At 40.4% G+C, this 133,794-nt stretch overlaps 1 protein-coding gene and 1 pseudogene across 2 annotated transcripts; one reads left to right on the forward strand and one right to left on the reverse strand.

Moving 5' to 3' along the window:
- Positions 1–1,642: 1,642 nt before the first annotated feature.
- On the forward strand, positions 1,643–97,030 carry LOC308513732 (elongation factor 1-alpha 1-like; annotated as a pseudogene). The gene is made up of 2 exons: positions 1,643–1,751; positions 95,557–97,030. The product of its transcript is annotated as an elongation factor 1-alpha 1-like (transcript).
- A 2,319-nt stretch (positions 97,031–99,349) lies between these two features.
- Positions 99,350–100,492, reverse strand: LOC308514106 (small ubiquitin-related modifier 1-like). Its single transcript, XM_081084148.1, has one exon. It carries the CDS (start codon positions 100,426–100,428, stop codon positions 100,123–100,125), a length of 306 nt encoding a protein of 101 aa, XP_080940274.1. The 5' UTR covers positions 100,429–100,492; the 3' UTR covers positions 99,350–100,122.
- Between the last annotated feature and the right edge of the window lie 33,302 nt (positions 100,493–133,794).

Below are 133,794 nucleotides of genomic sequence, written 5' to 3' on the forward strand. Positions count from 1 at the left end.
GTAAAAGGGTAATATGCCTCCCGGCACTGGGATCAGCGTGACAGGGGGCAGCAACCAAACCCCCTGATCGCCCTGCAGCTCTGTGTGTGACAGGGGGCGGGGCCACAACCTCCCTATCCACCCTGCTCTGTTTGTGACAGGGGAAGGTGCCCCAACCCCCTGATCAGCCCTGCTCTGTGCCTGATAGGTGGGAGCTCCCCAACCCCCTGATCACTCTGCGGCTCTCTGTGTGACAGGGTGTGGCACCCCAACTCCTCCCCCCCACCCCCGGGCCCTGCTCTGTGTGTGACAGGGTAGAGCCATAACCTCCCCATCGGCCCTGCCCTGAGTGTGAGAGTGGCGGCGTCCCACCCCCCTGATTGGCCCTGCTCTATGGGTGATAGAGGGCAGCGCCCCAACCCCCTGATGGGCCCTGCTCTGTGCGTGACAGGAGGCAGCGCCCCAACCCCCCTGATGGGCCCTGCTCTGTGAGTGACAGGGGGTGGCGCCGCAACCTCCCCATGGACCCTGCCTTGAGTGTGACAGGGGACAGTGCCCCAACCCCCCAATCGGCTCTACCCTGAGCGTGACTGAGGGTGGCATCACAACCTCCCAATCGCCCTGCTCTGTACATGACAGGGGGCAGCACCCCAATTTCCCAATCAGCCCTGCTCTGAGCCCAACCAGGGGCTGCACCTTGGGATTAGGCCTGCCCTCTGCCACCTGGGAGCAGGCCTAAGCCAGCAGGTCATTATCTCCCGAGGGGTCCCAGACTGTGAGAGGGCACAGGCTGGGCTGAGGGACCCCCCTCCCCCCCGAGTGCACAAATTTTTGTGCACCGGGCCTCTAGTTAAAATATAAAAAACAGAATCCTCTGGAATACTCAAAATCAAACGCCTTTATCAGAAAAAGAAATCACACAGATGTTTCGTAACAAGCAGAACCCAAATGAGTCATTCATGATTTCTGCTGATCATATTAGAATCGCCCCAACTACAGAACAACGCGCACACACTCAAAATATCACTGGCTTTTTTCCACAGAAGCGATATTTAAACATGAAACATGCTTGGAAAGAGAATAAAAGCCTTTAGCTGCAGGTGATTTTTTTTTTTTTCTTATCACAACCCATTTCCTCTGAGTGAGTAGTCCTGCTGGCATTCCCTGGGAATTAACCTTTGCTGCTGCTTGTTACCTGATGCGTCGCGTGAATAATAAGTATGCGTGAGAGAGCTTCCTGTAGTCACAGAACCCAAAGGAAACGTGAGCACACAGCACCCTCTGATTCAGCAAAGAGAGGTGCTGGGTCATCATTCCACTACCGAGGGACACACTAGCTGATTCAGAAAACTCATGCTCCCGACGGGAAAAAGAAGCAAGTCAGCACCAAGTAAGCAAGGCCTCCCCGAGATTAATCATCCTCCCTTTACATCTAAATTTGCACATATTTGAGTCACAACCCTATGATATGGTAATAGTATGGTTTCTTTAGATCTTTAGGAGAAAGACACATTGTAAATATGAATGCTAATAAAGCAAAGCATGGGAACATTAGAGCAGTTGAAAGGATCTCTGGTTCACAAGCTATGCCTTTCCTATCATCAGGGCAGCCTCCACAATGAGGGCAATAGTCTCTCTTCATGTTCCTCTAGTCTTTAGCGGAATGGTTACAGAAGAAGATAGAGATGAAGACAAACACAAAGAAGAAGAGGAATTGGAAGAGGAGGGAGACGGAGGAAGAAAAGAATGTTTGTTGACATTAACGCAGCATGGTAATTGCAAAAATGTTGTTGACATTCATACCTACCTACCGTGGGGGCCAAAACCAGAAGATACACAGGTGTTGAAAGAACATCAACATCTATTGCAAAACTTAATAAGAGTTTATAAGAGCTATGCCCAAAGATGATAATTTCACATGCATAGCTTACAGGAGATGCCTATGCATAATTTCACATGCATAGCTTACAGGAGATGCCTATGCATATCGTTCTATTACGCATAATCATTTAGATCAAATAGTTGTTCTTGTAAATTAATTCTTCCTATTTGTATTCCAAGTTTTCTTTTACATGTGCATGTTGAAGTGATGACTATCAATGTGTGATTTCATTAGCAGAAGAACTTTGCTAACATTAAAATAATGCTTATTTTATATCAGTAATATTAATGCTCCAAGTAAAAAATGAATTAATTCCAATAAGGTTCAGTTATTTAACTTGTTTCATGAAATACAGGATTGTTTTTAGAGGTTAATTTTGTAAATGTTGAAAGACTTGACTTCATTGTTCATAGTATTGTAAAGCCACTTAAAATTCAACATGGAAGATAATTTTTTTTTATTTATTTATTTTTTGCCTGTGGTGAATATACAGAGACAAATGTGGTAGAACATGGTGTCATTATTAAGCACAGCATTCCTACTAAATGAAACTTTGGTGCAGATATGTTCTAGGAACTAGTTCTTGTGCTCCTATAGTCCATAATTGCATCTAAAAGATTGTGATAAGCCCTCCGGTTTGGCTCAGTAGATAGAGCATGAGCCTGAGGAATGAAGGGTCTTGGGTTCAATTTTGGTCAAGGGCACATACCCCGGTTGCAGGCTCCCGGCCCTGCGGGGGGGGGGGGGGGGGGGCAAGGGGGGGACATGTGGGAGGCAACCAATTGATGTGCCTCTCTCACATCGGTGTTTCTCTCTGTCTCTCCCTCTCCCTTCTACTCTCTCTAAAAATCAATGGAAAAATGTCCTCGGGTGAGGACTAAATAAATAAATAAATAAATAAAGATAATATACTGATCATAATAGAAATATTTTAAATTTATACAAAAGTAACAGAACTACCAAATAATTGAATGTAAAAAATTATTTCGACATAGCAGTAAATTATTTCTCTTTGCTGCCTAACATTAATTGGAGTTTAAAAATATCTATTTTGTAAATACAACTAAAGTCCTACAATGGTAATGTGCTTTCTGTAAATAAATCCTCCAAACTTTTGTTGTATTTTGTTTAGAATCAGCTGGACAATTTTAATCAGAGCAGTCAATACACTGAGCACCAAAAAAATTTCCAATTTTGAGGCTTTCCATAAACTGAAATGATTGGAAATAAAGATTACAAATATAAAGGCACTAAAATTAATCCCTACAATTTCAGTACCACGTTCAGTAACTTCAGATTAAGTGATATGAATTCACCCTTTATACAAGACTTGATTGTGAAATTCTATAATTGTGTTTTAGAATATCTTAATTTTGGGGGAGCACGTTTTGATAGAGTTCCTTTTGTTATTGGAAAAAATAATAGTTTATACAGAAGTGAAAAGAAATTGGGAAGGCCTATGATTTTATAGCATTAAAATTTGTACAATAATCAAAAGACTTATATGTGAAGATGAGTATATTAGAGAATTTTGTCTTACAAAAATATTTTTTAAAGGTGATTTAAATAAAAGGGGAAAGATAAACTAAAAAAAAATATTGAGCTCAAATAATTAAAGTATATTAAGCCTCGCCCTAGCCAGTTTGGCTCAGCGGATAGAGCATCAACGAGTGGACCAAAGAATCCTGGGTTTGATTCCAGTCAAGGGCAGGCACTTTGATTGCAGGCTTCTCCTCCTCCCGGGGCTCGTGCAGGAGGCAACCAATCGACGTGTTTCTCTCACATCAATGTTTCTCTCTGACTTTCTCTCTCTCTTCCACTCTCCCTAAAATGGAAAAATATCCTCGGGTGAGGATTAACAAAAAATTTAAAAATAAAGGACATTATCCGTCTAAAGAAAGAGAAGAGAAATGAGGATGTCCTCAATTAACAAAACTTGCTCTAAACTTATCACATATCCCTGTGGAGTTAGAGGCTGTCATTTAAAATATTGTGTTTTAAAAAGAAAAGTAAAGAAATTATCATAATTTCAATTTTTAATTCACAAAATACAACACTGAAGATTGCAGACAAGTTTATGAAAAATTTCAGATAATAAAGCCACATTGGAAAAAGTACATTCTTTAGAAAAATAATGGCGATACATAACAACAAAGGACACCTTTCAAATTTGTGAACATATGTCAAGAATAGTTATTTTGCTTATGTTGCTTTTATTGTTCAGCAAATCCATATAGTAAGGACTATTTTTTGTACTACATATAAATTTTATTTTTAGAGAGAATTTTATTTTTGAAAATGGCTTTCAATTTGTTAAACCAATTTTTTAATATTTATTTCAAAATTATGTAGTTTTACTCCTCAAATTATATATTTAAAAGAATGAATTTTGCAGTATATAAATTATGCTTCAATAACCTAATTTTTTAATTACATAATTTTATTTATTCTTATCATGTCCCTCCCCTTTTCATTCTCAAAAGTATTTTGGCTTGGATAATAAAATATATATTCACCTGTTCATAATAAAGTTCTTAAGAGTTACCTAAACTGTCTTCACCTACTCATGTTCCATTCACTCTTTTTAAAAAAATCTATTTTTATTTATTTCAGAGAGGAAGGGAGAAGGAGAGAGAGATAGAAACATCAATGATGAGAGAGAATCGATTGGCTGCCTCCTGTACGCCCGCTAATGGGGATCAAACCCACAACCCAGGCATGTCCCCTGACCAGGAATCAAACTGACTTCCCAGTTCATAGATAAATGCTCAACCACTGAGCCATATCAGTCGGGCTCTATTCACTCTCTAATTCACTTCAGTTGGATTTTAATCTCCATCACTCCACTGAAGCCATTTTTTTAAGACACCACTAACATGCATTTTGCCAAGTTAATGTTCTATTGTCATTTTGCCCACCTTTCCCACTCTCTTTTGTTTAATCCTCTTCCTGGATTCTAAATATTAGATGACCCAAAACTTTGTCCTTTGCTATTGCTATTCTTTCCCTAGGTCACCACATCCTGTACCATACCTTAAAGCATCATTTATATTGACTAGAGGCCTGGTGCATGAAATTTGTGCATAGAGGGGGTTATCCCATCAGCCCAGCCTGCACCCTCTCCAATCCAGGATCTCTTGGGGAATGTCCGACTGCCAGTTTAGGCCCTATCCAGTCGGACATCCCTCTCACAATCCTGGACCACTGGCTCCTAATCGCCCACCTGCGTACCTGCCTGGTCACCCCTAACTGCCTCCCCCTGCTAACCTGATCGCCCCTCACTGCCTCTGCGTGCTGGCCTGATTGCCCTTAACTGCCCGCCCTGCCAGCCTAACCACCCCAACTGCCCCCCCAATGCCGGCCTGGTCACCCCAACTGCACTCCCACTGCTGGCCTGGTCACCCCTCACTGCCCCCCCTGCCAGCTTAGTCGCCCTTCACTGCCCCCCACCATCCTAATCGCCCCCAACTGCCCCCCTGCCAGCCTGGTCACCCCTAACTGCACTCTCCCTGCCGGCCTGTTCGCCCCTAACTGCCCCCCCCCACCAGTCTGGTCGCCTCTTACTGCCCCCCCCCTGCTGGCCTGGTCACCCCTAACTGCCCCCCCCCTGCCTACCTGGTCACCCCTCACAGCCTGCTTGTTCAGTTATTTGGCTGCCCCTCACAGCCCCCCACCGGCCTGGTCACCCCACTCAGCCTGCTTGTTCAGTCATTTGGTTGTCCCTCACTAACCCCCCTGCTGGTTGCCCCACGCAGCCTGCTTGTTCAGTCATTTGGTCATCCTTCACTAACTCCCTTGCCAGCCTGGTCATAGGCAGCCATCCTGTGAGGGCATGAGGGTTAATTTCCATATTACCTCTTCATTAAAGAGGATAACTAGCAAACATATATCTGGTCTAGAGTTTTCTCTGAGCTCCAGAATCACATATCTGATTGCTTACTGTACGTCTTTAATAAAACCTCTCCTGTACCTTCTTAGTGCAGTAATAATAAAACACATGCATAAAATTATTGACTATAAAACCCTGAATAATCTGAGCCCCCTCCTACCTTTCTGGCCTCATCCCATATCTTTACTTTTCTCCCTCTCACTCTGATTGTTCCATGCACTGGCCCTTTTTCTTTTCCTTTTCTATCATGGGGCCTTTCATCCTTCTTTTTGAATGACTGGTTCTTTCTCATGCCCCAAGTCTCAGGTCAGTGTCTCCTTCTCAGAAAAGCATTCTACAACCATCCTATCCAAAGTAGACTAGCCACTTCCCACCTGATCACAGTCTATCTTGTAGTGAGTTGAGTCTTGACCCCACCCCCCACCCCCAAGTGTTCAAGTCCTAACTTCTGCAACCTGTGAAGTTTACCTATTTGGGGAAAAAGTTCTTTACAGATGTAATTAACTAAAGGATCTCAAGATGAGATCATCCTGGATTTATGGTGGGCCTTAAATTGAAGGGCAGGTGTACTTTTGTGAAGAGAAGATACAGAGACTCAGAGAGAAAAAGGTAAAAAGAAGATGGAGGCAGAAGTAAGAGTTATGTTCCTAGAAGGCAAGGAATGCCAAGGGTTTCCAGCAGCCATCAGAAGCTAGAACAGAAACATGAGATGAATTTTCCCTCAGAGCTTCCAGAAGGAACCAATCCTGTCACCATCTTGATTTTAGATTTCTGGCCTCTAAAACTTTGAGAGAATAAATGTTTGTTATTTTTAAGCCTCATAGTTGGTTGTAAGTTGTTAAAGCAGTGGTAGAAAACTAATACATCTCTCTAACATAACCCTGCCTTACTCCTTCCATAGCACTTCTCAGTATTGGGTGTTATCCATTTAATTATTAGTATACTAGTTTATTTTCTGTGTCCCTCTTCCCACTTGCAGACTCCATGAGGAAACTCATATGTCATATTTATCACTGGATATCTATGCCTAACTCAGAACTGTATGTACATGTAATGGAAACTCAACAAATATTTGTTACATGATTGAATGTTGTTTCAACACTTACCTTCCCTTAAAACAACTTCAAGGTCTTTCTCTTTGATTTGACTTTAACTCTTTGTTAGATGGTCACTGTGTCTATCTTCAACGCTTTACCCCCTACCACAACCAATTAATATAAGGTCCTCAGTTCATGTGCATTGAATATATTTGGGACATCTAATGTGTGCCTGACATTGTCATAGGCAACTCTTTAAAAGCAGTTATCTCATTTACCTCTCAAAATAATACTTCAATTTCTATTGTATTACCTCCATTTATTTTTTCCATTTTATTTATTTTTTTTATTGATTTTAGAGGGTTGATTCTTGTAAGTGCCCTGATCAAACCCACAACCTTGGCATATCAGAACTATGCTCTAACCATCTGAGCTAACTGACCAGGGCTTGTCTCCATTTCATAAATGAAAGTGAAGCTAAGAACACGTAAGTAAATTGGTGAGATGACCAAGTTAACAAGAGAATGTGTCAGGATTTAAACCCAAGGCTCTGATTTCAAATACCAAGCCTGTTCAACTGACCAAGTGACAAAAATCATTAGTAATAAAAATTTTTGTGCAAAATAAAAATTAAACACTAACAATTAAGATTTAATATTTAATAGATTTCAAAATTACCCTTCTTAACTCAACTCCAAATGCCCAACATTCCAAAAGAGATAGAGGAAGAACCCTGTCTTGAAACAAAGAGCTTTTCCAATATCATTGGAGTACACTTGTAGGCAATCACCATTGCCATCTACACTTCAGAAGAGTGGGTTTGTCAGGCAGAAGAGGAACATAAATCTGTGGGAGGCTGGCATGATTATTAACTCAGTGATTTTTAAAGCTCAGTGTGAAGAAGATCATGAGGGTGAGAGTGAGACATGTAGTTAAAATGCAGATCCCTGGGCCCCACTAGCAGATATTGTGATTCAGTAGCTCAGCTTGGTGCCTAGGAACCTGTTTCTTTAGCAATCAGTGGCAAGTGCACCCCCAGAGAGGAAATGCGCCACCGCAAGAGAAGGCCAGAGGCGCCAAAGTCAACCTTTGCGGACTTCCCGGCTGTGCTCAGGGCTGGCCCTGGTGGAGAGGCGTAATTACTGTGGGTAAAGGGATTTAGGATCTTTGGGTGGAAAAATCCTCTGAGCATGCCAAATATCAATATTGTGTTTCATCTGAGAGTCTCTGTTCACTTTCTCCTGCCACACCTTTCAAACTGTGATGATAGAACAATAACACGCCTATGTTTTTTGGTTCCTCCAGAGCTATTTTTCATATATCTCCTAAAAATCATAATCAAATTTAAATTTATTAGCATGATGTGACTGGAAAAAGCAAGGAGAGATATTTACTCTTTGGCTTTTCTCCATGATTGTCCTTTTTCGTTTAATCTCAAAAATACACTATCTTATGACTCTCAAAGAAAAGAAAAACATACATGCCAGAAAACAGCAAGTGTGGAGAAAAACAGAAAATATCAAGGATGAAGAGAAATCAGAACCCTTATGAACTGTTGGTAAAAGTGCAAAATGATGCAGCCACTGTGGAGAACATATGGTTATTCCTCAAACATTTAAAAATAGAATTACCATATGAGCTAGCAACTTCACTTCTGGGTATGCACCCAAAAAAATGGAAAGTAGGAACTCAAACAGATTTTTGTACACCCATATTCAGGGCACCTTTATTCACAATGGCTGGAAGGTGAAAGCAACCTAAGTATCCACCTATGGATGAATGGATAGACAAAATGTGAGATAGATAGATAGATAGATAGATAGATAGATAGATAGATAGATACACATAATCGGTGAATTATTGTTCAGCCTTAAAAAGAAAGGAAATTGTGATGTGTGATGTACATGGATGAACCTTGAGGACATTATGCTGGGTAAAATAAGCCAGCCACAAAATGACAAATATGATTTATAAGACATCCCAAGAAAAAGAATTTTCTGAGACTTACATGGGAGAATGAGTGATTTTTATTTGCATGAAATGAAATCCCTGAGCTTCCAAAGTCCCATTTTCCTTAGTCCAGCCATAGAAGAAGTGTAGCTGGGGCTTCAGCAGAGCTAAAATCAGAGCCAGTGTCTGAGCTTCCCTTCCCCGTGAAGGCATAGTCAGGCTAGTTTAGTTTGTGTTCCCAGTTGCGGTCCATCAGTCCATTGCATGTGGGGTCTGCATGGCTATGGACCATTATGAGCGAATGGAAGAGAGCCGGGAGCATCTAGGAGCCAAGAGCCCCAGGAGCCAAGGGCCAAAGTGTGAACTCCTTTATTCAGGGGATTAAGTATTCCCGTATTTTCACAGGCTTGCATCGACTCCACCCCTTCTGACTAGTGATTTCTGTTTCCATGTTTGACTGACAGCAAGTACCTTCCCTAGGTCAAGCTAACTCACTGCACAGGCATCCATCTTTCCCTTAGTGCAGTCCCTTCCCCAGTGATCTGCAGGGAATGCGTTGGTGGTGCCCCGGGAAGTGTGAAATGACATGCTTATAATGTCTGGCCTCCCTTTTGTTCCTTTTCTATTAAAAATAACTAGCTAATTACAATGGTATGGCTAGGAGCTGGGAGGAGGGCAGAATGGGAGCTAGTGTTTAATGAGTACAGAGTTTCAGCTTTGCAAGATCAAGAGTTCTGATAATGAATGGCGGTTATGGTTGCATGACATTGTGAATGCACTTAATACTACTGAACAGTACATTTAAAAATGGTTGCAGCGGTAAATTTTATGTTTATTTTACCACAAACTTTAAAAAATTAAATTTAAAAAAGAATGATGACCAAATAACAATCCACATTGATCAAACCAGAAAAATAGTATTCTGTCTTAGATGGCAAATTTCTACTAAATAGCTTAAAGGGCCTCACATTTTTTTTTTTTATATATTTTATTGATTTTTTACAGAGAGAAAGGGAGAGAGATAGAGAGTTAGAAACATCGATGAGAGAGAAACATCGATCAGCTGCCTCCTGCACATCTCCCACTGGGGATGTGCCCGCAACCCAGGTACATGCCCTTGACCGGAATCGAACCTGGGACCCTTCAGTCCGCAGGCTGACGCTCTATCCACTGAGCCAAACCGGTTTCGGCAGGGCCTCACATTTTGATCTTACACTCAACATTAAATTCCATAAGAGCTATGGGTGGAATTTGGAAATATTTTCATTGCCCTGACATCTCCATTTTATACTTAAGCAAGGTCAAGCAAAAAAGTAGATTAAGCTTATCTCCTGAGCAATCCCTATACTTACCAAAAAGAAGTGGTGAAGGAAGGCTGAGGGGAACAAAACAAAGTCGCCCTGATTGTGCCTCTGGCTGGCTGCTTGGCCTTATAGACCACTCGTTCCCTCTGAGCCTTCGTCTTGTGTAAAATGGCAGGGTTAGTTCAGAGACGCTTCCCTGCTGTCTCACAAACTAAGATAAGTCAGTGTGGTTGCCTCGTTGCTTAAAGAAGAGTTCAACAAAACACAGCAAAACAGAAATGCAGCCAATTCTTATCTCTTTAGAGAGAGGGAAGTATTTCTGCAAATCATCCAAAAGCTATGTGTATTTGCCTTACAGTTTAATGAGGGTGTGATAAACTATAATCAGCAGATCCAACACAAAAAGATCTAAGAACTTGCTCCATCCTTCCATCCTTTAAAACATCAAGCTGAACTCAGCACTGCCATCTTGGTTTTGCTCATACCTAATCAGGAGGGAAGAGGTGTGTAGTCAAGTTGGGGCACAGAAATAAGTGAACTTTTTTTTTTTTTTTTTTTTCAGAAATTCTCTCTGGTTAGCTGAATTGAGCATAAAGAGCTTCGAGCCTTTTTCTAATTTTCTACTGGATTACAGATTGAGCTAACAGAAAATCAACCAATAAATGAACAAGTACAGTGTTTATGGAGCAGCTACAAAGGGACCAGCACTGAACTGAGCACCATAAGGAATTCCAAAGAGTATCAGACAGGGTCCCCCAGCTTCACGGAACCTCTAATCTATTTGCTGAGAGAAAACACTAACACACCTGACATACACAAAGAAAAAATGTTAGCGAATATGCCTCGATGCAAGTATTTCTGGTCAGAGAAAAGGAAATGTACTCCATAAAAAGAATCAGCCTTTGCAATCCAAGTGGTGAACTGAGATAAAAAATGTGAATAAAACCTCCAAATTGGGCACACTGTCCAACCGGCTCTCACCTCCATGATCCCACTGCTTGAAAGCTAGATCAAGCTACGCTTTGCTAGGAGGACAGTATAATGATAGTCAAGATTAAATTTCAGAGGCAGCTCAGAGAACATTTTAAAAATCTAATTTCCAAGTTCCTAAGGGGAGTCAACTTTTTTAAAAGTCCTTTAACATGTTTTTGAAATTTTTTGTAACCTCTAAACAAATATTTTTAAATCGGACTGGGGAAAGATCAGAGATCCTTAATGGCAGTTTTGCATCGTGTATGAAAATTAGTTAGGAAAATGGACAAATCCTATGGGTTTTGTCTTCTTAGAGATTTTTTTCATAAACAAAAGGCAAGTTCCTTATAATGGAAAACTAGTTCCAAGATACACAACTTAAGAGAAATATGGGAAAGGAATTATTTTTCTCCAAAATAGTTTCCTTTCTTCTCCTTGTTCTAAATGGTTATTGAAGTGGTTTTTTTCCCTGATAGAACAATAGACTCTTATTTCCACAAAATAAATGGTATAAGCAATCAAAAAATACTTCCCTAATGGAAGACAGATAAAAGAGAGAGAGGAAAAAAAAAAAAACCCACTCCCTACAAAAACAAAGATTATCTCCAGCACTGTAGTTCATATTCAAATGGAAGAAAATAAAATGAGCTCTTAACATAATGATTTCACTGTTTACAGAGTACCATCCCCATTTTCACATTTCAAAGCATGTGCCAAACAACTCCGAGGTATGAGAGAATGGTGAGGAAGATCAGAGAAGTACTTCTTGGCATCCCAGCCTAACTGTGCCACAGGCACAGACGATTATGAAATTTAAAAGTTGTTCCTCAAGTGGGAAGGTGTGTCTGTTTGTCCCTTGAATACCAAGACTTCTATTTGAGTTTTATTTTCAACTAGATGATTGGAACATCTAATTGCAAATCTAGCTGTGGGTAAATTATGAAGTAATAGGTAATAGTCCTTTTAAGGAGTACCTGGTGTATACAGCAGGAGCTATACGGTTCAATCCTCACAAAAGTCATCCTGGGGAAGACACTACACCTTACAGAGGCAGAAACTGAGTCCATGACATAATTCACCCATGGTCACACATCTTCTTAATGGATCCATGATTTGATTTCAGTTATTTCTGGCTTGCAAGCCTTTATTCAATTTCCCTGTCCCGCCCACTCCCAACCTCTCCAATGACGAGGTTCAGAATAAGCCACCCCAGCATCTTCTGCTCTGGCCTCCTGATTATTTTGAGCTGAAGGCACTGGAGAAACAATAGAGGAGGACGGGCTTTCTGACCTACCCTTTTCTACCTAAACGTAGGTGATAAGATTTCCCGTGAGAAAGGTGCCCTTATTTTTCCAGGAAAAGAAGAATGTTCTTATCACTAGAGACTGGGAGGAGAAGCCAAAATGGCCTTGTACAAACAAACTTACTAAAATAAACTTGATCTTCCATTAATTTCCCCCTTATGTTTCTTAGTCCCACAATTTACCCCCCTAGCTCAAGCCCCTTTGTCTTGTCACATCCACACAGTTTATCATTCTTTGTTTAAAAAGTTACATAAGCTTTGGGGCCTCACAACTTCTTTGGGTCTTCGTTTTCCTTTTGAAGACTCCCGTGTGCATGTAAAAATATTAATTAAAGTGTGTATGTTTTTATCCTGTTAATCAGTCTTATATTAGCCTAATTCTCAGGCCCAGCCACAGAACCTCTAAGAGAATAGAAGAAAGTATTTCTTCTCCAGCACCATCTACCCTGAGTTCTCATACTTCTTTGGGTCTTCCTGTCATGGAGGAAATAAAAACAATACACATAACCTGTTAATGATTTAATGTGTTATCTGTCCAAGAATCATACTGGAGAGAATAATATTTAAACTTGGGTCTCCAGTGGCAACATTTCAAAGCATCTGGAAAGGAAGACTTTTTAAGGCTGAGGAGAAATTTGGTCACACCTTTCAAACCACCCCACATGGGGCCACTGTGTTGCACAACTACAGGGTCAGGTACGTGGGAACCTAAGAGAATGGTGGCCTGAGGAGTTGCGTAGGGCACTGCCAATAGCTCTGTGGCTGTGGGAGACCAGACCCCATGTAATCATCAATTGTTAGCAACTAAAGAGGCCTTTATTGATCATTTCAGTGCAGTCTCTGCTTATTTTCGTAAGAGAAGATTGAACCCTAAGAGGTTAAGTAACTGCTCTATTGATATCAGAGCTGGAATGGTAATTAACAACTCAGGTGGGGGAGAGGGCAGAATTCAGAGAGGGAATGAGGAAGCCAAGTATAAGAGAGACAAGTTTGCTGGACTTCCAAATGGATCTCACAGTTGATGCTTGAAAAAATTAACACACCCACACGCTGCCCCCATTTGGCAACTAATTTGACAACTCAAAAGGTTAAGGACTGACCCCATAAATCAAATTAAGTTTATCTCAAAGACATGGAACAGAATCACGATCCAGGTACAAATGCTCCTTCTCAGGAAAAGGTCATGAATATTTCAATCCTAAACTTGCGAGTTCTGAAATCAATCCTCCAAGAATCTTGGGTCCAATTAGTCCTCTAGATTAAGGAGTATTGCTCTTTTGAGGAGGAAAGTGAACAGTTTCAGAAATTCTGCTCAGTCTCCTAATTACAGTTTTAGTTAGCAAGCTAGAGCTTTGCTGTAGTGACTTTCAAATTGTAATTACTTTCCCCGGAAGTGCTTCAAAAATTCTAGAAAACGTTTGATTTGCTAATTATCAGATTGCCCACCTCAAGACAGAGAAAAGATAAAAGGGGAGAGAACATGGTTGAAAAGGAGTTGGGGGATGGTTGTCCTACATGTTTATGGTCTACTACTTGGGCTTCTCCATCTGAAACATGACCTGGCTCCAAGATTTCCTTGAAAACAGTGGTTCACATTTTTCTAATCAAGGCCATTAAATATCAAGCTACACAGAGAGATCTGTAGCTTTCAAAATCTATAGAAAGCTCCCTAAGAGAAGTTTCAGCACTGGGGATATTCCTGTTTTGCAGACTCTTCAGGATAGAAATCACAGCCATGATTGCTATGAATACCCAATCTAAAACTGCTGTGCAAAACATGGACAACTGAGACACAGACATTTCATCAAAACAATATTATTTCAAAAAGAATGAAGCAGCCCTAGCCAATTTTGCTCAGTGGATAGAGCATCGGCCTGTGGACTGAAGTGTCCCAGGTTCGATCCCAGCCAAGGGCACCTGCCTAGGTTGCAGGCTCAATCCCCAGTAGGGGGTGTGCAGGAGGCAGCCATTCAATGATTCTCTCTCATCATTGATGTTTCTATCTCTCTGCTTCCTCTCTGAAATCAATAAAGAGATATATTTTTAAAAATTTTAAAAATCTACACTAATAAAAGAGAAAAATGGTAATTGGTGTACGGCGATACCTTTTTCATTGGCTAATCAGGGCTATATGCAGTTAACTGCCAACAAGATGGCGGCTAATTTGCATATGTAGGCACAATGCAGGGAGGTGAAAGGGAAAGCAGGAAGAAGCCCCCTGCCACTGACAGTGATCTGAAACCCAGGGGGGAGCTAAGAGCTGGGGGGCAGGGCAAAGGCGGCCCTGGGGCCGCCTTTGCCCTGCCCCCCAGCCATGATCAAAGAATCAGGAGCCTTTGCCGCCCTGGCCAGTGATAGCAGGAAGTAGGGGTGGAGCCAGCGATGGGAGCTGAGCACGGTCGAAGCTGGCAGTCCCAGGAGCTAGGGGTCCCTTGCCTGGGCCCAAAGCAAAGCCCACAATAGCGGCGCCCCCCGCTGCCACTGAAGGTCCCCACTGCCTGAGCCGGACGCCTAGGCCAGAGGCGTTAGGCCTGGGCAGGGGCAGAGCCTGCAACCGCGGGGAGCTGGGGGTCCCCTGCCCAGGCCTGACACCTCTGCCTGAGGCCTCAGGCCTGGTCAAGGGGCCGATCCGGTGATTGGTGATCGGAGGGTGATGAGGGTCAACTCCTCCGGCCGAGACATCAGGCCTGGGTGGGGGGCGGAGCCGGGGATTGGGGGGATATGATGGTCCCCTTGCCCAGGCCTGAAGCCTGGGTCAGAGGCGTCAGGCTTGGGCGGGGGGTGGAGCAAGTGATCAGAGGGAGATGGGGGTCCCCTGCCCAGGCATGATTCCTGGGCCAGAGGCCTCAGGCCTGGGCGGGGGCCAGAGCCAGTGATCAGGGGGAGATGGGGGTCCCCTGTCCAAGCCTGACACCTCTGGCGGAGGCGTCAGGCCTGGGCAAGGGGCCGATCAGGCGATTGGAGGGTGATGAGGGTCAACGCCTGAGGGCTCCCAGTATGTGAGAGGGGGCAGGCTGGGCTGAGGGACACTCTCCCCCCCACACACACCCAGTGCACGAATTTCGTGCACCGGGCCCCTAGTATACTAATAAAATAATAATGATGAAGCATATGCTGGTATGTGCAAAGCTTAAGAGCTGAAGCTGAGGAAACTAGATTTACTAGAAATTCCGATTTTGTTTTAAAAGCATTATCATTTTCCTGAAAAGCCATTGGCTAAGACTCTTCCCTCTACGCAGAGTGGTAGAGGTACACATTACTAATGGGAATCTAGACCTTTTAAATCCTCTTTGCTAGGCTTCTTCTATGGGGTGTCATCACCCACTTTCTTATGGAAAAGACAAGGCAAGAATGAAAAAGATTTTAGAAAAGCATAAAGGTGTTTTATCTCTTAATTTTAAAAAATGGCAAATAGAAGCCTGCATGTTCTATTCATTGTTTTTTAATAATGGGCCACAATTCCTTGGGGCTCGGAGAAAGACTTCAAGAGTGTGCTTAAATTTAGGAAGTTTTTAGAAAGCTTCCATTTTTGTCCTGGGCATCAGGTCTCCCTGGAGTAACAGTAAGAAGAGTGGGAAGAAGGGGTGTCAGTGAAAAGCGTGTGTGTCCTCAAGCAGGAGAGGAACTACAAGCCAAGAGAAATGTCCCACCCTCCACCCAGCTCCATACCCAGTTGCCACAAAACTATGTGTTAAAAAAGGCAGATGCTTGGTTACCAATACAGTCCGACTTTAGCTTAGTCATTAGGGCAGTGGTTCTCAACCTTCCTAATGCCGCGACCCTTTAATACAGTTCCTCATGTTGTGGTGACCCCCAATTTCATTGTTACAAATTGAACATAATTAAAGCATAGTGATTAATCATAAAAACAATATGTAATCATACGTATATATGTTTTCCGATGGTCTTAGGCGACCCCTGTGAAAGGGTCATTCGACCCCCAAAGGGGTCGCGACCCACTGGTTGAGAACTGCTGCATTAGAGTCTATGCTTACAGTGTGGACATAGAATTGACAGAGTCTATGAGGCCAGAAATGTTTGCTTGGACTAGAAAAAATGTGGCATAAACCTCATGAAGTTTCACCCCAACACACTTTCTCAGCACGAAAGTTGACAGAGGTCCAGGGCACTGATGCCCATTCCACCCTGGACAGGCCCACAAAGTGAGACTCCATCTTAGAACATAGAAAGTGCCAAACACCGTGACACTGCGCATCTCCAGAAACAAGAAAATCCTCCAGGGCCTCTGCAGCTCATTGCTGAAATGGAACCTGTCCACCTTTCAATTTTTTATAGAAAAGATTTCTCTGGTTAATTTTTTTCCAATTCAACAGTCATTTACTGAGGCACCATTACTTGCAAAGCCCGGAAGGACATAGAGTCCCTGCTATAGAAGGGAAACTAAACTTGTAAATAAAGATACATGAAACATGTGAAAAGTAAAGCTAGAATCCTAGAGGTGAGGTGGGGACAGAAATAACTGAGTACATTTGTTTAAGCTGATTTTCTAGGTAAAATTCCTTTCCTAAAAGAATTGTTGTTTAGCTATTTGATACCGGTTACTAATGGAATTCCTAACTAGGATACTAATTTCCTACAAATGCCCTTAGTTAAACTTCCAGGTTATAAATTAGTACATCACTCGGTCATTCAACAATTACTTGAGCACCTACTGTGTGTATCTTTTGATTTCTAGATCATGAGTGTATCGTTTAATGAGCCTCAAGCTACTCAGAAAATTTCAATCCTGGAGCAGGAGTATCTGGATCTTTTGCTTGTTATTCTTTGCTCAGCCTCTAGAAAGAATTCAACAAGAGTCCGGGTGAGACATCTAAAATAAAAATAAAAACCACCTTACGGATCCAGGGACATTTTTACATCAGCATATCAAATTATATCCAAATAACCAATATGAAAATTGCTATCCAGATTTCATAGCATAATAAAACAATAACAAGGAAAAAAAAGTTCTTTCAAAATATGATCTAGGTAAGATAACCAACAATGTTGATCTTCCCCTGAGCTATTGTGATGATTAATACGATAATGTTCACAAAGGACTTTGAAGGAGTAATGTAATGTACTTTGAAGCATTATCGTTTTTTTTATTAATGAGTTTTGATTCTGACAGCTGCCAATTGTACTGCAGCCACAGTAAACCCTTGGTCATCCCCACAAAGAAAGAGAAATAGGATACAAGAGAGTAGATAGTGCATGGTGGCAGATAATACTTGCTCCAGGAGAAAGCCAAATCCTGCTAGAGACAGAAGCTACAGGTAAAGCAACTATAAAACAATCAGGAGGTACAGGTAATGTTAGGATAGGATCAAAGCTGGTATAGAAAGAAACACACTCAAAATGCACATTAAAAAACATTTTAAAGAGATGACCCAGAATTGCCCACACCAACCCATAGATAATTGTATTGCATTCATTCACTCACTCATACTCTTATTTAAAATATTAAGTATCAATATGTCCCATGCTAAGTGCTGAGGATATAAAAATAAATAAAACAGCCTCTGTTTTCAAGGGGCTTACTATTAACTGGGGGGCAGAGAGCTGATCATGTAAAAATATTAAATATTGAAAAACTGTAAAGTAGTTATATGAAAGAAATAGGTACAGGGTACAAGAGAAAAAAGGGCTGTTTTCAGGGAAGGGAAGTACTTGCAGCGGTTCTCAACCTGTGGGTCGCGACCCCTGAAAATACATCCTGCATATCAGATATTTACATTACGATTCATAACAGTAGCAAAATTACAGTTATGAAGTAGCAACGAAAATAATTTTATGGTTGGGGGTCACCACAGCATGAGGAGCTGTATTAAAGGGTTGTGGCATTAGGAAGGCTGAGAACCACTGATAGAGGAACTCAAGAAACATGGTGTCTTGAAAGAAAGACAGGGCAGGGAAAAAGCATTTTGGGCAGAGGGAAGGTACCATTGGCCACTCCAGAAGCAGTGACCCTGGATGTGAGTGAAGGTTTGGGAAGCCCATAGTGAAAGATACAGCTTGGTCAGAAGATAAGGACCAGCTCTAGGAATTAAGATTTATCCTAAAGGCACTGAGAACTAAAGTTTGTAAGCAGGTAATATGATCATATTTGTGGTTTGGGGAGATTTCCCTAATATCAGCATCAAATTTGGATTGGCGATAAGGCTGGGCTGGAGGGCAAGTTAGGAGATTATTGGAATTGTCCTTGCGAACAAGTTCAAGGGGTAGAGAGAAAGGAACAAAGAGGTAACATCAGACTTGGGTATTAATAAGAGTAGAAACAGGGGGAAGAAAGTATAGTCATGCTCTGATTAACCACAGGGATACCTTCTGAGAAATGTGACGTTGGGAATTTTGTTGCTGTGCTAACCTCATAGAGTGCACGTACACAGACCTCCTACACACCTAGGCTATACAGTATAGTCTATTGCTACTAGGCTACAAACCTGTACAGCAAGTCACTATAGAAAACAACACAAGATTAAATTAACAAAGAGAAGATGTAATCAAGAGATGAGGTAAGCGTTAGAAGTGTGAGCTGATGCAGGTGTCACACAGCATACTGTTATACAGCAAACATTTCTTTTCATAATTAGAAAGAGTACACTCTAAAATAACACTAAATGTGTAGTATAGTAAGTACATAAATAAGTAAAATAATCACTTATCATTGTCAAATATTATGTACTATACATAACTGAATGTGCTATATACTCTTATACAACTGGCGGTGCAGTAGGTTTGTTTACACCAGCATCACCACAAACACATGAGTAATGCATTGTGCTACAATGTTATGGTGGCTGAGAGTCACTAGGAGATAGATATTATAGCTTCATTATAATCTTTTTTAAATATATTTTTATTGATTTCAGAGAGGAAGGGAAAGAGAGATAAAAACATCAATAATGAGAGAGAATCACTGATCGGCTGACTCCTATATGCCCCCCTCCCCCACTGGAGATTGAGCCTGAAACAAGGGCTTATGCCCTGACCAGAATCGAACCATGACCCCTTAGTTCATAAGCCAATGCTCAACCACTGAACCACACCAGCCAGGCTTCATTATAATCTTAATGGAACCAGTATCATATACTCGGTCTGTCAGTGACTGAAACATTATGCACTGCATCATGAAAGTCATTCCCATATTCATGGCTTGGGTGGCAGAGTCAGTAACCAAGAGAGGAAACAGGAGAAGGGAAAAGCCAGGGGGCAGATAGTTCCTCTGTTTCCCCTGTAGTTCAGATCTTGGTGACTGGCCTCACCACGCATCCTGTTCCCAAGATACCTGTGCACCTCACATCACTCTTGTGCAGGAAGAGAAGAAACACCAGACAGGAACAGCGGCTCCAGAAGTAACTCTCTCCCCTAATTCTGTCTCAGGTTGACTGCTCTCTAATGCTGCCCTGGGATATGCATTCAAAGGGTTAAAGTTATTTTAAAGGCAAACTTCAACTGTGTTTCTGTCATCCCCTGTCAGATTCCTTAATGGCCCCTAAATGAAATTAAAGGTTCAAATTAAGTTCAGAAAACTTTCAAGCAGTTTTTAATGATGAAATTTCAGCATTAAGGGTTTCTTTCTTTATTATTTTGTTTCATGTGTTAAATATTAACTTGAATTTTATAAGAATTAGAAGATTTAACAAGTGATATTTATACTTGCCTATTAAAAACATGTTTACAGTAACAAATATGTCAAACATCCTCAAATTGACAAATATATATTTCAAAGCATAGACTTTGAAACATGGGGAAATATCCCAATATAATTAGTGTGCCATAATTATATGGGTATTCTAATTTTAAACAAATCAAATGTTTTTTAATCTTAACCAAAAATTTGGGATATCATTCTACAAGAATTCATCATATCATTTTTGTTTTTAAAATTAGCATTTAATGCAAAACTCAAAATGTGATTTGGTGAAATTTGATTTAGTATTCTCTAAAGTTAAAAAAGATGTGAGCAAACCATAGTAAACTTAACACTGCCAAGTTCTATTGTTTTTAAATTATTTTAAATGTTTAGGAAAAATTTTTAAGTTGTGTAAGAAGCAGAAGGCCAGTTGCAAAATGCTAAAAGAATTTAGCCAGGAAATTTCCATAAAATAAACCATGTAGCACAGATACTCTGTGAATAGCCTAAATCCTCCAAAAAATGTTAGCTTCTCACCTACCACTCCCTACCCATCCAAGCACGCAAATACGTATGTATATTACTAGTTAGGTAAGACAAGAGAATGGCTAAAGTTCAAATCTTGTTGCCATGGTAACCAAGAGATAGGATAAGACCACCATGGACAGCTAGAATGGATAGAGCTTTACCTTAATTTTGCCTCATGTACAATGTTGCGATAGGAGTAAAAAGACACAAGACTTTCAAGCCTGTGAAAATAAAATTTTCCCCCTTGCAAAAATAAATACAGGGGGGAAAAAAACACAGAAAGAGATCCAGAAGAGACAGTTAAAGATATCCTCTCTCAGATACTATTAAGAGAGTTGGGTAGCAATTAATGCTTTCTCTCTAATAAGCTCTGTGCACCTAATTAAAAATGCTTAAAAACCAAAAACACACTGTGCATTCTCTAAGCAAGACAAGCCTGACAAATTTCTGTTTTAGGAGGAAAAAGATCAAAGCAATTGAAGAATAGTTTCTATTTAAGCCCAGGTAAGGAAATGAAAATAGTGTAGTAAGGAAGGTCAGTCCATACCAAAGATGGTGTGTGTCTTGGTTTCGTGAACAGTCTCGCGTCATTAGGCCTATACATATAAAGCAATTTTTCTCCTACTGTGGTGGCTGCTGTATTAGTTTCCTAGGGCTGCTATCACAAAGTAGCACGAAGTGGGTGGTTAATAACAACAGAAACTTGTTCTCTCGAAGTTCTGGAGGCTAGAGGTACAAAATCAAGGTGTCAGCAGGGCTAGCTTCCTCTGGATGGAAACCTTCCTTGCTTCTGCCTGGCTCGTGATCGTAGTTATCAATCCTTGGCTTCCCTTTGCTTCCAGCTGAATCGTTCCAACCTCTTGCCTCTGTTCCACGTGGCATCCTCCCTAATGCATCTCTGGGTCAGTTTTCCTTTTTCTTATAAGGATCCCAATCACACTGGATCAGGGCTCACCTTAAGTCAGTAGGACTTCATTTTAACTTGATTACATCTGCAAAGACCCTGTTTGCAGGTAAGGTCACATTCACTGGTGCTGGGAGTTAAGACTTCAACGTAGCTTTTGTGGGGAACACAATTCCACCCACAATAGCTTCTATGACTGTGATTCGTGGAGTCCTCCTCTCATGCTGAGTAGCAGCTTCCTTACAGTATCCCAGTCTGACTCCATAGTTTTTCAGGCACTCGGAGTATTCATTGCAGTTTCATTGATTGAGGTTTGTAAGATTCAGGCCACTTCATGTAATACAAAGCTCACTTGCCCACCCTCAGAGTCTATTCTCTGACTCCCATAATCTAAAGGTGACAAGTATACCCAGCTTTCTCTCACACCCGCTCTTTTTCCCAGAGCTTAGCTCTCTGGTGTTGGGTTGAAATGTAGGGAGAGGAAAGTGTCCATTTCCCCCTCACATATGACTGCACATGATGAGACCACATGGTCAAGCCCCTCATCGGCTCAAGGTAGACATGAGGTGGCCATTCCCCTAGGCAGTGACTGAGATTCAGTTACATGGGTGGCCCTGGGATGCCAGGAAACTTACATTCCGCCCCTGGCCTATCTCCTTGCTCGCTGCTCTCATGGTCCCATTCTCATTAATCCTCCACCGCACCCAGCTCTGGGGCAGCAAGCAAAGGAAACATTTCTTCCACTTGCATCTTGCAAATAAGAACCTCGAAGTGGATAACCTTTGTCCCCTGTGGCAAACAAAACAAGGTGTCTATGTCCATGATGCCCACTTCCCACTTCTTCCACAACAGAATCCAAATTTCACAGGATGCAGCAATGCGGTCAGCTATAAACCTTTCTTCCCAGCCTCTCCCGCAGCCTGGGCGGCCTTTTTACCCAGTTTTGGCCAGGGAGAAATGAGCAGACATGGGGATTCTGAGGTAGCTTTGGATTTCCTGATCAAAGGAAGCACTTTTGGCTGCGGTGCCCTTTCCCCCTTCCCGACCTCAGAGCAGTCACGGTGTCTGCAGGGCAGCGGCCATGAGGCCGTAAAGTGCAGGCCTGACGGGATCACAGGGGCCAGCCCCATCACCATCCATCCACTGAATTGCAGCGGGTCGCAGCTTCCCTCCTGAAGCCTTATCAGAAGAGAAAACGAAAAGCCCATTTGTTTAATGCCCTGTTACCTGAAGTTAAACATGCCTGGTTTGTTTGATTCTACCGAGTCTGGGCTGGCAGATAGACGCCCTTTCCCCACTGGGGTGGCTCTGCCACATCAGGAGGAGCTGTGGCTGAGAACACACACAACAAGAAAACAAAGAATCCGTCTCCCTTCTTGCAAGTGGAGAAGTTGCCACACAATGCAAACAAATCAAGAACCCTCCTGGGTCCCCGAATTTAATGTTTATCATCCATCTCCCTTCTCAGCCTGACTCTCTACATCTACCTTCAATGACCTGCTGCCACGTTTTCCTGAGGAGTTTTATGACTGTTTGGGTTGGTTGTAGCTGTTTCATGATAATAATAATGATCCAGGTCCCTTCCATCCTTATTATAGTGCAGGGTCCTGAGGAGCGCTTCCCTGGCCTGTCTGAACAGGAAATGAAATTGTATAGACAGTATGATGGCTCATATAAAAGCTCAAATTGAATAAGTGAATAAACAAAAAACCATGGAGGAGAAATCTACCAGAGTATGAAAGGACAGTTCTCTTTGAGCAGTGGAAATTTTTCTTTTTGATTTTTCTTGAGATGTCTCTGTTATTCATGTTTGTTCGTGATGGACTGAACTAAAAGAAAGCTAAGAAAATAATAATAGTGAATCATTAAAAGAGTGGGAATTTTCCTCCCATCTCCACCATAAAAGTATACAAAATGTGTACAGTGGTGCTACAAGTCTGGGAGAGACTGTTACACCATAATAGTAAGAATTTACTGCCGGAAGAAATGGGGCTCCCGGTGATTATGCGAGGCCCAAAAGCTCCTAGAAAATTCCTTCCTCCACCCAGCAAAGCCGAGGTTTGGCAACTGCTCGAATGACGTTTCACCCACCTAATTCCCAGCCACTTTAGGTTCTTCTGGAGTGAAACCTTCTTCCCATCATCATCTTAGAAGAAATCTTCGAAAGTTCATTTCAAAACATTCTGATTTGAAAATCAAGGAACCTGGAGTCCTCTGCTTCCCCGTAATTTAACAAGCTGGCCGTGGTATTGCCATGCCCTGAATTTTCACCACTATCTTCTGTTTAAGAGTGGAGTCTTTGAAAAGCGGTTTTCTAATTTAATTTGTTAAAAACACTGTAGTGTTTCCATAAATAATTTATTTCAACTTATATTTTGAAATGTGTATTTGTGATTATGAAGAAAACACATGAAACAGGGCAAGAAAAATGTGAAAGGTCAGTCTGTTTTCCACCTCGGAGCCCGCAACCCACCTCCCTGAAGTAAACTGTATCAATAGTTGGTTGTGAAATCTTTCACACAGGTGAGTGCATGTAGATATATATCCTTTTTATCTCTCACACACAAAAAGATGGCTTTATACACAGCTGTTCCCTACCTTGCTTGCTCTGTTTACTAAATGAAATACCTTGGAAACCTTTCCTTCCAATCAATTCATGCATATATGTTCATTCTTTTAATCAGCTACATATTAAAGTAATGCACACTGTGATTTATCTAAGTACTTTTACAGTCTTGGGCATTTAGAGAGTTTCTAATTTGTGTGAGTACATACAGTGCTGTAATTAAAACCATTTTACATGGATATATTTGGGGAAAGTCCCAAAACATGTAGCTGGGGGATCAAAGGATATGCATATTTTTTTATTAAAACTGCCAATTTTCTCTCCAAAATGTCTGCAAGTATATGTTCTAGTAAACAATGCATGTCAGTGCTGGTCTCCCACAGCCTTGCCAAGCCTTGAGTTATCGACTTTTATCATATTTGCCAATCTGAGAAGTAAGAAATTAGATTTCAGTTTTTAAATTACATTCTTTAGTTTTAAACTACTATCAAAATCAATACACAGTGCAACATGCTAAGCGCCACATTTCAACACCTTAGATATTTCCAACATGTTGATTTATTCTGCATAAACTCAAAGGAGGTTTCCCTGACATTTTTGAGCATGCATTTGAACTTGCACATGTATCACCAATTTTACTGTTCATTATTACAACTCACACGTTCACAGGCCCATTTATGGGCAAGCATGGTTCCACAGCTGTCGTGTCCTGGATCAACCATACTTGACAAAAGTCATGGGGCATCACCCATCTGCCTCTGTGCTCATCTCAGCATCATATTTAGTGGTGCATCATGTCACGTAAACATCTTATTATAGAAAGATTTAACTCCTATGCTAAGTTTGAATGGTTTTATTTTATTTTATCTTGGATTTATGATGGGCTTATACACTAGTCCTATCACCTGCTTTATGAATTGGAGTTGCACATGGGATTTCTTTTTTTAATAGCATTCTTAGAGTTTGTGATGATAAAAATATGAAAACAGCCCTATCCATCAATATAGACTAATTAAATTAATTTCATTTATCCACTAATTTATTATTATATGATACTAGAGGCCCGGTGCACAAAATTCGTGCACGGGGTGGGGTCCCTTCAGCCCATCCTGCACCCTCTCCAATCCGGGACCCCTCAGGGGATGTCCAACTGCAAGTTTAGGCCTGATCCCAGGGATCAGGCCTAAACCAGCAGTCGGGCATCCCTCTCACAATCTTGGACCACTGACTCTTGATTGCTCACCTGCCTGCCTGCCTGGTCGCCCCTAACTGTCCCCCTCCTACCCCCCGCCAGCTTGATTGCTCCCAACTGTCCCCCCTGCCTGCCTGGTTGCCCCACGCAGCCTGCTTGTTCAGTTGTTTGGTCATCCTTCACTAACCCCCCTGCCAGCCTCATTGTAGGCAGCCATCTTGTGAGGGTGTGAGGATTATTTTGCATATTACCGCTTTATTATATAAGATTGATTCAAATATGAGATAATAAATACATCTTTAATACCTATTATTGGAGAAACCACGATGGTGGCATAGGTAAACACCGGAAATTGCTGCCTCCCACAACAAATTCAAAAATACAACTAAAAGACAAAATGGACATCATCCAAAACTACAGGAAGGCTGGCTGAGTGGAAATTCTACAACTAGAAGGAAAGAGAAAAGCACACTGAGACTCAGAGGAGATGCGGAAGTGGAGTGCAGAGGTACAGAGGCGCATGTGGCAAGGGCGGGCAACTAAGGACACGGTTGTCTTTTTCAATCGGGAGGGAGTCACAAGTCCCTGACTACTCTGAACTCCAGTTCTGGGAAGTCTCTGGGGACCCAGACTCATACGGGGAGAAAATGGACTGTCTGGCAGCGGGCAGAACTCGGAACTTGAGGGCAGTTTTCTCTCAGAGGTGCTTGCATCGATTACCGGGACACTGAGACACGGGGCCCCTTAGGGCAGGGCTGAGGATCAGCCATAGCTGCTTGCTCTGCCCTGTTGATTCCCTGAGACCCCGCCCCACCCAAGCTGAAGCAGAGGCTTTTGCATATGAATGCCCTGACCTTTTGCAATCTAAAATTACCTATCAAACTGCAGCTGGGCCAGACAGACCCAGAACTTCCAAGATAAGGCCCAAGGCCCCACAGCAGCTTGCATTGCTTCACAGCTGGGCCTCATCTGGGCACCTCCAAACCCCAAACAAGGAAGGGGAATCTGCAGATCTCTTTGTAGCTCCTGTTGGGTAGCCTCAGGCAAAGGCTAAATTAGCACCTCCTTATATCCAAGATCCAGTGTACCCAGTGGTCAGAGTGGGAACATCCAGATTACAACTCCTGAGATCCATAAGGGACACACTCAGGGGGCAAACTCAGTGAGTACCAAAGCCCCACTGAAGCAAGTCCTGCCCCATAAGGGTGTCTCCAGCACAGAAGTTCTCCCACCATAGACACAGCTGATTCTCACAGCCAATTGGCCTGAAGGTCAATTCCTCCCAGTGATACCGACAACAATCAAGGCTTAACTACAACAAGACTGTGCACAAAGCTCACAAAGGGGTGCACCAAGAGTGTCCACCTCAGGTAATTGGGGAGGCTGAGCCACTGGGCCCTATAGGACACCTAGCACACAAAGCCACTCTACCAACACAAGGAAACATAAAAAATGTGGAGACAAAGAAACAGGACACAAATGACAGAAATGGAGGAAAGCAAACGGCTGGATATAGAGTTCAAAACCACACTTTTAAGGTTTTCCAAGAACTTTCTAGAAACCGCCGATAAATGTAGTGAGACCCTCAAGAAATCTAGTGAGACACTCGAGGTTATGATAAAGGACCAACTAGGAATTAAGCATACACTGACTGAAATAAAGGATATTATGCAGAGTTCCAACAGCAGACTAGAGGATCGCAAGAATCAAGTCAAAGATTTGAAATACGAAGAAACAAAAAACACCCAATCGGAAAAGCAAAATGAAAAAACAATCCAAAAATACAAAGATAGTGTAAGGAGCCTCTGGGACAGCTTCAAGCATACCAACATCCGAATTATAGGGATGCCAGAAGAAGAGAGAGAGCAAGATATTGAAAACCTATTTGAAGAAATAATGACAGGAAACTTCCCCTACCTGGTGAAAGAAATAGACTTACAAGTCCAGGAAGCACAGAGAACCCCAAACAAAAGGAATCCAAAGAGGACCACACCAAGACACATCATAATTAAAATACCACGAGCAAAAGACAAAGAGAGAATCTTAAAAGCAGCAAGAGAAAGACAGTCAGTTACCTACAAGGGAGTACCCATACAACTGTCAGCTGATTTCTCAACAGAAATTATGCAGGCCAGAAGGGAGTGGAAAGAAATATTTGAAGTGATGAATACCAAGAACCTACAACCAAGATTACTTTATCCAGCAAAGCTATCATTCAGAATTGAAGGTCAGATAAAGAGCTTCACAGATAAAGAAAAGCTAAAGGAGTTCATCACCACCAAACCAGTATTATATGAAATGCTGAAAGGTATCCTTTAAAAGGAGGAAGAAGAAGAAAAAGGTAAAGATACAAATTACGAACAACAAATACACATCTATCAACAAGTGAATCTAAAAATCAAGTAAATAAATAATCTGATGAACAGAATGAACTGGTGAATATAATAGAATCAGGGGCATAGAAAGGGAGTGGACTGACTATTCTTGGGGGGGAAAGGGGTGTGGGGGATGTGGGAAGAGACTGGACAAAAATCGTGCAACTATGGATGAGGACAGTGGGGGGAAGTGAGGGCGGAGGGTGGGGTGGGAACTGGGTGGAGGGGGCCTGGGGTGGGGGGAAGAGGAACAACTGTGATAATCTGAACAATAAAGATTTAATTTAAAAATATATATATCTAATATTTAGTGAAAGAAGAAAGTAGATAACAGCTTTATTATATTCTCCCATTTGTATGTGTGTGTTTTAAGTTATATACCTCTGGAAGCTTATGTAAGGTTGTCAAAACAATTGTTTGCTCAGATGAAGAAGATGGGGGCTGGGAAATAGAAGGGAGACTTCTCACTATTTATACTTTTCTGTGGTTATTTTTCCTGTTGAGCTATAATTTTTAAAATCTGTATATTCATGGGAAATAGGCTTTGGAGAAGAAAGAAGCTGAACACAAAGCCCAAACATTTGTAAGGGACGGGGTCATATTCTGGTGTTCATCTTAACATTGTTTATTACCTTAGACAGAACTAGAAACTAGACACACCTATGACATCCAGAAGTAAAAAGAATTGGCAGTACAAGAAGAAACAGAAATTTATTTAAATTAATTTAAATTTAAAAGCTAGAACTCTAAAAATATAGCAGTTGAATTTTTTATTGTGGTATAAAAAGCATATAACATAAACTTACCCTCTGAACAGTTTTTAAGCGTACAATACACAATTGTTACCTATATGCATACGGTTGCACAAAAGATCTCTTAGACCTTTTCCATCTTGTGTGACTGAAATCTATACCCACTTAACAGCTCTCCACTTCCCTTTCCCTCTGACAACTAGCACTCTGTTTCTGTGAGTGTGAGTATTTTAGGTAACTCATACAAGTGGACTCATGCAGTATTTCTTTTTAAGACGGCTTATTTCACTTAGCATGTCCTCAAGAACCATCCATGTTGTAGCATGTGCCAGGATTTCTGTTTTTATCAAGGCTCAATAAGATTTCATTTCATATATATATACTACATTTTTATTTATTTACTAGGGGCCCAGTGCATGAATTCATGCACCTTTAAAGGAACTGTGGGCCACGAGGCTTCAGTGGGCATAGGGGCAGGTCTCAGCCCATTCTCCATGCGCCCACCTGGTCCCTCCTACCACGGCCCCTGGTCCCATCTCTGCTGGCAGCCCCGCTCCTGCCACCGCCACTCCCATGCACTGATAGCACCATCCCTGTTCACATCTGCTGAAGGTGCAGAGCAATTGGGTCTGGTGCCAGCAGCAGGTGCGAGTGGGGCCAGCACTGTCAGTGGGTGCGAGTGGCAGCTACTGCCCTGATCACCCCTCAGGAGCAGAGGGAGGTAGAGAAACCGTCAGGGGCAATCGGGGCCAGCAGCTGCTGCTTGCAGCCACCGCTTGCACCCACTGACAGCGCCTAGCGATCATGACCAGCACCAGGTGACAGCAGCAGGTGCGAGCGGCAGCTCTGGCGCCGGCTGTGGGTGCAAGAAGGGCCATCACCGGCAGCGGGTGGGAGATGCAGTTGCCATCCCCAATCGCCCCTCAGGAGCAGGGGGAGGTAGAGAAGCCCTGAGGTAAAAGCGGGCCAGCGCCGGCAGCAGGTGCGAGTGCCAGGCGGGACTACAACACAGGAGCAAAGAATTTTCAATAACCACCAGAGGCTTGCCCTGATGACAGCGACTGGCACCCCACCTTGGTCTGGAGCCCCCTGCTCACCTGCTCCACCATCTCACCATGGCTGATGCCTGCCATGTCCCGCACTCTGCTGCCTGCTATTGACATTTTAGTTGCTTCCATGTCTTAGCTATTGTGAATAAAGCTGCAATGAATATGAGTGTGCAAATATCTCTTCAAGATTCTGTTTTTAATTCTTTTAGATATATACCTGGAGTGAGAATGCTAGATCATATCGTAATTCTATTTTTAATTTTTTTAAATAACTTCCATACTTAGCATTTTATAATCCTTCCAACAGTGTTCAAGGGTTCCAATTTCTCCACATTCTCACCAACACTGCTATTTTCTGGGGGGTTTGTTGTTTTGTTTGTTTTGTTTTGTGATAGTGACTATCCTAACCTGTGTGTGGTGCTATGTCATTGTGGTTCTGACTTGGATTTCCCTGATGATTAGTGATAGTGAATATCTTTTCTTTTGCTTAGTGGCCATTTGTATATTTTCTTTGAAGAAATGTCTATTTGAGTCCTTGGCCCATTTTTAAATTGGGCTATTTTTGTTTTTATTGACTTACATTAATTCATTATATATTCTGGATATTCACCTCTTATCTGATCTATGATATGCAAATATTTATCCCATTTTGTAGGTTCCTTTTCATTGTATTGGTGATTTCCTTTGCTGAGCAGAAGTTCAATTTGAGGTAGTCCCATTTGTTAGTTTTTCTTTTCTGCCTGTGCATTTGGTGTCATGTTCAAAAAATCATTGCTCATTCCAATGTCATACAGCTTCCCCCCTATGTTTTCTTCTAGGAATTTTACAGTTTCAAGTGTTATGTCTTTAATTCATTTTGAGTTACTTTTTATATATGACTAGAGGCCCAGTGCACAAAAATTTGTGCATTCAGGGGGTCCCTCAGCCTGGCCTACGCCCTCTTGCAGTGTGGGATCCCTCAGAGGATGTCCACCTGCTGGCTTAGGCCTGCTCCCAGGGGAATCGGGCCCAAGCTGGCAGTCAGACATCCCTCTGGCAGCCCGGCCACAGCCCGCTGAAAGCAGGTATCTGGGGTTTATTTACCTTCTATAATTGAAACTTTGTTGCTTTGAGTGGAGCTCAGAGCCAGCCGCAGCAGCTGGGAAGCTTGGCTTCCTCCATCATTGGGGCAACCAAGCCTCCTGCTTTCTCCAGCTCCGTGGCTGCCAGCCGCCATCTTGGTTGGGTTAATTTGTGTCTAGTCGCTCTGACTGGCTGGTGGGCGTGGCTTAAGGCATAGAAAAGGTATGGTCAATTTGCATGTTTGTCTTTTATTAGTGTAGATGTAAGGGTCCATCTTCATTCTTTTGCATGTGGATATCCAGTTTTCCCAATACCATTTGTTAAAGTGACTGTGTTTTCACCATTGTGTAGTCTTGGTGCACTTGTAGAACTACAAATCATTTGACCATCCACACTAGGCCTTATTTCTGGATACTCTATTCTGTTCCATGGATCTGTATGTCTACCTTTATGTGAAAACTATATTAGTGGACTGTAGCTTTGTAACAGGTTTTGAAATCAGAAAGCGTGCAGCTTTTTTTTTTCTTCTCTCTCAAGGTTATTTTGACTACTCAGTCCTTTGAGATTTTAAATTTTAGATATTTTTTCTATTTCAGCAAAAAATGCCATTGAGATTTTGACAGGGGTTGCATTGACTCTGTAGACTACTTTGAGTACTATGAATATTTCAACATTATTAATTCTTCTAATCCATAAAATATGAAGTTTTTCCATTTATTTGTGTCTTCTTTAATTTCTTCCAGTAATGTTTTCTAGTTGTCAGTCTAAAAGCCTTTGCTTCTTTGGTTTAGTTTATTCCTAAGTATTCTATTATTTTTGATGCTATCACAAATGAGATTGTTATCTTTATTTCTTTTTTGGATTGTTTATTGTGTAAAAACAAAAACAACAACTGATGTTTGAGTGTTAACTTTAGACCCTGAAATTTTGCTGAATTATTTTATTAGTTCTAACAGTTTCTTTGTGGAATCTTTTGGATTTTCCACATAAAATACAATGTCATCTGTGAACAGAGATAATTTTACTTCTTCCTTTCTAATCTGGATGTCTTTTATTCCTTTTTCTTGCCTAACTGGTCTGGCTAGTACTGCCAGTCCTATGTTCAATAGAAGTGGCAAGAACAGGTATCCATTAGCATCACGTGTGGCCTTTATTATGTTGAGGTAATTTTCTTAGGAACCTTGAAAAAAAACTTACCATTATAGTTAGAAACAATAATGCGTTTTCTTGCCTTCTTAAAGAGACAATTGAACATAGTTTATCCTCTTTTTGATAATTCACGGTCATCAGTATAAACTTTATGTACTACTGATATATAATAGCATGATGCTATCTATCATGGGCTGAAGTATATGTTCCCTTCCATTAAAAATCATTTGACTGCTCCAGACAGATAATAGAAGAAAAGAAACTACAAAGCAATATTGATGCAAAAGTAGTATTTGTCAGAGATCCAGAAAGGTCTTAATGTTAAATTAATAAGATATAACCATTTGTGCTTTGCAACACCATAGCAGGTTTCCCCTGCAACATTGCTATTCTAGAAACCAAAGAGTGTCACAAAACACAAGTTTATAGTGTATGGTTTTAGGCCTAATTCATGTAAGATTAAGAGAGCTGCAGACCATAATACATCATCTTTCTTTGTAGAAGCACTAACAGCTCCTAACATAGTGTGGAGCAGAGGCAAAGCTGTCCAAGAAAATCTACCGGTTTTGATCCTTTCCCCTTTGGAGTTGAGAGTGATTTTGTGCACTTGTTTAGAAAGCATTAAACAGAAATTACCCATTAGTACTTCCGTCTAAAACTGCAAAATCAATTTTGGTATACAAAGAAAAGGAACTCTTTTTGGCTTCTGAAATGAATTCTTTTTCCCCCTCTTCATTTAATATTTGTTTTGCTAATTCTTCTATGTCTCTGTTGATGGTATTTACTGTTCAGTTGCTAATGTAGTTTTTGGTCTTCAGAGCTTTTAACCTTTCATCTTTGGTAATTCAAGTGGGTTTAAGAAACCTCTTTCACTTTCCACATGTCAAAAATTGATCTTCAACCAAATTCTCTTTCAAATGGCCCCGACACTTTGTTACCTGTTTGGTGACCTTTTTATTTTTAATTTTTATTTTTTCCTTCTCTTGCCCCCCTCCTCCCATTCCATTTGGAGGAATTAAAATGTATGATTGCAGGGTACTCAGCTGGCTGCCTGGCTACTGTGACCTGTTTTCTCTCCCTCAGGTGCAGATCACAAGGCTACAGATGCCTCCTTAAAACGTTGGTGCTACCCTTTCCAATTCAGGAAAATTCTACCGGCTCCAGCTTCCACCTTTCACTTTAAATTTTTTTTTTAATTTATTGGGGTGACATTGGTTAATACAATTATACAGGTTTTAGGTATACAGTTCTACAATACATCATCTGTATATTGTATTGTGTGTTTACCATCTCAAGTCTAGTCTCCTTCCATCATCGTTATCCCCCCTTTGCCTTCTACCTCTCCCCACCCCACTTTCCCTCTGGCTATCACCATACTGTTATCTGTGTCCATGAGTCTTTCTTTGCTTAATCCCTTCATCCTTCTCACCTTTTTGTGACCTTTTTATAAGTGCTGGTTAATGTTATTTTTTCATTTTTCTTCTGGTTAATGTTGTCTCCTTTCTTTTGTTATCTTTCTTTTTTTTTCTTTTTTTTTTCTTCTTCCTTCTCTTTTTTGAGGAAGTATCAGGGGTCAGAGGGACAAGGGGTGTTGGACTTGGATGGATACTGAATCTGTTAAAGTCAGATAAAAAAAGTATATTTCAAGAAGTCATATTCTTTGTTTGTTTGTTTGTTCCTTTGGTTGCAATTAAAGAATTCAATTGCTCACATCTAATTTTAAAAGCTTCAGTTGTCTGGGGATTTCAAATGGTTATTCACATTTGAATCACCAAGGTAATTTTTGCTACAATTTGTGGTAGAAATTTTAACTGTGAAGTTATTTCTCATCATGGCAAACGGCTTAACTGGGAGGCTCGATTATCCCCTCAGCCTTCAAAAAATCCCAGTGTACCAAGATTTAATCCAATTTAAATTCCTCTGTATGATAAATTCTTCAGTGATGTAATACCATCCTATTTCCAATGATATAGGAGGTGTGGAAACACTTGTTTTTACCATGTCTTTCCTTTTTTAAAAAATTTTTTTTCCAGAATTTTGCAGCACATTCGCTCAAATATAGTATCTTTGGTTGTTCTGGGTTTGGGGTTGTTGTTGTTGTTTTAATTATATCAATCTTTTTATAAAAGGATTTTGAGGTAGAGCCTAGCACATTCCATTCAAGCACTGCAGTGATTAATTCCTATTGCTGCTCAGTCACTTGTTACTTTATTTTTAGGGGCAAATTTATAGCAAGTCCTGGATCACATGTACAATGGTATTTGAAGTATCTGCAGCTGCTTACATAGCAGAAGTTCCAAGCTACATTCCTGTTGTGAATCATAGGTTTGTGAGGATCTTACCACAGTAGCAAGAAAAAGAATTGCCTTATGGAAGTGTGCGTACACTCTCACATATACACAAATCTCCGAAGGATTTCTATGTGCAAAATTAAGAGCATCCTTTAAGTGTCTTATCAGGAAGAGGTCACCTTCCAAGAATGTTATTTACATCTAGTCAAGTTGTTCTGCAATCAAAACTCTTTGGTACTCCTTAATACATATATGCTGCCTATATGTTATATAGAAATACATGTACCTATGTCTATTTGTCACATAGAAGTACATGCATGTCATATAGATATCCAACTCAATTCCTCCCAATTTTGAAATTCCATGTATAGTATTCTCTATCATTGTTCATCATGGAACTGCCATTGATTGGGCAATTTGTATTAAAGAAATCCCAGTGAAGTGCTGCTGGCTGTCCTATGATGATAGAGAATTTATCAAGCTCTTTCTAGTCCAATCACCATAACATTCTTTACATCCATATGGACATAAGTCACACAGAAATCTTTACAGTCACAGTGTTCATAATGAAAGTTAAGCATTCAAACTCTGGAGTTAGATTGCCGGGGTTTGAATCTCGGTTCTACTATTTCCTAACTGTGTAGTCTCGGGCAAGTGCCTTCATTTCTCTAAGACTCAATTTTGTCTTCTGCCTACCTCGTAGGAGTGTTGTATGAATAAAATAAGATAATGCACATAAAAATGCATAAGACAGTTCAGGCTCTTGATAAGCCTTTAGTACACATAAGCTATTTTTGCTCTCCTGAAGAAGCAAGAAAGAGGACTAGTGCTTAGGTAGTGTTCCTAACTGAGAGGAGTGGGGAGGAAAGCCATCACAGAAACAGGTGCTTTGTGGAAATGAGCATATGTCTCTTCAAGTAGTATCCAACAGAACACTTAAAATTCCTTAGTGATGGTATGATCTTTAGGGATAAAGGCCTCTTGAGCAAAGATGGTCTCCATCTCAAGGAGAAAAGGAAGATTGTCTCACATGAAGGCTGGCTAAACTTAGGGAAGAAAGTCCTTACCTAGACTTCCTTGGGACTGATTCACAAGTTAGATAGCTGGTATATAAAATGCCTTTCTCGTTTTTCTTTTTAAATATATTTTTATTTATTTCAGAGAGGAAAGGAGAGGGAGAGGGAGAGAGAGATAGAAACATCAGTGATGAGAGAGAATCACTGCCCAGCTGCCTCCTGCATGGGCCCTCTACTGGGGATCAAGCCCAAAACCTGGGCATGTGCCTTGACTGGGAATCGAACCATGACCTCCTGGTTCATAGGTCGACGCTCAACTACTGAGCAACACCAGCCAGGTGCCTTCTTTTAATCCTACGAAATAGTTTGCATTGCCAACCAATCTTAAGAAGTTTTGGGATTTTTATGCTTCCCTGGTGAGCCAAGAAGGTTATGGCAGTTTCTGGGCCATGTCAGTGTTTTTTGCAGTGGATTGATCCATGAATGATTAGGTCGGATTTATGACCCATTCAACAAAATAATAGATTTGCATGAAAATTTGTCTCTTTCAAGGCAACAATCACCCAGTTCTGGACCTTGGTACTAACTACAAACTCCTCACTAATGTCATTGTGTTGACACTTATTTTTCCCCACAGGCGTACTTACCCTTCTTTATAGGTCCCTCCCAAGGCCCTGGGGAGTAGCCAGCAATGTGTTTGCATGTTTCAGTAAAATCTGCAAGTAAAATATTTTAACTGCGATTGGGAAAGACTGTTGTCACATGCCCACCGAAACTTCTGCTTTGACAAGGTCCTCTCTTGTAGTGTCGGAATGGCGGTAGTGCATCCGGGGCATCTGTCCAAGGCAGTGTTTCTCCGTGGCAAGCCTGGTGGGAGTGATTTTGCTCTCCAGAGGACATTTGGAAATGTCTGGAGACCTTTTGGTTGTTATCACTGGCTGCATATTATTGGCATCGAGGGAAATAGGGGCAGGCATGTTGCTGAACATCCTACAATGCACAGGACAGGCCCCGACCTCAAAGAATTACCTAGTCCAAAAAGTCAGCAGTGCCGTGGCAGAGAAACTCTGGGCTAAGGGGAGATTGAATAGAGGATATACTATTTAGTTTGATTTGGTGCTTATATTTATTTGGTTTGCAGTCACTTTCCTTCTTGTGTGAAAATAATGCTCCTAAAATTCACTGCACGTATTCACCCTGTGTTGAGACACAAAGGGGCAAAACAATGAGAAAGGTTGTTTTGCTCTACAAAAGTGGGAATGTGTCTGAAAATGTTCAAGTTTGTGGGTAGTAGAAAAGGAGCAAAGTTTAGAATAAACCAAAGCTAGCCTGTGAAATTCCTCTGGTCAGCAGACACCTAAAATTATAAATGGAGGATTTGATTCTTATCCGCATTGAGTGCAAAATAGACTGCTCTTTCCAGAGGATGCTCAAAAAAGAAGCAAGTGTAACTATGCACTTGCCATACATTTTTCTTTGTTCTTGGAAATTGAACAAAAAGACTTAGAATTCCTGTGTTTGTAGGGGATAGCTCTGTAACAGTAATGTTGGGGATTTTATGCATCCTATCAATAAAACAACAAAAAACACATTTTGATTAACTGTGCTTGAGGAAAGACTGATATATTTTTCCAGGCTCTCCACAGATAATAATATTACAAAAATATTGTTATATGTAGAGATAATAAAAATACAAAGCAAAAAATATAGAAACAAAAGTATTACAGAAGTGTGTCAGATAGTTGGATAATAAAAATGATGTCATATTTCTAAATTTTGTGTTGTTTGTGATATTTGTCAAATTTAAAACATTTTTCTCATTCACAATACTCACCTTTGTAACTGATTTTCCTTTTCCTAAAAAAGAAGCCAAAGTTGCATGAGCTTTTAGACCCCACAAAACCGCTTTGGGCTCTATAGTTTACATTTCAAAAACTTCATGTTTGTGAGCATTTCGCACGCGCGTGTGTGTGTGTGTGTGTGTGTGTGTGTGAAATGTGTATCTAACCTTTTCTTTTCCACCAAGCTCACCGAGACCAAGTCGTCATCGACTCTCAGACTCTTATAAGTAGCCTCTGCTGGCCTTCCTGAGCCCAGACCCCACAACCTCATATCTAGTCCATCTTGCAATCTCAGTCATTGACCTTTCAGAAAGTGCTACTGTGAACACACCACACACCCCTGAACATAGAGAAAGATCTGGAGACTGGGGATGCTTCCTTGGCAGCCTGCACAGCCCTCTATTTTGACTTCACTGCAGGGCCTTGCAATCGTCCTCCCTTCTAGTCTGAATCCTAGAATGACAGAACATTGATTTTTATCTCAAGTGCCTAGTACAGTGCCTCTCCCAAAGCCCTGGCAACAATCAGGTGTATCTAATTCATGCATTCTGCAGACATGGAAAATCATCAATGCATACATTCTTTTAAACCAGAGGTGGGGAACGTCCTGCCCATGTGCCACATAAGGCCCACGAAATCATTTGGTCTGGCCCTGCCAAGGCATTAGGGGTGAGTTAATTAAATGTTTGACCAAATATAGCAGGCTAATTTTTAAAAAATATATTTTTATTGATTTCAGAGAGGAATGGAGAGAAAGGGAGAGATAGAAACATCAATGACGAGAGATAATCATTGATCAGCTGCCTCCTGCATGCCCCACACTGGGGATCAAGCCCACAACCCAGGTATGTGCCATGACCAGGAATTGAAACGTGACTTCCTGGTTCATAGGTTGACACTCAACCACTGGGCTACAACAGACAGGCACAGGCTGATTTTTAAGTTGATAATTTAGTATGGCCCTCAAATCTATAATAATAAAAGCATAATATGCTAATTAGACTGGACAGCCAAATGACCTGCTGGACGTCATTCCAGACATCCTTCTGAATGAAGCCACAGCAGCAGGGACCGGGGCAGAGGTAGTTAGGGGTAATCAAGCAGGCAGGTGAGCAGTTAGGGGTGATCAGGCAGGCAGGCAAGCAGTTAGGGGCAATTAGGCAGGCAGGCGAGTGGTTAGGGGTGATCAGGCAGGCAGGCAGAGTGGTTAGGGGCAATGAGGCAGGCAGGAAGAGTGGTTAGGGACAATCAGGCAGGCAGGTGAGCAATTAGGGGCAATCAGGCAGGCAGGCAGGCGAGCGGTTAGAAGCCAGAGGTTCTGGATTGCGAGAGGGATGTCTGACTGCCAGTTTAGGGCCTAAACCGGCAGTTGGTAATCCCCCAAGGGGTCCTGGATTGCAAGAGGGTGCAGGCTGGGCTGAGGGACACCCCCCCTACCATGCACAAATTTTGTGCACTGGGCCTCTAGTGATGTTATAAATATCCAAATGGCCCTTGGTAGAAAAAAGGTTCCCCACCCCTGTAAAACAATCCATGTTGCTATCCACAGTGTCCTGCAACTTCATGGCTACTCTTTGAAGAGTCTGCTGCATTTTGCAACTTAGCCTTTTATAGGTACAGCTGGCTCAAGTATCTGATCAAAGAGAAAGAAAACACAGGGCCTCCTGCTAGCTGGCTGGCTGGCAGGGGCAATTGGTCACCAATAGGACATCCCTAAAGCAGTTCTGTCCTCCCTGCTAGTAATGACCCCTCACTGAGCAAACAACTGTCTGTCCCTTGGTTCTTACCCACACTCAACCCTTGTCAGGATGTGCAGGGACTTGCTTGGAAGAGACCAGCTCCCATGTGGGCAGATGGGCAATGTGGGCAAATGCCTGAACATTCAAGGTCGAGTCAGACAGAAGAGGAGGAAATGACTAAGAAGGAATAAGGAAAGGGGCTTTTCAAATAACAGTGGGAAAGGGACTGTGCCTATGCAAATATTACAGGTAAAGTAAAACTGTTAACACGTCATTCTTTTCCAGAAGTGCTTAAAAGGCTGAATTCCCCATAGAGGTAATAACTTTGCCTGTGTGTGTGCACTTGTGCACGCCACACGCACAGTTTCTCTTGCTGGAAAAGAAAAACTTTGCTGGGAGCCAAATTTGAGCTAACAACTGGAACATGAAGGAGCAATTAGTATATTCATGAATTCTTATATTTACCTTTTAATTCCAAGGGCTGCTTATTTGTTTTGCTAATAGATTCAGGCCTTGATTACAGCTCATTGATGGTCATTAATAGATGCCTGGAGTTTACAAGTATGTTTAAGTTTCACAAGTCTTGAGTTGAAGAAATTCAGGCGGCCAATGCTTTAAATACTAACACTTTCAATAAAGGCCCAAGGCTTTACTTAGATTAACCAACAGCAATTAACAATTATAATCAAGGGTAAACGGAAAGTGAGTTCATTAATTTGTTAATTGTGCTGCTCGCCTACGCATATTACCTTTTCAAACATACTTTTCACAGGCATATTATTTTAAATGTTTGGAAATCATCAAACTAAGATCTGTGAGAAAACCCCAGCCCAGCTTTTTTTTACTTTTTTTTTTTTGCTTTTTTTTTTTTCAGGAAAAGCCAGCTCTTGACCTTGCCAGCAAAATCCTCCTTTTAGTGATGCATTTATTCCTAAAATTGATTCTCTTAAAATCTTCTTGAGTTTCTGAAACTTACAGCCATGTGCATTTATTATCCTGAATCAATGAAACCAATAAAAAATTGCAATAACTGGAGAGAGTATAGTTCACTCTCTTTGAACTTTATTGTTGCTTGACATGACCCTCTTTCAATTTGACATTTTAACAACTTGGAAAAATATAGATTATAGGGGCTTGGCCGAAACAGCAAATGTTTTCTCAACTAATCCCCTGAGAATTAAGCCATTTAATTTTAGTGTACAGAAAAAGTGATAAATTACTTGGGATTATACCTCAAAGGTGTAAACTCTATGCAGATGGGTTGCAAAATGATAGTGAGAGAGTAAATCTGAACTGCAAATATGAAAGACCATTTGGACATTGACCTTCCTTACACATTAGGAAAGCCATGCATGCCTCAGGGCCCATTTCAAACCTTTAGTTGGAGGTCATGCATCAGTTCACGTCAAAGCAGGATGAAATCTGATTTTTAAAATCAAATTATTCCAGTGACTTGGTCAAAGGTTATTGGTTAGATACGTTGAATAGCTATGTTAAATATTATTCATCTCATGATAGGAACAACTTTAATCTCTGTTTATTATGTATGAACTATTGTAGCCAAGGACCAAAGGTATATAAAATCCCAAGGCCAAAAGCACCTCTAGGGAACAGGAATGGTAAGTTATTTCTTTGATAGACGTGGTAGCCAAATACAATAAAACTTGACTATCCATTTGTATTCCACTTACTCCGTGCAGCTCTCAGGAGCCGCAGGGAAATTCTATGGATAGAACAAACACCCCAGTATTTTGTAATCCCTGACAAAGTGTACACCACACAGTATTGCCTTTAGTAAATCCACTTCAAAGCCCAAATTTATATCATCTCATTATTTCAATATATAGTGTGTTTTGTAAAAAGTTACCCATGTAATTTCAACTGTGCTCAGAGTTTGAAGACAGGCTCCAAAATTTCACTCATGTGGACAGAGTAATGTCTCAAATGCACAAGCCTTCTCCTGTGTGTACTATTTCATCAGCTCTGCCATCTCTAGTGTCAAGCTGGCCCATAAGATTTGTTGTTTCTTTAAAAGATTATTCTTACAGAATGTAAAATGCAATTCACTTTAAGTTAATTATCTGCATAATCAAAATCATTTCGTAACTCTAAGAACCCTCTCTCCTGTTTTAAAAATGCTGAGCAGTTTGATTGTAGGTTTAACATTCACAGAATGTGGCAGTAAGCTACAAACTTTCCTTTTTATCTCCTTTATAACACACCGTCTGATAAATTTTTGAATTCGTTGAGCCACTCTATTCCTTTCATTTTTCCTTTTCCCACAATTAAGTTGTAAAATAATTGCCATGATCATTAAGGATCCATATAATACTTTATACATTCAAAGTGTTTTGCAATTATTTATTTTACAAAGTACATTGTTCTATAAGTCAAGTTTTATCATGGCTTATGTTATTCTAAGAACCATGTTCAACATGATCAGATTAGCAGGTGGGATATCAATTCTAGAGACAAAGGTTGCTCTTTATTCAATATGCACACCCGTTATTTATTTGTGTCCCTTTGACCTTTGTGCAGCCTAAACAAGTCTTTACTTTCTCAAGAGCCAGAAGAATCTTAGAGTAGACCAAGAGAAGTGTTTGGGTGCCACAGAGACAGCTTGTGAAGCACCCTTAATGGGGTCTGAGAACTATTGCCATTCAGGGCACCCAACTTTCAGTATTTACCCCCCTAGTTCCTCTCTATTAGAAACTGGTCGATTGTTATAAAATCATGAAAGAAACCCAAGTGGCTCTAAATGTTCTCTATGCTGAACACGCATCTACAGGGGAGATGTTGGCATTTCCAGGTGACATATATCTATATATATAAAAAGCCAGCCACTGGAACACCAGAACGACCAGTCATTATGACGCCCACTTCGGCCAGTGAACTAGCCCTATCAGGGGGTGGGGCTGGCCAGCCAACCTCCCACGGCCCCTCCCCCGAGCCAGCCCCACTCCTGATCACACCCTCCACCCCAAAAAGAGGGCAGGGTCAGCCAACTTCTTGCATTCCCTCCCCACAGCCAGCTCTAACCCCAACCAGCCTCCCCACTCCCATCAGGGGCAGGGCCCACTGGCCAACCACCCATGGCTCCTCCCTCAGGCCACTAGCCCCCAATCAGCTCCCCCACCCCATTTGGGGGCAGGGATGGCTGGCCCACCACCCACAGCCCCTCCCCACAGCCAGCCCCACCCCCAATCAGCCCACACCACCCCGATTGGCCTGAAGCCCCTCCCCTCAGCTAGCTCCACCCCTGATCAGCCCCCCACACACCAATCGGGGGTGGGACTGGCTGGCCAACCTCCCATGGCCCTTCCCCAAACTGCTGACCCCTTATCTGCCCCCCCACCCCATTTGGGGATGGAACTGGCTGGCCCACCACCCACAGCCCCACCCTATGGCCCCACCCCCAATCAGCCCCCCTGCACTGGGCCTCTAGTTTATATATATAAATGTCAGACCTCTCTGTTTTGGTCCAAAGGTAGTATGTCTCACATTTTTTCTTAGCAGAAAACGGGTGCAGATCCATGAATTTATTCTTATCCTCATATTTAGAGAGCCTTTTTTGCCATTGCTGCCACATTGGTCTCTAAACTCTCTTCCTTTAGGACTGACATCCATTCCCCATCAGATCCCTCCTACCAATAGAATGAAGACAGATATGCCCCTTCCCTTTTCCAGACCCTGCCTTGCCAAGTAAGATAGTAGCTATTGCGGGGTCAGGTCCATCTTGAAACGGTAGTGTGAAGAACAAAGCAAGAATGCTATGTAATGTCATTGCTCCCATATAACACAACAGAAAGCCCTGACTGCCTTAGGTGTCTGCAACAAGAGTGTCCCCTGAAAAGGCTCTCTTTTTCATGGTTGGTCTCTTTAGATACCACACACACACACAATTGTGGCTTTTTTCTTTAATCTATCAGTCCTGTTCCCTCACCCCAATTCCTCCCTTAAGAAATGCAACACTCCCTTTTTCCAACAAGAAGAGATTCTACTCCTAAGTCCTTCCTGCATTCAGCCAAGTCAAGCAACACCTCCAGCCCTGGCTAACACATCAGGTAGGTCTCTATTGTAGATGGGGCGTTGGGGTGGGAAAGAACCCTCCTATTCTGAGCAAAAGTGAACATATAGGCTCTAAGTCCAGTTTAGTCTTGCTACCAGAGGCAGCTATAACTGATTCCTTTACTAGAAATGTCAACTAAGAAGAGCTAAGCACACCTCACCAAGGAGAACAACAATATTTTTCTTGGACAAAGCACAATCTAATGTCACATTGAGTTAAAAATAGTTCTCCTGCTAACCCGGCTTTAGTCTTGCCCCTTTTAGTAAAATTAGCCTGCATTATTAAGTGAAGAAATATAACGTACTTCCCTACCTCCATCATCCCCCAAATACTTTATTATGCCAAATAAATAAGTAGGTTGGTAAGTAGGTGGACAGGAGAAGACAGACAAACATCTTTTTTTTTTCTGCTTCTTTGTCTGTGGGGTAACATTCTTTTTCCATTCTCAATTCAGGGTTTTGTTGGTTAGATCAATTATATTAATCTTTCTTGAACACAGAGATTGATCCAATGGTTTATTTTCTATGTATCTATGTATCTATGTCTACCTAGTATATATATATATATATATATATATATATATATATATATATATATCCATATCTACATCTCCTCTACTAAAATTTCAGGCACAAAGGATTATGTAAGCCTGAACTGCCAGGGTCCAACATTCCAAAATAAGCAAAAAGTTTGCCTGGGAGTAAAGCCAGCACAGATAAAAGCACAATGAAAGATGAAGAGAGAGGTATAGACATATATACACTTCATAATTGCTTATATCTCTGAGAAGCCACAGATTTCCTTTCTGCTATGCCTAATCTGAGTTTGAGTCTAACACTTGAGAGACTTTTGACTGGGAAAGATTATACCCAGATGCTAACAGTGGCACCCATGAAGTTTATGTTTTCTGCTTTATCTGTATTTTCTTTTTTTCTTTCCTTTTTTATAATGACTTTCTCTTGCCTGTGTGATAAAAACAACTCATATACAAATAAAACATATTATATATAAAATTGAGTAGAGCTGGGGAGCTTATAGAAATAGGTGATCCAGAGGAACACCCCATCCTCTGAATCCCATTCTTATGATGGAAATGCAGCAACCTCCTGTACAAGATTCCTCCACAGCACCTCTCCAGTTTTGTTCTAGCAGCTCTGTATTTACCTGCCTTATCTCTAGACAGCTGGTCCCTAGGGCAGTGGCCAGGTCTTGTTAATGTTGCAATCTTAAAACCCATAACTAACACAAGTCATCACTCGTTATGGTTTTGTTGACACTCTGACAAGAAGCCACTCAAAATATTTATAATCGGAGGACACCAAGATGGAGGCATAGGTAAACAACGGAAATTGCTGCCTCCCACAACAACTTCAAAAATAAAACAAAAAGACAAAACGGACATCATCCAGAACTACAGGAAGGCTGGCTGAGTGGAAATTCTACAACTAGAAGGAAAGAGAAAAGCACACTGAGACCCAGAGGAGCTGCGGAAGTAAAGTGCAGAGGTACAGAGGCTGGAGCGTGCGCAGAAAGGGGCTGGCACCTGAGGACACGGCTGTTTTTTTTAATCGGGAGGGAGTCACAAGCTCCCGACTGCTCTGAACTCTGGTTCCAGGAAGTCTCTGGGGACCCAGGACTCATACGGGAGAAACTGGACTGTCTGGCAGCGGGCAAAATTCAGAACTTGAGGGAAGCTTTCCCTCAGAGGTGCTTGCAGCAATTACAGGGACACAGAGACGCGGGGCCCCTTAGGGCAGGGCTGAGGATCAGCCATAGCTGCTTGCTCTGCCCTTTGATTCCCTGAGACCCCGCCCCACCCAGGCTGCAGCAGAGGCTTTTGCATATGAATGCCCTGGCCCTTTGCAACCTGAAAATTACCTAACAAATTGCAGCTGGGCCAGACAGACCCAGAACTTCCAAGAGAAGGCCAAGGCCCCATAGAAGCTTGCATTGCTTCACAGCTGGACCTCATCTGGGAACCTCCAAACTCCAAAAAATGAAGGTGAATCTGCAGTTCTTTTCGTAGCTCCTGCTGGGTAACCTCAGGCAGAGGCTGAATTAGCAGCTCCTTAGATCCAAGAGCCAGTGTACCCAGTGGCCATAGTGGGACCATCCAGATTACAACTCCTCAGATCCATAAGGGACACACTCAGGGGGCAGACTCAGTGAGCACCAAAGCCCCACTGAAGCAAGTCTTGCCCCAGAAGGTTGTCTTCAGCACAGAAGTTCTCCCACTGCAGACACAGCCGGTTCTCACTGCCAATTGGCCTGGAGGTCAATTCCTCCCAGTGATCCTACAACAATCAAGGCATAACTACAACAAGACTGTGCACAAAGCCCACAAGGAGGTGCACCAAGAGTGTCCACCTCAGGTAATTGGGGAGGCTGAGCCACTGGGCCCTACAGGACACCTAGCACACAAAACCACTCTCCCAACACAGGGAAGCATAAAAAATGTGGAGACAAAGAAACAGGTCACAAATGACAGAAATGGAGGAAAGCAAACTACTGGATATAGAGTTCAAAACCACGTTTATAAGGTTTTTCAAGAATTTTATGGAAATCGCCGATAAATTTAGTGAGACCCTGGAGGGTATGAAAAAAGACCAACTAGAAATTAAGCATACACTGACTGAAATAAAGAATAATATACAGAGATCCAACAGCAGACAAGAGGATCCCAAGAATCAAGTCAAAGATTTGAAATACAAAGAAACAAAAAATACCCAACCAAAAAAGAAAAAAGAATCCAAAAATATGAAGATAGTGTAAGGAGCCTCTGAGACAACTTCAAGCGTACCAACATCAGAATTATAGGGGTACCAGAAGAAGAGAGAGGGCAAGATATTGAAAACCTATTTGAAGAAATAATGACAGAAAACTTCCCCTACCTGGTCAAAGAAATAGACTTACAAGTCCAGGAAGCACAGAGAACCCCAAACAAAAGGAATCCAAAGAGGACCACACCAAGACACATCATAATTAAAATGCCAAGAGCAAAAGACAAAGAGAGAATCTTAAAAGCAGCAAGAGAAAGACAGTCAGTTACCTACAAGGGAGTACCCATATGACTGTCAGCTGATTTCTCAACAGAAACCATGCAAGCCAGAAGAGAGTGGCAAGAAATATTCAAAGTGATGAATAGCAAGAACCTACAACCAAGATTACTTTATCCAGCAAAGCTATCATTCAGAATAGAAGGTCAGATAAAGAGCTTCACAGATAAGAAAAAGCTAAAGGAGTTCATCACCACCAAACCAGCATTATATGAAATACTGAAAGGTATTCTTTAAGAAGAGGAAGAAGAAAAAGGAACTCTTACCATTTGCCACAGCATGGATGGAACTGGAGAGCATTATGCTAAGTGAAATAAGCCAGTCAGAGAAGGATAAATACCACATGATTTCACTCATTTGTGGAATATAATGAACAACATAAACTGATGAATAAGGACTGATCCAGAGACGGAGAGGCATTGATTGGACTGTAGGGCCTTGGAGGGAAGGTAGGGGAGGGTGAGGGTAAGGGGGAAAGATCAACCAAAGGACTTATATGTAAGCATATAGGCCTAACCAATGGACACGGACATCGGGGGGGGGGGGTGATGGCATGAGCGCGGGCGGGGGGGGGGGGTAGGGGGCAACGTGGGGATAAGGACACATATGTAATATTTTAATCAATAAAAAATATATTAAAAAAATAAATAAATAAAAGCTAAAAAATATATATATTTATAATCTAACAAGAAGCACACAGAGAAGGGCATGTGCACCTTTCAAAGAATCTTTGCCAAAGTTGACCATTTCAGTCCTTACAAGAAATAGATGAAGGAGAAAATCTAGTGAGGAGAATTACTCCCATTCTTTTCCAGTGCTATGTCTAAAGCAATGCCATCCAATTGAAATATAATTTGAGCTACATATGCATTTTTAAATGTTCCAGTAGCCATATTTTAAAAACAGTTAAAATTTAATAGTCTATTTCATATAACCCAATATATCCAAAGGTTTTATAATTCTGACATATATTGATGAAACATAGCTATTTTACATTATTTATTTGTACTCAGCCTTTGAAATTGTGATGTGTATTTTACACTGACAGAGCATCTGTCAGACTAGCCCCAATTTTTTAAAACATATTTTTATTGATTTCAGAGAAGAAAGGAGATGGAGAGAGAGATAGAAACAACAATGAGATAATCATTGATCGGCTGCCTCCTGCACACCCCCCACTGGAGATTGAGCCCACAATCTGGGCATGTGCCATAGGAATCAAACCTGGGACCCTTCACTCCACAGGCCGCCGCCTTATCAATTGAGCCATACCAGCTAAGGCAGACTAGCCCCATTGAAGTGCTCAATAGTCACATAGGATTAGTGACTCCATACTGCAGAGCAGCATTTTATACAATTAAAATTCCCACAATATGTGTAGTTGAGTAATATGTCCTTCCATGACCCAATATGACAGTCTCTGGGCAGTTTATTGCACTCTGGAGGCCTACCTCCAAAGGCAGCGGTGCTTTTTTCCCACTGGAGACCTGGAGTGAAGAGGTAAGCAGTGATATGTAGATGCCATCTCCAGCTTCCAGCAACCCAGAGTGAAGGCTCAAGACAATTCAGTTCAATGTTGAACCACTATTCTCTTTTCTTTCCCAAAGAACCCAGTCTCATCAAACCACCAACACTTCTCCAGCCTTTACTATCATTTTTTCTAAAGGAAATTCTAGGAAATATAAGCAAATGTGGAATCTCTGAAGCCCAAGTGAAATGAGAAATCAAAAAGGGAAAGATGTACCTTCAATTGTCCTTGAACATCTCATTCCAGAGCGTTCTAAAAATTAGACTTCGGAAGCAACGTTTCTTTCAAATAGAGAAATGTCATTTCACTGTCAAATGGAAGAATGAAGATTTCTTGTCAGAAATCCCTTTATTTTCTCTAAGTGTGAAAGGTTCAGAGCAAGAAGTAGGAAAAGTTTTCCTGGCCTCCATGTATGATTGCTGACATGTGGTGCTACCTCCGAGGACAAGCAGAAAAATCTTAGATGCCTTAAGGAAATCTTCATGCCTAGGGTAGAGTTCCTATTTGGAAGATTTCCAGAAAACCATATAGCTGAAGACATTCACGTCATTAATGGCCTCAATGTTTTCCAGGCAAGGTGAGGGGGCTGCCCCACCATCCAATTTTCTCCTAAGTGCACGGTCATCAGAGCAGCAGAAAGACAGGCCTGCCAGCCTCAGATAAGGACTGGACCTTGTTCGGGTGAATGATCCCAAATCCAGATATCTCTTTTAGGTAGGAGGAGGTTTTCATGAAGGCACCTGATGCATAACTCCTACCATTAATTTATGGCTCTCAGGTGGGTTTAAGTATTTTTTCACCAAGAGGTGGGAGAAGAGAGAGAATGAAAGAATGAGAAGTTGAAGCTGGTGTTTTCCATCACAGAACTAGAGCTCCAAATTCTGGAAGGAATCTGGACAGCTCAGCCACTCTCTGCCTCTGGTACACTCAATACTATATTTAAATCATTTCAAATTGATGAGAACACCTTATTTTTTGTAAAGACCTCTAGAGGGGATAACATTCCCTCAGTAAATTATCCCCTGATCCTCAAGAAACGCTTTTTTCACTCAGTGTGATTTAAATACCAACCAGAGCTATTAACAGCCTCTCTGTGCCTTTAACACACAGTCACTGGGTTCCTATTAAATGCAAGGCCCATGCTGAGGGGATCTAAAGGGGAAGGAGGCAAGCGCTGGGCTCCACACACTAGCAGTTCAGTAAGGAAGATAAGCCTCCTACATAAATAATCACAATCCAAGGTAGAAAGTGCTAAGTGCAATAAGATAACGTGCTGGGACAGATCAGAGGACAGAACTCTTTGTCCCCAGGGAAGAATGGAGAACAGCTGGCCTCCATTCTTCTTGTTTGTCCTGGGTAATCTCTCTTCCTCACTTTTTATTTGCTCTTTTACATCATCTCCTAAGGCGGTCAGTACTTTGAGACATATGGAAGACACTGTACAAGTTGGGAACATATCCTATCTGATAGTAGAATGTTCTCTCTGGGGATGAGTGTGGCTACTAGACACTGGCCAGCTGCCCACATGGTCACTCCACCTGTCCCAGAATTTTCCTTTCTCTCGCCAATTTTGTGACCCACCTGCTATATTAAAACTGAGATCATAGATCACAATTACTAAACAGTGTATTTTTTAGCTAATTTGATGTTACATAACATCTCTTTTCTCTCCCACTATCTTGTGTCTTTCTCTGATCCCATAGGAGCACCAAGGAGGGTATTTGTCACAGAGGACACTGATGTTCTCACATTACTTGGTGTGCTTGTCTTGCCTCCCTCGTGGGGTATAGTCTTAAAAATAGAGAGACTTCATTGTTAATCCTCTTCTGTTTTTCTTTCTGCCAAACTCTGTGGCTCTTAATGAAAATATCTGTTTTTGTCAGAAGAAATCAGAACTATGGCTCTGAGAATTTAAGAGACTTATTCAAATTCATACAACTACTAGTGATGACATGGGGATTTGAACTCAGATTTTCCATATCTGTTCTTTGCACTATGTAATGCTTCCTCTGCACTATCAGGTCTCCCAACAACGCTGTGTGCTCCTGCAGGACAGACCATGACCAATTTAGCAGAGGAAATAAGAAACGTTATACCTGCTTAGAGGTGTTTTGACTGCCCTGATACAGACTCCTGGAGACTAGTCTTTATATTATTTTATTTACCCCACAATGTGCTTTCCCCTCTGGTTGAGTGCGGGAATGTGTGTGCTTTAACCTACATGAAGAACAAAATCAAGCAGATATGGGAGGTGGTGAAGAAAAAAACAGAAAGGTGAGTAAAAATACCTGATCAAGGTACAAACCCAAAACTATTAGATGTTCTGAACACACGAATGTTACTTTTTATTTCTCCTGAAATAATACTATAGAACCGGAGTTTCATCAAGAAACAGCATAGGTGATGAGAGTGCTAGCACCCCAAACAGCTAGCGGAGGAGAAGCCCACCAGGTCTACAATCCACCCAAATCCTGACTTAGACCCTCCAGGTCAGAACAGGCTGCACACAAGGACAGGCCACAAAAGTTCATGGAACAAATTCAGGACCTGTTTAAGCTTCAGACTCAGGGTCAAAGTTCATGAGGAGTAGGGAAGATTTGGTCTCATTCATGGTTTTTCATTTTCGAGGGCAGAGCTGGCCAAAGCAAGAGAAGCTGCCTGCCCTGCTGTGCTTTAGGTGCCCAAGGCTCCATAAACTGGAGGCGTTTTTCTTTTAAAATAAAGAATTCAAGAAAAGGAAAAGATATACCATAACAAGAGTAGTGACCAATAGAGTTGGTAAAATTTACAGTTAAGGCTAAACAACTGTTGTTAATGAAATGGTGAAACTTGACACATTTGTTTGAAAAGATGAGGAGAGTTCTTGAAATTGAAAGTATATAATATGAAATAATAATGCTCTGAAACAAAAAGTTCAGATTATTTCAACAATTTCTGGGTATTGGGAAGTTGTGTTAAATTTCTTCATTTAACCCAGGGAATATCCATACTTTTTCATTCTTTTTTTAAAAAAATATATTTTTATTGATTTCAGAGAGGAAGGAAGAGGGAGAGAGAAATAGAAACATCAACGATGAAAGAGAATCATTGATTAGCTGCCTCCTGCACACCCTACACTGGAGATCGAGCCCACAACCCAGGCATGTGCTCTGACCAGGAATTGAACCATTACCTCCTGGTTCATAGATCAACGCTCAACCACTGAGCCATGCTGCCCAGGCCATACTTTTTCATACTTGATGTTGGTAGAGAACTATATATGTATATTAAGTTGACCTTAATCATAAAAAATAGAAATGGAATGTATAACTTTGAATCACTAGAGGGGAAAAAGAAACTAAGTTAAATGCAATGGTAAGGTAAAAATGTTTAAAATAATGCATGCTAAACAATTTTTGTCAAAGCTGACCTGGTATTTTCACTTTCACTTGTATTCACTTGTATTAAGCTCTCAAAAATTTTATAGGATTTTTAAAATGTAAATAAAGTATAATGTTTAAAATATTTTTAATGAAATAAGACCAGACATTTAAAATAAGGAGAATACTGAAAGGTTTAGTCCATAGAGGGCATGGCTTCCTCTGGGTTAAATTTATCTTTTTGAAAGAAGGGATGAGGGATGTGCTGCCATGGAGTTTGACAACACATGCCTGGTTTCATCACAGGAAAAAATATATAGTCTTGTTTGGGAATGTTCCTAGATCAAAAGTTAGGTGTGAATTGAGATTCTGAAGACAGGCCCTGGTCCTTCACATGATAATTAAACTCTCAGTGTAAGAAATAACAAGACTTGAAAGGCTGGAGTTGAGACCAGAGGGAAGAAGGAGAATAAAGAGGAAGATTACAAACCAGGCAGCCTGCTTAAAACAAGTAGAGTATGAAGTTCTCAAGGACCTTTAATAATATATATTTAATTTTTATGATCTATAACTCAAACTTCTTTTAATGAAACAACTGTACTGCCCTAAACTTCAGCGGACATCTGCTATACAGCCTTGGAATGTGGAGAAGAAGGACCTGGGCAGCACCCTGTGTGGGGGACAGCGTGTGTAGAAGGGAGGTGGGTGAGCCATGAACTGAGCTCATCAGCAGAAGCAGGCACCCAGCCAGAAGAGGCCCGGAGAAAGGAGGTGCCCTATTCCCTTGATTCCCTAAGGCATTCAGAAGGACTGTCTTTCATTGACTATGGAACAAAAGATTTGAGCCAAATTTCAAAGGACGGTTTGAATATAGAATGTATATTCTCTCATCAGGAAAACTGAAGATCAAAATTTGGACACTAGAGATTTTCTATAATAATACCAAAATTAACATTACCAAATAAAATATAAAGCCCCAACACAATTTTTAACTAAAAAAGAGAAGCGATAAGAAATGTTTTATATTAGTTTAGGTAACAAAGTAAGTTTATAAAGAAAGGTAAAGAATTCTAGATTTCTAGATAACTATAAAATACTGAGTCTTCATCCAGAAAAGTAAAAGGGTAATAATGCTTAAAAGGTTAAAGTTATGATATGGAATAAAAGGTCTTACTAATTAACAGATAAAATATCATCTTCTATTGGAAATAGATTTAAAACAAGCACTGTAAATCTAAAACATAGTTGATAGTAATTTAAGGATTGGATGATGAAAAGGAAACAGTAAATCATGTAAGGATTAGCCCTGATAATATAGTGGTTCATTTTGATATTACCTGATGAAGGAAATGAATGAGTCAAAAGAATAGGAATTTCTGGTTGATGAGAGAGCAAGGCTGAATGTACTCCAACCAGTAAAAACAGAAAAGAAGCAAGAGAACAATAAGAAGAGGCCCTCTGATGATTCAAGTAACGATTAGCAAATACCTCAAGATTCCCAGTCCTGTGAGCAAGAAGCTGTCCAGAATAGCTGAAGGGCGGAAATCCTGCCACCTCCACAAACCGAAACAATTCTAAGGCCCTCCCTTTACAAGGGTGTGTGATAGGCCAAACTTGCCTCATGGAAAATGGCTTGACATGATGCCTGTATGAATTCCATCTAACCTGTTGGACCTCGAAGCCTCAAGAGGAAAGTTTCTTTCCTTCTTCTGAATCTTAAACTCTCACCTTCAGAGCGAGGTCACCTGTGTTTTCACTTGCTTATCACGCCACTGAATGCCTGCTTTATAGGCATCAAATGTACCTGTGCAGAGTCCATGCTTTTCTCTTCCCACTGCACCAGGTTCAGTATGGGACATACCCTACATGTTCAGTAAACACTCAGAGACAGCTTATTAAATGGTCTGAATATTTTCAAAAATTATTTCCTCCCACTTAGGATCAGAAGGCATTTTTGTCAATTATATCTCAATTACAAAAACCAAATATTCTTCCCTCATTTAGCTTACATTCTAGTGAGGGGAGACCGACAATAAAGTAATCAGCATTAGTGAGCAGAAATAAAGACTTTTGTTTGCCCTGGGTCGCGCTTAGAGTTTTCCTTCACCTGGGCCTTGATTCCTTATCTACGTAAGGAAGTTTGACCAGAGACTTCTAACTCTGCTTTCACCTCCAGCGTCTTGGAACTGCCTGGTTTCAAGAACGCAATGGCATTTACCCCAAGACATATTCCTTCAGGTCTCTAATTCCAGATAGAAGCGCGACAGGAGGGGGCGTGAGGTCTGGATGTGCAGCACGCCAGAGAAATTGAACATCGAAGAATGAGGATCAAGCGTAGTTCTGCATCTGCTTCCCTGCTTTCTTTTTTTGCTTTGCTTTTCTCTCTGAACTGGCATTTTCACGTTCGATTTTCTCCCAGTCCTGCTCCTTCCTATCCTTTGATTTGTAGCTCCAATAGAGGCCTGGACCAGCCAAGGAAAGGTTTATCGAAAGAGAAATGTACAATAAGCAATGTTTGTCTTCTGGGCCCGGCAAGCGATCCATCCAGAAAAGAAACCCCTCCACACTTGCCCAGACCTCCTGACAACATGTCTAAGGAAGTGGTCCTACCAGTACACTATTTAGCTGTCACTGTCCATGAGTATTACCAAAGGTTTGTCTTTAAAGGAACTTGAAACTCCTCAACAATCTTTCCCCTCGCCCCTACTTTGAGCGAATGTAGCCTGTGTCACTTGCTGTGAACAGGGGGGATGGGTCAAAACGCACGCCAATCTACTGTTATCATTACTCTGGTTAGAAGAAATTGGTGACGTTTTGCTTAAATGAAATGCTTGTGTTTTTTGTGGAATTCACCATCACTCCCATCTTCCATCGTCAAAACATCTATTAAAGGTCAATTAATCAAGAGTTAGACACTAAAGATTAACTAGAAATATTCCATATTAGCTTTGTGACTCACACGTTTATGAACTCTAAGGCTTGAAAATGACGCGACTATAGGTGATGCTAGAAGTGATAATATTTTTAAAATCATTGAGTCAATGTTGGACAATACTATGATGACACCCTAGTGAGTTCCAATGAAATCATTCCCAGAGGCCATTAATTGACCCCAATAGACACCTATCAGCCTCTTAAAGTAGAAGACTGTACTGAAATGGAGATAGGACGTTGCTAATTACATAGCTATTTTATGCAAGGTGAGGTCTTTGGATTTTGACCTCCTGATTTTGATTCCTTCTCTGCCATCTCTACCAAAAAGTTGTAGGAATTACACCTTTATTATACATTATAAATTGACTGTAGGTTCATACTTGAGACATTTTATCATTTATCTCTGGCATTAATATACATTTGGTGTTTTGCTTTGTGAATATTCAATAAAATTATATCTAAAGACAAGGGAATGTCAGCACAACAGATAAGTTTGTTTCTAAGATATATCAGATGTTCTATAATTATGATCATTTCCTTTCAAAAGGGAATGCAAAATTGCCTGTAAAGACTGCTAAAGCCATATGTCATTTTTAAATGTCAATCTGCTGTGCAATCTCACTCCATCTAGTAAAACTTTATCTCCAATAAGAGAAAATTTTAAGGTTTGCTGTGACAGAAAAACAAAGGACCAAAACTACTCTGAAAACTCCAGAGCCTTCTTCACAAAACTAATCAAATCATATTGTGTGCTTAATGCTTTATATTGTACCTTTAGACTAAAGAACTATCTATTAGAGGGTTCTGCCTTGTTTTTACCAATTTGTATTAGGATTTTGATGTATGGCCTTCTGTTTATTTTAGTAAAATCGTGCTACTCCATTTAAGAAGTATTTGCCATGAAATAAGTGTTTCATCATGCTTTTGTTTTTTAAAATCTTAAAGGTCTACTCCATGATTCCCATTATTCATATTCTTGGAATAAATTACTACAATTAGACCACATAGGGAGAAAAGTTAAATCCTAATTACAAAAGGAATCCATCCAAGAGGTCAAGTATTAATCAATGTTACTTCTTCACAATCCCACTTTCCTTGTTAGAATGTGTATTCCCATCAGGCCATGTTAAAACAGCATTTTCATCAGTCACTCCTTTATTATTTGTTTTCTACTAAAATTAGGATTCCCTGTGGTTACTGTGAATGGCTAACCTTACACCCATCTCCAGTGTCCCCTTGATGGCTTTATCTGGCTATTACAATTTGTCATTGTCAAGCCATCACGCCTTTGGCTTTGGTCTTATTTTTCCTGCAGGTGTCAAAAATGCAAAACCACAATTTACAAAACACAAGATGACAGGATCCATTTGCACTGGTTTTGAAATGCCAGAAGGTAACTTTATTTAAAATATTACAACCTTCTCTCCCAACTAGTTTGCATGAGTTCCAGGGTGGTCTGAAGAGTTGATTCAAAAAATAAATGCCACTACAGCAACTTACAATTCCTAAAGCCAAACAACCAGATGTGTCAATAATCTGTGTAAATTAGAAACAGATGTAAGCCCTTGTCGAAAAATAAATATAATAGAATTATTTCCTTTTGCCTCCTCATGCTTTCACACACTTGAATTTATTTCTTCCACATTTCTTAAGTTGGTTCATTTGGTTCATATTTTAAAACAAAAGCATTTCTATTTTTTACACGGGGAGTGTAGCTATGTACAAAGTTCTCTAGAAAAAGAAAAGAACGGTCAATTTTGTGCCTTGTTTCATGCCCAGTGGAGGGAATCCAAGCACAGAGGCTTTCTGGAGCCAGTGGGATCCACAATCCAGCCCAGTCTCCGGGGGTATGTTCTAGCTTACTATCGCCATGTAAAGCAATTGCCATCATGAAACCCACTCTTTATTCCCAGAAGGTTACTCCAGTTAGAAGACAAAATAAACGTTTCAAATGAGGTAGAACTACATTACCAGCAACTTCCACTTACCTTCATTTGATGTAATTGTGGAATTTTGTTAAAGTTAAGAAAAGTTTTTTGTTGTTTTAGGATTTTTTTTTTAGACGTGAACACCCTACTTAAATTCGGTTAGTGTATGCTGAGTGGGGGTGAAGGACACATGGAGTTTTGTGATGGTTATTGGGGACAGAAGGCTGCAAGATAGATATCAGAGTTTTGTATTTCTTTAGAGTATAAATACCACAACCAACTACACAAAGTTGTTTATTACACCATTGACATCAATTAGAAAAGTTCTAGTGATCAAAGAGTTCCCTTCTGAAACCCCTGGGGCCATATTGTTTCTATCATATGGCATCCAGGGAGACAAATTCAGCTGCTTATGAGTTCTCTGGAAAATAAGTTTAAACAAAATGAGCCAGTTCCACATTCACCTCCTCAGTCTCAAACACCATTCAAAATAATAATAATAATTATTATTATTATTATTAATAATTATTATTATTATTAAAATTATAGCAACCTTCTTTTTTTATTGATTTCAGAGAGGAAAGGAAAGGGAGAGAGCATACATCAATGAGAGAAACAGCATCGATTGGCTGCCTCCTGCACAACTCCTACTGGGGATTGAGCCCCAAACCAGGCATGTGCCCTGACCAGAAATGGAATCATGACCTCCTGGTTCATAGGCCGACACTCAACCACTGAGCCACACTGGCCAGGCCTATAGTAACCTTCTTAAAGGAAGGACAGCCCTATAGAAGTATGTGATCAGTCAGTATCAATATTCAATTCTTCCATAATCTACGAATTTCCTGTAATTGTTTGCCCTAGTTGCTCAGCCATACCTGGACATAGTGCAATGTTATAATATTGACTGTTTAGTGCCCAGGGCTAAACTGTAAAGGCAATGTTTGCATTCTGAAAAAAACTTGACCCTAGCTAAAATAATAAACCAGCATGGTTTGCCTTCCATGCTGTTAATCTATTGCTTTCCCTCCCACTTCATATGTCAAAGACAACTAGATTGCCTGGCCGGCACAGCTCAGTGGTTGAGTGTTGACCTATGAACCAGGAGGTCATGGTTCAATTCCCAGTCTAAGCACATGCCCGGGTTGCGGGCTCCATCCCCACTGTGGGGCATACAGGAGGCAGCCAATCAATGATTCTCTCTCATCATTGATGTTTCTACTCTCTCTCCCTCTTTCTTCCTATCTGAAATCAATAAAAATATAATTTTAAAAAAAGACAACTAGATCTTACCCAATGACCATTCTCTCCTATTTCCTTATTAGCAGAAATATTATGGGAGGGAGATGGGTGCCCAATTCAGAAAACTACCTTTCTCAGGCATTTTTCAGATAGGCATGTTATTAAGTAGAGCTTCAGGGAAAACTCTTTAAAGGAGACTGTCTTGGGTAGAAGATCCCTTCTGCTCATTCTCTTTCTCTCTCTCTTCTTTCTTTTTTTTCTATTTTTTGTCTACCAATGTGATTGCTGGAGCTCCAACAACTATTTTGTAAGTTCGAGGATGAGAGTAGATAGCCTGGTCCCTGATGATGTCAGGGAGCTTCCATATACCAGACCAGCTTGCCTACCTCTGAATTTGTGATTAAAGGAGATAAATGTAAATGTCCTCATCTTATGGAGGACACCATTTCACAGTCCTCGTTAGCAGCTGCACAATGTCATTCTTTATATACACTCTGAGAAGTTCCCACCCCAACTCCTGCCTGGGTTCCACCTTCCCAGACACTCACCAAAGAATCTATCACCCACTTCTACCTCTCATAAATTATTATATTTTCTCTCCGTGTCTCAGGTCTTATCTCTGCCAAATTCTTCTCTAGTGAAAAAAAAAAAAGGAATTGTTTCCATCCTCTCAAAAATGACTTTGGTGCTTGCACTATTTTGTATTTTTCTTGGAATGTATTTATAAGCCACCTCCTTTTCAAAAGACTTACATAAGGCAGTTTATCACCTAGCTAATCTGATTACTTAATATGGGTTGTTGGGCTGATAGAAGAGGTCATGCTAGAAAACAAATAAAAAGTAAAAATATAGAGACAGTTGTTTTATGCCAATGATAGCTAAAGAGATATAAATAGAATGTTTCCTACCCAAGCACCCTTCTAAAAACAAAGAAGCAATATTTTAGAATTGAAAAAACATCTGATGAAAGTGATTTAACTAGAGTGGGATTAAATAAGCATAGAAGATTAAAGAAATTATTGATTTCTTCAGGGGCCAAAATGCAGCAAATTAAAAGTTTAGACTTATTCTTCAAAACATGGCTTTCTTCTTTCGAAAACCCATTCCTTGCTGAAGTGGCTTCTTCATTGGCTCTGTTTATTGTCATTACACTCTCAACAAGTTAGATGAAAGGCACTTACAAACATGTGCAATTGTGTGGGCTAAGCCACAGCTGCTCATAAGCTGTTCATACTGACCCCATCTGGAAGGCTGGCTACTGGAGCAGCCCTCTTTCCCGAGCTCTTCTCCTGTTTTCTTTTCAGAGACAATTAATACCTACCTTCTGCACCTGATCCTGCTGAGAGGCCATGGAGATGCAGGTTTTATTCAACCTTCCCCCTCGGAGCTGTTCTCCATTTATCCCCTTGGCCTGATTAAAGCTTAACCCAAATTGAGGACTGGGCTCCAAATGTTTCTTTGGATTTCCCTTGCAACTCTGTAATTGGGTCTCTGCCTTTAACAGCCTGTATATTCACCCTCTGCTTCCCCCATTGGGAAATGGAAATCCAGGGAGAAACGGGAGGAAAGAAGGGTGGTGGGAGAAAGGAAGGAAAAATACTGTGCCTAAAACGACAACCCATTAGTTGCTATTGGGTTAGAAGGACTGCATCCAAAATATTGTGACTCACTGTGCTGAATGACATTGCCCTCTTACTAATAAATAAAGGCAATTGGCCAAATACACACTGCCCACAAGTAAGGAATTTATTCCCAGGAGTACAGATATCATGACCTTAACATGCAAATCCACGGACCTGATTTTGATTTTGCACACTTGTATGGGAATGTCCTCAAGGAGATTTCTTTTCCTTCCTGTTCAACCTCTCAGCTGTTATTTCACAAGACGTATGAGGAAATGCAATACACTCAGGGAAGTCTGGGCAATTCTGATCTACCACTCTCTTATTGTGCATCTTTCGTTTCTCTTGTAGAACATTTGCCTAAAATAGGTGGACTTTGATGTTTTGAGACGTGTTAATGTATCAAAATAAGCATTAGAGGTAATCATCAATGTTTTATTTCCATTTTAACTTAAATGACTTTATCACAAATTTATGAATCATGTACCATACATACCATCTCCACATTTGCCATATAATAGATCTGATGACTCTCAGATCTCAATCTCCCTCCAGATCATTCTCTCCTGAGATTCATGTGTACCAAGAGGTAACATAGCACAATGATTAAGTGAACAATTTCTGGAGCCAAACTGCTTAGTTGAATCTCAGCTCCTCTATTAACTAATAATGTGACTTTCATAAGTTACCTAATTTCTCTGCCTTAGTTTCTTTATCTATAAAATGGGACTAATACCATATTTTATCAGTTCTAGGAAGGACAATTTTAACATCTTCAATATCAGGATGTGTTTTACAATTGATGAATTTATTAAATTTGATGAAGTTAACTAACCTAGCTATCATAGTGGTTGTGAGGATTAAATCAGTTACAGCATACAATTTATAATATTTAACACATACTGAGCATTCAATAAATGCTGACCAATAGATTAACAGATTTATCCTTTTCAATTTTTTAGCATTTCAAACACGTTTCCTTCAAATGTGCTTTTCCCCTTATATTTCAGTAACACAAGCCAGAAATATGAAAATTATCACTGATTCTTCTTAACTCTCTGCATCCAATCACTTCAGTTCTCTTAATGTTACAGTGTAAATATCCCTTACCTTTCCTCTTCTTGCCATGCCCCTGCCACTCCAGTCATCTCTTGCACCTGGAAGAACACAGCCTCCAATCAAAACTCTGCTTTGCCTTGGAGTCATCTTTCTAACATGAAAATCAGATCATAGCCCTCCCTTGTTTTTAGTGGCTCCCCATCACCTATGGGATGAAGTACAAACTCCTTGATATGGCTCTGAAGTCCTCAGTTATGTCTCTGGCTTCCAGATTTTGATCAGCCTCATCTGCCACAGTCCCTCTCTCACCTAAGCTCCATCATCACAGGTCACCTGCCACTCCCTGACCCTTCCACTAATTAATGTCTCTGGGCTCTTCCTTCTGCTGGAACAATCTCTCCCCTTTGATTTACTTACCCTTATCCTTGGAGACTCAGAAAGCTGTGATAATCTTTCTCCTGTCTTCCCTTCCTCTTAGATACTTATATATACCCTTCTTTGTGGTCCCATAACACCTTGTTTATTTTCTCTAATTATTCATCTATTTATCTCCTCCTGTTGACAGAAAATAATTCAAGACATATTCCTTTATCTCTAATACTTAGCCTTTTCTTGTCACATAGTAGTTAATCAATAATGATTGTTAAATGAATGAAGGAATAAATGTAACAACATATATGGCATTGTATCTGACAATAAATTGGGGGGGGAATCAAGAGAGAGAATGATATAAGAAAAATCTAATTAAATCTTTCTCATTAGTTGCAAAGATCAGCTTCTTTCCCAAAATGTGCCTTCTTCTCGTTTTCTTTTCCTAGAAAGAGCCATCTCTGGTAAACAATGTTCTCATGCCCTCAGGCCAGGGTACTAATGCTCCTTTTTCAAATATTGACTCCAGTACTCTGTATGGTCACCTGATAAGTGGAAATTTCTTTTATTTCTATTGCAAGACAGCATCCTTTAATGCACTTCCCTGTTTTTTAATTGAAAAGGTGACAGACTATCAAAGTGCTTTTAGGAATAAAAATTGTATGTGATAATAATAAAAGAATGAAAAATGTGGACAAACACCAAAATCAAGTGCATTCCCTGATTGAGATTGCTTCTCAAATGCCTGGCACTTAATGGGAAAGGCCCATTGCATAACACTTCCACAGACTCTCAACACAATGTCAACCCCACCCAGACCCCCATGTATGCTCACCAGTAAAATCCTGGGTTAATATGACAAAAACAGTGTACCAGGGAAGTTCTTTTGTTAGTTACACTTAGGGATTGTTTTTGCGTTATGAAAATAACACAAAGCACAATAAATGTCACCTCTTAACCCAGATTTCGCCATGATTCATTTCAATTAAAAGGTTGATTCAAGAATGCACCACCAACACACTGGACCAAAGTCTCCTCATCAAAGGCTAGCTTAGCACTCATTGGCCAAAGGCCACTAAAGAAAGTGCCAAGAGGTTCAAATTACTGGCACTTTCCTAGCATAGGCCAAGAACCCATATGCAGCAGTAGAAAATCATGACAGGAAAGCATATCCAGCCTTTAAAACGTGGCAAGTGTATAATATACCCTAGCTGGTTTAGAGGGGTGAAAAAAAAGATTACAGCTAACACATCTTGCCAACTGGATCTTATCAGACTTTCACTATGTATATATACAGGGTGGGGCAAAAGTAGGTTTACAGTTGTGAGAACGTGAAACACAGAGATTATTCTTGTATATTATATGTTAACTATTATATTATTTTCCATACAAACAACTGTAAACATATTTTTGCCTCACCCTGTATTCTTTTCATGAAAATAGGACAATGACTGGTAGAGAATAGAAGAAGTTGTACATTGATTCTTAGGAAAAGAAAAATGGATATTTAAATCCATATAGTAACCATCTGAAATGTAATAATATTCTACAGTAGCTGCCAATGATTGCTTTGCAAACTGTGTTTTAGCTCAGGGCCCACACCAGGGGGGAGGTAATTAAATGAGAGCCTCCCTATGGTATCGTCTTCTAGATTTAGGCCTCAGAACTACATTATCAGCAAAGCAATGCTGTAACCAGGTCCCTCTGGCAGCTTCAGCACTAAGTATCCCCACTCCTTGGAAAGAATCCAAGACAGAACCATGTCCTATCAAATCCATTCTGCAGCAAATTGTACCACATTGTATTATACTTCAGTTTTTACTGATTATATTAGAGAAGCAAGATTTATTTTTACTCAAGTCAATGTTCAACAAGTGAAGAAAAGATTTCCCCTAAAAAGATGTTGAACCAGATTCTTACAACCACTATGTTACTCCCTGGAACATTACCAAGGCTCACCAATGTTTCCCATTCTCTTCCCATCCCTAGACATATAGCAGAAAGACTGCTGGTGAAATTGAAGATGGAAATTGACTTATTTGGCCCAATGAGGTGTGAAGTGAAAGTGACATACATCACTTCTGAGCAGAAGGATCCACTCCTCAGCCGCATTGATCACAGACACAAATAGTGAGATGCAGGCACCCCAAGATCAAACGTATGGCAAGTCACCTGAACCTTAAGTGAATTTCATATGACAAGGAAATTTTGTATTGTTTGTCACCATAGCATAACCTAAACTCTGTGGATAACATAACTCTGAATCTTAGAAAGCAAAATTTTCTTTTGTGGTCTGTCTGCTAGTCATCAATAAAATGCTAAAGCTTTCAAGATTATCCAACTCCCAGAGAGAAGCTTGTTTCTGTTTCATCTAATAAAAATCAGATTCTAGTTTTTCCATTAAAATTGGTTTGCTAGCATATATCAAAATCCCTTGCCATAGATCATAATCTGAACTCTAATTAAGGTTCTGTTGTAATGAAAAAATTGACCCCTTGCCTAGGGTGATTGCAATTATGAAGCAAGTTTAAAGTTATAATTACTTTAAATCAGAGCATTTCCTCAACATTATCAATTTGGCCTCTCACTCATAAAAACCCAAACTATAAGCATTTATGCAAAAATGTCTGGGGCTAATTACTTAACAAATTATTTCATATCCATCATAATATTCTAAGAATATGAAGAAAATATTTTGGGTTAATGTTTTATGTGCTTCTGTGGCCCTAAATAAAATTAAATAATCTGAAAATAGCTGTAATGGATAATTAAATTTTAGGCTTCTGGATAATTTTTCTTTTTCAGAAAATTCCTCTTTGTCTTTGACAGTTCTGAAAATAAGCAGATGATGAGGTGAATCCATCTTCAGTATTGTACAAAAGCTACACAAACAGAATTTATGGTGATTCAGACAAACAGTATTTATTGAGCATTTTCTCTGTGTTCAATTGCGCTTGCTCTGGAGATACAGTGATGATAGAGCTGTGATCCCTGGCCTCCTCAAACTTATAATCTAGCAACCTCTGCTTCTGAGAGTACATACTGCTATTTTCTCCCCATATTTCAAGTAGTGAAAATGGCATTGCCAAATCTTAATAGCAATATAGAAGAACATAATTTATCTGAAAATTGTAATTATCTTGAACACAGATGAAAATCAGGAAGGCACTAATAGGATTCTTTGAAAATTCAAACTTATTTCACACAAAAAAAATAGCTAAAAATTACAGAGTACTTATTCTCTGTTGAATGCTTTATATCAAATACTTTATCATAAAACCCCATGATGGGATACTAGCATGGTCCCCATTTTATAGGTTCGAAATGAAACTCAAAGAATTTATAGAACTTGCCTAGGGTGCAACTGATGGAACCAGGATTTGAATTCAGACCTCTCCATCCCCAGAGCTCAATATCTTTACCACTACCTCACACAATGTCTTCCAGTATGGGCACTAAAGCTCTTGGTCTCCACTTACAGAAGACTCCCTGGGGTTTTGTTACAGTCACCATTGCTACACAGCAAACCATGCCAAGATTCTGTGCTTCTCAAATTTGGAAAGGACACAGCAGGAACTCTTTGTCTCTGTTCCATGATATCTGAGCCCTCAGTTGGGAAGACTCAACAGCTGGAAGAAGCGGGATTCGGGGGAAAGATTCAGCAGATGAAGGCTGGGATCATCTGGAGGTGTCTTCACCCATGTATTTGGGGTTGATGCTTGTCGGCTAGGACCTCAGCTGGAGCTGATGGCTGTACCACCTCACTATGTGTCTTGGGCTCTCTTGTAGCATGGAAGTCAGATCTCTTACATGATGGCTCAGGACTCCAAAAATAAGTGACAACACAGGAGCTCCATCACTTTGTCTGACTCAGCTTCAGAAGACACATAGTGTTCGCTTCCGCCACACTGCTCCGATGTAGACCCCCATCTCTCAAAGGGGGTCAAGGCCACAGTATAGACGGGGATGTGGTATGGAAGATTGTTGGGGAGGGCAATCTGCCACAAGCCCTCACCTGAAGTGTAATTGCTCCTGTGTCCCAACCAATCCACTTTGGGAATATCCAAGCATAGCCCCAGCAGAGAGAATGGAATAAGCATTGTATAAACATTGCCCAGCTCCAGTAATGATGAACAATTTGTCGGTTCAAACAATAAATGTCAAGGATAGCTAATAGGGCAGAATTAAAAATAGGAATGTCAGTTTTACCATAAGACAGAAACAGAATAAGTATGGACAGCAAATAAGCAAATAAACTCAGTAACTACAGCCTGCAGGGCATTTAAATCAGGGCCTACATCTCCACATAGCTCAATAACCCACCAGCATCCTGTATTCTTGCATTGAAAAAAATCGTTTCCTACTAATGACTCCACTCATTTGGATGAGGTTAAACTCTATCTAGTATATTCCACAAAAGAAGGCTGCAAAGAGTATAACAGATTTTATAAGGAGGCATTTGAAAGAAGTACTTAAGAGGGCAATCACAATTATCTCACGTGGAACAACTCACTTCTCAGTGCTCATTTCTGGATTAGGAAATGGACACAGCAGGAACTCTTTATCTCTGTTCACATGGAAAAGATAAAATCTTGGATGTTTTTTTCTTTTCTTTTCCTTCCTTTTTTTTTTTTTTTTTTTTTTTGATGAGGGAAAAAAAAAAACACACAACACCACAGGCTGCATTCTCAAGCTAATGCCCAAATTCCACCCACAATTGCCAAGCTGGCACACACTGCACATTCAAGTAGCGAGGTGCCAATGCATGCGCACATTTGCAGACAAGCACCTGTTCTGGATATTTAATTTTGATCCTTATCTCCTAAAACTATTTAAAAAAAAAACAAAAACCCTATGACTTTGAGTTCCAAAACCAGCAAAAACCAATGGAGTAATTGGAGACAGTTTCAACCTCCATATGCTATTCACCATAAGGAAGACCAGTAGTCATCCCTACTGGAATTTCCCCCAGAAAATTTGCCTTAAATAATCTGCTTAGATGCATATAAAATGTCACTTTCCATTGCTTGATCACATGCCAGCTGACAGCCGAAAAGAGCCAACTGCAGGTAACGACCTGGATAGATCATGTGAAGCATCGACACCAAAGTTTACCAAGAAAGGGCAATATCATATCATGTGATCATTAACTTACAAAGAGACATTTGGTGGTATTCTTAAGTTTGGTGCTGATCTTTTTTAACCTCTGAATACTGTAAAGAATACATAAAAAGAAGTCTCTTTGCCCATGGTTCCTGTTCATCCACAACTTTAAATTTTCCCCACAACTTTAATTGTTAATTCTCTCAGTGGCTTTCAGAAAATGTTTCTCATTGAGCAATGCAAAATGTGATGTTATGTTATACCATCACTGAACAGAATAGGTTCTTGAATAAACTGTAACATAGGATTCTTTAGACCAGGGATAACTGATTGGAAGTGGAAAAGCTAGAGTGGAAGAGCACAGGGGCATGTGGCAAATCAAACAAAACAGATTGGTATCTTTGAATGTTTAAGAAAAGTTCCATGAACTTTAAAAAGCTCTGTTTCTCTTGCCCTCCACCTCCATCCAAATCTGTAAGCTTCATTGTTTGTTTGTTTATTATGTATCTCTAATACGAAAGTGTAATTGTTTCTTTTTTTCTCATTATTTATTTATTTATTTGATTTTGTTTTATTTCTTAAGGTATTACAAAGAGTATTACACATGTCTCCTTTCCCCCCCCTTGACATTCCCCCAGCATCCCCTACCCCCAGTGTCTTGTGTCCATTGGTTATTCTTATATGCTTGCATACAAGTCCTTCGGTTGATCTCTTACCCCACCTAGCCCTCCCCAGGCTTCCCACTGTAGTTTGACAGTCTGTTCAATGCTGCTCTGCCTCTGTATCTATTTTTGTTCATCAGTTTATTATGGTCTCTATTATCCATAAATGTGTGAGATCATGTGGTATTTTTCTCAGCTTCCCAGGGGCCGTCACAACCTCCCAGGGATCGTCACAGCCTCGCAGGGGCCGTCACAGCCTCGCAGGGTCTGTCCCAACCTCACAGGGGCTGTCCCAACCTCACAGGGGCCGTCTCAACCTCTCTGGGGCCGTCTCAGCCTCACTGGGGCTGTTTCAACCTCACCGGGGCCATCGCAGCCTCACAGGGGCCATCTCAGCCTCACAGGGACCATCCCAACCTCACAGGGACTGTCCCAACATCACTGGGACCATCTCAACCTCACCGGGGCTGTCTCAATCTCACCGGGGCCGTTTCAACCTCACCGGGGCCATCCCAGACTCACAGAAGCCGTCTCAGTCTCACAGGGGCCGTCCCAACCTCACAGGGGCCGTCTCAACCTTGCTGGGGCTGTCTCAACCTTGCCGAGGCCATCTCAATCTCTCTGGAGCCGTCTCAGCCTCACCAGAGCTGTCGTAGCCTCACAGGGGCTATCTCAGCCTCACAGGGGCTATCCCAACCTCACAGGGGCTGTCCCAACCTCACCGGGACCGTCTCAACATCACCAGGGCCGTTTCAAGCTCACTGAGGCCATTTCAACCTTACCGGGGCCGTCGCAGCCTCACCGGGGCCGTCCCAGCCTCACAGGGGCTGTCTCAGCCTCACAGGGGCCTTCCCAACCTAACAGGGGCCCATCCCAACCTCGCTGGGGCTGTCTCGACCTCGCTGGGGCCATCTCGACTTCGCTGGGGCAGTCTTAGCCTCACCGGGGCCGTCTCAGCCTCACAGGGGCCATCTCAGCAACACGAAGTTTTGCATTCTGTCTTTTGTTGGGCAACTCCTTGCTGGACATAATCTCCAGGCGTTCTTGCTGGCTGAATTTCTGGTATGCTTGCTTGGATTTTGTTTTCTACTAAGTGCACAGACTGCTTGTCTGTCATCTCCCGGCGTCCCATGTGAGATTGGATCTGATGGATCTGTTTGTGCGTTTGCTGGTACAGTGGTTCCATGTTGCCGGCCCAGCCGGGTCCAGTTCTGGCTTCCTCCGAACCTGATTCTGTTTCTTGAGTATGTCCCTTATGGGTGCGAGGAGTTGAAATCTGCAGTTTGTTAGGTTAAGCTGCAAAAGCACATGTGGTTCCTTTTGTGCCACTGGCACAGCTTGGGCGGTGATGTAAATTGAGTAGGGCGGGGTCTCAGGGAATCACCAGGGCGGAGCAAGCAGCAATGGTGTCTCTGGGACTCCTCACTTCTCTGCAACTCCGTGTCTCCGCGTGCCCGAGTGCCGGCGAGCAGCTCCATGAGAAAGCCGCCCTCGCTTTCCGACCCACTGCAAGGCAGTCCCACCTCTCCCCATAGGGGTCTGGGACCTCATAATCCCATCCCATACAAGCTCAGTGGATTCGAGAGTTTGTAACCCCTTCCGATTGAAAAAAAAACCGCTTCTTGAGTGTGTCCCTTATGGATGGGAGGAGTTGAAATCTGCAGTTTGTTGGGTTATGCTGTAAAAGCGCCAGTGTTTCCTTTTGTGCCTCTGGCACAGCTTGGGCGGGGATATAAATTGAGTAGGGCAGCGTCTCAGGGAGTCACCAGGGCAGAGCAAACAGCAATGGTGTCTCTGTGGCTCCTCGCCTCTCCGCAACTTGGCGTCTCCGTGTCCCCAAGTGCCAGCGAGCAGTTCCACGAGAAAGCCACTCTCACTTTCCAACCTACTGCAAGGCCATCCCGCCTCTCCCCGTAGGGATCTGAGACCTCAGAATCCTGCCCCAAACAAGCTCAGTGGATTCGAGAGTTTGTAGCCCCTTCTGATTGAAAAAAAACTGTGCATCCAGTTGCAACCCGCCTGGTGTGCGACTCCGTACCTCTGTTCTTGGTGCCTCTGCATATCCTACTTAGTCTCAATGCCCTTCTTTCTTTCCTTCCAGTTGTAGAACTTCCACTGGGCTAGCTTTCCCATGGTTCTGAATGATAGCTGTTTTGTCTTATAGTTGGTATTTTCAATTGTGGGAGGCAGCACACACAGGTCTGTACCTTATGCCGCCATCTTGGTTCTCCATCTAATTGTTTCTTTGTGTGAGTTGCTAGAGTGTGCACTTGTGAATGGCCGTGGGCTACTGTGTTGCTGCTGGTAAAAAAAAAAAAAAATGAGTAATGGTTAATGGAAGGGGGGCAGCAAGCTTTATGCAAAAGACCCAGGATCTGCAGAAACTAGGCAGCCAGAAAAAATCCAGACATGGTGAAAAGGAAATGCAAACAGGAAAAAAGAGCAAAAAGCCATTATTAAATCAGTTTGTGAGAAGAAGTTGTAGTGTTTTCATGCATATCTCAAGACAAAAACTTGTGCTTTATGCAAAAGTTCAGAATTTTTCAACTATCAGACAATTATTGGCATCAAATGATTGACGTATTTTATTCGTTTTGGGAATCAGAAACGTAGTTTCTACGTATGTTTTTGGTTGTTAAATCCACAGCCACACTTTGGCTTCATGAACAGAGTGGAACATTACATCTTATTAAAATATAAAGATCTTCTGAAAAGATAGAAAAATTTCAAGTATTTTCACTAAAGAATAAAAAAGAGTATAAAAAGAGACAAGTTGAAAGTTAAAGATGATAGAAGCAAGTCAAAATACATCCTTATTTCCTTATTTCTTTTAAATATATACTTCACAAGAGACACTCTATAAAATATGCACAAATGAAAAGGTCAAAGGTAGAAAGAAAAACTATGTTAAGAACTACTAATCAAAATTATGACAACTAGGGCCATAAAATTAACATACTACAAAATGGACCTTAAAGCAGAAAACATTATTAAAGATAGAGTAAATTTCTATTAGAGTATAAATTTTTCAAAACATAATTTAATCAGTATGGTATAATAATTCTATATTTGTATGTACCTAATAAAATAACTTGGAAATTTTTAAAACAAAAATTAATATACTGCAAACATAAACACATCTATCATCATAGTAATAGCTTTCAACATACCTGTCTCATTTATTGACAAATCAAGCAGATGAAAATTTTAAAAGAAATCAATTTCAACAACAAAATCAATGTGCTTGAACTAATAGACAAATATAGAACTCTGGACCACCCACCCCATTAGAAAATAAATACTTTTCTGAAACTCACATGAGAAATTTACAAACATTGACCAAAAATTGTTATAAAACCAGTTTCAACATATTTCAGAGAATAGATATATAAAGGCCATTTTCTCAGACCATGCTATAATCAAGTTAGACACTAAACACAAAAATAAATGTTAACCCATGCAATTGGAAAGTCAGAAACACACCCCCAAATAATTCATGGGATGCAAAAGAAATCATACTGGAAGTATTTTAAATACTTCGATGAAGAATGGAAGTATTGTTATCAAGGCCAAATCTCAAGAAGAAATACATAACGTTAATATACTTTCAATATACAAGAAGAAAGGCAAAAAATAAATGAACTTTAAGAAGTGTACCACCCTAGCTGGTTTTGCTAAGTGGATAGAGCATTGGCCTGCAGACTAAAGAGCGCCGAGTTTGATTCTGGTCAAGGGCATGTACCTGGCTTGCAGGCTCACCTGGCTCAGTCCCTGGTCCCGGTTGGGACACATGTGGGAGGCAACCATTCCATGTATCTCTCTCACATGGATGTTTCTCTCTCTGTGTCACTATTCCTCCCTTCCACTCTCTCTACAAACCAATGGAAAAATATCTTTGGGTAAGGATTAACAAAAAAATAAAAAATAATAATAATAATAAAGAAGTGTTGTACCAACTTGATAGCTTTGTCCATGCTCTAACCTCCTTTCCCCCGACAACAGACTTCCAGTAAGAACTCCATCATCCAAGGCGTCTTGGAAACAGCAATTAATGACATATAGTGTCACATGGCACTGAAGCACAGCCTGGACCTGAAGTCACACTCCAAAGGTTTCTTGGCTTGCACTTACTCTGGGAAGGAAGGAACAGTAGGAAGGATTTTAAAAAAAAAAAAAAGAAAAGAAAAAGAAAAAAACAATGTGAATGGGTAGAGAACTGGAAAAATGATTTTTCTTTGATCTCTAACTGAACTACCATCAATCTCTACCACAGTCAACCATGCACAACCATCCAGTTTATAATTTTGGATCTAGTAAAAAAGTAATAAATTATAGGTCACATCAGCCTTAACTAAACTCTTAACATTGCTTCTATTGCCTCGTCAATTTAAAGTCTGGATTTACTAAACGGTGTGTATTTGGGAAAATCATTTAAATTGTTCCGTTTTCCTTATTTAATTTCCTCAAAATTAAAATTGCAATGCATTTTTCAAATGTCTTCTGGTGAGTTGAGGTGATAAAAATAGTATAGCACAGAGTCTTGTGGCTACTGCTAGTAGTCACTATTTCACAGTTAGTATCTGTCTCAGAGAGCCACCTTGTAAAGGGACTATCTGAAAAACACTTGACGTCAACCTAGATTGAAGGTTTTACCATATCAGCCTTGAAATTAGAGGGGAAATGCGAATCCTCAAGGCATACAACAGGAACCGTAGGAGCACTGTGCAGGATTCCTCTTGTCTGGTAGGAAGAGCTACGGAACTCCTTCATGGACGAGAAATCAGGTTAACAAACCACAGGCCTCCCCATCTGGGTGATATTTTTGGTAGAGAGTTAAAAGGCTCCACCTTCCCCTCAACAATTGCCACAGTGTGGGAAAATCTAACAATAACAAAAGGCCTCGCATTCAGGCATTTTGTCCAAGAAGACATAAGATATAAATGCTATTGGTGAAACTGTGTTCGAGTTAAATAGTTGTGTTGCTGCTAATCTGAAAGAATGGGAAATATCACAGTTACGTTCTCTACTTCTAATTCTGGTTGTGTGACCTGGGGCAAGTTATTTATGCTGTTTGAGGCTGTTCCCTTATGTATGAAACAGGATAAAAAATATCTACCTCACAAGTTGAGGTGAAGTTTATTGAGCACTTGTGCAGTGTGGGACATGCTCAGCATTAGATGAGTGATAGTAATTGCACCTGAAAGGAAAAAGTAAGCCTGGAGCCTAGGCCTGGCTGAGGAAGATAGGCCTGAATAGGAAGCCATTGCAGGAGAGATGGCGTCCACTAAAAACATTGTACGTGTTCGGGGTATTCCCTGAGAAGTAGTGAGAAAGTTGGGTTTACTGAGAAAGGAGTGGACACAGGACTGATTCTGCCTCCTTCCTGGTAGAGCTTCAGACCAGGCTCAGGAGAGAGAGAATGCTCTCAATTCAGAGTGAAGGCAGTTCAGACATGGAAGATCCAGCCAGGTAGGGCTGCTGGTTAAGCCCCTGGTCAAAGAGCCCTGGCCTGTCTTGAGTCTTGGCTGCCACTGAAAAGCAAATTGTTTCCCATTATACACCTCATATTTCCCAGGCAGGTCCTACCTACTGAACACTACACATAAATTCCAGATGAAAGCAAGGCATCTGTTTCCAGTAATGTAACTTTCCCAAACACTGCACACACCAATTTATAGTAACATTGGGCAGCCATGCAAAAGGTTGCATTGTGTTCAGTAGTATTGCTTCTAATTTCAGGAGGATTTCAGTTGAGCACCTTTGAAGTGGGAGCTTGAATCATGCATCTGTAAATTCCTCATTTTCCACAGTTATTAAAACACCCATCAGTGCCAGGGTATCCCATTGTTCATTCACTACTTTGGCACGCCAGTATGGGGGTGGATGCCAACCACACAACAGCCACAGAGTTCACAGACAAATAGGTGAGGCGGCAGGCGTCTGGAGACGAGAGACTGCATGCCACAGGGACACATGCTTGGGACCAGCCATAGTGTCATCACTCAGAAGTCCCTTCACTCCTGTTTTGAAAATCCTCCTGCACCATGTGAGAGAACATGGAAATGAGATGACTTCATCAAAGGATGACTTTATACATTTAGTAAGGTTTCAACTTTAAATAATAATAAAAGCACTCATGCATGCCAAGATTGGCAAATATTTTCTTATTGTCCCTCATCCACTATTTTTTGTCCTGGCCACACTTCATGGGTTCGGGACAGAGTATCCAGTAGGGTGTCCCAAGGTCATCGCCAGAAGGCATGTTTATAGTTTAGGAGATCAACCCTGGTCACAGAAGTTAGATCCAGAACAACACGTTTGCCTTAATTAGTTCTTTTCTTTGGAGTATATAAAATTTGTTCCTCCATACCTGAGATTACCACTACTAATTATCATTATTAATGCTTTAATAGTAATTTTCCCAATCAAAGAGTTCAAAACTCTTCACATGCATTATCTCCTTTTTCTTCAAAATCATCTCTATGAAGTAGCTGGAGGAAAGCTATTATTATGTCACTTTAACTTAGAAATAAACTGAGGCAAAAACTTAACAGGGCATAGCCAGAAACCAATAAAACTAATCTTTAGGTATAGCTTATGGAATCAGTTTCATTCTGTCTGTAGAGATACTTATTGACTCGCCTATAATCATCTCTTTTCAGTAATGTAACCAGGACTAATTACTCAGGCCTGAGCTCCAGAGGCGACTATGTGGAGACAGCGTTCGTTCCAGGAAGGTTCAGCAAATGTGCTACCTGCCACCAAAGTGTACCTATTATCAGGTAGATGGAGCAGCCTTTAAAAGTCAAAACACACCTGAATTGTCTATTACAGAGTTACTCGACATGAGCTCCATTGTCATTGTGGATAACTCTGGTGTGGAGGGGGCCGTCCAGTGCATTTTACTATGTTTGGAAGAATTCTTGGCCTCTACCCACTAGAAGCCAGTAGCACCGTTCCCAGTTGGAACAACGAAAAATGTCTCCAGACATTGCCAAATGTCCCCTAGGGTGGTTAGGAGGAAGTGGACAAAGCCATCTGCCAATGAGAACTACTGGCCTAAGCAATTATAAGCAAGTGACAATGAACACTGCTCCCTGCCTAGCACTGTCATTTCTTAATGCTAGAGGCTAATCAATAATGTGGTCCTTGCCTTCATGAGACAGGAGGTAAATGTGCAGTTTACATTCACAGAAAATCATTGGGGGTTGGGAATTAAGAATTAAACTATGCAAAGGCAATTCTGAAATTGGAGATTCACAATGAATCAGGCAGACTTCAGGTAGTGGGTGGCTTTGAATGAGACCTAGAAAAATGTGTAGACCTTCAAACATGAAGCGATGAAAGACTTTAGGGCATCGCTGAAGGGAAAACATAAAGAAGGATCCAAATGCCAAAAGGAGCACAAGAAGAATAGACTGCCCATCTGGCAGGTGCTGGGACCACTGTCAAGCAGAGAGGAGTGCCAACACTGGTCAAACCTCTGCTCTGTTTATTAGTTGTATCTGCTTAGAAAATATGGAGGGCAGGCTTTCAAATGAGCTGAGGAAGTGAAGCCAGAAGAAATCACGAGTACAGTGGTTGGCAAAATCAATCTTCAAAAAGATCTTTAGCAACTGAAGCAATGGACTGAATTCAATAAAATGCTATTTAACTACAACAAATTAAAGATCTGTGTTTGCATCCAAAAATAAACAACAACTGCAGAAGCAGTGTATGAAGGTAACAAGCTGTAGCAAAAGCAAAGGTGAAAAGATTTTGGATTTTTGTCACTAGTACATTTAATAGAAATCAACTATAAAATACTATTGCCCCCTCCCTGACACCCTAAAAAATGCAATGAAATCCTAAGTTCCATTAATAGAACTAAAATATCTAGAATGAGGGATATTCTCTTTTGAATATGCATTTAGAAACACACAGACAGATTACTGTGTTCAGTTTTTTAAAGTTTATCAACAAAATGGAATCTATTCAAAGAATAGCAAGTCCAATGAGGAAAAAGTTTGAAATCAGACCATGTGAGAAATTTGAATTTTTAATCAGGAGACAAGAATATAATCTGCAAACAAGAACGCTATTTTTGCATATTTTGAACCCTTTAGTGGCAGGGGTAGAATTAGGACCAGTAAGCAGAAGTTGCAAGAAATTAACTTTTGGATCAAACATAGAAAAAAACTTTTCTATGTTTGGGTTACCCAAATATAATCTTCTCAAGATGAAGTGGGTGACCATCTGAGAACATCCTCCAATATAAGCAAGATGACCACTGAGCAAGAAACTTAATATCTCTAAAAACCTCCATGTCTTCTATCTATAATTAGAAGTAAGGACAAAGAGGCTTATGAGGTAATGTATGACAAGAAGTTGGCATCTAGAGACTACAATAAACTGCATCCATTCCTTCTCATTTGTTGCCTATAACCAACTCCCCACCCGCTACCACAGAGCTGAAGGTAAGCCAACTAATGCATGAGGTTTCCAATATCTTCATCTACCAATATCTTCACTATCTTCAATTATTGGAAGGAAAATCAGGATCTAAATGTGGTTATGGGAATTATAATTCTAGAACTCCGATTTCTTAATTAAAGAAGTTATTAAAGAGGTGATGTGGCATTTACTGCTTTCATGGTATTATAACCAAGGAGTACAACCAAAGTTTTACATTTCCCAGCTTACTTTTTTTTATTAAAGGCTTTTGTAACCACTTATCTTTATACCCAATACATGTGAATCATGTTACTCTCAGACTAAGAACACGACACCCCTCTCCCCCTGCATCCCCCCTCCAGTGTTACAGGGGAAAAGCATGAAGCGCTCACTCCTGCTGACTGTGTGAGCATGCGCACTGCAGGCCCACGCAGGGAGGTTGCTGCGTGCACACACACACACCCTTCGTTTTGTGTGCCTGTACAGCAGGTGTCAGCTACATTAACATCATAGCAAATGTCCTGAATATTTCTTCATGTTAGGATCTGAGGTGATTAAAATACTACTCAGAATCTCAGAATATCTACGGCAAAATGAATGTAAGTGTCTTTGGTGAGTGGTCTACAAGAAATTACTCTGCTAGTTAGCAGCAAAATTCTTCCTTTCTTTGAAGGATTGCCAGATTGTTATGTGGAACTAGCCTACCATGCTGGGCTTTCTTCTTGACATGTGTGGGAACAGCCTTCTGTTTCTTTGCTTGAAATTTGTAAGAGCCAATATCCCACTCTTGCTTGTCACCAGTCTCCTTAACGTATCTTTTATTCAAGTCTAGGGCTGCAACTAGGGTTAGATAACTGAGGCAATGAGGGCCCAAAATTGCTGCACTCATCTGACATTGGCAAGACCCTGAGACTGAGTGCCTCGGACTCTCCAGCTTCAATGTACTACTTTTCTCCTACTTGAAGAATGATTTTGAGTGTTGCCTTCTTCTGAAATCCTTCCATAGCCCGTCCAGCTGGGCCTCCACTGAAATCAACCTGAAGCTCCTTTAAGGCATGTAAATCTCTTTACCTTATTCTATAATTGCTTACAGATTTACCTGTGACAGAGGATCATTTCCTACCTCAATGCCTACCTTCCTCTTTGCTTTAGTAATAGAACCTTGATAAACAGCTGGATACATAGATCCAGCTAAAAATCTATATTTCCAAGCTTCACTTGAAGCTAGGTGACTAAACCTTGACCATTCAGATATAATGTAGTATAGAAAGCTCAGGAAAAAAAAATCTCAATGAAAGAGAAAGGGTATACCCTTCTCTCCCTTCCTATATCTCTGTGTGTGGAGAATAGATGTGATGGCTGGAATTCCAACAACCATTTTGAAGCACAAGGTCAATGCCCTCACTCTAGGCAGGTGGAGAGGAAAGCTAGAAGATCATGAACATTCATGACACTGCAGAGCCTTTATACTGGTTCTAGACTGCCTCCTTCAAAATTATTTTACAAGGGCCCTACCTGGTCTGGCTCAGCGGATAGAGTGTTGGCCTGTGGACTGAGGGGTCCCAAGTTAGATTCCAGTCAAGGGCACATGCCTGGGTTGTGGGCTCCATTCCCAGTAAGGGGGTGTGTGCAAGAGGCAGCCGGTCAATGATTCTCTCTCATCATTGATGTTTCTATCTCTCTCTCCCTCTCCCTTCCTCTCTGAAATCAATAAAAATATATTTCAAAAAAATTATTTTACAAGAGAGAGAAATATATTTACATAGCATTAAGACATTGACATATGCACCCAAACTTAAATCTAAGTAACATAAGTTTTGAAGCCAAAAGAGAGCTACTGCATTCGCTAAAATGTAAGATTAGTTTCAAGATGGATAAGTGACATCAGCAAGGACAAAACTATTGCAGACTGGTGAATTGGCAATGCTGGTAAAACAGTGGCTAGCAGAACCTTGGAAGGTACAAAGGACTGTGGCATTAATGAAAATGGTAGGAAAGTTTTAGAATGTTTGTTTGTGTTGGCTGATTCTCGACACTGTCAACAACATACTACACAAAAGAGATGGGTCCAGGCTAGAGTTGTCAGCAGAGTGGAGGGGAATACAGCTTTGCTAAGCACCTATAGGCCACAAACTAAGTCAACAGAGAGTCTGATTTGGAGCTTTTTTAGATCAAGAAAAGCTGAATACTTTCTAAGTGAAACCATAGGCCATGGCCAGAGGCAGGAGCAATGCTCAACTTTCCTAGGAGATAAGAACAATGGCCCCGTGCCTTTTCAAACTGTGGAGACAATTAGCAAAGATCACCATGGCCATTTTTTAAACAGTCTCATGTTAATTTGGGGAAGAGGAAGCTGGCAAAGCACAGAGTCCTGTATGTAATTATATAATAAACCAGAGCCTTTAGTCTTAGAAACTATGTCAAGACAAGACCTCTGATTCTGGTTAGTCACATATGACATGGAATAGCAGCAAGTCGATTGGAACCCCCCTCGGGTTTTTAGGGAATTGTACGACTAGTGATATCCCAAGCATAGCCAGCAGCATCATGACAGTCCAAACCCTAAAACAAACTCTAAGTCCTCAAATTTACCCAAGAAAAGAGGTGGGGTGTGAATCAGCCCCCATGAAGAGTCTACTCTCTCATATCCTGCTTGGAAAGCGCACAGAGGAGAGTGGACCATGGAGAGCACCCCAGAGGGCAAAGCCATGGCACACTGAGGACAATAACTGTGGAAAGCATTCCACTGCCAGTGCTGTTGTCTTCACTATTCCGACACAACAGGATTTCAAAATTGCCATGGGCCGCCCTAACCGGTTTGGCTCAGTGGATAGAGTGTCGGCCTGCTGACTGAAACGTCCCAGGTTCGATTCCGGTCAAGGGCATGTACCTTAGTTGCGGGCACATTCCCAGTAGGAGGTGTGCAGGAGGCGGCTGATCGATGTTTCTGACTCTCTATCCCTCTCTCTTCCTCTCTGTAAAAAATTAAAAAAATATGTGTGTTTTTTTAAAAAGAAATAGTAGCTCTTTGAAAAATAAAATAAAATAAAATAAAAAATAAAAAATTGCCATGGCCTAATGTCTATGGTTTTCCCCTTTTCCACAAGTAAGTTATATTGCAGTCATATGTTTCTACTCTACCGTCAAATACTGGGTATGATGAGCAGTAACATTTTGCTAGACCATGATGATCTGAAGAAGCCAACTGCACGTAGGCAGAGATTCTTAACCTTGAGCTGGAGACTATAACTGTGTTGTACTTTGTGGTGTCTTCACCTGGGAAAGATCTTACATATGAAAGAAAAGGTGTGTATGCATATTTGGGGAGTCAGTGGAACAGCCTAGCAGAGTCTGATAGGTTTTTACTCATCCCTGTCTTTTTGTAACAGAACCCTGAATTTTATTTAGCAGGCCATGAACATGTGGTAGGAAAGACACTTGATGTTTTTTATTAGAATTGTGCTTTAGGAAGATTACTCTAAAACAGTAGATAGTATTCATTAAAGGCGGGAGACACTGAAAGAAATGATTCTGGCAAGAAGTCTATTGCAATATACAAAGGCGAATTAATGAGGCCTAAATAGAGCTGGATGCGAGGGAAATAAAAGAAGAGATGGGAATATTGAAATGCATAGGTACATGTTGTTCAATTTGGTTATGAGGCATGGGGAGCAAGGGAGAGAAAAATAGACTCCATAGGCCCATTAAAATGTATAGTGAGTAATCGTGCCAGGAACAGAAACAGGGAAAGCAGGAGGAAGAGCAGGACTGCAACAACCCAGGTAAGTGCTGGGCTGAATATATAAACACTCCTATATAAGCATTGCTGGCAAGACACCGAGGTTGGTATCTGACACAGACTTGAAGCCATTGAAGACAGAAGGAGGTAAACTGAAGCCTGGAAAATCATCTGCCAAGGAAAATAATTAAAACAGAGAAGTAGGAAGGATATCAAGAGATAGTTGGTAGAAAGAAGGAAAGCCAAGGATTGTCTCACACAATTGGGAAATGTCTTCTCAGAAGTCATTTCCCTATCTCACCAGTTAAGTCCAGACAGTGGTTCTCAAAGTATGGTCCCTGGACCGACAGCCTCAGTATCATATAGTGTTATTAACTGAATTGTGTCTCCCCAAAATTCTTATGTTGGAGCCTGTACTCCCAGCTTTTCAGACTGTGACTATATTTGGATATAGAGATAATTAAGTTAAAATGAGGCTGTTAGGATGGGTCCTGAACCAATCTGACTGGTATCCTTATAAGAGGAAACTTGAATACATAAAGAGTCACCAGGGCCCAGCTGGCATGGATCAATGGTTGAGCATCAACCTATGAACCAGGAGGCCACGGTTCCATTCCCCGTCAAGGCATGTGTCCAGATTGCGGGCTTGATCCCCAGTCTTTCTCCCCACTGCCTCCTTCTCCCTTCCTCTCTGAAATCACAGAGAAAAAACCATGTGAAAGAAGAGGCAGTTAGAGAGTAGCCATCCGCAAGGATGGAGAGTGGCCCCAAAGAAACCAACTCTGCCAGCACCTTAATCTTGGGCTCCCACCCTCTAGAACTGTGAAAAATAAATTTCTGTTGCTTGCAATCGCAACCGTAGTGGACTAATACATGTGAGAACTTGTAAGAGATGTAAAGTCTCAGGGCCCATCCTAGACCTATGGAACCAGAAACTCTGGGGATAGGGCCCAGCAATCTGTTTTTAACAAAACCTCCCAGTGAGTCTGATGCACTGTTAGGTTTGAAAACCACTGGTCTAGAATATTCTAGCTCAAGATCAGAGGAGGCTAAAATAAATTATATTTTCTCTTTTACCCTGAGTTGCCATATTCTTTATAGAGAATTCTTTAAGCAGAAATAGGCAATAACAGTGTCTTAAATAATCAGCTTTAGTTTTCATGAAAATAAATTCAGGTCATAGTATTACTATCAAACTAAAGCATTTGTTATGTGTGGCTATTTGTTCCTGTACCACAAACTAAGGATTCCAAAATTTTAGGATGCCAAAGAATCACTTAGGGAGCTTGTTAAAAACACAATTTCCAAAACTTGAATTCTATTGGTCAGTGAGGAGTCCAGCCTTATATCTTTAAGAAACATCAAACCATTTTTTAAATTTTATTTTTCAATTACAGTTTACATTCAATATTATTATGTATTAGTTTCAGGCTGTTCAGCACAAGGGTTAGACAATCATATACTTTACAAAGTGTCCCGTCCGCCCCCCCCCCCCCGCCCCCCGCCCCAATAGTTCCAACATTAGATAATCTTGATTCAAGTGTCAAGAAACCAAAAATTGTTTTTTCTCTTATTCAGTCAATGAATGGAAAGACAAAAACTGCTTTCTAGAGGAGCTGAGGTAGCTACGGCAATTAAATAAAGAAATTTGAATGGCTTGGAAAGAATACTCAGAACTCTATTTCAATTCATCTTGGTCTTCTCAAACTGTTTTCTTCAGGAAATAATAACTGCAGAGATTCTGGCCATGCATACACCCTGGGAATTGTAACTTCCAAGGCTGAAATTCCAGGTAACAGGTTCTGACTAATGTTTCTCAAACTCTCCCACCACTTGTAGATGTCACAATTTTTAGTTCTACTTGCATCTGAAGAAGCCACATCAAGGCAGGTTACTACTGGCAACATCAAACAAATTTGATTTTTTTGGATCTTAATCCTAGACCATTTCCTGTTCTCCAAATAAGGAGAGTTAGTCATCTTTCTTAGTCCTCTGTTGTAATAAAATACAAAATTTCACTTTTTTGTGCAACTCTACCATGTGAAATAACACTGGGAGAAAATGCTACATTTTACCACAAACCAAGTTTTAAACATGTGCCAAATACCGAAATAAGGTATACAATACTTTGGGTTAAATTAAAGTCCCTTATATTAAAGATATTTTAAAATAATTATTCACTTCCCACATGGCTATAAGTAAGTAAATAAGTAAAAAAACAACTTAAGTAAGTAGTTAGATTAGAACCTTTTACTGGTAACAGTTCTATTCTATTTTTTTCTCCTAAACAGTAAACTTGTTAGCTCTCCTATCTTCAGTTTTTCCGATCTAGCAGTAAAAACATTTCAGTTAGAACATTTAATCGTTGTAATGCAGTGATTTTCAACTGGTGTGCTGCAGGAGTTTTTAAAACATGCAATACCTGACTATTTAGTCAGGCACTGACTTCTTTTCACTTAGATTGTCAAAAAAAGAAAAAAAGAAAAATGACAACAGTCAATGCAACAATAGCCATCTGGTGTGAAGGCATCCAAATTATAACCTTTTTTTGTCAGATCAGCAAAAGAGATATGCTTTGATGTGTCACAGAATTTTAGTGATTAGGCCATATGTACCATGAGATGAAAAAGATTGAAAATCGCTATTTTAAAGGTTTCTTTCTAGAACCATGTCCCCAGTGACAACGTTTCTGTTCAAATGTTACAATGGAGAAGCCCCTAAGACTTAAGAACGACCCACTGATCTCCAGGGAAGCCCACCCACGTGCCTTCCTTCCTGAGAAGGAGAGACTCTGAGGACTCACACCGCCAGCCATGCTGAAGTTTGTGGCATCCCTGCATCCAACAGGGAAACCTGGCGTGAAATACTAAGTAGTAACAAAAACTACCTTGAAATTTTAAGGGGTTTGGGTTAATTTGGACCAATAGCTGAAATGGTGAGATTAGCTCAGAAACATACAAGAGGATTAAAATTACACAAGAGAAAAGAATAGCTGGGGCGAGCCATGATTCACCTCGTTTATGGCTTTGTTGACAAGCTCTGCACTGAAAACTGTGGCGGGCCCTTTCTGCCACACAGGTTTTATGTTTAATCGTGCTCTGTGGGTACAGGCAGAATTACGTAAAACTGTATTATGAGCTCCATCCGGAGCTGGGTGCGAGTTGTGAAGCCAAGTCTCCCCGCAGCTGACGGCTGAGCCTCGTGTAACTGACTTGACTAAGCCACTCAAGGCAAACTCCTTTTCTAGCTGCCTGTGTCCCCCTACCATCCTCTCTCTGTTGGCCCGCCCAGCCACTGCTGAAGGATGTCACTTCTCTCCACAGCCCTGACCTGGTTTTGGTCAGCCAGGTCTTTCACCTCAGCTGGGTGCCAACGGACTTCCTGGGAATTCCTTGTGAGGGGAAGTTGTAGGTCCAGGCCCCACTAGAGAGAAAAGAACCTGGTCAGTGCTTCAACCCCTGTTCACCTGGGTTGTTCCTCCTGTTAAAATGACCTTGACTTTTCTCCTTGAGAAAGAGTAACCCTGGCCTTAGCATGCTACCCTGCACTTATCTCTTTTTTAGCTGTTGTTGTTTTTTGTTTTTTTGGGTTTTTTTCATTGAAGAGGGTCTCATACCTTCCCAGAGCCATCCCAGTGAGTGGCAGACGGTCACACAGTAGTTTCCTACTGTCAAGTTTTGCTCCTCTTGACTGGAGGGGTACTTATTTAAAACCAAGAATTCTAGAGGAGTCACTTTTCTTAGCATTGTAAAGCCATCAATTGACCACTATGGAAGACAGTATGGAGTTTCCTCAAAAAACTGAAAATGGAACTCCCATTTGACCCTGTGATCCCACTTCTAGGAATATATCCCAAGAAACCAGAAACACCAATCAGAAAGGATATATACACCCCTGTGTTCATAGCAGCACAATTCACCATAGCTAAGATCTGGAAACAGCCTAAGTGCCCATCAGTAGATGAATGGATTAGAAAACTGTGGTACATCTACATGATGGAATACTATGCTGCTCTAAAAAGGAAGGAACTCTTACCATTTGCAACGGCATGGATGGAACTGGAGAGCATTATGCTAAGTGAAATAAGCCAGTCAATGAAGGAAAAATACCACATGATCTCACTCATTCATGGATAATAGAGACCATTATAAACTTTTGAACAATAATAGATACAGAGGCAGAGCTGCCTCAAACAGATTGTCAAACTGCAGCGGGAAGGCCGGGGAGGGTTGGGGGGCCGGAGGGAGGGGGGTAAGAGATCAACCAAAGGACTTGTATGCATGCATATAAGCATAACCAATGGACATAAGACACTGGGGGGTAGGGGAGGCTAGGGGACTGTCAAGGGCGGGGGGGAAAAAAGGACACATATGTAATACCCTTTGTAATACTTTAAGAAATTAAAAAAAAAAAAATTTTAAAAAAGCCATCAATTGAGTCTGGAAGAGGAGCCATGCAGTCCTGTGTAGAGGAATTGGCCCAGACCAGGTGAATGACCCTGTGCCTAACGCAGGGAAGTAGGAGAGACAGTTGCACTGTTCCTGCTTGTGGACACAGGTGGCCCAAGAACTCCTAACATAGGACATGCTCTTGTCAAAGAAAATGGATGAAGAAAGGCTGCTAGACTAGGACGAAGAAGAAAAATACAGTCGACCCTTGAATAACCTGGGTTTGAACTTTGTGGGTCCACTTATACTGGGGTGTTTTGTTTTTTTTCCCCAATAAATACAGTCATCACTTCCTTCGGGGTTTCCGAATCAGAGGATCAGGCAACCACAAATTGAAAACAGTATTTTCGCATTCCCAATCACAGATTCCCAACCACGAATGAAAATGATGTTTTCAGTCTGCAGTGGGTTGAATCTGCAGATGTGAAAGGCTGACTGTCGAGTCAAAACTTATTTTCAACTACATTGGGTTGTTACCCTTAACCCCCATGTTGCTCAAGGGTCAACTGTACATTAAAACTGAAAGTAAAGACCTGGCTGGGCGTCTCATCCCAGCATCATCCAGTTGGAGCATCATCCCAGACACCAAAGAGTTGTGGTTGGGCTACTGGTCAGGGCACTTACTCAGGTTGCAGGTTCAATCCTTGGTCAGGGTATGTACAGGAGGCAACTGATCAATGTTTCTCTCACATCAATGTTTCTCTCTCTCTCTCCCTCCCTCTCTCTCTAAAAATCAATGAAAACATATTCTTGGATGAGGATTAAAAAAAAAAAAAAACCCTGAAAGTAAAGATGTTAAAGGAAAAGGGCAGAAAGAAATTAAATGGGTGTGACTATAAAAGGTCTATAAATGAATAATGAAATAACTAAAAGGGAAATCTGATTGTACTTTGTTTAACCTATTCTATTTAATTCATTATATCAATAAATATGTATTCAACTCCAACCATGAGGTTCTGTGCTAGACAGCAAATAAGATAAACACAGTCCCAGCCCACATGGGAATTATAGTCTTGAGAGGAAGAGACATTAAAAAATAATTATCCTACCCTGGCTGGTGTTGCTTAGTGGTTAGGCACTGGCCCACACACCAAAGAGTCTTGAGTTTGATTCCATGTCAAGGGCGTGTATCTGGGTTACAAGTTTGATCCCCTGTCCCCAGTCAGGGCACATGTGGAAGGCAACCAATCAATGTGTCTCTCTCACATAATTCTCTCTCTCTCTCTCTCTCTCTCTCTCTCTCTCTCTCTCTCTCTCTTTCTCTATTTCTCCCTCTCTCTATCCTTCCTCCCTTCCACTCTCTCTAAAAATCAATGGAGAAAATATCCTTGGGTGAGAATTAACAAATAAATAAATAAAATAATTATGCAAGGCCGAAACCGGTTTGGCTCAGTGGATAGAGCGTCGGCCTGCGGACTGAGAGGTCCCAGGTTCGATTCCGGTCAAGGGCATGTACCTGGGTTGCGGGCATATCCCCAGTGGGAGATGTGCAGGAGGCAGCTGATCGATGTTTCTCTCTCATCGATGTTTCTAACTCTCTATCTCTCTCCCTTCCTCTCTGTAAAAAATCAATAAAATATATTTTTTTAAAAAAATAATAATTATGCAAGTATTTATATTGCATGTTATTGAGGAAAAGTACAAGATGTAATGAGAGTGTATAACTAGAGTAATGGGTTGGAGAATGAGCAAGGTAGATCTCCCTGAGGAAGTGACATTTAGACAAATGTCTAAAGGGGGTGAAGAAAAAGTAACCTGGTGTGGAGGGGATGGGAGAGAAGCCTGGAGGAAGCTCTATGAAGGAAGCAACTTGGTATGTTTTAGAAATTACATCAAGGCCAATGTGGCTGTGGAGGAATGAACAAGAGACGGGGAGTTAGGGGCAAGAAGGGAGAGGCAGATAATCAGGGCCTTTAAGACTCAAGAAGACTTGAGGCCAAATCTCAACTCAAATCTTATATCCTCAAGGCCATTGCTTTCCTCTATCTTCTCTGCTATTCTTTATCTCAACTATTTACTATGCTTGAATGCTTGAAGCACTGGAAGATACACTGGTGGGGGAAAAAACAGAAAAAATACCTGTCTTTAGGGGGATCCTAGTGGACATGTATCATAAATGGTAACAAAATATAAAAACTTAATATTTAAGTCACAACTGAATATAGAGTAAGTTAGAAATTCAGATCATGTTAGAATGTCAGAGGGGCTGAAAAAAAAAGGGAAAAAAAATTGGAAGTGAACAAGTAAGGATGGAGGGAGTATTATTTTATTTTTTTCAATTACAGTTTACATGCAATATTATTTTGAATTAGTTTCAGGTATGTAGCATAATGGTTAGAGAATCATACACTTTACAAATGTTCCCCCTGATATTTCCAGTACTCACCTGGGACTGTACATAGTTATTGCAATATTATTGACTGTAATCCCTGTGCTGTACTTTACATCCCCATGACTATTTTGTAGCTACTAATTTGTGCATTATTAATCCCTTTACCTTTTTCACCCAGTCCCCAACCTTTACCCCTCTGGCAACCATCAGTCTGTTCTCTGTACCTATGAGTCTGTTTTAATTTTGTTTGTTTATTTTGTTCTTTAGATTCCACATGTAAGAGAAATCACATGGTATTTGTCTTGCTCTGACTGACTTATTTCACTTAGCATAATACCCTCTAGTTTCATCCATGCTGTTGAAAATGGTAAGATTTCATTCTTTATTGTGGCTGAGTAATATTCCATTGAATATATGTTCCACAACATTTTATTTACTTGTTTATTGATGGGTACTTGGGTTGTTTCTGTATCTTGGCTATTGTAAATAATGCTGCAATGAACATACAAATGAACACCAAAGAAACAACCCAATTTAAAAATGACACTTCTCCAAAGAAGACATACAAATAGCCAATAGATACAAGAAAACCTGTTCAACATCACTAGTCATCAGAGAAATGCAAATTAAAACTAATGAAATATCAACTCACCCTTGTCAGAATGGCTATCATTAATGAATCAACAGACAAGTGTTGGCAAGGATGTGAAGAAAACGGAAATCCTTGTGCAATGTTGGTGGGAATGCAGACTGGTGCAGCCACTGTGGAAAATAGCATGGAGGTTCCTCAAAAAATTAAAAATGGAACTGACCCACGGATTCCATTTCTGGTTATATACAAAGAAATCTGAAACACTAATTCAGAGGGATTATAATTTTAAATAGGAAAATCAGGGTGGGCCTCATTAATACTGATGACACTAAGAAAAGACCAAGAAAATGAGTTACTCCATGGAAACTTCCAAGTTTGTTTCCCTTATAGCCTTTATTATAATTTTTAATGATCATATTTGTTTCTTTTCTGGGAATGTAAGTTCCATCAGGGCAAGGACTGTTGTCAGTCCTCTTCATTCTTGTATCCCTACACATATATTGCGTGTAATGACTCAATACATGAAAGGAAGCAAATGATCAAAGTGCTCTCCCATCAGCTTCCATATCAATCAAGTAAAAGCAAGATGCCTGATCTGAGCCAATGTAAATGACTTTCCAGAATATTCAGTATTTACTTGGCAGAAAGCCATGGTATCTAAGGTGTTTGCTCACCACACACTCTCTTTCCCCATTTTTCTGGTAACAAACTCTTCTTTATTGTGAGAATCTTCCCCCTACAGACACTGGATAAGCACTTTCTTAGATGGCCGAAGTTCCAACTATTGTGGTTACATCATGAATCCTGAGATGAATGTGTAACCCTTAACAGTGCTAGTCAGGACATTTAGGAGTTGTTGATCTTGTTGCCATATATAAGCAATGTCAGCTGCCTGTGGCCTACTTGTCCTCTATGTAGGGAGATCCTGCCTAAGAATGAAGTCAATTCAAAGACACCAGTGATAAAAGAGAAGAAAGAAACATGGTTTTATAACTGCATACCATTCATTCCCGAAGTCAAGTTTACTCTTTAAACTTTGCAGTTAAATAGGGTAAAAAATAATTTTAATTTTAAGATATGTTTTGTTATTGCTTTCAACTTATTTAGAGCCTTTATTAAATATATCCACCATACAAAATTTAAGGAGATATAATAATTAAACTGAAAATGGTGTTTTTTTCTTCTTTGAACTACCCATCTTCTGATTTAACAAGTAAGTATTGAGATAATAACAATTAATAGCCTACTGACAGAAGGACCATAATTAATTCTGTACAAATGAAGATTTGTTCATTCAATTTATGAAACATACAGTGAGCATCACTATACCCAAAGTTCTGTGCCAGGAGAGATGGGTATGTAGTATGTTGGCATGACAGCCAAATCTTTGACCTTGTTTAGAGAATATAAGCAGCAATAAATTTCATGGAAGGTCATACAAATGGAGAGGCTTAGGGCGTGACGGAAGTTCAAAGTAGAGAGACCAACTTAGTCACCAGAATGGGGTCCTCAGGGCAGCCCTCAGAGGAAGGGATGCCTAAGGTGAGACCCAAACTATTCCTAAGATTTTGTCCAAGGAAGGTAGAGGAAAGGGAGGGAAAAGAACTGTAGTCAGAGGGAAGGGCATGTCAAAGACTTAGAGGCAGGAAGATGTGGGGTCAGGAATGTTCATGTGTGATAACATCAGCAGTGTGTGAAGAATGTCTCCATGAAATGACCTGTCACACTTATTCAGCATTCACACTTTAGCATTTGCACCTCACTGACACTTTCCCTTTTCAAAGCTCACACCAATCATTTTATCCCACATTTTATATTTTTCCATTTTTTAAATTTCTTTATTAAACAGAAGCAATTAAGATGGATTGCTTATTAATAATATTATTTAGTGCTCTCATTATGGAGTAATACTAATGATTGCATTTCTATTAAATGCTGTCAATGTCTTAACTGTGCTTATAACTTTATTGAAGTAATTTCTATATAACACTCCTAAAGATGAGGTTTCAGCTGCACTGCATATAGTCTAAACTTGATGAGGGCTATGCCTTATACCCTCTGTAAAACATTATAATCATATATTCCAATAATAAGTTTCTGTAGAGATGAAGTGGTTGTTTTGTGTAATAAGATCATATGTCTTCCAGCTAGAATAAAATGAGATTTTGAAAACAAAGTTATTGTGTTGTTAAATGGGACATAGGAAAAACATTTCTCCTCCTCAGAACGTTTGTTATAAATTTAAACAGAAAATATTTTTATGGGAACAGCAATCATAACTTATGAACAATTCTATTTCACTGAGGTTTTTTTCAGTGAATCAATATTTTTGGTTGGAAAGAACATTCTTCTAACTTGATATGTTAATGTTCCATAAAATATCTTTGATTTGAAATACTGCATCACTCATGACTTTCATTTTGCCTAGTGAAAGCCAAATCATGTTAATTTTGTGCAAACCACCATCTGTTTTATTATGAAAGGGCACTATTTCTCACTTGCTAAAAATATATACAAGATGGGGGGAAAGCCTCCAAAGGCTACACTAGTACACATTTAGCTCTGCTACAAACATTCTCTGGTCCCTGAATTGAGCAGATCACCAACCAAATTGGCAAACATTAATATTGCTGCCTGCTTTTCATAGAGAGAAGTGTTTTGTTTCTGTTGGACACATTTTCAGGAAGTGAGGTAATGCTCAGTTTCCCCCTAGGAAAGTAATCCCGGGGCCTGCTCAGAACTGGCTTGATGGGGCCATTGTTTGAAGGTGGAGGGAGGTGGTGGGTGGTATGATGAAACCAAGATAAGACTTAAATCAAAGGCAATGAGTGTGAATGTTCAGTCATTGACGTCAATTAGACTGTTATAGAAGAAGTGGCTATAGTGCGCAGCTTCATGGCTAATAAATCTTATTGAACGCAGGGGTCTTCCTTCCCATTCTCCACATCTGGCCCTTCACATAAAACATACCCTTTCCTGAGTAACTTGGAGTTGCCTTCCAGTCCATAATAGGGGGGTGAGGAGACCACAGACTTTTCAAGTATTTCTCTGTCTTGGTTGTAAAAAGGAACTGAATATTTTCAATATTTACTGCTTATAGCCCTAGCTGGTTTGGCTCAGTGAATAGAATCTTGGCCTGTGGGCTAAAGGGTCCTGGGTTCGATTTCAGTCAAGGGCACATGTTGGGGTTGTGGGCTTGATCCCCAGTAGGAGGCATGCAGGAGGCAGCCAATCAATGATTCTCTCTCATCGTTGATGTTTCTATCTATCTCTCTTTCTCTCTCCCTTCCTAAAATCAATAAAAATATTTTTTAAAAGAAATAGGGTTCTTTATCTATAAAAATGGAAGATGTAACAACTTTGTATTTATCATGTGATCAAAATTCCACAGTGACAACTTTTCAACATGTCATGATCAGGGATAGATCATATTTATTAAATACTGTGTGAAATTTAACTTGTGAATTTTTTTTTAAATAAGTAATCTGTAGGAGAATTTGGATTTTCTAAATTCAGTAGTCACCCTAGCTGGTTTGGTTCAGTGGATAGAGTGTTGGCCTGTGAACTGAAGGGTCTCAGGTTTGATTCTGGTCAAGGACACATACCTCGATTGCAGGTTTGAGGCCAAACCCTAGCCCTGGTTGAGGCTCCTTGTGGGAGGCAACCAATCAATGTGTCTATCGCACATCGATGTCTCTCTCTCTCTCTCTCTATCTCTCCCCCCCCCCCCCCCCCACTTCCACTCTCTCTAAAAATCAATGGAAAATTATCCTCAGGTGAGAATTAACAAAAAAAAATATTTTTAAAAAATAAATAAATTCAATAGCCTACTGTGCCTCTCAATCCTGAGCTTCATTATGCTGCTCAGTCATCCCTTAGTATTTAAATCCCTTGGAAAGACCTTTAGTTTGTAAATCTGATTTTTCCTGCTATTATATTTAGCTCTCAAACTGACTAAAACAGAAAAGATTACTTGAAGAATTAACAAAATTGACTCCATTATTTAGCCCAATTAATTCTTCTCGTCGTGCAGCTGAGAAGAAGGCCTCGAGGGTTTTGTCAATCAGGTTTAAAGCTCTCAGGGAAATCCAAATTCTCATTTAAAGTATTCAAAAGAAAGTTAAGTCTCAATATGGCCTCATGCTTGTCCTGCTGGGAGAGCTGGCACTCTCAGATTTCACTTTCTTAGTCTTTTTTCATGAAAAGTGTTTTTAAATCTCAGAGAAATATAATCCTTTGTGATTAGATTGATCTCACTTGAAGAAAATTCTCTATAACTTTGCTGAGGTTACCCGCTGGTATAAAAATGACAATTGCAACACCTTAACTCTTTCTCCCCATAATGCAGCCCACTTCTGGTCATGTGTTTGGCACACAAATGGATGAACAACACCATGTTGAGTTGGCATTTGTGATATAAATGTGTTGTTCACAATGCAAATTTGTAGTTAACCAACGTTCCAATCATCTGACTGCTCCGCCACAAAGAGGATAGAAAAGAAAAGAAAAACCAAGGTTTCAATGCTGAATATTTGGTTCCTATCTGAGATAGATTTTTTATATTAATTTTTTTAATTTTCTTAAAAAATACTTTTACTCATCAATGACTTAGTTATAAAACACAAGTTCCCATTACTAATAAGTAATCTATTCTTTTCATCTTTCTGTGGCATACAAGAGCCAAAAATGTGTTTGGTTTGTTTATTTGTTATTGTTTTTCTCAATTTTTACTTCTGTGATAGAAGTAGCCACCAGCCTGGCCAGCATGGCTCAGTGGTTGAGTATCAACCTATGAACCAGGAGGTCACAGTTTGATTCCTGGTCAGGGTACATGCCCAGGTTGCTGGCTTGATCCCCAGTGGGGGCCCTGCAGGAGGCAGCCGATCAATGAATCTCTCTCATCATTAATGTTTCTATCTCTCTCTCCCTCTCCCTTCCTCTCTGAAATCAATAAAAATATTTTTTTAAAAGAATAAAAGAGAGAAGTAGCCACCAAATTAAAATGGTTCTAAATTGTTTTGGTCATATGCCTTGAATCTCTGCTGTTGAGTGAAAATGAAAATGGAAGTAAATTACAAGTCACTCCAAAACTGCCCCATAGACAGGAAGGTTCACACTGGGACAATTCCAATAATCCAGAACTACCCCGTGTTTAAAGACTTCCTAAAAGGATGCTGGCAATTTGCCATCTGGGAAAGATGTGAGCTGAATTTCCTGTTGTGTTTAAGACTAGTTGGTCATTTCAGAACAAAATAAAAATTAAAAGAATGAGGACCTTAGAATATAAAAATACCATCCTCCATTTTTGAAGAAAACCCAGAATTTGACTTTTTCTCTGTCATTATAATTCTGACTGAGCTTAGAAAATGATCCCTACTCAGGGTCTAGAAATGTTCTACTTAATTTTTTAATTGTATACCTAATGCATGAAAAATTTTTATCTTTCATTTTGAAACCTTCTGAGAATTGTTGGTGCATTCATCATGAAGGTGGACCAGATGCCTCTAAGATTCTTTCATGCTTTAATCTTATTGATGTGTGCTCATGTCCTTCCACTATGCATTTGCAAACATTTACCATGGACAAACAACACACAAGATATCTGGATGTATTTAAAAAGAGAAGGTTTTTGAGAAGCTTATCCTACCTTTTTTCAAGAGAACTTTACTCATATAGATATAACGTGAGTACGTGACCCTTAAATTTCCTCAACTTTATCAGCTTTCCACTTTTCACCTAAAAGTTATCACTTTTTCATTTTCCTGTACCCAAAAGCCCTGATATCACTGAGTTCTGAGTCTTTACTAATTGCCAGTATTATATCAGAAAGCATTGACTCTTTCACTATTCTTCTTTGTTGTTGTTGTTGTTGTTCTTGTTCTTGTTGTTCTTGTTGTTGTTGTTAATCCTCACCCAGGGATATTTTTCCCTTGATTTTTAGAGAGAGTGGAAGGGAGGGAGAGAGACAGAAAGAGAGAAACATCAATGTGAGAAAGACACAGCAATTGGCTGCACCTCAACCGGGGCCAGGGATCGAGCCTGCAACCAAGGTACATGCCCTCAGGACCAGAACCCGGGACCCTTTAGTCCTCAGGCCGATACTCTATCCCCTGAGCCAAACCAACTAGGGCTATTTCACTATTCTTTAGACACTTCAGGTAGGAAAATTACTGAGACCTCACAATTTGATCTTCAAAACAACACTGTGATCCTGGAGACACTAACCCAGGGGTGGGCAAACTTTTTGACTCGAGGGCTACAATGGGTTCTTAAACTGGACCGGAGGGCCGAAACAAAAGCATGAATGGAGTGTTTGTGTGAACTAATATAAATTCAAAGTAAACATCATTACATGAAAGGGTACGGTCTTTTTTTTCAATAGTTTTATTCATTTCAAACGATCCGCCTGATCCGGCCCGCGGGCCGTAGTTTTCCCATGGCCCTAGTGACTAACCCAATAATATATTTATTTATTTACTTACTTATGTGACACCTTCAGGAGCTTCTTTTTGAGCCTATGGTCATTGACTGACAGTGAGCCTATGGTGATAGTCTCACAGGACTATCTAATGAGAGAGACAGGCTGCTCTAACCAAGAGGGAACAATAGGAGCCATGGCAGAATCTCTAAGTCAAAGGAAAATGTCATGAGCAGAAGAAGCTTTCGGTGGAACTGGACCTGAGCTGAGGTGGGAACAGGAGCACACATTGATTAGCTAACTACATGGAGAAAGGTGAGGAAAGAGTGAAGGTGAATTCCAGACAAAGGAAACAATAATTATTCAACAAGTATTTCTGTTGGATGCTAGAAACCCAGCAATGCCAATATAATGCATTAGTTGTATTTGTGTCTGGGGTCACAAAGGCGAAGAACACAGTACAGCATAATGACAGCTATTTCTGAACCTGTCTGTTACCAGGTGATGTTTAGGCACTTATAACTATTGAATTCTCAGAACAACTTTTAAGAAAACAGACTCAAGCCCTAACTGGTTTGGCTCAGTGGATAGAGCATCAGCCTGCGGACTCAAGGGTCCCAGGTTCGATTCCGGTCAAGGGCATGTACCTTGGTTGCGGGCACATCCCCAGTGGGGAGTGTGCAGGAGGCAGCTGATTGATGTTTCTCTTTCATCGATGTTTTTAACTCTCTATCCCTCTCCCTTCCTCTCTGTAAAAAATAAATAAAATATATTTTTAAAAAAAAGAAAACAGACTCAAAGAGACCAAGTTTCTTGCCTGTGATCACATAGATGTTAAAAAGTAGACCCAGCCCAGCAGGTATGGCTCAGTAGTTGAATATCGACCTTTGAACCAGGAGGTCATGGTTCAGCTCAGGGTCAGAGCACATGCCTGGGTTGTAGGTTTGATCCCCAGTGTCCCAGAGTGGGGCATGCAGGAGGCAGCCAATCAATGATTCTCTCTCATCATTGATGTTTCTATTTCTCTCTCTCTCTCTCTCTCTCTCTCTCTCTCTCTCTCTCTCTCTCTCTCTAATGTGTGTGTGTGTTTAAAGGTAGAGCCAAATTCAAACTCAGGCCAAATATCTCTTAACCGTGAAAAGATAATAGCCTCTCCTCTCCTCAGACAGAAACCAATGGTATGTGTGAGAGTTGACAAAGAGAGGGAGATACATCAGGGAAAGTTTTTATAAAATGGTTACTGAGTAATTAGTAGAATTTAACCAGATGAGGATACAGAACAAGTGCAACCAACAAAAGTATAACTTTGAAGGTAAAACCCCTTCTCTGACCACTGTACTTCATCATCAAACCTGATATAGAAATGCTGCCCCTGCCTTGGCCGGCTTGGCCCAGTGGATAGGGTGTCAGCCTGCGGACTGAAGGGTCCCAGGTTTGGCTCAGGCCAAGGGCACATGCCTGGGTTGCGGGTTCGATCCCTGTGGGGTGTGCAGGAGGCAGCCAATCAATGATTCTCTCTCATCAATGATGTTTCTATCTCTCTCTCCTCCCTTCCTTTCTGAAATCAATAAAGAAATATAATTTTTAAAAAAAGAAAGAAAGAAAGAAATGCTGCCCCTGAACTCTTACAGCAATAAGGCTGCAGAGATTTTTGGATTTTTATTCTAAGAACAAAGGGAACCCAGTGAAAAGTTTAAGAAGAACACAATTCAATTTGTACTTAAGAAATCACAGTAATTGATGAATAGAGAATATGTTGGATGGGAACAAAAGTGGGTGCAAGGAAACTAGTTGGAAAACTATTTTAGTAATCCCAGTAAGATGTGACGGTGGCTTCCATCAGGGTGGTGATATGGAAAGGGAGTAGACATATTTGAGAAAAAAATATAGGAGGGGGGAAAAATTAGAAGGTGACACTAAAAAAGAAGTAAACACAGAAGGTAAAGCAGATTTGCAAAGGAAAACCTGCCATGATTATATAGTTCCAACATGTAGTTCCAGTGACGGGTGGATAATAATGTGGGTAGGTTTATAGGAAATGGGACTAGAGAGAAGAAGGCAAGCCCTAAACCATAAAAAGCTTATCTGTTTAGCTAAGGTGTATAAAGCTAAGAGATACTATTAAAGATTTTCTTTTTCTGTGTAACGTTTTTTCACATAATTTTTTAAAATTTTGGGATAGCCCTGGCTGGATGGCTAAGTTGGTTAGAGCATTATCCCACATACCAAAATTTTTCAGATTCAAATCCGGGTCAGGGCACATACTTAGCTTTTGGGTTCAACTCTCGATTAGGATGCATAAGGGATGCAACAGATAGATGTTTCTCTCTCACCCGATGTTTTTTTTTTTTTTTTCCTCTCTCTCTCTCTCTTTCTACTCTTACTGTCTCTAAAATCAATAATAAAAAGCAAACATATCCTCAGGTGAGGAGAGAGAAGAAAGAAAGAAAGAAAGAAAGAAAGAAAGAAAGAAAGAAAGAAAGAAAGAAAGAAAGAAAGAAAGAAATGAATTTAGTGATAAATTTAGAATTCAACAAAGTAGCAAAGATAATACAGAGAGTTCCTGTCTATCCCTCACCTAGTTTCCCCTAATGTCAACATCTTACACAATCATGATGCATTTGTCAAAACTCAGAGCTCCATAATAGCACATTACTACCCATTAAACTCCAGATTTTATAAGGTTTCACCCGGTTTTCCACTAATGTCCCTGTTCTGTTGCAGGATCCCATGCAGGATAGCACACTATATTTGAGGAATCCTGTCTCCTTATGTACCTTTTGGCTGGGACAATTTTTCAGTGTTTCTTATTTTATGACCTTGACAGTTTTGAGGAGTACTGGTCAGATGTTTTGCAAACTATCTTTCAATTCAGTTTCACCTGCTGTTTTTCTCCTAATTAGATTGGAAGGTTAAAAGATTTTAAGAATGGGAATGATAGATCAACCGAAGGACTTGTATGCATGCATATAAGCACAACCAATGGACACAAGACACTGCGGGGGTGGGATAAGGGCATGCGACAGGGGGTAGGGGAGGCTGAGGGAAGGTCAATGGGGGGAAAAAGGAGATATATGTACTACTATGTGTAATACTTTAAACAATAAAATAAAAATTAAAGAAAAGAATGGGAATGATGCTGATTGAGTTTTAACTTAGAAAGATGACTGTGTATTGAGAGAGGACTAGAATGTTGTTGACTAATTTAGCGATGATAATTCCTGCAATATGAGACTAGAGGTGATTTCTAAACTTTCATCTTTGTAATTCTTTTATCTTGTTTCAGTACTTTATATGGAATGCAGGCCCTTTTATTTTTTAAAAACAAAAGAGTGATTTTTCTGTCAGAAGTAAAACTGGCACTAAGTAAATAATATGTCAACAGTGATTAATTCTGAGTGATTAGAATATGAATTATTCTCTTCTCTTGGATTTTTCTCAATCTTAAAAAATTCCAAAAGAAAAAGAAAAAAAGAAGGGGAAAATGAGAAGAGGGGAAACAGGGGCAACAGACAGGAAACTATTGCAGTAAATATTTGAAGTAAGAAAGATGCTGGAGGCCTGAACTCAGTGATGAAGGAATGAGAGAGATACTCAGTAAATGGAGGCCACAGGCCATGGTGACTAATTGGATGGAGGGCTCAGGAAGAAGGAAGAGTCTCTGGTTTCTAGCTTAGCAACTTCTGGTAATGTCATTCACACAACCGGTTTGAATGGTATAGCAGGTTTGAGGAGGAAGGAATTAAGTTAGTTGTAGATGCATAGGCAGTGGGATATTGCACCTGACACTATTTCCATTTATTTCTTTCTAGCTTATGTTTTTAGATGCTATTCTTCTTTTTTTAAAAAAAAAATATAATTCTCTGGCATGTTATTCAGCATCTTTTTATAAAATTCTTATTTATGAATAAGAATACAGGTATTCTAGCCGAAACCGGTTTGGCTCAGTGGATAGAACGTCGGCCTGCGGACTGAAAGGTCCCACGTTCGATTCCGGTCAAGGACATGTACCTGGGTTGCGGGCACATCCCCGGTGAGGGATGTGCAGGAGGCGGCTAATCGATGTTTCTCTCTCATTGATGTTTCTGACTCTCTATCTCTCTCCCTTCCTCTCTGTAAAAAATCAATAAAAATATTTAAAAAAAAAAAAGAATACAGGTATTCTAAAATAATAATTGTTCAGCTTTCTCACAACGGGTTTGCTGCCAGAACACAGGTGTTGTGATAACTACCAAACCCAAAATGAGAAAGGAAGACCCATATCAACATCGTCATCATTGGACACATAGATTCTAGCAAATCTACCACTATTGGCCAACTGGTCTACAAATATGGTGGGATCAACAAAAGAACTATGGAGAAATTTGAGAAGGAGGCTGCTGAGATGGGGAAGGCTCCTTCCCATATGCCTGGATCTTGGATGAACTGAAAGCTGAACGTGAGTGTGGTATCACCATTGATGTCTCCCTGTGGAAATTCGAGACCAGCAGTATTATATGACCATCACTGATGCCCCAGGACACACAGACTCCATCAAAAACACGATTCCAGGCACATCTCAGGCTGACTGTGCTGTCCTGATTGTTGCTGCTGGTGTTGGAGAATTTGAAGCAGGTATCTCCAAGAATGGACAGACCGTGAGCATGCCCTCTGGCCTACACATTGAGTGTGAAACAGCTGATTGTTGGTGTTAACAAAATGGATTCCACTGAGCCACCCTATGGCCAAAAGATATAAGAAAATTGTTAAAGAAGTCAGCACCTACATTAAGAAAATTGGCTGCAACCCTGACACAGCAGCATTTATGCCAATTTCTGGTTGGCATGGTGTCAACATGCTGGAGCCAAGTGCTAATATGCCTTGGTTCAAGGGATGGAAGGTTACCCGTAAAGATGGCAATGCCAGTGGAACCACGCTGCTTGAAGCTCTGGATTTTAGCCTGCCACCAACTAGTCCAACTGATGAGCCCCTGTGTCTGCCCCTCCAGGATGTCTACAAAATTGGTGATATTAGTTCTGTCCCTGTGGGCCTAGTGGAGACTGATGCTTTCAAACCTGGCACTGGGGTCACCTTTGCTCCAGTCAACATTACAACTGAAATAAAGTCTGTTGAAATGCACCATGAAGCTTTGAGTGAAGCTCTTCCTGAGGACAATGTGAGCTTCAATATCAAGAACGTGTCTGTCAAAGATGTTGGCCATGGCCATGTGGCTGGTGACAGCAAAAATGACCCACCAATGGAAGCAAGCTGGCTTCCAGCTCAGGTGAGTTTTCTGACCCATCCGGACCAAATCAGTGCTAGCTAAGCACCTGTGCTGGTTGTCACTCAGCTCACATCGCTTACAAATTTGCTGAGCTGAAAGAGAAGATTGATCGTCATTCTGGGAAAAAGCTAGAAGATGGCCCCAAGTTTTTGGAATCTGGTGATGCCGCCATCGTTGACATGATTCCTGGCAAGCCCACGTGTGTTGAGAGCTTCTCTGACTACCTTCCTTTGGGCCATGTTGCTGTTCATGACAGGAGACAGACAGCTGCTGTGGGTGTCATCCAAGCAGTGGACAAGAAGGCAGCTGGAGCTGGCAAAGTCACCAGGTCTGTCCAGAAAGCTCAGAAGGCTAAACGGATATTTTCCCCAATACCTGCCACCCCAGTCTTAATCAGTGGTGGAGGAACAGTCTCAGAACTGTTTGTCTCAATTGGCCACCGAAGTTTGGCCAATTGAGAGTAAAAGACTGATTAATGGTTATAATCAGTAAAATCAGTAAAAGACTGATTATAACTGATTATAATCAGGTTATAATCAGTAAAAGACTGATTAATGGTTATAAAACGTAAAACCTTCGGAAGGAAAGAATATTTTGTGAACCATTTGGTTTTTTCTCTGTGTGTGAGGCAGTTTTTAAATTATTCATCTTTAAAATAAGTACTTTTCAATGGAGACAACTTGACCAAAAATCTGTCACAGAATTTTGAGACTCTTTAAAACAAAGTTTAATGGGGGGAAGGGGGAAGTAATTGTTCAGATTGTCCCCCTCTCTTTCTAGATTCATGACCATGACACATTAGTTAAAACTCAGAACCAACATCAGTACATTACTACTTACTAAACTTCAAAGTTTATTTAGATTTTACTATTTCTTTTTACTAATATCATTTTCCTGCATTTTTTTCTGTTCTAGGATCCTGTAGGTTTCTCTATTTCTCATGGGAAAAGCAGAATGCAAGATCTCACTCTACCTTTGCACTTCCCAGAAATATGAACTTAGGTCTAAATTAAACACTCTGAAGATGTTTCTTCATTCATAAAATCAGAATGATAATATCAGCTCTGCCTTATTCAGAATGTGTTTGTGTGAATCATAAATGTAGATATGAGTACCGCCTTAGTCCATTCAGGCTGCTATCACAAAATGCCACAGACTGGGTGGCTTATAAACAACAGAAATTTATTTCTCAGAGTTTGGGAGGCTGGAAGTCCAAGATCAGGGTGTCAGCATGATCGGGGGAGGCCCCTCTTCTAGGTCACAGACTTCTTGTTGTATCCTCACATAGAGGAAAGGGGCAAAGGTGCTCTGTGTGGCTTCTTTTATAAGGGCACTAATACCATTCATGAGGGTCCCATCCTCACGACCTCCAAAGGCCCCACCTCCTCATACCATCATTTTAGGGGTTAAGTTTCAATATGGTCACGTGCCAAATAATGACTTTTTAGTCAAAAAAGACTGTATATTATGGCGCTCACATAAAATTATAATGGAGCTGAATTTCCTGTAAGAAATAGAGAGTATGTTGTTCAGGAAGAATTTTTTTTCTCTGATGGAAGCAGTATCTATGAGGCTTGGCCATAGATTCCCTCTCACTCACAACACCTCAATTTTGAGTGCACATATTACTTTCCAGTCAGCCTCTGACCTGTTTCAGCACAGAGGAGCCTGTCCCCAGCATTACATATTCAGAGGGCACTACTGCCATCCCAGATCTAGCTTGATGGTCTTCAGAGTGCATCGCTGTAAATTCTTGTTGAGGACCTAAGATCCTGTCCAAGAATACAGGTCCAAAGAAGCAGTGTTAACAAGCCTTAAATGACACTGCCACCTTAGTAAAAGCTTTCTGGGGTAGCATGGAGCCAGCCTGTCCCTGTACTTTGGAAATATTTTCAGGTTGTAAAGATATAAAGCACAGATAAGCTTTATTTCTTCCACCAGCTCAATGCCAGAGAGAGCCCTTTGTGTCAGATAGGGACAGTGGAACCAAACACAGACTTCCAAATCAAAAACTGAGAATCTTTAGTTCCACGCCCTCTCCATGTTAAACATCCTCATTTTTAATGAATTGCCACAAAGTTTATTAATCTAATCACTGCTCCAACATGCAATAGGCAAAAGTCACACTGCCATGAAAATCCCCTATGTTGTCATAACTGGGTGGCTCAGTTAGTTGGAGCATCATCCAGTGCATGAAAAGGTTGCAGTTTCAATTCCTGGGCAGGGCACCTACCTAGGTTGCAGATTCCATCCCCAGTCAGGATGTGTAAAGGAGGCAACCCGTCAATTTTTCTCTCACATCGATGTTTCTCTCTCTCTCTCTCTCTCTCTCTCTCTCTCTCTCTCTCTCTCTCTCTCTCTCTTTCTCTCCCCCCCCCCCAATAAAAACATATCCTCAGGTGTGGATTATTTAAAATTCCTTCATCTCTCCATCTTGGTTTCTTTTTTTTTTTTTTCTTTTTTTTTTTTTTGACGTGCCCATTTATTCAACATGACTGGGGAAGTGTCATATATATGCACCATACAGAAATATCAAGTTTTAAAAACACACACAGAACACTGAGCATTTAAGAAGGTATTGTGGCCTTAATTAAATCCCTAATTCAGAAGGCACTTCAGTAACTTTCAGTGCTTCAAAGTCACAATCATCACTGTACAGTACTGAAGAAAAATTTATTTGTTCCATATACAAACAATAATTTCCAGTATTATGCAAGAAAATCTTGTTTCGGCCATATTTTTTCTTTCTATACAATAAAAATAAAATGGAACATTAATAAGATTTTTACAAACATTTTGTTTATTTTAATGAAGCTGGTACAGACAATGTCCATTTAAAACCCAAATCCCAGGCCAAAAAGTACAAATAAAATCAAAAAGAGCAGTGTTCTGTTGCACACACTTCTGCATGAATAACTTTATTAACTGCTAATGAAAATTAAAACTTTTCTGGGATCTTCTGACAAGATTTTCCTTTACTCTTAAAATGCTTTATCTTCAGTGAAGCCATCTTTGGAGTTAGTCTTTACTCTCACCTCATCTGTCATCTTGACTCCAACCTGATATTCCTCTTTCTTTTGGTCCAGACCTTCAGATTTTAAAAGCAGCTTCAAGCTGAGAAAAGGTCATTTTTCCACAGTTCAGTTCTCTGAAAAACTTCCACCTCCCACTGAAAGTCATAGTCCAGGAGTGAAGCAATCACACGCTAGAACTTCAGGGCCAATTAGAAGTCATTATGAACACTTGCATTGGTCGACCTTATTTATCACAAGCCTGAAAATGCACAGTCCTGAAAAAGGTGGCCTCCCTGTGCACACACGTCATATTTCAAAGGGAGAGGGCACTATGAGGAGGCTGACGTTTGATCACCAAAAATCAGCACAATGAAAACAAACAATAATGAATAATGGGCACGAGAATTCAAATTACCAGATGTTTTAAAGAGACGGGGGCATCAGTTTTCAATTCCATTTTAACACCACATTACAAAAGAACTATTTTTAAAAATAAAAAAGGATTGAGGGAAAAGAAAAGAAAATAAAAAGAGTATCTAAACCGTTGAATGACCCCCTGTTTGTTCCTGATAAACTTCAATCACATCTTCTTCCTCCATTCCCAGTTCTTTTGGAGTGTGATTATCAGCAATTCTCTGACCTTCAAAGAGAAACCTGAGTGAATTCATTGGAACTCCCTGTCTTTGACAGTATGATTCTTTGAGTTTCTTGAGATGTGTTGTCATTTTCACTTTGAAGTGAATCTCACTGCTATCCTGTCCAATGACTTTGAGTTTAAGGTATTCTCCTTCCTTCTTATCCCCCAAGTCCTCAGTTGAAGGTTTTGCCTCCTGGTCAGACATGGTGACGGCGCTTCCCCCGGGGTCTCCGCAGCGCAGCGGCCTCGGGCAGGCAGGACCTCGCTCCGGGTTTTTTCCATCTTGGTTTCTTATTCCTCCTGATTCTCAGGCCACTTTTTACTCCCTCCTGACAGTCTCTGTTATGGTGATCTACCTGGGTAAGCCAGTTTCTTCTAGATATTTCCAGTCAATCCAGTCCATAGCCCTGTCCATGAAGCAGTATCGCAAGCTCAGTGCTCTATTTCTGACCCTGCCAGAAGGTAGCAGGAGGGGGCAGGTGGGACAGTATTTATAAAGTCTACAGTACTGTACAGGCCTTCACATTCACTCACTGCTCACTCACTGACTCACTTCCAGTCCTGCAAATTTCACTCATGGTAAGTGCCCTGTACAGGTGTAGCATTTTTTATCTTTTATACCATATTTTCACAGTATCTTTTCTATTTTGGATATGTTCAGATAACAAATATTTACCATTGTGTTACAATTGCCTACAGTGTTCAGTACAGTCATATGCTGTACACGTTTGTAGTTAAGAAGCAATAGGCTATACCATCTACGTTTGTGTAAGCGCTACCTGTGATGTTCACACAATGACAAAATGGAATTTCTGAGAACGTATCCCCACTGTTAAGTGATGCATGATTGTATATGAATTTGGGCGGACACATTCAGAGCATAGCAGATTCCCTGATGCACATTAAATGTCTAAAGCGGCACAGACATAGGCATACTATTTTGTGAGTTAATGCTGACTATAATTTACTGCTAATAGGAATAGAGCTAAAATGTGGGTGACTGACAAGATCAGATCAACAAAACATGTATGTACTGTTGGCTTAGAAATGGATTTTTGAAGCGTGTTGATATTTAAATATGGGTGTTTCTAATATTCTGGCAATTTTGTTCAAACAAAATACTGATGCCAAACTGAAGATCCAATCCAAAAGGTGCTAAAATGTCTACTCTCCTCTTTGAGCCCGGTCAGTTCCTCTCTGCAATCCAGTTCATCCTGGGAATGAAGAGCCTGATCTTTACTGTCACTCACCACCAAGCAAACCTACCTTTTCTCCAGTGCTCCCTCAGATGGCTTCAATATGTGGGCTCCGTAAAAACCACTTAGTGAGATGCAACGTAATAAAGGGACAGCGTGAAAGGTTTACAAAACCTTTATCTACTTAAACACACCCCTGAAAAACAAATCAAGCAAAGTTTTACACCAGCTGTTAACAGATGTGACAGCAAGATGTGCTTACAGCAGTGACGTGGGATATCCATCAGAAGAAAACCATTTAATATCTGCAGTTAACTACTCTATCAGCCTCCTTGCCAGCTGCCCTCTCTCAGCCTTGGACAGTTGCTCTTAGATGCCTCTATGGCAAATGAAACAACAATATCTAATATTTCAAGCTGAACTTATAGCCTGTCTCTAGCAAGGGTATAAAATTCATGCCACTCGGTTTATGTTCTGAGTCCATTTGAGGATTCTTTTGTTCTATTTCCTTACTTTGCCTTTGCTTCATTTTTCTTCTTTTTTAGATTTTTATCTTTTTCTTTTGAGAGAGAGAGAGAGATTTGTTTTTCCACTTACTAATGCATTCATTGGTTGATTCTTCTCTGTGTCCTGACAGGGGATCAAAACTGCAACTTTGGTTAACCAACTAAGGACCCAGCCAGGGCTGTCTCATTTTTCTTATATCTAATTTTTACTTATTTTGATCTTGTAATATATGTGCCTTCATAAAGTACCTTTGTAAACTACTTTTTTATGATATGCATCTTTGCAAACTATCTTCATAATTCCTTTTAGGAACAAGATATATAAATAAATAAATAAATAAATAAACAAACAAACAAACAAACAAATTGCTTCTCTGTTCACTTTTCAAGATTCAGCATTCATCTTCCCCAACACATGAGTGTCACATAGATTTTTCAGCTTCCTCTCTGCCTACCCTACCCCTCCAAATACTGTATATGCAATTCCCTATCTTAGTACTATCTACCTTTCACTGCCGCAAATGTTACCTTGTTTAATCATCCTCCTCCCAACCTCTGCTCAGAAAAGTTAAATTATTTGTCTACGTACATTCAGAGTCTGTATTTGAACCCTAGTCTAATTGATTCAAAATCTTATGGTCTTGACACCATTCCACCCAACTCTCTGATATCTGTAGGTTTGGCATTTAACAGGATTGAAACACCATTGAGTCTTCACCAGCATATTTCCATTGCCACACTAGCTGGTATAAGCTTGGGCAACACCTCTTCAGCATGGCTCCTTGTCTCCATAAATCTTTTGACTCCAATTTTAAACTTTGTCCCATTATAGGCAGAACAAACACTGCCAAAATAAAATGTATCCTTGACATTCTTTGGAATATTCCATTTCCATTATCAGGATATTTTCTAACTTACCACTATCAGTTTAAACATAAAGAATGATTATCAAATTTTTTTACTCTAAACCTCAACTCTCAATTCTTTCCTGAGTTTTCAGATCTCTGTCATGTATCCTCTAATTACTAATTTCATTCTTATTCTAAACTCCAGATCCTACTCCCTAAAATGGATCTCCCTTCAACTATTCTATGTCTATCAGTGGAGTAATATCTCCCTCAACTCACCAGGTATAAACATCTTAGAGTCTTAGTTTATGTAGAGAAAATGGAATTATAAAGTTTAACGGTGACTCCTGCTTCAGAACATGTTTTCTCCGGGCTGGAACGGCTTAGTTGGTTGAAGCATGGTCCATGCACCAAAGGGATGCCGTTTAGATTCCCTGTCAGGGCAGGTACCTGGGTTGTGGGTTCAATCCCTGGTCAGGGCATATGAAGAAGGCAACTGGTTAACGTCTCTCTCTAAGCACGTCCTCAGGTAAAGATTTTAAAAACTTTTTTTAAACAAACATGTTTTAGACTAGTCACTTCAGCCACCTTCCTCCACATTAGTAAAAAGTTGACAATATTCATAACTTTATGAATATTATCATAAAAAGAACGGAGTACTGATACATACAACAAGGTGGGATGCACCTTGAAAACATTATGCTAAATGAAAGAAGCCAGACACAAAATGTCACAAATTATATGATCTCATTTTATAACATTTTTAGAATCAATAAATCCACAGACTGGTGGTTGTCAGAGGCAGGAAAAAAGGGGGAGGAACTGCTTTTAACAGGTAAGGAGTTTTATTTTGGAATGATGGGAATGTTTTAGAACCAACCAGATAGAGGTGATAGTTGTACAACATTGTGCATGTACTAAATGCCACTGAATTGTTCACTTTAAAATGGTTAATTTTATGCTATGTGAATTTCACCTCAATAAATTACTTTTTTTTTTAAACAGACTTCTAACAAATCTATCAGCTTTCAATATCTCCCTATTGCATTCCAATCTATCCCTTGCTGGCAGATTTATCTTCCTGGTATAACACTTTCATTAGGAATCCACTATGGTTTTCCTTTTTTTATCAAGGTTAAACTCATCTGCCTTCAATGATCAGGGTCCTCAAACTTATTTTCCATAAATACTACTACACATTAATGCTTGTCTCCTCAACAAATTTCAAATATGGCTCCTCAGGCTCATTTCTCAGGCCAGGAGTCTCAATGTCCACCTAAAATTATCTAATGACCATCTTTAAGCTTCTTTCATCTTGTTCTAGCTTCTCTATGCATCACTAATATCTCTCTTCTTTGAACTCTTTACCCATTTCAGACAGTTCTAAAGAATGTAGTACTTTCATTTGATATGTAAAGTTCAAATTACCTAACTAGATCATAAGTTCCTTTCAGGCAAAATATCATGTCAGAGACATCATTGATTCTCACACTGTCTACTTCACTTTTGGGAATACAAGAATAACTTAATAAATGCTTCATTGATTACTCATTAACTACTGCTCAGGAAATTCAATCATCTGTTTCTCCTACTCCTGCTAAGCTATAGTATACCCTTTGTTTGGGAAAATCCCCAACCTACTCTGTGAAGACTCTTTCACTTCCTTCATTTAGCAAGTAATAGTTTCTCTAGTTTAGGGGAAATTGACTATATGCCATCGAACAAAGAATCGCCATTAATACACACAGTCCCAGGAGTTATGGGGTACAATAACCATGGCAATTTACATTAGTCATCTTTTCTTCATAGGGAATTCCTAAAGCCACTTTTTTAATATTTTTCTGTAGAAAGAACAGCTAGTCATAAGTGGAAAGACAGATATCTACAGAACCAATGCTTAGGAAACACACTTCAATATATGCCCCTCAATTTGTTAAAAAAACAAACAAAACAAAAAAAATAAATCATTTTTGAAAACACTAAATCGTTTGTCCAACCGACTAGTCTTTTACAGCCCTGTTCACTCTCCTTTGTCCCATATATTTATCATGTGGCATAATGGGAAAAGCATTACTATGCTAAAGCATTTTTAAGAGGTTATGGTTGGGTAAAAAGGGGGACATATGGAAATCAGTTAAAACACAAGTTCAAATCATGAAGCTGGAGTAAGGAAAGTAATTTTGCCTCTAAACTAGGGGCATCTCAATGATTAATTTTTAATAAGCCCAATGAGAATAAAGACAAGGATAAAAGGTCTTCCAGTTTTAAGTAGCTTTCTTTTCTGAGAAGCAAGAGTGCTATGCTATATAACAAAGCTATAGAGCTGAAGTGGGAGCAAATTATAAACATATCAGCACCCAATAGACATAGCTCCAAACACAGAGGAAATCTGATAAGACAAATCAGCATAATCAAGAGATCCCAATTATTTCTAATAACAGAGATTTGCAATTTTTATGATATCACAATGACATCATTGTGCTTATATAATACATGCTGGTAAAGTCCATAAACTATGTTGTTTTATACATTTATATGTGTATTTTTCCGTGATTAAAGCTCTTTTTTACTGTATTTTTTATGTCATATTTTCATGAGCAATTCGAGCTTGGCTTCAGAACAAGATTTTTTCACCCACATGGGAAACCTTGCCAAACCTCCAAGGTTTTGCAATATTCTTTTGTAGTATTCATTCTATCAGAGAATCAAGAAAATATTAATTTTTTTCTAAAGAGAAAAGCATGCTTCCGTGCCAAACACCCAAGTTACAGTATGATATAATATTAACACATTCAGTATGTTCTCCAAAGACTTCAATGGAGATACCATGGTAGCTGTTAGCTTCAATGAGAGGTGTATGTGTGGAATTAAGGAGCTGAATGTGGCTCAGAGCCCTTAAGCCTTTTCATGAACAAATACATAATTTAAGATTCTTGCTATCTTTTTTCCTAGCCAGTTCATATGATCAATCACTTCATTTTTCACAACCCCAGGACTCCTAAGATGCAATGCTTCTTAGATATCCTGCAGTGGGACCTTTTATTCAACACAGAATATCTTTACCATGAAAAACCATACAGGTTTGAAAGCAGAGATGACCTGTTCTCAATTCAGGACATTAGCCCCAGGAACTACAAAGTGTCTTTATTTCTTGAGGTTTAAATACATTTAAAAGCCACCATGGCAGCAGTTTGAAGGAGAAGAAAGAGAAGAAAATAAAGAGGACTGTGGGAGAAAGAGAAGAAAAAAAATCAGAGAAGAAAGAATTTAGTCTCTAGGACACACGGAGGCTTGAGATAGCACACCCACGTTATGTTTCTCTCTAAAACCCCTGGGTCGAATGGCATTTATGGAAATCCTGACTCTGATGCGCCCTCTTGGAAAGCCAAAGTAACTTACAATTTAGAATTGTTTAAGTTTTAAATACCAGCAACATCAAACCAACTAGAAACTAGAAAAAATATAAAGAAAAAAAATGAGATTCATTGGAGAAAACCACAACCGACACCATGTGCAACGCAACTTAAACTCACCAAGGAAAGGATTATTCTCCCACAGTTTAGACTAACAAAGCCACATTCTAAAAGTTTCCCAGTCCTTTAATTAAAAGAAGCCCACTTGGATGATGGAAGTATGCCTATTCATAATGAGTCATTGCATGGCATATAATTTTAAGCCTGTAACTCATTATCAAGTTAAATCATATAGAATCTGGAATGCAATGATAGATGCTAAGGCTGGCAAAGGAATGAGGCCTCACACTAGTAACTAGTAGCTGTGGGGAGAGGGGGGAGGGGGGAGGGGTGTCCTCACCCCAACCATGAAATGAATATGCAGTATTGACAAATGAGGCCATATGGAGCATTCATTTTCTGAGGTTCCTTGTTCAGTCAAGACACAGTGGTTATTTGATCAAGCCATTATAGGTATTCCTGTTTTCCAATAAGGAAATCAAGATGAATAATGAAATTTTTCTCAAGGCCACACATAGAAACATGCAGTTTCCCTATAAAAACTGAGCTCAGTCTTGGATAGGAAAAAAATCACCCATTCATTGCAATACTCCTAGTGAACACATTCCACCAATTAGAGAATTAAGCAAGGATTGTCCATCCAGCCACTAAGTAACTTAGCCCTACATGTTCAGAGGGAAACCTTTCTCAAAAATGGAAGAGTGGGGAAGTTACTGAGTAGAGCATCAATGCTCCGGACTGGTAGTGCTAGACATGAAACTCCTTGTATAAGAATCAGTGGGGGAAATGGTGATAGAAGGAGACTTGACTTGGGGTGGTGAATACACAATACAATATACAGATGGTTATTATAGAATTGTACACCTGAAACCTATATAATTTTATTAACCAATGTCACCCCAATAAATTCAATGTAAAAATACTTTTCAAAAAAAGGAACCAGTGGGGAAACCTAAAAGAAATACAATTACATCTCTTCATGACAACTAGTATACTTTGAATTACTGCTTGACTGTCAATCACTTCTTAAGAGTTACACATTGTCCCAGGAAGGGATAGGATAGTGAGCATGACCAAGGGTAGACTAGCATCCTTCTTCATATAAAAATAGAGTCCAACCTGATACTATTTTATTTTTTTTATTTGTTTGAACATAGGAAATGTGTTTTATTTAATACTTCTCAGTAGTCAATAAATTTATAAAATAACAAGTAGATTATAAATTCTACTTGGTAGATGAGGGGAAAAATATAAGTTACTTTTCTTTGGTTATAATGTGAATCAATAGCAAACTCCGTGCCAATAAAATAGTATAAGTAGTTTTCATTCCACTCTTTTCAATGTCAAAATCATGGTCGTAATCTCTTAGCTATTAGGGTCAAACATATTGCTATAATAGTAGTTGCCTATAAAGTCAGTTTCCACAGTTCAGATTTTTATAAAGTACTCCATGGTTATAACATGAAGGTAAATAGAAAGACAATATGTAAAGAATCTACTAACCTCCATTTTAGGGGGCAGTTGGATAACCATTAACAAATATCTGTTGATTTGAATTCAAGATGGTGGATTTACACCAGTAAAAGTAGCTAAACAGATGTTCAGATGTAAGCTCAAAACAATAAAAAGAATTAGGGGGAAGATAAAGAGCATTAATGAATACAAGATTTTAACAGATTTCTAAGAGACAGCAGATGTGGCAATGGTAACCAATAAAACTAATTGGTTTCTTAAAGATGTTTAAGAATATGTTAAAATCATAAAATAAGAACAGGGTACTATGGAAAGTGAAAACTAAAAAATATGACAAAGATCTAAGAAGTTAAAATATAATCATTACCCTTATGATTCAGCAATTCCACTCATAGAATATATCTAAAAGAGGTGAAAATATATGTTTGCACTAAAATTTGTACTTGAAAGTTCATAGCAGTAATACTTTTTAAAAATAATGTAAACAAGTCAAATGCCCATCATCTGATGAATGGATAAACAAAATGTGATATGTCCATACAGTAGAATATTATTCAGCCAGAAATAGAAAGGAAGGACTGATATATGCTACTATGTGAATCAACCTTGAAAACATTATGCTACGTGAAAGAAGCCAGATACAAAAAGCCATATAATGTATGATTCCATTGATATGAAATATGTAGAAAGAGACATCCATAGAGACAGAAAGCAGATAAGTGTGTGCCAGGAGCTGAGGAGAGGGGAAAACATGAAGTGACCGCTAATGGGTACAGAGTTTCCTTTGAGGATGATGTAAATATTATAAAATTCCATAATTGTAATAGTTACAAAACTCTGTGAAGATACTAAAAGCCATTGAATGGAACATATTAAATGGGTGAACTTATAGTATGTGAATTATATATCCCAGTAAAGATTTAGACAGATCTAAAATCTTCAAGCAAATAATCAAGAGACTATTCCAGAGCTGAAGAATCAAAACCTGCCCTCACCTAAATATGTCATTGGGAAATTTCCAAACCCCAGGGAGAACTGGAAGTTTCTAAAATCTTATAAATTCTCACCTACAAAGGAATGAGTCAGCAGCAGCACTGGACACCAGAAGACAGTTGACCATTGCTTTCACTGCTCAGAGGGAAAATGATTTTTAACACAGAATTCTCTATCCAACCACACTACAAATCAAATATAAATTAGTGAGTACTAAGAAAATTTCCCTTTCATGCATCCTTGATTAGGAAGTTTCCTAAGGACCCACTCCCCCCAAAAATGTGGATGAAAACCAAGAAGTAAGAAGTTACGAGATTTAAAAAGAAGCAAATTCAACTAAGTAGAACAGAAGAGAGCAGTCCCAAAATGCCAGCTCTGTAACAACCTGTGAGGGAGCCATCCAGATCGCAAGCAAGAGGACAGAAGGCTCCTAGAAGGTATTTGAGAATACTCCCTTTATTCCAGGGACTACATACAATCTTTGAGAAAGAAAAATAACATTGGCATAGGATAAAGGTAGTTAAGGATGGAAGTTTTAAAAATTATCATCTCTCATAATGGGCATTTTCTATAAGAGAAAATCAATAGAAAATGTTAAAAATTAAAAAGAAATAAAGAATTACATTGTGTTCTCTACTGAAATGTAGGTAACCATCAGAAGAACTTAATTTTTTAAAACTTAAAAACAGTTAAAAATTACATGTGGCCAATCAGTGTGGTTCAGTGGTTGAGCATCAAACTGTGAACCAGGAAGTCACTGTTCAATTCGAGATTACGCACATGCCGGGTTGTGAGCTCAGTCCCCAGCAGGGGGCATGCAGGAAACAGCCAATCAATGATTCTCTCTCATCATTGATTTATTTTTTTATCTCTCCCTCTCCCTTATTCTCTGAAATCAATAAAAATATTTTTTAAAAGAAATTAAATGTGGTTTCCTCTAATAAGCAAGATTAGTGGTAGAAAAAAAGTGGAAAATGGGCTATTATCTTATTATTACCAACCTTTCAATAGAATTTTATTAACTATCATTATGTATTATTTTGTTATAATTTTTTAAACATTGAAAAATAAAATATATTCACTTACTGACCACTTACCACACGTGAAGTACTATGTTAAGGTAGAAAGGGAAATATAAAGATGAATAATTTAGTTTCCATGGAATAAAACCAAATATACACACCAACTATGGGATTTGATAAATTGAAATAAATATTATGAGATATCACTTCTCTCCCAAAAAAAGGTGCAGTGAGTGATTAATTCTGCCTAAAAATAAAGCAAAGTTGTATAAAAGTGGCAGCATTTGAACTAAACCCTAAGTATTGGTAGGATTTTGATGGATGGAGAAAGGAAAAAGTGTATTCCAGTTTGTCCTAAAATACATTCCACAAAAGGACAATCATTTTTAGATATTCCTAACCAAAAGCCAATTACACCTTCCAGGAAAGAGCTGTTATTTTTGAAATACTCATCTGAAGAGGAGAAGAAATATTCAGAGTATTTCATGCTAAGCTCAGACTTACCTGCACCAGAAAATATTTTCTGAGCTTATGAGTCACTTAGTTGCTTAAAGAATAAAATCCAGAGAGAAACAAGATTGTTGTGTGTCAGTGACCATGAAGATTAAATTCATTTACCTAGAACAGTTTCTGTTGACTTAAATATGCTTTAAGTTGACTTCTCTAATTCTGTAGGAAAAATAACAGGGCTTGTTTCATGGAAAATGTTCACACTGAATCACAGTCTAAGCGTTTTTTTTTCTTTTTATTTATTTTTTACTAGAGGCCCGGTCACAAAAATTTGTGCACTCGGGGAGGAAGGAGTTCCCTCAGCCCAGCCTGTGCCCTCTCGCAGTCTGGGACCCCTCGGGAGATAACGCCCTGCTGGCTTAGGCCTGCTCCTGGGTGGCAGAGGGCAGGCCCAATCCCTAGGTGCAGCCCCTTGTCGGGCTCAGAGCAGGGCCGATTGGGGAGTTGGGGCGCTGCCCCCTGTCATGCACAGAGCAGGGCAGATTGGGAGGTTGCAATGCCACCCTCAGTCACGCTCAGGGTAGGGCCGATTGGGGGGTTGGGGCACCGCCCTCTGTCACACTCAAGGCAGGGTCGATGGGGAGGTGGCGGCGCCACCCCCTGTCACGCACAGAGCAGGGCCCATCAGGGGGTTGGGGAGCTCCCCCCTGTCACACACAGAGCAGGGCCGATCAGGGGGTTGAGGAGCTCCCCCCTGTCACGCACAGAGTAGGGCCGATCAGGGGGTTGGAGCGCCGCCACTCTCACACACAGAGCAGGGCCCGTCGGGGGGTGGGGGGGTTGGGGTGCCACACCCTGTCACACACAGAGCAGGGCCAATCAGGGAGTTGGGAACTGCACCCTGTCACACACAGAGCCACAGGGCAATCAGGGGGCTGGGGAGCTCCCCCCTATCAGGCACAGAGCAGGGCTGATAAGGGGGTTGGGGCGCCTTCCCCTGTCACGAACAGAGCAGGGTGGATAGGGAGGTTGTGGCCCCGCCCCCTGTCACACACAGAGCCGCAGGGCGATCAGGGGGTTTGGGCGCTGCCACCTGTCACGCTGATCCCGGTGCCGGGAGGCCTCACGGCTCCACTGATCCCGGTGCTGGGAGGCATATTACCCTTTTACTATATAGGGTAGAGGCCTGGTGCACGGGTGGGTGCCAGCTGATTTGCCCTGAAGGGTGTCCTGGATCAGGGTGGGGGTCCCCACTGGGGTGCCTGGCCAGCCTGGATGAGGGGATGATGGCTGTTTGCAGCTGGTCACACAGCCTTCAGGGTGCGGGTCCCCACTGGGGTGCCTGGCCAGTCTGGGTGAGGGGCTGAGGGCTGTTTCCAGGCTGGGGGTGACTGAAGCTCCCAACCACTCCTTTTTTTCTTTTTCTTTTTTTTTTATTCTAGGCCAGCTTTAGCTTTGAGGCTTGGCTCCAGCTCTTAGGCCTCCACTGCTGAAAGTAGGTTTCTGGACTTTGCTTACAATGTTGCTATCCTGCTGGCTGAAGCCCGGCGGACTAAAGCAGGTTTCTGGGGTTTTGTTTAGCTTCTATATTTGTTACATAGTTGCTTAGAGTTGCAGCTCAGAGGCCTGCAGCTGCAGGCGGGGAACGTTGGTTTCCTCCGTCACTTAGGCAACCAAGCCTCATGTTAGTTTCAAGCTGCCTGGCTGCTGGCCGCCATCTTGGCTGGCAGTTAATTTGCATATCTCGCTGATTAGCCAATGGGAAGGGTAGCAGTCGTACACCAATTACCATGTTTCTCTTTTATTAGATAGGATTAGTGCATATTTTGGTCATTTTTAACTCCAAATACATATTTATTGAAGACTTAGATTTATGATCAAATATATTGCTATCTGTGCCAACAAAATGATTTAAGTATTTTATTTATCATTGATTTTTTAAAAGAAATTAGTTTTTTTTTCCAAACCAAGTCAGTTTGGAGTCAAAATATGTGATCTTTACTAAAACTTAATGAGATTTGCTATGAAGTCATATGAAAAAAAAAGAGATCACAAGAGAACTTTTTTATTAAAACAGTTTATTTTTGTTGTCAAATATTTTTAAAGTAATTATTCTTCTTTTTAACACCAGTGAGCTTTTTTATTACTTAAATAAACTTAAAAAAAATTGCCATGAGGATGAGAGGGGAACTTTGAATATTTTAAAAGCTTAAAGAACAGATTTAAAGTTGATGATTTTTTAAAATAACTATAAAGTTTTTATTAAAATCTCCTGTCTCCTGTTTATTCTTCCACTTTACCTGCTTAATCTCAACTGCTTTCACATATCAACCTCATTTACTCAGGCAGAGATAAGGCTAGTGGGAAAGGAAAAATGTACCTTAATGTTTCAAGTTGACAAATACTTACTGAGTGCCTATTTCTTACAAAGAACTATGCTAGGTACTCTGGAGAATACAAAAGTAGTGTGATACCTGATCTCTGTCCTCAGTCTTCTATAGAGAGATTAAATGAACATGAAATTGCAAAACAATGCACTATAAGAATAAGTGCCCATGGGAGGGGCACAGGCAGCAACTCAGAGTTTCAGAGAAGGAAGCACTTAGAATGAGCTGAAGTGGAGTGAACTGATGGTCTCCAAGTATGATGTGGGCTGAGTGAAAGAGTTGGGTGGCCAGTCAGTGTGGTTCAGTGATTGAGTGTCGACCTATGAACCAGGAGTTTACGGTTGGATTCCCGGTCAGGGCACATGCCCATGTTTTGGGATCAATCCCCAGTGGAGGGCATACAAGAGGCAACTGATCAATGATTCTCTCTCATCATTAATGTTTCTGTCTCTCTCCCTCTCTCTTTCTCTCCTCCTCTCTCTCTCTCTCCCCTTCTCCCTTCCTCTCTGAAATCAATAAAAATATTTTAAGCAGCGCCCAAGGACCTCTACATGCTGCCCATGGACCTAAAGCCCAGCAGAGCCACCCTAGGGTTGTGCCTGAACTGAAAAGGGAGATTGCAGTCACAGTATTTTTTTCCCCTGTATGTTTGGCCTGCTTTTTTGTGAGGGACTTCCCTCATAGCTCTGGTGGATCCTTGGCTGTCTATTCATGAGTGTTCCACATACATATTCAAGGCTAGTCTTCTGGTGGGCCTCTTGGCCTTTTATCAGGATTTTTGGAGAGAGCAAGGAACAACTCTTGCATATATTTCATCAGGTTTAATGGAATAAAAAAAAGGCAGAGGGAGATTTGAAACAGACACACAGGAAAGGAGGCCATGGGATGAAGGAGGCAGAGATTGGAACGATGCAACCACAAGCCAAGGAATGCCAGGAGTCCCAGAAGCTGGCAGAGGCAAGAAAGGATTTCCCCCCAAGTCTTCAGAGGCATCTTGGCTCTGCAACAACTGCATTTCAGACTTCTGGCTTCCAGGACTGCAAGAGAATAAATTCCTGTCTTTTAAGCCCCCACCCCCACCCCCAAAATATACCTATACTAATGAAAGGGTAATATGCTAATTAGACCAGATAGATCGGATAGACCAGATGTCTTCCAGAGATCATTCTGCACATTCTTCCTGACAAAGCCGGGGTGTGGCCAGCCTGCAAACTGCCCACGGCCTCTCACCCAGGATGGCCCCTACCCCCAGTGGGGACCCCCACCCTGATCGGGGGCGTGGCTGGCCTGCAAACCCCAAGGCCCCTTGCCTGGTTGGCCCCATCCCCCAGCGGGGACCCCCCACCCCAATCTGGGGCCCCCTTCAGGGCATGCCACCCAGCCCCCACCCATACACTAGGCCTCTATCCTATAAATAAAAGGTTAATATGCAAATTGACCCTCAAGGCAGAACAACCAGAATGACCGCTGGACCAATCCCTATGAGGTGCACTGACCACCTCTTGGTCCCTTTCCCCGGCCGACAGGCTCCAATCACCCAATGGCCACCTGTGGTGGGGGTGGAGCTGGCAAGTGGGCAGGAACAGCCTACCTCTCGGTCCCTTCCCCCAGCCATCAGGCACCGATCACCCAATGGCAAACAAGGAACCGGGGGGGGGGGGCGGCTGTGGGCAGCTGGGGACGATGGCCCTGACCACAAGCCAGGCCTAGGGACCATACTTGCACACAAATTTCATGCGCTGGGCCTCTACTATGTTTATATGTGTGTTTTTGTAATCTTTGCCCTAGCCAGTTTGGCGCAGGGTATAGAGCATCAGAGCATTGGCCCACGGACTGAAAAGTCCCAGGTTCCACCTCGGTTGCAGGCTGATCCCAGGTCCTGGTCGAGATGCCTGTGGGAAGCAACCAATCAATATTTTTCTCTCTATGTCTCTCCCCCTCCCTGCCACTCTCTCTAAAAAGTCAATGGAAAAATATCCTCCGGTGAGGATTAACAAAAAATAAATAGAAACTTAAAAAATAATAAAGGGTTGGCTGGGTAGAGAAGAGAAGCAAACTCAGGCCACACAAAGACGACGTGAGCACAGTTGCAGACAGGGAGGAATATATTGTATTTGAAGTTCTAACTTGACCAAACTGAGGCAAACTCTCAGGAAAGAGAGAGATACATTCGGAGTGTTAGAAGCCAATTTGTAAGCAATCTTCAAAGTATTATGTTGGCAATAGGAAAGCACTGAAATGTGAGATGGAGAATGACATAGCAAAATCAGCTTTTGAGTAGAGTAATACTGCAACCTAGTACAGAGTAAACATTAGGAGAAGTATAAGACAGAATCACATTCATCTTTCTGAAGGCGAGGTGATGAGAATCTAAATTATGGTGGCAGAAAAAAAATAGAAAAGAAAGAGCAAATATGAACAAAAAAAATCAAAGAATGAATTAACAGGATTTGTTTGTTGACTAATATAAGACAGACTTGGGTATATATCCTATATAATAAAGAGGTAATATGCAAATTAATGCTCACGCCCTCATAAGATGGCTGCCTATGACCAGGCCAGCAGGGGGGTTAGTGAGGGACGACCAAACAACTGAACAAGCAGGCTGTGTGGGGCGACCAGGCTGGCAGCGGGGGGCAGTAGAGGCAACCAGGCTGGCGGGGCGGGGGCGGGGGGGGGGGTGCAGTTGGGGGCAACCAAGCCAGCAGGGGGGGCAGTTACGGATGATCAGGCTGGCACGCAGAGGCAGTGAGGAGCGATCAGGCCAGGGGAGGGGGGGGCGGGGCGGGGGGGGTGACAGTTAGGGGCGACCAGGTAGGCAGGCAGGTGAGTGATTAGGAGCCAGCGGTCCAGGACTGTGAGAGGGATCCCAGATTGGAGAGGGTACAGGCTGGGCTGAAGGGACACAGCCCCCCCCCCCCCCCCCCGCCCCCCGTGCACGAATTTCGTGCATCAGGCCTCTAGTGTAAATATAACTGTAAACTTCCAATCTCAATATGTCTAAAACTGAGTTCAGAATCTCCCCCCACCCAAACCTGTTCTTCCTTCAGGTTCTTTATCTCAGTAAATAGTATCTTCATCCCGTTGCCCAAACCAGAAAACTAGATAAAAGATGGTGCCAATCCTTCACTCTTTCCTATTCCCATTCCCATCTCCAAACAAGCACCAAGTCCTAATATTCCTCTGTTATTTCTCAAATCTACCCTATTTCCTGCTATTCTTTCCCTGGTCCAGGCCACCATCAGCTCTTTATCACAAGACTCCCAAACAGTCTCTCTGTCATTCATCCCCATGTTCCCCATTACATTCTTAAAACAGAAGCCTGAATTAACTTTCTAAAATGTAAATCTGATCTAATAATAGCAATATTTTAATTTAACCTATTCACATAAGCGTATTAAATATAGCTTCTTTATTTTCTTTAATTTTCTTCCTATAAAGTAATAGAAGAGTAGGAGATACGCAAACTTGCCAATTGACAGCATTTTTATTTCTTCTGTTTTAAATCTCTTTCATGTAGTTCAAACTTCCCTGGAATTTTGTTCTAATTGGCAGGCGTCTTCTCTTTTGTCTCTTCAATAGCACTATCTTATAGCCTCTAGGAATCTTCTCTTCAGATGAGATTCCCCCTGGTAATAGTTCTTCAATAGGAGTTCCCTCTCCACTCCTCAATCCACTAAATCCATTTATTCTTTTTGTTGTGGTGGCTGTGGTGGTTGTTGAGAGTATTACAGATGTCCGCCCCTGTTTTCCCTCATTGCCCCCCTCCACCCAGCTCCTGCCCTACCCCAGGCCTTCACTGCATTATTGTCTATGTCCATGGGCAATGCATATACGCAGTCTTTTCTTTGTGTAAAACTGGGCCTATTTGGAAATAGCAAAGTCTAGTCTGTACCTGTCCATGTTCAAGTTATGTAACTGGGGGTGTATTTGTAACCAGTGAACACAGTCCATCAGCCGCTGTAAAGGCTCTGAAATGGCACCTGGGGGCAACAGTAAGGTGCCTTGTAGAATTTTTTTAAAAGAACATTAAGATTATCCTGTGAATGCTAAAAAATTTTTGCCTCCCAGATTTTTCCTTTTTTTTCTGATAAAACTATTCCATTTATGGCAAAACTAAATCCTATATTTAAAAATCACACATATGGAGGCACAGTCGTTATTAATTTTTTCTCTCCATCACTCTCTTCCCCTCCTCCTTACATTAACAGACACTACTAACTTTATAAAAGGGTTTTATGGAACTCCGATTGGAGTCTTTTCTTTTCCTGGACACAGCAATTGGTCCAGGGAGATCACATGAACCAAACAGCACCACTGAGAATCCTCCTCGTATTTCTTTGCTGAGGATGCCAAAAAAAGAATTTCTTGTTTCTCAAGTCACTAAATCAAAGGTTGCCTGTAGACAGGTCTACTTCTCCCCCATTTGCTTCACCACGAAGAGAGCAAATATGGGGCAGACTTCAGAGGGAAGCAGAGACGAGGTAGACAAATCGGGAGCCCTGACATCATTCAGGTCTCTAGTCCGAATCATTGCTAAGGTCGGTGAGACCCTTGCCCTTTCGATTACATTTCCTTTTGTCATGTAAGCTGATGTGGGCTTATATCAGTACAACCAAGAGTCCTGACAATTCAGGAGGAAAGTGAGGACATGCAAATTCAGAATTCTGATAATAACCATGGACTTTGGAATCAGACAGACCAGGGTTCAAATTTTAACTCTTTCACTCATTATCATGTAACCTTGGATAAATTACTTAATTCTCACATTTCTCAAGTCTCAAATGGGAAGAAATAACACTTACTTTAGTTTGTGGGGATTCCTTGATAGAATATATATGTCAGTCGATAACACCAACAAACGTCCAATAAAGATTTGTTTTTAATGTTGTCATTATTATTATCATTAGTGTCATGATCTAAGACAGTAAAGTTGCTTTCAAGCCATAACAAGGCCTGACCATAAGCTTAGATATTAATATATTATTATATTTACTAGAAGGTGGTTTAATCAGAGAGCTATACAATTGTGAATATACAAAACAGTTTATTCTTGTATTATTATTTCTTAATGATTGTATTATTTTCCATATGAACAACTATAAGCCTACTTCCGCCCCACCCTGTACTTTGGCTGGTCCCAGGGAGGACAATGTAAACACGGAGTCCTCTTGGAAGATAAACGCATCTGAATTGGTCTCAGGGAGTGCCACTAATCCTTTGGCTCACAGAAACTACTCCCTTACTTTGATTCCATATTAACCAAAGTGTCTTTTGATATGGTCCACTGGACAATATCTCTAAGAGAGATCAGTGAGGGCTAATAAAACTGGAATCCCTTCTGCAGCTGCTTTTGCAGCTGGTTTTCAAGGATGTCCTTTCTCGTTGGCTGCTTGCCCCCAAGGAAGATGATGTCCAGTGTGTAGCCTCTGAGGCTGGATTGCTTACAAGGGCCAGGCCAGTAATGTAAATGAGAAGCAGGCTGGGTGGGAGACAGGTGAGGGGGACTTATGGATACACAAAAAGCATGCCTTATCTTCTCATTTCCAGCCAATCGTTGCATATGAAAATGCAGAGCCATTATTGACAGATTGCCTAGTTTTGAAAAGAACTTGGAAATGTGGATTAATAAAATAAATAATGATAAAAATCTACTTATAGAAGAAGGCTACTTTTATAAAATTTTAATGATATATAGGCCAGACAATAACCACTAGATTTAGCCGACAGGTACTGGTTTGAATATAATACTCTGAATACGGACAACCTTAGTCAATAATTTCACTGCCACATCTCTTTCACTTGCTATTTCTCTACTACTAGGTAAGCATATGTCCCTTTGAGACTCCCTAGGTAAAATTTTATTATAGATTGCCTAGGGAAGGACCACGTGATGCAGATGGGTATTTAATAAGAACTCTTAATAATTTTAAATATCAATTTGAAGTAGAGGTAAGCCTCCACTATCTTGCAAACTCCACCAAAATTACACCAAAGGACAAGAATATGGGAGATATGATGACAGCTACTAAACTTTAGAAACAAAAAAAACAAAAAGATTAGTGGTAGATGACCTAGCAGATCTCAGAAAGCAAGCGGTAGGGAAAGCCAATAATTAGATTATACCAACCCTTGGAAACTAACAACAGTGAGTAATCTAAAACTGGGGGGTGAAAGTAGGGCTAAAAACCAAGAGGACTGGTTGGAAGTGTGATTGAGCAGCAATTAAAATTCTCCTACTCCTATCCTCCTGCAGAAGAAAACTAAAGGCTCTCTGGAGATAGTAGGGAGAAGATCTATGAATCAGAGGACACCAAGTAAGTCAAGGGCACTGGGACCATTCTGGAAATGAAAGGATTAAGTGGAAGTGTGCAAACTAAGTGTTGGGAAATTGAGCATTCTTCAGGCTTAGATAAAAGAATTGAAGGTGCTAACACTACCGGTTCTCCGATAAAATGTCCAGTGAATCAGACAGCTGGCAAGGCCCACTGCCAGGCTAAGAAACTCCAAACAACTTTTGGGCCCCACTCTTAAATATGAGAAGACAACCAAGGATCACCAGACATTTGATAAGATATCTAATATAAAAGACAGCATGAGGGAAAGAAACAATGCAAAGGAAACAGAGACAACAAAATGAGAAAAACTTTACCAAAACGTACCATTAGCATCCTCGCAGAGGTAGATTACAAAATTCAAAAAAGGTTTTTGAAATTTAAAAAAATATAGCAGAAATGAAAAACTCAATAGAAGAGTGAAAGATCACATTGAGAAAATATCCCTGAAAGACAAGCAAAGTGATGGTGATGGAAAATTGGAAGACTGTGTCCAAATTAGAGGATTCATTCAGTAACTTCGTTGTCCAAATAATGAAAGTTCCAGAACAAAAGAACAGAGAAAATGGATGAAAATAAAATCAGCAATAAAATAATTTAAGAAAATTATCTAGAACTAAAAGGCATGAGTTTCCTGATTAGACAGTTCTCTGAGTATCCAGCCCAATGGTAAAATTACAGAACACATGGCCTCAGAAAAGTTCATCCTACAATTTTCCAGAGAGAAAAAGACAGGTTGCATATAAAAGACTAAAGATCAGAATGACATGCCTAGCTAAAACACTGGAGAAAGCAGAACACATACATTCAAAATTCTGCAGAAAAATGATTCCCAGTCTCAAAATCCATTCACAAGAAAACCACTAACTGCATGTGGAGTTTAAGATAAAGACATATTCAGACACGTGAAGTGTCAGACTACTTGTCTGCCTTGCACTGATGTACAGAAAGCAAGTGAAGGAAATGCTCTGAATAAATGAGGAAACAAAATGAGTCAATGTAAAGCCTGGTATCCACAGAAAAAGAAAACAAAGGAATCCCAAAAATATTTGGATTGGAATGCCATAAATTTCCAAAACATCGGAGGAAAATAAAACTTTCATAGGAAAGGGAAAGTACCAATAATATACTACATGGCTTACTCTGTTTAATTTGTATGCAATGTATCATATTATTTGCAATATATTATGTATTATGTAATTGCATTACGTGAAGACTGAATTTTAATCTAACCAAAATAACAACATAACTCTATTTAAAAGAGAGAAGGCAGGGAAACATGGGTGAATATAGCAGGGGGTGGAAAGTATGTGTGAAGAGCTAAATCCTCATCTTTCACTAGATGATTCCTAAAATTTTAACAAAAGAGAGTGACAGACAAGAATATAAATGTGTATGAGGTACCACCTCGCATCTGTCAGAATGGCTATCATCAACAAATCAACAAATGACAAGTGCTGGAGAGGATGCAGAGAAAAAGGAACCCTGGTGCACTCCTGGTGGGAATGCAGACTGGTGCAGCCATTGTGGAGAACAGTATGGCGTTTCCTCAAAAATTTAAAAATGGAACTCCCATTTGACCCAGTAATACCACTTCTAGGAATATATCCCAAGAAACCAGAAGCACCAATCAGAAAGGATATATGCACCCGTATGTTCCAATTCACCATAGCTAAGATTTAGAAACAGCCTAAATGTCCATCAGCAGATGAGTAGATTAGAAAAACTGTGATACATCTACACAATGGAATACTATGCTGCTATAAAAAAGAAGGAATTCTTACCATTGCAGCAGCATGGATGGAACTGGAGAGCATTATGCTAAGTGAAATAAGCCAGTCAGAGAAAGAAAAATACCACATGATCTCACTCATTTATGGATAATAAAGACCATTATAAACTTATGAACAAAAATAGATACAGAGGCAGAGCAGCATCAAACAGACTGTCAAACTACAGCGGGAAGGCTGGGGAGGGGTGTGGGGGAGAAGGTAAGAGATTAACCAAAGGACTTGTATGCATGCATATAAGCATAATCAATGGATGCAGGAAACTGGGGCGGGGGGGTGGGGGTGAGGACATGTGCCGGGGGTAGGGGAGGCCGGGGGAAGGTCAATGGGGGAAAAAAGGAGACATATGTACTACTATTTGTAATACTTTAAACAATAAAATAAAAAAAATTAAAAAGAATATAAACGTGTTATTTAGAAACAAGGAGATAAATGCCAAACCCTACAAATCAGCTAATAAAATTGAGTAATTGAAAAAAAATTGAGTAATTGCCTGAAAAGAAAGAGAAAGAAAAAGGAGGAGAGGAGGAGGAAGATGTTGGGGGTGGGCAGGGGTAGAGGGGTGGAGGGTAAGGAGTGGATAGTGAGGGAATGAAAGAAAAATAATTCTCAAACATATCTTGAAACACTTTTTGAATCTCTCAGTTTGTGCATCTATAACTTTGTTAAACATAAAAACCAATTAAAAATAATTTTAGCCCTTGGTGCATGACCTAATGGTTGAGTATCAGACATTGCACCAAGAAGTCACTGGTTCCATTCCCAGTCAGGCATATGCCCGGACTGTGGGGGTGGGGAGAGTTAGGAGGGGGAGTGTGCAGGAGGCAGCTGATCGATGTTGATGTTTCTCTCTCATCGATATTCCCTCTCCCTTCCTCTCTCTCTATAAAAAAACAACAAAAGCATATTAACAACAATAATAATTTTAAACAATGTTGTTTTAGACTACTCCTAGTTAGTGAGAAAATAAATTGAAAGAAAGATTAACACCCAGCACCATGTCTGACATATAGTAAGAACTTAAATTGATTTTGATACTTAAATATATTCATGGGTAAATCAATCAATCAATTAAAGATAAATGTTATTTATTTTAATTAATTGTAAAAATAAATGAATCCACTAAAGATCCAATCAATAAAAGAACCAAGTAAATTTATGAATAAATAAATAATGAATGAAATGACAATGAGGTACCATCTCACACCTGTCAGAATGGCTATCATCAACAAATCAACAAACGACAAGTGCTGGCGAGGATGTGGAGAAAAAGGAACCCTCGTGCACTGCTGATGGGAATGCAGACTGGTGCAGTCACTGTGGAGAACAGTATGGAATTTCCTCAAAAAATTGAAAATGTAACTACTATTTGAACCAGTGATACCACTTCTAGGAATATATCCCAAGAAACCAGAAACACCAATAGAAAGGATATATGCACCCCTATGTTCATAGCAGCGCAATTCACAATAGCTAAGATTTGGAAATAGCTTAAGTGCCCATCAGCAGATGAGTGGGTTAAAAAATGGTGGTACATCTACATATTGGAATACTACGCTGCTGTAAAAAAAAGAAGGAACTCTTACTATTTGCAATAGCATGGATGGACCTTGAGAGCATTATGCTAAGCGAAATAAGCCAGTCAGAGAAAGATAAATATCACATGATCTCACTCATGTGTGGAATATAATGAACAACATAAACTCATGAACAAAAATAGATCCAGAGTCATAGAAGCATCAAATAGACCATACAACCTAAGAGAGAAGGTGGGAGGGGGAAAGATGGTAAGAGATCAACCAAAGGACTTGTGTGCATGCCTATGAGCATAACCAATGGACACAGACAGTAGCGGGGTGAGGGCATGTGCTGGGTGGTGGGAGCGGCAGGGGGAGAGGTCAATGGGGGGAAAAGGAGATTTACATAATACTTTAAACAATAAAGAATTTAAATTAAAAAAATGAATCAAAAAAACAATGTTGCAAAAATACCATCAACCTGTTTTAACTTTCAACTTTTAGTATTTGTTTATGTGCAAATTCCTATCATCAATTCAGTCACTAATCATCCCTGGCATAGAGTAGATATTAAGAGGTGTTTTTTTAAATGAACACACAAATAAACATTGTAAAAGAATTTCTCATCAGTCACAAAATTTAGAGTAAAAAGATACTTTCACTTTCCTATAAGGTCTCTCATTCTCTTGCCATTATCTGGCACTGTACTGCTTTCAATTTCTTTCCTGCACTCTTCTTACTGTTACATGCTCACAAAACGCTTACTTTAAATTTCCTTAGCACATCATTAGTGCCTTTGCATTAGAAAAGGAAACCTCTAAGAAATGATTAACATTTGCTATTCCAAGTCACCAGTTCCTCCCATACCAAGGAAAAGGATGAAATGACAGCCTCATAATAGAATCTAGAGAGAAAGAAAAGGCAGATTCACTTGGATTGATCCATGAATCAATCTGAGAAATGAGGCCGTCTGACCTCGGCAGAGCAAAGTGGGTAGAGCAGGTGGGCTGGGAGTCACGAGAGACAAATCAGGTGCACTGGGCCTGTCCTCAGCCTGGGTCTCCTTGCCTAGTTTCTTCACTTGGACTGGAATGCTATAAATTTCCGGAACACCGGACACGCCCAGGTTCCAATGCAAGTACAAAAACATTTTCTATCGCCAAATCCAAATTATTTTTGTATCATCTACCATTTAAGATTATGTCCTGTTCTTTCCTTTCCCCTCAGAGCAGATAAGCAAGAATCAACTGTGTAGTCATTAACTGAGAAAAAGAAAATGGATTAATGGATTGACCAAAAATGCTGCAGGGTCACAATGGACTAGGGAATAGAATGCTGTTTAATATCACATCCCCAACTCAATCAGTGACTTATGCAAGAGAGTAACTGCTTACCTCAAGTTCAGCTGTTAGGTGAGAACAACATGTCCTTAGCATGCTGTGAAAACGAAAAAGATAACATCTTAAAATACTGAAATACTTGGGAAAAAAATGATACCATAGAAACATGATCTTATCACCACGCTCCAATGTATCATATATTTATTTTTTTCATACACAGTACAAACAAAATTCTTCCATTAGCAGACACAAGCATTTGAAAAGCAAGACACTGCAACCGGCTTTGTGAGTAGATATTTTTACTGAGACTTTAGAGAATATACATTTCTACCCACAGTCCTATGCATTTATTTTATTTTAATAAATGTTACACATATTCAAGTGAGAGAAAACCTTGCTCAATAACTTTAACCAAAGTTTAGAATTAAGTCTTTACAAATGATGGATATATGTTCCCTGAGGTTTAGAAGAAATAGAAAAGTACAATTATAGGCTACATTTTATTTCAATTTCATTGTAAGCTTTCAAAGTTACTGATACCTTTTTTTTTAATTAAATCTTTATTGTTCAGATTATTACATTTGTTCCTCTTTTTCCCCCCATAACGCCCCTCCTCCCAGTTCCCGCCCCACCCTCCGCCCTCACTCCCCACCCACTGTCCTCATCCATAGGTGCACGATTTTTGTCCAGTCTCTTCCCGCATCTCCCACACCCCTTTCCCCCTACAAGAATAGTTAGTCCATTCCCTTTCTATGTCCCTGATTCTATTATGATCACCAGATTATTTGTTCACTTGATTCTTAGATTCACTTGTTGATAGATACATGTTTGTTGTTCATAATTTGTATCTTTACCTTTTTCTTCTTCTTCCTCTTCTTAAAGGATACCTTTCAGCATTTCATATAATCCTGGTTTGGTGGTGATGAACTCCTTTAGCTTTTCCTTATCTGTGAAGCTCTTTATCTGACCTTCAGTTCTGAATGATAGCTTTGCTGGATAAAGTAATCTTGGTTGTAGGTTCTTGCTATTCATCACTTTGAATATTTCTTGCCATTCCCTTCTGGCCTGCAAAGTTTCTGTTGAGAAATCAGCTGACAGTCGTATGGGTATTCCCTTGTAGGTAACTGAGTTTCTTTCTCTTGCTGCTTTTAAGATTCTCTCTTTGTCTTTTGCTCTTGGCATTTTAATTATGATGTGTCTTGGTGTGATCCTCTTTGGATTCCTTTTGTTTGGGGTTCTCTGTGCTTCTTGGACCTGTAAGTCCATTTCTTTCACCAGGTGAGGGAAGTTTTCTGTCATTATTTCTTCAAATAGGTTTTCAATATCTTGCTCTCTCTCATCTTCTGGCACCCCTATAATTCTGATGTTGGTATGCTTGAAGCTGTCCCAGAGGCTCTTTACACTATTTTCGTATTTTCGTATTCTTTTTTCATTTTGCTTTTCCAGTTGGGTGTTTTTTGCTTCTTCGCATTTCAAATCTTTGACTTGATTCTTGCGCTCCTCTGGTCTGCTGTTGGGAGTCTGTATAATATTCTTTATTTCAGTCAGTGTATGCTTAATTTCTAGTTGGTTCTTTATCACAACATCGAGGGTCTCATTAGATTTCTTGAGGATCTCACTACATTTATCGGCAGTTTCTAGAAAATTATTGAAAGACCTTAAAATTGAGGGTTTTAGCTCTATATCCTCCATTTCTGTCATGTTTCTTTGTCTCCGCATTTTTTATGCTTTCTTGGTGCACCCCCTTCTGGTCTTTGTGCGCAGTCTTGTTGTAGTTAAGCCTTGATTGTTGTCGGCAATACTGGGGGTGATTTGACCTCCAGGCCAACTGGCTATGAGAGTCCGCTGTGTCTGAAGTGGGAGGGCTTCTGTTCTGGATCTCTAGGGCGGTGCTAATCTAGCATTTGCCTGAGGCTATCTGGCAAATGGCTCTGCACAGGGCTTGGGTGGGGCGGGTCCCTGGGGATCTACAGGGTGGGCTAAGTGAGCAGTTATGGCTGCTCTCAGTCCCGTCCTTAGGGGCTCTGCATCACAGAGTCCCAGCAACTGCTGCACACCTCGGAGAGAAAGCTGCCTTCGAGTTCTGACCTAAGCCAGACAGTCCCGCTTCTCCCGTTTGAGTCTGGGTCCCTAGAGACTCGCCCAGATCTGGAGCTCAGAGTCTGAAACTCCCTCCCGATTGAAAACAACAACCGCACCCTCCGCCACCAGCCCTCTCCGCGCGCACTCCACACCTGAGTATTTCACTTCAGCACTGCGCCTCCTCTGAGTCTGGGTATGATATTCTCTTTCCTCCTAGTTGTAGAATTTCCACTCAGCCAGCCTTCCTGTGGTTCTGGATGATGTCCGTTCTGTCTTTTAGTTGTATTTTTGATTGGTTGTTAGAGGCAGCAATCTCCGGCGTTAACCTATGCCACCATCTTGGTTTCCCACTGATACCTTTTAAACATAACATTTTAAAAAACATAGTAAAGGGAAAATATGATAACCTGGTCTTTATTTTGCATAATAAAGAATTGGCTAGTAGTATATATAGGAGATTGACATTTTCACTTTCAAACTATAGTCCATATCTAATGATCTGAATGGCAAAATGCCAGGAAGAATTCTATGCTTATGTTGTAGAGAGCTAAATACACGGTAGGTCAGAATATAAAATGTGTTTCAATGTATGTGCAACACATACATTGTTATTAGTTTCCAGAGCACTGTATTGAAAAATTCTGAGGCCGCTTCTGGTTTCTGTGATAGAGTGCTATGATTGGCTAACACCGTCTAATAACATGCATTCTTTGTTCCATCTCTGGGATAGAATGTAAAGGTCCCTTCACATAGGGACACTTTCGTTATTAGTTATTACTGTTTCACTTAGATGGTATTAGTATTTATTTGTTATTGGGAACCTGCTAATTACCACACCCCAGGCTTTTGACATTTTCCAAACAGAATCATCTCATTATTTCTCACAACAGTCCTCTTTTGGATGTATTATGCACTGTTCCCATGTAAGCAAATGAGCAAAGATGCTAAGCCGTTTTCCCAAGGCCAACAGCTAATAAGTTGGGGGAAGTTGGGACAGATGCAAACTCTAGTCTATTGACTCCCAAGTTATTGTGCTTTGCTTCACTCAAAGGTCAGGAACTGTGAAAGGACTCTGAAGGACCTCATTCAATGGTGCTTTTCTGTAGTGAGATGACTTAAAAGTTTGTCTAAAAACTGTTGGCTCAAAGTTTCCCCAATCTCGCTGCTTCAAATAGCTTTTCTCCACAGAGCCTCTTCAAAACTTCCCCCTCTAACTGCTTTCTTCCCCTCCAGATACAAATATGCACTGGTCTCCTCTTCTCTATGCTAAACTTAATCTACACAAGTCTCTCCTCACTAAACCTCCTGATTCCACCCACTTTCTTCAGCTCTGCCTCTGCTGAGGGGCTGCCAAGCAGGGCGTTTCACAGGCCCACACTGTCTCTGCAGCTGAGTGCTTGAAACATGAACATTACCTGACGTTTCAGGATTCAGCCAGAGAGCTTCTCATCTTCCTAGGTTGACCCACAACACCTCACTGGGGCATGATGCTTGTTGCATTCGTTTGCTAGGGCTGCCATAACAAAGTACCACAAACTGGGTAGCTTAACACAACAGAAATTCATTCTCTCATAACTCTGGAGGCTAAAAGTCCAAAGTTAAGGTGTCTATGGAGCCGTGCTCTCTCTAAAGGCTCTATGGGAGGGTCCTTCCTTGTTTCTTCTGAGCTTCTGGTGGTTGCTGGCCATTCTTGGTGTTCCTTGGTTTGCAGCTGCATCACTCCAGTGTGTGTGTGTGTGTGTGTGTGTGTGTGTGTGTATTTATGTTCACATGGCATTCTCCTCTATGTGTGTATGTCTCTTTCACTGTTTTCATAAGGACATCAGTCCTATTGGATTGAGGCCCACCCTACTCCAATATGACCTCATCTTAACTTGATTGGGGTTAGGACTTGGACATATGTTTTTTGGGAGACACAATTCAACCTATACCAGCATTACATCAGCACAACCTGAAATTCTTTATTGGATCCAATTCATATATTCTCTATTTACTAAGACCATTGATAAGAGACTCTGGAACCACACAAGCATAAACACACGCATACATATTGGCCTCCACCTCAAAAACTGACCAATTAGACCCAAAATTGGACAGGGGTTGATTTTTTAAAAAAATTCTGACCATAATTTTTTAAATATTAATAATAATATAGCTGAAATGGCATAGTTATCTGAAGTTTAATAATCATCCCCATAACATTGTGTTGAAATTCAATATGTCCTTAGTTATAATCCATTAAACCTACCTGCCTTACCTTGGTATAACTAAGCCAAGGAGCCTACTTGAAAATATATCAAAAAGGCTCTTTTTCTTTTTTTAAAAAAAAAAAAAACCCACATAAATGTTAGACATTTAAGCTTTCTGGTACAATTTTCCACACGTAAAGATGAAGTTTGATTCATCCCTAAGGCTTGCATTTGAGTTGTATTTCCAGAAGTGTGATAGATTTTTGCTAATCCACTACATGGACTTTCCTGGTTGGCCTGGCTCAGGGGTGTGGTCTCAGGCCATACAAAGGAGTAGAGCTGACTGGCCTGTGTGTGATCTCATCTGTTCTATGCTCTCAGCAATTGTGCTATTGAGGCTTGAATTAGGTTTCATATGAAACTGATTCTCATTTGAAAGCACTTTCAGTGCTTAACACAAGTGACATATTTCCTTCAAAGTACATCAGTATGAACCCTACTATCAAGAGTTGTTTTTTGAAGCATTCCCAAGCAGTAAGTCAGGTCCCTGTGTTGAATGCTGGTCTCAAGTTCAATCAAGCCATTACATGTTCTGCTTTACTTTAATACAAGATCCTATCCAGAGAACATGAGCATTCTATAGGATGTGGTCACACAAAAAAAACATGTTGTAGCCTGGATGCAAAACCTTATCATTCCCTTTGAATGTTTTCTAGAGGCTTTATCTTCCTAATCTAAAATAACAAATGTTTCGAAGATCACGGGTATCTAATAAAATATTTTTTATATTTATAGCAAAGCAGATGAACAAGTGCCATAGAATAATAACAGTGCTTAATCCCTGGATTAAGTGTTCCTCAAAAATCAGTGACAACTTGGAATATAGGTTACAGCAGGGAACCACCCATGACCTCATATTCTGGGGGGAAATTCTTATTGCTATGAATTATGCTTCCATTATTTTATCTTTATAGCAGGCTGCTTTGGTATTAAACGTGGTTCTACCACTAACAACCAATATGGACCTTGGACAATATTTTTAACAACTCTGTGCCTCATCTACCTCACCTGTAAAATGGGATAAAAATAGTACCTTAAAGGGCTAATTGAAGATTTTAAAAGTTAATATATGTAAAATGCTCAAATCAGTGCCAGGCAAATAGCTCCCTGTGTTAGCCATCTCCAGTGAAGGCAGAGGGGTTTTGTTTGTTCACAGCTGAATAGATAGCACAGAGAACATTACCCTAAGCGCTCAATTAAATTGCTTTTTTTTAAATATATTTTTATTGATTTCAGAGAGGGAGAGAGAGATGGAAACATCAATGATGAGAGAGAATCATCAATCAGCTGCGTCTTGCATGCCCCCTACAGGGGACTGAGCTAGCAATCCAGGAATGTGCCCTGACTGAGAATCCAACCCTGAACTCCTGGTTCATGGGTAGATGATGACCACTGAGCCACACCAGCTGGGCCTAATTTGCTTCTTTGAAAAACTTAATGGAGACCCGGTCGGGTAGCTCAGTTGGTTAGAGTGTGTTCCCAACGCACCACGGCTGTGTGTGCAATCTCTGGTCAAGGCACATACAAGGCTCAACTAATGAATGCATAAATAAGTGGAACAAATCAATCTCTCTCTTTTCTTCTCTCCAGACTCTACCTTCCTAATGCCATGAGCCTTTAATACAGTTCCTCATGTTGTGTGACCCCCAACCATAAAATTATTTTTGTTGCTGCTTCATAACTGTAATTTTGCTACTGTTATGAATCATAATGTAAATATCTGATATGCTATATGTTTTCTGATGGTCGCGACCCACAGGTTGAGAACCGCTGCTCTAGAGGGAAGGGTCGGGATTGGGGGGGGCGGGGAAGAGAATAACCAAAGAACTTAAACGCATGTATTTATAACCCATGAACACAGACAATAGTGCGGTAAAAGGCCTGAGGGTGGGGTGGGGACAGGTGGAGGGGGTCAATGGAGGGGGTAGGAGGAACATCTTAATACTTCAACAAAGTATAAATTTAAAAAACACTTAATGGATATTTGACCTTTATTAAAGTCACTAGTACTTAACATTGGATGCTAATGTCCTAACAGCCGAAGTACATAAAACATTCAACTTTCCACATCACAGGAGGTACCTGGTGTTACTATAAACATTTATTTTACCAACTCTTGAATATAAGATCATAACCAAGCAAACTGTTGTTATCCATCACAGTAGATATATGAGCAAGACTCTATGTCAGGAATTTTCAAATTTTCTTGTCTTAGGCCTATTTATGCATGCATAACTACCTTGCTCCAAGAAAGATTTCAGACAATTTTATAAACATTTTACTTTAAGTTCTGTATTTTACTTTCAACCTGTGTCTTTCTTTCAATTCCACTTAAATGATGAGAATATGTTCTCCTACTTCACGGGGAGATCTACTATATGTGTCTTTTGTTTTTGCTTTTTTAAGAGCCAACATTTGTGGATTCTAAAGAGTGGAGACATTTAATATTTAAAAATAGAATGAGTGGCATACCTGATGTTATTTGATTGGAAAACATGAATCAGAATGACATTAACAAGCCATATACTCCTGAATATAGAATAGTCTTTATATAGAGTGAGATGGGTGATAAAAGCTAACTCCATAGGTGAAAAAGGACAGATGCAAACTTTATTTTTTCTTTTTTAGTTCTGTACTTGTCAAGATGTGAATCAGAAAATCCACAGCACACTGAATAACTGGTTGGTGTGGAAGGTTCTTTCTTCAATAGTGCGTGAATTTTGGAAGTGATTACATTCTACCTATGCTAAATCACTCAGTGTTAAGTGCTCTAGAACAATATTACACAGGATGAGGTCTTTCTTACACAACACGTCTAACATAGGAAAATTCTGTGGTCTATGTCTGCTTCACACAAAGTCAGAAGTTATCAAATAAGTGGATGAATCCAGTGATGAACTGATTTCTCACCTTTTCTTCTGGTGTCATGAAAAATGGTCTAGACCAGTGGTTGGCAAACTATGGTTCGTCAAACTGTGGCTCGGGAGCCACATGTGGCTCTTTGGCCCCTTGAGTGTGGCTCTTCCACAAAATACCGACTTCTGCGCATGGGCCATGAAGTTTCAATCGCACTGTACATGCGCGCCTGCACATGGTATTTTGTAGAAGAGCCACACTCAAGGGGTCAAAGAGCCGCATGTGGCTCACGAGCCACAGTTTGCCAACCACTGGTCTAGACCAGCCTAGCTACAATGTACCCCTTTCTCTCTTTTCTCCTCAGCCCCTTCCTCAGTGGAATGATGCTTGTCCAGCTCCTCTGTTTCTGATCCCTCTCTCCTCTTTCTTCCTTCTGAGCAATAATGTGAAGAACTGAAATGTTTACTCAACTGCAGAAAAATTTGGTATATACTGATCTAGATATAGTCAGTAGAGAACCAACAGGTATTCACTCATATTTTGGTATAAGGTAAAAATAACAATTTAAAAAAACGTGAATTTTGTAGACGTGTTCTTTGTTTAAGGCTTCTTGCACTGCACTGAAATATGAGGAAGAAACTAAAAACTCTAGTCTATCAGGTCAAAATATAAAGACAGCTTATGTTCAATCTAAGTCTCAGAGAATAAATACAAAATTCTAGAGACATTTTTCTATATTTCATTGTTCAATAGTTGAAAGCTTTTGTTTTTCTACTTTTGGAAAGTTTTTGTAGTGTCATGTTATATTCCCTCCAGTTATTTTTCTGCCAGGATTTTTTTCACTAACAAACCCTTCTAAAGTGTTTAAAATATCATTTTCAATAGAAAGATAATGACGGTCTTTTAAAACAGGAGACTATTTTGGTGTTTTAGAGTTATGTCTTAGAAAGGCTGATAGCAACTGTGTAGAGAGGATGCATTATTGGAAGAGGAGAGGTCAGGAGAGACATGACTCAAAGATGACTCCAGTGTTTCTAAACCTGGTCCGTGGTGTTGCCATTACCTGAGATGGAGAGCCCAGAGGGAGGGAAAGTAGGGCTAAAAGTAGAGGACAGTGTGTTATACTTGAGCACATGTTGAGTTTGAGGCACCTGAAAGGTATTCTTATGGACATTTCCAGGAGGCTGCTGGAAATTTGAATCTGAAGTTCAGGGTAAGTCTGAATATATAGTCTTTGGAACCATTCAAACATAGGTTAAGTATAAAGTTAACCTCTGGCAAAGTGTACTAAGCAAGAAGGTAGCCAAAGATGAATCTTTGGAGAAGATTGAGGAGTCCAGGCAGGCTACTAAGAACAGCCAAAGAAGAGAACAAAACTTGCCACAAAATCCAAGGTCAGGGGTTGTTTCAAGAAGATAGTCAGCAGTGTAGACACCAAGTAGAATGAAAGTTCATCAGAAGGCAGTTTGGTGGCTAGGAGCTAACAGTAACCCACTGAAGAAGCTATTTAAGCAGATGATGATGTCAGAAGCCAGATTGTACTGCATTGAGAGGAAAAGGGAAAGTAAAAATGTGAAAACAATTCAGTAGTCATTTCTAAACCTTTGTCTCAATTACTTTTTTTCTGAGATCTATTTCAGAGAGCTTGTCTTACCATATAGAAACAGCTATCTCAGGCAGACATTTAAAATGTATTAATCTTACTAATATGTTTAATATAAACAAAGTAGGTACAAGAAATCAATAGGATGGAAAAGATAAGACTGAAGTTAGGAACCTTAGAAAAACTCAGTGTTAGCATAGGCCCATTAAAGAAAAAAGAGGCCATTTTTAAGTCTCATTTCAACTTCATTGTGATTTATTATGTGTTTATGCTCACTATAAAGTCTAGCACCACATTAAGTTAAGAACTGCTGAGAAAAATAAATAATTCTGACCTTCAGTCTTATTCACAGATTAAAATGTCCTAGAGTACCATATCTTTTGATACTGTATTGATAGGTACATAATAAAATAAGAGCAAATCAAATGACTCTTCAGACAAATCCCTTAGAGTAGAAATCTAACTTTAAAAAGGAAGGAGGGAGTGAATGGATAAATAAATTGTGGTACATTCAGACAAGGGACTACTATTCAGCTCTAAAAAGAAATGATGTGGAGGGGGAAAAAAAGATGTGAAGGAAACTTAGATGCACATTACTAAGGGAAGGATGCCTCTCTGAAAAGACATATTCTCTGATTCCAACTAGTTGACACTACAGAAAAAGCAAAACTATGAAAACGGTAAAGAGATCAATGGTTGCCAAGTGTTATCAATGGGGAAGGAAGAATAGGGGAGCAGTGAAAATACTTTGTGTGATACTGTCTGGCAGCAGGCAGAACTCGGAACTTGAGGGCGGCTTTCGCTCAGAGGTGCTTGCAGCAATTAATTTACCGGGACACTGAGATGCGTGGCCCCTTAGGGAAGGGCTGAGGATCAGCCATAGCTGCTTGCTCCGCCCATTGATTCCCTGAGACCCCGCCCCACCCAGGCTGCGGCAGAGGCTTTTGCATATGAATGCCCTGGCTCTTTGCAACCTGAAAATTACCTAACAAACTGCAGCTGGGCCAGACAGACCAAGAACTTCCAAGAGAAGGCCCAAAGCCCCACAGCAGCATGCATTGCTTCACAGCTGGGCCTCATCAGGACACCTCCAAACTCCAAAAAAGGAAGGGGAATCTACAGTTCTCTTCGTAGCTCCTGCTGTGTAACCTCAGGCAGAGGCTAAATTAGCACCTCCTTAGATCCAAGAGCCAGTGTACCCGGTGGCCAGAGGGGGACCATCCAGATTACAACTCCTAAGATCCATAAAGGACACACTCAGGGAGCAGACTCAGTGAGCACCAAAGCCCCACTGAAGCAAGTCTTGCCCCAGAAGGGTGTCTTCAGCACAGAAGTTCTCCCACTGCAGACACAGCTGATTCTCACTGCCAATTGGCCTGGAAGTCAATTCCTCCCAGTGATCCTACAACAGTCAAGGCATAACTACAACAAGACTGTGCACAAAGCCCACA

Source organism: Myotis nattereri, assembly GCF_964212035.1.
Source record: "Myotis nattereri genome assembly, chromosome: 2".
Classification (NCBI taxonomy): Eukaryota; Metazoa; Chordata; class Mammalia; order Chiroptera; family Vespertilionidae; genus Myotis; species Myotis nattereri.

Coding starts and splice junctions, on each gene's coding strand:
- LOC308514106 (XM_081084148.1), bottom strand. CDS start 100,428: ATGTCTGACCAGGAGGCAAAACCTTCAACTGAGGACTTGGGGGATAAG.